The sequence below is a fragment of the Schistocerca piceifrons genome, chromosome 7, assembly GCF_021461385.2.
Source record: "Schistocerca piceifrons isolate TAMUIC-IGC-003096 chromosome 7, iqSchPice1.1, whole genome shotgun sequence".
Classification (NCBI taxonomy): Eukaryota; Metazoa; Arthropoda; class Insecta; order Orthoptera; family Acrididae; genus Schistocerca; species Schistocerca piceifrons.
This window is the reverse complement of record NC_060144.1, coordinates 250,535,021-250,667,357: the sequence shown is the minus strand read 5'-3', so window position 1 is coordinate 250,667,357 and position 132,337 is coordinate 250,535,021. Positions and strand designations below refer to the sequence as shown.

Genomic DNA, 132,337 nt, shown 5'->3' with positions numbered 1-132,337 from the left:
GACGAGGTGCTCGGTTTATAAAGGGCGTATGACAGGGACTTAGTCTTCTCCCCTACTGTGTCCTTCCCCCTACTCTTCAATCTACAATTGGGAGAAACTATATCGAAAATAAAAGAAAGGTTCAAGAGTCGGATTAAAATACAAGGTGAAAGAATATTAATGACTGGAATCGCTGATGGTATTGCTAACGTCAGTGAAACTGAAGAAAAATTATAGAATGTATGAAACAGTATGAAAAATTATTGAGTACAGAAACTGGAATGAAAGTATATTGAAAAAAGTAATGAGAAACACCAGAAACAGAATGGCGTGAAACGTAACCTCAGAATTGATTACGAAGTAGGTGAAGTTAAGGAATTCTGCTACCTAGGCAACAAAATACCCTATGTCAGACGGAGGAAGGAGGACATAAAAGCAGTCTATCATTGGTAAAAAGGGCATTCCTGGCCAGCAGAAGCCTACTAGTATCAAACATAGGACCTAATTTGATGAAGAAATTTCTGAGAATGTACGTCGGGAGCACAGCAGTGCACGGTAGCGAAACATGAACTGTGGAGAAACCGGAACAGAAAAGAACTGAGGTGTTAGAGATGTGATGTTATAGACGAATGTTGAAAAGTAGGTCGACTGATAAGATAAGGAATGAGGACGTTCACCACAGAATCGACGTAGAAAGGAACATATGGAAAACTCTAACAACAGAAATTGACGGAATAATGGGCCATCTGTTAAGACTGTAGGGGCTCTTAAGGACCCAACTGTGTTGAGAAAGAAAAGGTTATATATGGTTGGTGGTAGCATGTTTTTTTCCTGTTATAATTAGTTTATCTTGTAGCGAAACTGAAGTATGTAAGTTCAGTGAGGTAGTGTGTGTTGAGGTCATACTTGACAAATGGAATAAATTAATGATTGGTTCCTTTTATGGATCCCCGACCCCACGACTCAAACGATGCAGCTTCTGAACAGCTCAATGAATACCTGAGTATCATGACAATCGTCTGCGAAAGTACATGTCCAAAACCGGTGATAGATGAAAACATCTTTAGAAACTGTACTCAAAGTATTTAGAGCAATTAGTTCCCGACATATTCGAAGCATAAATGATTGTGAGAACATCCTCTCAGCAACAAATAACCCAGACCAAATTGCAAGCATCGCGACGGATACAGGGATTAGTGATCACATGGTCTTTGTAGCGAGATTGACCAACGCAAGTTCGTTTTGTATTATCTCAGAGTAGGGGAGTAAGTGTCACGAGTATGACAAGCGTGTTGTGGTGATAATTATCATAACAAAGGCGTTTATTAATACGGTGAGATCTTCTCGCGAAATTTCAATCACCGACATTATCCTCTGAATGTAAAAATATTTTATTATCGCCATTCTATTTAGGGAGCAATGATCATCGTAATAAAATAACAAAAGTCAGAGTTCGTACAGAATGATTTAAGTATTAACTTTTTCCACGCGCCGTTAAAGAGTGGAGAGGTAGAGAAATTGTCTGAAGGTAATTCGAAGAATCCTCAGCCAGACACTTAAGTGTGAATTGCAAAGAAGTCACGTAGATGTAGATGCAAATGTAGAACATTGGTGGTGGCGCTCCGTTTCCCATAAACTTCAACCAGCCTATAAACTGCAGACTGGGAAGTGTTCTATATCCTGAGCAAAAGACAATTGGCAGTTGCAAAACTATTCAATGACAAGTGTAAAACTGGTAGATGCACTACGATGGGAGTGCTTAAGAGCATGTCAGTTACCACATGGCAATAGTTCCCTTGGATGTAAAGTGTGTGTGAGAATCTGCCGACAGCATCTCCTAGCGGTGGCATGAATGTGTATAGTGATGTACGCCTTTCAGCTGCAACCATATTTGGATACAGTCTGGTGTCTCCGAGGTATGAACCACTGATCACCACTGCCCAGGAACCTGTGTACCGAGTGATATCCAAGCTACAATGAAGCCCCTCTCATGAAGGATCACATCGAAGTCTCTAGTCTGAAATCAAGCAATGAAGAACCTCATCCTATGGAGGTACTTGCCTAAACATTCTCCAAAGTTTTCAGTAGACATCATCATAAATCTCATTGGACATTTAAGACTATTCTTCTCAAAAATCGGATTATTTAGTAGCAAATTTAATAGCTGTTTCATTACTCTGTATTTTCCAATACCAAAACCAAACACAGACACGATGAAATCTTTCTTTGAATTTTTTCTTTTATAATGGCAAGTTAAATTTTGTCTAACACTTGTAAGCTTCATGTCTAACGGAGCTACCCCTTGTGAGCGTCGTCTTTGAAAAGACCCATAGTCCACAAATACCTTCATTCATGTGGGTAGCCAAAATCCGTGCTAGTTCCATCCCATCCTGGAAGACCATGATGCTGCACAGTCCGGCTACAGCGCAGTATTGTAGTGCGACGTGGACTGTGGGAAACCAGAACAGAAGAGAATCGAAGCATATGAGATTTGGTGCTACTGAAGAATCACGATTGTAAACATGACAGCAGAAAAGGAAATAAATTTTCAAAATATAGAGTATTCAGTTAACAGGTCGCATAAGTTTGATGTAAAAACCTTGACCAGGATTCAATAGTAGTAAGCGTATACTCTTCAGAAGGAAGTCACCTATAATGTTTTTGAACATATTGAACCGTGGCAGCGTTCATTTTGGCACGCATGCCACTCCACTGACGCCACTAACTATTTGGGCAGCTGATATTGATCCTAGTCAAATGTCGGAGGCTAGAGTCTTTGGTTGAGAAGTGTGTTGTAGGTTTTTGGCGAGTGGTAGCACTAACAATTGGCTGGAGGGCTCGTGGCTGTCAAGTTCCTGATTCTGCGGGTCTCCCGCTCTCCGGTACGAGCCTCGGGATCCTGCGAGTGGTTAAATCGATCGAAAGCAAGCTTTGATGGCTGGATTAAGGATTGACAGCGGCGATTTGCATAAAGAGCAGCAGACGACGTGCGCATCCTGGTCAGAAAGTTCCAGGCCACTTCTGCAAGCTTAAATTTTACAACACATAGGGATCACCTGAATCGATTGGAGGCAATATTACCCTTGCTTGGAATTCTTTAAGTCATGGCTCCTTCACACCTAAGAGGAGTTAAGTGTCGTTTTTTTATCGGTATTTGCTATCGTAAGACTACACCTGTGTTAATGTGGAATTAGACCTGACGTATTAACGCACCTCCGGTTGATTGTGTGGGTGGTCATCGATCAGTATAACTGATATTAATTTGTTGTTCCAGGCCACAATCCGGTCACGTGTATGAAAATTCTCTCTTGCAAATTGAATTAATGAATTGAAATTGAAACGTAATCTGTGTCGAAGGCATGGCACCTTTTTTAGACGGGTATACCCCTAGTGATTGGATTTGCAGGCGCTGATATTTCACCTTGTTAATTTTCAAGCCATTTTAAGGAGTGTTAAACTTATAACTTGTATGTTTAGTCAATTCCGGAATAAGTTAACATTGCCTACATCCTAGACATTGTGCTGGGCATATTACTGCTCACCTCGCTTGTGTGTGGCAGGGTAGTTCTGGCCGGACACTTCCGTCGTAGCACGACATCTAGGTTGGCCCAAATCAGGCACCTCTACCAGCTGCCTCGTATTGGCTCAAGTTAAGTAAAATAGATTGTTTGATATATGCCACAGCGGAGTGTCTCCAATTAATGCCGGAACTGTACAGCTATTCAGTATTGTGAATTCAGTAAGGACATAAACTTTAAAGCCTGTTCTACAAGCACGAAGTTCCTTGTCATTGTATTTGTGATTTGTATTACAAAATAAACTTCTAAAATACTTATTACTTGAGAACACTGAAAAGGAGTACATGGAATAAAACTGATACTTACATAAATTACATGACGTTAAAATTGTAAACACACATGACGAGCTAAGGAAAGCAAGTCAAACAGTGGCACTATGGAAAAAAGGGCCTTCATGGAAACAGTAAAACTTGTTACAGAGGTACAGTTTTTTGAAAGACACTGGTGCGAACGTGAGGGTACCAGTAAACACGGCGTAGAGTACGCTACTTACTGGGCGCTAATAGCGTGATAAACGCTCAGCTGTGAGAAATACGCAACTAGTACAATACTGCATCGATACGAAACATATTTAGTTGTTTTAATAAAACAGGATGTATAAAAGATACAAAAGGAATAAAATAATTTTGTTAAAAATAACTACCACAATTTGTAGCAAAAATGAATAAAATGGTAATTACGTATATGTACTGAGAATAAAGAACGTAGGCCCTACTGAACAGCATTTTTATCCAAATGCTACATCAAACAAAAAAAAAACGAAAAAGCAAAAATATTCTTTACACAAAATCTTGAAAATTAGGTGGTCTGATAAGAAATAAGGAGGTTCTCCGTGGAATCGGCGAGGAAAGGCATATCACGTAGAGAGGAAGACAGAAAATGAAAAACATCCACCGAATAATTGAGGACTTCTATTGCGATTGCTACTCCCATACGAAAAGTTTGGCACAGGAGAGGAATTCGTGGTAGCCCACAGGAAACCAGGCAGTAGACTGATGACTCAAAAGTATACTATAGAGCTGAAACTTCCTGGCAGATTAAAACTGTGCGCCGGACCGAGACTCCTCGCAGGAGAGCTTCTGCAAAATTTGGAAGGTAGGAGACGAGGTACTGGCAGAAGTACAGCTGTGAGGACGGGGCATGAGTCGTGCTAGGGTTGCTCAGGTTGCTAGAGCACTTGCCCGTGAAAAGCAAAGGTCCCGAGATCGAGTCTCGGACCGGCACACAGTTTTAACCTGCCAGGAAGTTTGATATCAGAGCACACTCAACTGCAGAGTGAAAATCTTATTCTGGATACTATAGAGCTGTTTCTTTTGTATTGAAGCTTATGCCTATGTTCTGTTAAAGAATTTTGACACCTCACAACTCGTGATTAATCAGGTAATTTTCAAAATATTTCAAGTTTCATTATTTTCTGTCTATGTAATCTTCTTATTCAGGTATAGTTCTAGAACATAAAATTTTAAATATTCTCAATCCCTATTAATTATTAACGTTCTACTTCATTTAATTTTAGATCTGAAGTTGAAGAAGATTAAAAGTAATGAAAACTACTTATCAAGTGTGGCAATTTGCAACAGAGACTGTTACTATCAAAATACATATGTGACATACGTTAACCACAGACATTCAATTCAGATTAAACTGTTATTATACTGTAAATACAGGACACACTTCATGTGGATGTATAATTATTAGATGAAAACTATTTGGTCGTGGTGGTCTAGAAGGTAGACCGCTGCACTCCAGCCTCTAGTAGGTGCAGGGACTTCTCCTCATTCTAGTCCAGTATAAAAAGTGAAACATACATTTGTTGTAGTGACCTTGTCCCGGGAAAGAGGCGTTTGAAGTTATAAAGCGAATATCTATACCTTCATGCGTTCGTTTGACATGTAACTCTGGCACTTTTATGTTCTTATGTCGAACATCAGAACTTAACTTCTCTGATCAGTAGTCAACTGTCAAAACATCGTTTCATACATTGTCTTACTTATACAGAAATTCAGTCTCACCGTGTGATTCACAGCACAAAAAAATCAAAGGCTAACTTTTTGGAAATCCAGTAATTTTCACCCAGAAAGAAGCAGAATTTTCAAATTCCGCTAAATATACTCTGTAATGGCGCAAAATCGTGGAGACCTGTTACATCACCCTCAGGTTCGGTGAGGCTTGTGCCAGCGATCTATCGACACATGCAAAAAAAGGGCCATAGCTCAGAAAATCATGTGAGGTTTACGGTGGGTTAGTGATGTCACACTGGCACCACGTTTTGCAACGAATTCTGCCCAATATCACCATGGACGTGTCACACGATGGAAGAGTCGTCACCCCTCATCTCTCATCCACACCTCACCCATGCTGTTGACCCATCCTCGATGGAGGTCAAAGTCACCTTGTCCACCGAAGCCACACTGCAGTAGGAGGTGGCAGAAACGTCCTCAGTGTAAACGCCCCCTTCCTTGGGGTTTCTCATTTACACTCATTTCCTGTTGGGAAACCATACTTCGCAGTGCAGTGTGCAAGAGAACGAAATTTTTAACTACCTTTGACACTGTACAGCCATTCATCGAAGGCTAGGCGCCTGCGTGCAGGCAAGCCTTAGATACATCCCGGAATCTGCGCGCACACAAACAGGCGCTATAGAAACAGCGTAATACTGTACCACTCAGCCGTAGAGTGTCGGCAATGTCGCCTGCGTGCAGTCGGTCAAGGATTGTCTCTATGGAGGTGCATATTTTTTTAAAATAATTAATAAAGGTGTGCAGATGGAACTGAGGGTGTTACGGAACTGTGGGGGCTGCTTCGGATCTAGTTCAAAATTCGTCCATTGGTTTTGAACGGTCTCTAGTAGTTCCGATCTGTACATCAGAGCAGAAATTGCAGTCGTGCTACATTCCAGAGGGATAAGATAAGGTGCAGTGTTGTTGCAGCGCCACAATGGTCTTAGAGAATGGTTAGATGGTGTAGGGGGGCGGGGGGGGGGGGGGAAGATAGTCAGCCGTATCAGTGGCTGACAACAACGGCGTTACTCTTGCACGTCGCACTACGTATTAGCGTTTTCGACTGCGAACGCCCCAATGGGAGCTGTGGTTTGATTATTGCTCCTTATACCACCTCTTGAGTCCTTTTCGTGTCGATACTGAGCAATGGTGTGCCTGAAAATTTCTCCTCAAGTACCAGTCAGGGAACCGTCTGATTTAAACGCAGGGTATCACTGTTTCGACCTCCATTGAGATAAGAAGTACATATGGCGTTTCTGGCCAGGATCCCCCACCTAGGGAATTTGGCCGCCTGGTGCCTACGTATGCTTTCCTCTTTAAACTAATTATCTGTACTTTCGTTGTTAAAATCCACAGTTTCCGTTCTCTTCTTCCACTTTCGTCTTATTTAAAAATTTTACCCTCTCCATCAACGAAGCATCAGCCATTTAATGGGGTGTATGAGAATCTTCCAGATTACAGACATCAATTGCAAACAGAATTAAAATTTCCGTCTGTGGTATTTCCAATTTTTTAGTTGGGAAACATTTACTGGTAGAAGCGGAATTGGTACGCGCGGAACAAGAGAATTAAATGGTAATCCTATAATTTTAGCCCCATTGTGACGCGGAAGTGTATAATTTGGCTCAAAGGTACCTTCAGCCTTCCGCTGGGACGTCAATTTCGGGTCGGCGAAGCTTCAAATAGCATGGGGTCGACAAAAGAAAAAAGGACAGAGGTATGGTGCGTTAATGCCGTAACATCGTTACCAAATTTCCTCTCAATTCTGCACAATGACACTGTGGACGTGACACGTGACTGAAGTCCATCACATCCCACTCTCCCCTTTAACAACATCTCACCCCTTGTACTGATGCCTTTTGGAGAGAAGGTAAGTAGCTCACGGGCTTGTGGTCAGCGTTGCTGCCTCTCGATATCCGAGCTGCGAGTTCGATCCCCCGCCTGGTCGGGAATTTTCTTCTCTCGGAACTGGTTGTATATGTTGTCCTCATCAGCTTGTCATCACTATTAACGCTTAAGTCGTCGAAGTGGCGGCGCACAAACCATTTCAGATGAGGATGGTTCGAGGTTCTACGTAGACCTTCTCACCTGAAATAGGTAGAAATAGGCCTTCATCAACCAACATGCTACTGAGACTATATTACACATCCAAATACACTATATCACTTCCCTCTACATATAGCAAATTATTTTCACCAAACTCATTGTATTAGAAATTCATTTTTTTTATTTTTCTTTGACATTTGCATTATATAAATTATATTCTCATCAACTAGGCAGAAACAAATTATATACAACCATTTTTACAATTGTTAAGGATTCAATTCGCTGTAAGCTTAGAGAAATCTTTAAATATTATGTTCTTTATATTATTTTATAAAAAGCATTAACAACTGTATATCAATAAGACCGTAATAATGAGAAGTCTTTGCTCTAAGATTTAGAAGCCTCCGATCCACCTTACATTTGAAGGTGGTGGGTTACTCGTACTGTTAATGAAATAAATAAATATCAAAGAATCGCCACATTCGCACGGGATACTGTGAACACCTGCCTTTCAGAGATCTATGTCGTTATTGACAGATCCCCTCGGCCGGCGGTGGTGGCCGTTCGGTTCTAGGCACTTCAGTCCGGAACCCCGTAACTGCTACGGTCGCAGGTTCGAATCCTGCCTCGGGCATGGATGTGTGTGTGATGTCCTTAGGTTAGTTAGGTTTAAATAGTTCTAAGTTCTAGGGGACTAATGACGTCAGATGTTGAGTCCTATTGTGCTCAGAGCGCCGGCCGTGGTGGTCTAGCGGTTCTAGGCGCTCAGTCCGGAGCTGCGCGAATGCTACGGCCGCAGGTTCGAATCCTGCCTCGGGCATGGATGTGTGTGATGTCCTTAGGTTAGTTAGGTTTAAGTAGTTTTAAGTTCTAGGGGACTGATGACCATAGATGTTAAGTCCCATAGTGCTCAGAGCCATTTGAACCATTTTGTGCTCAGAGCCATTTGAACCCCCCCAACAGCGACAAAATTTTTACTCCTAGGAAAAAAAATCGTTAGTGTTGGGATCGACTAAATACGATCTGTAGCTGCTACAGGCAGGCGTTTACAGGCTTCCGTGCGAATGAGGCAAATCTTACGAGTATATAGAGCAAACGACGCGTACTGTGTAAGATCGCACTATTGAACAACAGCGGCACACGCCTCCTTCAGCCTAGTTAGTCTGCCATCGCCGAGGATTGTATTTCCACTGGCCACGTAATGAATTACAGTGAGACAAAAACTGTCTAACGTCTAACTTTTGAAGTTCTATTGCTAATGAATCCTAGAGATGCGACTGACAGTGAATCTTCTGTTAATCGAGACGGCGGTTTTCAATTGAACTCGGCATGGAATCCAGTCGTTGAAAAACTTCGTGTCCTCCGTAGGTGGCGTAGCTCTGTGATCGCATCGCGGGGAGACAGTCGAATTGCTATCGATGCGGCGAGTTTTCACCACGGAGGGCGCGCGGCACAGCAGAATCGAACGCGCTCAAGTAGCACATCCATGTGGCGGCGGGGCCTCAGATACCAGAGATCAGTGCATTTTTGCCAGTATCACCTGAAGATGGCCAGAAGACTCTGTGCCGAAATACTGTGGCAGGATGTTACAGACATCCGGCAGTTTCCCGAAATTATGTGGAACAATAAGTACGCCGGGAAAGTTTTAAATCACAAAATATGTTATGGTTTAAAAGAATGTGGGAACCAGTTGCTTCAATCCTCATTCCACCTTCCTTACAAAATACGTCGGCATGAAAACATATTTGCTCTTTTTGGGCTAGAAGAGAGTATCAGAGTGCCAGTGGCAGTAGAATAGACAGGAGATAGTGGCACTTGGAGAGAAAGAGAGAGGAGACAGTGATTGTGTGTGAGAAATAGTGGCAGTGAAGGAGAAAGAGAGGTGGACGAAGACAGTAGCACTACGATCCAAAGAGACAGGAGGTATTGATGGTCAGTGAGAGACAGAGGCAATGGAAACAAAAGAGAGAATCGAAACCAAAAATATAGATGAGTGACGACCATACGTAGGGTAGGGGGTGTAGACCCTCCAACCTGGAGAACTTTAACAGAATGGTACACGGAAGGGCGTATTTTCGACAGAAATTTTAAACATGTAGGTAAAGAGGAACTTGCCGTCGGTGGGGAGGCTTGTTTGCTTCAGGAGCAGCAGCCTTTTCAATATTCGCAGGGGCAACAGTCTTGATGACTGACTGATCTGGCCTTGTAACGTCAACCAAAACAGCTTTACTGTGTCGGTACTGTGAACAGCTGAAAGAAGGGGAAACTATAGCCATACCTTTTCCAGAGAGGATGCACCTCTAATGCATGGTTAAATGATGATATCGTCCTCTTAGGTAAAATATCCCGGAGGCACAACAGTCCTCCATTCGGGTCTATGGGCGGGACTACTCTGGAGGATGTCGTTGTCAGGAGAAACAAAACTGGCGTTCTACGTATCGCACAGTGGAATGTCAGATTCTTAATCGGTCAGGCAGATTAGAAAATTTAGAAAGGGAAACGGATCGGTTAAAGTTATATATAGCGGTAACTAGCGAAGTTAGGTGGCAGGAGGAACAGGACTTCTAGTCAGGTGAATATTGGGCAATAAATACAAAATCAGATAGGGGTAATACAGGAGTAGGTTTAATAATAAGTAAGAAAATAGGAGCACTATGGAGCTACTACAAAAAGCTTAGTGAATTCATTATTGTAAGCAAGATAGGCATGAAGCCCACACCCACCACAGTATACAAGTTCATATGACAACTACCTGTGCAGACGATGATGAGACTCAAGAAATTTATGATGAGATAAAACAAATTATTCAGAAATTTAAGGGAGACGAGAATTTAATGGTCATGGGGTCACGAATTCGATTGTAGGGAAAGGAAGAGAAAGAAAAATAATAAGTGAATATGGCCTCGGGGTGTGGGGGGGGGGGGGGGGGAGGGAATCAAAGACGAAGCTGCCTGGTAGAATTTTGGGCAGAGTATAATTTAATCATCGTCAAAACTTGGTTTAACAGGCTTCAAACTGATTAAATAATGGTAAGATAGAGGTTTCGGAATCAGATTTAAAGTTGTAAGACTTTTCCAGGGGCAGATGTGGACTCTGACCACAATTTATTGGTTACGAACTGTACATAAAAACCGAATAAATTTCAAATATGTAGGAAATTAAGAAAATGGGACCTGGATAAACTGAAAGAAACAGAGGTTTTTGAGTGTTTCAGGCGTATTACAGAAAAATTTGTCTATAGTTCCCCAATACTCCTTCTGAAACTCTCAAAAATCTCTGTTTCTTTCAGTTTATCCAGGTTCCATCTCCTCTATTTGCTACATTTTTGCAATTTCTTCAGTTTTTATATACATTTCGTAACCAACAGTGGAAGGGAATACCGTAGAAGAAGAATGGGAAGCTTTGAGAGATGAAATAGTCAAGACAGCAGAGGATCAAATAGGTAAAAAGACTAGGTCTAGCAGAAATCGTTGGGTAGCACGTAAGATATTGAGTTTAACTTATGAAAGGAGAATATTTAAAAATGCAGCATATGAAGCGGTGGAAAGAGAAAACAAACGTCTATGGAATGAGACTGACAGGGAGCGCAAAATGTCTAAGCAAGAACGGATAGACGACAAATGTAAGGATTTAGATGCATTTATCTCTAGGTCAAGGATAAATACTGTCTACAGGACGATCAAAGAGGCCTTCGGAGAAAAGAAAGCAGCAGCATGAATATCAAGAGCTCAGATGGAAAACCACTCTTAAGCAAAGAAGGGAAGACCGGATCGTGGAAAGAGTATACGGAAGGTCTATACGAGGGAGACGTACTTGAGGACAGTATTATACATGAAGATGATATGGGAGCTATGATACTGCGAGAAACACTAAGTAGAACACTGAAAGCCTTAAGTCGAAACAAGGCCCCAGGAGTAGACAACTTTCCGTTAGACCTACTGATAGCCTTGGGAACCATTTGTAGACTTAGACAAAGCAATACCTACCCTACAACTCCTCTGAGAAGATAAGGTCAAGGAAAGACAGATCTTCGTCTATAGTACTTGTAGACTTAGAGAAGGCCTTTGATAATGTTGACTGGAATACTCTCTTTGAAATTCTGAAGGTAGCAGGGTTACAGTACAGGGACCGAAAGGCTTCTTACAGCTAGTGTAGAAACCAGATGACTGCCATAAGGGTTGAATGGCATGAGAGGGTTGCAGTGGTTGAAAAGGGAGTGAGACAGGGTTGTAGCCTATCCCCAAAGTTATTCAGTCTGTACATTGTGCAAGCAATAAAGCAAACAAAAGAAAAATTTGGAGGAGAGATTAAAGTCCGGAAGAAGTAATAAAAATCTGTGAGGTTTGCCAGTGACATTGTAATTCTGTCAGGGACAGCAAAGTGCTTGGAACGGTAGCTGAACGAATGGACAGTGTCTTGAAAGGAGGATATAACATGAACATTAGCAAAATCAAAATGAGGATAATGGAATGTAGTCGTATTAAATCATGTACTGCTGAGGGAATTAAATTAGGAAACGAGACACTTAAAGTGGTAGGTACGTTTTGTTATTTTGGCAGCTAAATAACTGAAAATTGCCGGGTTAAAGAGGATATAAAATGTAGACTGGAAATGGCAAGAAAAGCGTTTCTGAAGAAGAAAAATTGATTAACATCGAGTATAGATTTAAGTGTCAGGAAGTCATTTCTGAAAGTATTTGTATGGAGTGTAGCCATGTGTGGAAGTGAAACATGGACGATAAATAGTTTGGACAAGAAGAGAACAGAAGCTTTTGAAATGTGGTGCTACAGAAGTGTGAAGTGTAGCCATGTATGGAAGTGAAACATAGACGATACACAGTCTAGACAAGAAGAGACTATAAGCTTTTGAATCGTGGGGCTACAAAAGAGTACTGAAGATTAGTTGGGTAGAATATGTAACTATAGAGTTGGAGAACAAAGAAATTTGTAGCACAACCTGACTAGAAAGAAAGGTCGATTGGTAGGACATATTCTCAGACTTCAAAGGATCAGCAATTAAGTACTGGAGGGAAGTTTTGGAGGTAGGGAGTGAGGGTAAAAATCACAGAGAGAGACCAAGAGATGAATACAGTAAGCATTTCAGAAAGATGTAAGTAGCAGTAGTTAATCGGAGATAATGAGGCTTGCACAGGGTAGAGAAGCGTGGAGAGCTGCATCAAACCAGTTTCCGGACTGAAGACCACAAAAAAAAAAAGGTAGAAATATAAGGTAGACTACCAGAATTTTTGAGATGCCGTGAAATGGTGGAAACAATGTAGTGGAAAGGGAGACAAAATGAGACAGCGTAAGAGTGACAGAGGAGACAGAGGCAGTAAGATACACCGTAAACGTTGGTAAAATTGAGGACTGCACCAGCCGGTTCCTCACTTTTCTATCAGAGTCCTGTAAACAAGAACTTATTCGCCGTTTTTGTGCTCCGACAAAAGCATTTTACAGCTGGTACTAGTGCTGCCGTGGTCGTCAGTTAGCGTCTTTGATTAGTAAGGGAAACTTCATCGGTCCCGGGCTCGAAATCCACCACCGCTTGAAGTTTGATTAATAATCAGCGTTGGGGGCCGAAGACTTCCGGCATAAGAAGTCAACCCTCATCGTGCCAACTCCTTTGTCAAAGAGGGCGGAGGAGCGGACAGAGGCCAGTGTCTTGTCCTTGTTGTGGGGAACTGCCCCTAAAGTTGGAAGAATCAGCAATTATTAACGGCATGAGGATCCAGAAGGCAATGGAATCCACTACATGAAAGACACATAACTTGTATCCACATGACACGTGGCCTCTTGTGTCATGTGTCTCTCCATTGGAAAAAGATCCCGGAATAGTCCTCCTTTCGGATCTCCACCAGGGGATTGCCAAGGGGGAGGTGATAATGAGAAAAAGGTTCAATAACCAAAGAAAGGATAGGATTCTACGAGTCGGGGTGTGGAATGTCAAAAGCTTGAACGTAGTAGGTCAGCTTGAAAATCTGAGAAGGAAAATGCTAAGGATCAAGCTAGTTGTAGTAGGAGCCAGTGAAGTGAAGTGAAAAGAAGAAAAAGATTTCTGGTCAGACGAGGATAGGATGATATAAACAGCAGCAGAAAATGATACAACGGGAGTGGGATTGATTGTGAATAGGAGGGTAGAGCAGAGAGTGTGTTAGTGTGAACAGTTCAGTGATAGTGTCGTTCTGACAGCAAACCAACGCCGACAACGATGTCGCAATTGGAGGAGGATATAAATTATAGGAGGATACTAAACGAATAATATAGTATGTAAAGGGAGATTAAAATCTAATAGTCATCGGGGACGGGAATACAGTTGAAGGGGAAGTAGTAAGAGAAAAGGTTACATGTGAATATGGACTTGGGACAAGAAATGAGAGAGGAGAAAGACTAACTTAGTTCTGTAACAGATTTCACCTAGCAGTGTTCATGAATCACAAGAGGAGGAGGTATACTTGGAAAAGACCGGGTGATACGGGAAGATTTCAGTTAGATTACGTCATGGTCAGACAGAGATTCCGTAATCAGATACTGGAATGTAAGGCTTACCTAGGAGCAGATGCAGAACCAGATCACAATGTACTAGCGACAAAGAGTATGCTGAAGTTTAAGAGATTAGCCAGGACGAATCAATGTGCAAAGAAGTGGTATACGGAAGTACTAAGGAATGATGATATATGCTTGAATTTCTCTAACGCTATAGATACAGCAACAAGTAATAGCTCATTAGGCAGTAGAGTTGCAGAGGAATGGACATCTCAGATACGGACAATCACGGAAATTGGAAAGAAAAAATCGGTACAAAGAAGGTAACTGAGAAGAAACCATGGGTAACAGAAGAAGTACTTCAGTTGATCGATGAAAGAAGAAAGTACAAAAATGTTCATTGCAATTCAGGAAGACATAAATACTAATCGCTGAGGAACGAAATAAATAAGAAGTGCAGGGAAGTTAAGACGAAATTGCTGCATGAAAAATGAGAAGAAGTCGAAAAGGAAGCGATTGTCGGATGGACTGACTCAGCATATAAGTACTCGTAAAAACGACCTTCGGTGACATGAAGATTGCATCGGGAATTCCACAGTTAAATGCAGAGGAGAGAGCGACCTCTGTGAAGGGAAAGTTGTTTCTGATGTGATGAAACCGGAGTCGATTTGGAAGAGATGGGGGATCCAGTATTAGAATCAGAATTTAAGACAGCTTTGGAGATCAAATAAGGCAAAAGGGATACATAACATTCCATCAGAATTTCTAATTTCATTGGAGAAAGTGACAACAAACCGACTATTCAATTTGGTGTGTACAATGGATGAGTCTGGCGACATACCATCTTACTTTCCAAAAAATATCATCAACTCCTAAGAGTGCAAAAGATGAGAAGAACGAGAATTACCGCACAATCAGCTTAACAGCTCATGCGTCCAATTTGCTGACAAGAATAGCATACGGAAGAACTGAGGATGTTTTAGAAAACAATGATTTCGGGTTTAGGAAAGGTAATGGCACGAGAGAATCAATTCTAACGTTGCGGTTGATAATGGAAGGAAGACTAAAGAAAAATCAAGACACTCTCAAAGGATTTGTCGATCTGGAAAAGCCGTTCGAAAATGTAAAATGGCGCAAGATATTCGAAATTCAGAAAAAATAGATGTAAGCTATAGGGAGAGATGGGTGATATATAATATGCACAGGAGCCAAGAGGGAATAATAAGAGTGGAGGACCAAGAACGAAGTGCTCTAATTAAAAACGGTGTAAGATACGGATCTATTCTTTCGCCCCTACTGTTCAATCTGTACATCGAAGAAGCAGTGATAGAATTCAAAGATAGGTTCAGGTGTAGAATCAAAATTCAGGGGGAGAGGATATCACTGATACGATTCGCTGATGACATTGCTATCCTGAGTCAAAGTGAAGAAGAACTACATGATCTGGTGAATGGAATGAACAGTTTAATGAGTACAGAGCATGGATTGAGATTGATTCGAAGAAAGACGAAAGTAATGAGAAGCAGCGGAAATGAGAACTGCCAGAAACTTAACATCGGCATTGATGGTCACGAAGTAGGTGAAGTTAAGGAATTCTGCTACCTAGGCAGCAAAATAACCAATGACGGAAGGAGCAAGGAGGACATCACAAGCAGACTAGCACTGGCAAGAAGAGCATTCCTGCCCGAGAGAAGTCTACTAGTATCAAACATAGGTCTTAATTTTATAAAGAAAGTTCTGAGAAATTGGCAGTGAAACATGGAGAGTGGGGAAACCGAAACTACAGAAAATGGAAGCATTTGAGATATGATGCTACATACGAATGTTGAAAATTTGGTGAGTGATAAGGTAAGCAATGAGGAGGTTCTGCGCAGAATCGGAGAAGAACGGAATATGTGGAAAACACTGACAAGGTGAAGTAACAGGATTATAGGACATCTGTTAAGACATCAGGGAAGGACTTCCATGGTACTAGACGGAGCTGGAGGGGGAAAAACTGTAGTGTAAGACACAGATTGTAATATATGCAGCAAATAATTGAGGGCGTAGGTTTCAAGCGTTACTCTGTGATGGAGAGGTTGTCACAGGAGAGGAATTCTTCGCCGGCCGCATGATACGAGTCAGAAAACTGACGAGTCAAAAAAGAAAAAAAAGTTATTATGCACGCTTGAGTCGTCAGTCCTGTGGTTGTTTTGTTGTACTTCTGAATTCATGTGGCTTACCAGCTATCCGTTTGGACGTAACCGCTGCATTCTACTTCAATGAGTACTTACGTCTAAGCCTGCCCCTCAAATTCTTTCCTTCCACTTTGTAACAGCCGAGGATCTCAGCAACGGCTCATATCGCAATACGTCTACAAACATTCTAGCTCATCGAATATTATTTTTACTGGCCAGTTATTTCTCGCTGGTTTCTTGTAGAATATGTTCACTACATGTCTGCCTAGTTTAGCCCTTTTACAGCAATCTCTTGCTACACTAAAATTCTGTCAGGTTCCTCAATTGGCGATGTCTGAGACACATGCAGAAATGCTATCCAAACACACCTGTTCCATTAACTTTTCCCTGGTCTCAAGATTTATGCTTTTGGATATCGGCAGCTGCTTTCCTTTATAGATGTCTCTTGTACCTTGTTCAACCCTTTTTTTCTTTTTGGCATGTATTCCTTTATCCGTCCTTCTTCGAAGGTGACAAAATTTGTCTTCGTCTTCGATAGTTTCACGTTCAACATATGGCCATTTACAATGTCTATTTGCTGCTCACATGCTTCCATTTGCTTTTGTGTATGTGGACTGTTCAGCCATCATCTAGAGTACATTCAGTTTTACTACCCTCCCGACTCAGTTCTTGTTCACATTCAGCAACCACCGCCATGCCATCAGTACATGCAAAAAGGTTTGCAGCTATCCTTTAGAAATGTTTTTTTTTCTGAAATAATAAACATTTCTCATTACATACAAAGATTTCCTTCATGGTGTTAGTTATGACTTTGGGACAAGTGGAATATTCTTAGTGCACATTTACCTCGGTCTTCTAACGTCCTCAAATTAGTAATCAGGGATAACTAGAATGGTAAGAGTCATGCAAATATAAAAGTAGATGGTCCAAATGGCTCTGCGCACTATGGGACTTAACTTCTGAGGTCATCAGTCCCCTAGAACTTAGTACTTAAACCTAACTAACCTAAGGACATCACACACATCCATGCCCGAGGCGGGATTCGAACCTGCGACCGTAGCGGTCGCGTGGTTCCAGACTGTAGCGCCGAGAAGCGCTTGGCCACCCGGGGCGGCCTATAAAAGTAGACATTACATCTACATTAACCCAGTACTGGGGACTAAGCTTTGAGAATGGGAAACATCAGTCTTATAGAAGATTCGAGAATGTTATAACACTCCCGCTACAGGGAACGGTTGCTGCAAGAAAACCCTCTATCGTATTGGCTTCCTGGCATCCTTGTTATGCAGCTGGAGCAAAGAAAAAGATGCGATTCACATGTCCTGTGTCTGTCGGGAGAGATACGATACCGGAAGTCAACTAGTGCAATACATGGCCAACACAGGTGGACACCAGTCGAATGGCTTGAAAGGCAAGCCATAGTTGAGAAGAGAGTGGAACAGGGTTATACCCTGTCTAAGATGTTATTTGATCTGTACACCGAGAAAGTGCTACCATATGTCGCGGGCTGAAGATAGCTTACCCACGAATACCAAAAACTATTTCAAACTTATCTAATATTGTATGCATCCTATAGATCTGAAGCGGGCGGTCCGCTTTCGCGACATACGAACAACTGAGGTGAATAGGAGAGGATTCTTACATTATTTTGCGATAAGAAAAGATGCTATCTCAAACTTAAGAAATTAAATATATTATGTAATTACTAGCGCTATGGCAAACTCTGTCATTAAAAAATTGAAAAACCCGAAACTTGTAAACACTTGACGCTGTCACTTGAATGTTGCTAAACGATACGGCAACGATAATTATCGACATGAGCAGCTGGCAGTTCACTACGTAGTATGGGACTTATAAAGGACGTGATAGCGTTTAGTTGTAACGCAGACGCCATGTTGTCTAAACTAGTGGTGTTGCTGCTAGCTGCGTGCTTGGCCTCCGTGGTAGAAGCCGCGCCGGGGGCAGCGGCAGCCGCCTCCCGCCGCCCCCGACTCCGCCTCCCGCGCGCTGACGCCGTCAACCAGTTCCCTGACGGCTTCATGCTGGGGGCGGCCACGGCCTCGTACCAGATCGAGGGCGGATGGGACGCCGACGGTGAGTGGCGGACGTTCTACGGGCAGCCAGTGGTAACGGGAGCGGGATGGAGGGAGAGGTCACTTAATTTCATTGTACCGGCCGTAAAAGCTCCTGAAGATCGCCGTACGAGGGAGTTTTCCCTTTCTTATCACCACGTACTTGTAACATACCTGTTTCAGCCACCTATATGTACATATACAGTATGTCTCAAAGCTTTTGGGTCAAGGCGTAACAGGTGCTATTAGCTTCTACATCTACATATATGCTCCGCAAGCCACCCAACGGTGTGTGGCGGAAGGAACTTTACGTGCCACTGTCATTACCTCCCTTTCCTGTTTCAGTCGCGTATGGTTCGCAGGAAGAACGACTGCCGGAAAGCCTCCGTGAGCGCTCGACTCTCTAATTTTACATTCGTGATCTCCTCGGGAGGTATAAGTAGGGGGAAGCAATATATTCCATACCTCATCCAGAAACGCACCCTCTCGAAACCTGGACAGCAAGCTACAGCGCGGTGCAGAGCGCACCTCTTGCAGTGTCAGTCACTTTATTTTGCTAAACATCTCCGTAACGCTATCACGCTTACCAAATAACCCTGTGACGAAACGAGCTGCTCTTATTTGGATCTTCTCTATCTCCTCCATCAACCCGACCTGGTACGGATCCCACACTGATGAGCAATACTCAAGTATAGGTCGAACGAATGTTTTGTAAGCCACCTCCTTTGTTGATGGACTGCATTTTCTAAGGACTCTCCCAATGAATCTCAACCTGGTACCCGCCTTACCAACAATTAATTTTATATGATCATTCCACTTCAAATCGTTCCGCACGCACACTCCCAGATATTTTACTGAAGTAACCGCTACCAGTGTTTGTTCCGCTATCATATAATCATACAGTAAAGGATCCTTCTTTCTATGTATTCGCAATACATTACATTTATCTATATTAAGGGTCAATTGCCACTCCCTGCACCAAGTGCCTATCCGCTGCAGATCTTCCTGCATTTCGCTGCAATTTTCTAATGCTACAGCTTCTCTGTATACTACAGCATCATCCGCGAAAAGCCGCATGGAACTTCCGACACTCTCTACTAGGTCATTTATATATATTTTGAAAAGCAATGTTGTTAAGAAAAGACACTACGTGCACCACCTAACAACAACATAGCTCATAGTAATCGTTCAAAGAGACGACCGCCAGTCTCTGGTGTTTGTGAGGAATGTGCTGCCATAATTCTTGGAGATTGTATCACTTGTTGTCAGCGAAAGGATGTGTCTCTAAACCACTATACACCTGAACAACACGTACCCTCATCGTTGGTCTGGAAGGGGAGGTCCTGTCCAATGACCAGTGCGATAGCAGGATCTCACACATCTGTACTTTCTCCTGTGGGGCTACGTCAAGACGCTGCCGTATGAAGTCCCCGAGAAACATATAAAGACCTGCTTGCTAGAGTCCATGGTGCCTGTCTCCTAGTGCAACAGACACCAAGAATCTTTGAGAGAGTGCGGCAGAACTTCTTGCGCTGTTGCCATGCATGGCTGAATGCACTGAGAATGGCGGTCATCACTTTGAACAATTACTGTGAGTCACGTCGTTCTTATGCGAGGTATGCGGGGTATACCTCGCATAAGAACGACGACCATAACACAATAATGACGCATTGCCGACCATTGGTTCCCTGCCTCAATATAATGGGTTGTGGAGCCACTACCGCTCATTTCAGGTTTTATCCAAAAGGTACAGTAAACAGCGGAGAGTATCTTTTACCAGTGTTACCTATACGCGTCCCAGGTCAGTTTGTGTATTGAGGGAAGGAACAATTATTGTCCCTGTGCCTCTGTACGTGCCCTAATCTTATTCCTAAGATCCCTGCTAGAGATACGCCATGGCAGGGGCACAGTGGTCGCCCAGTTTACATGGAATAGAGATTCTCTACATTTACCCAGAAGGATTTCGGGAGGGCTACGTTGTATTTCTTCCAAGGATCCCAATTTGAGTTCTCTGAACATTATGTTACACCTGTTACGGTCCTAGGAGCACATATCTGAATGACCACGATGTCTGCTACTCAATAAAAACAAGGCCAAATTAGCGTTTTGTGTGTGGTTCGCTATATGAATGCATTGCATTTTCCCACGACCGTTGCTACGGATCTTCCATTTTCCTAATGCTGATTTCATGTGACTGGCTCATTTCATACCGCTTTCTGGTATTGTCCCTAAATGACTGTAACAGTAGGTGAGAGTGGTGGTTCCACTTTGAGAGTTCTGCGCAGCAATATACCAAAAGACGATGTTTTTACTGTGAGGATTAAAAACGAAACTCATTAAAGAGAGGAACATTCAGCTAGCCTTACAACTTTGTTATCATAATTTATCATAACTACAGCTCACAATCATTAAAGAAAAGCAAAACAAAGAAACTTACACAAGTGGCTTATTTACAAAAATTTAAACTATGACAATAGCTAATTGGTTGGACCAGAATTAAAAGAATTAGCCTTGAAATGGTAGGTTCACAGCATAATATACATCCCTTTAAAACAACATCTTTATTAAGGGTGCAAAAACTGCTTACGGCAGCAATAATCTGACAACATTCAAAGAATCTTTTTCCTACCATATAAAACGTACAAGACTAAAAATTGACACTCTCAAACAATTGGTCTTCTCATATCAGATAAAAATATAATCTACCAGGAAAAATTACTTTTAATCTTTTTTAAATTGTTACAAAATGGCGGCTGTTCAACGGGAGTATTGCAGCGGTTCCCTTATATCTGGTGTAGTTTTAAACTATTTAATGAAGTGTTTACTTTATTGGCAAAATACGTATTTCAAATTATGAATTTAGATTTTTAGACTGTTTACATATTGTAACATATTTTAACTGCAAAGCTGTTCGACAGAATAACCTGATTATGCTTGATTCTGTGGACATACTCCAAAAATTTCAAAGCTTTACGTTATTTAGTTTTTGAGTCATAAGAGAAACGGATCAAGGAAATGTGAAGTACGGGAAACGAGCGATGAACATTGCTGATACATTTTTCATACCTTTGTTGTACATATAATGTAGGTGTAGAGAAGAGCATCAGCTTCACTCATATACAGATAATTAAATACTTTAACATATGCAGTATTCTTTCCTGCAGTTTTCTGTGACGTATTCTTCCATAAGTATGTTATAAATAGTTTCCACCTGGGTGCCAGACTGGGACTCGAAGATGGGACCTTTCCGTTCCGCGGATAGTTGCGCAAATGACTGGGCTATCCAAGCACCACTCACGGCCCGCCGTCACAGCCTTATTTCTGGTGGTAACTCATTTCCTGCCGTCCAAACTTCACAGAGATTCTGTATATCTGGGGAACTCGCACTCCAAGACCAAAGGATCTTATGCAGACTTCTCTGTCATAGGTTAGGAAATTGTTTCCACAACGAGATTTCACTGTGTAGGGGAATGGGCACTGACTTAAAACTTCTTTTAAGATTAAAACTATGTGTCGGACCACTGTTCGGACCTGGGACATTTTCTCAACAGGCTGGACTGACAAGGACGTCTCACGAGCCGCTTCAAGCTTCACTTCCGGCAGTAGCTCATCGCTTATTTTCCGAACTTCACAGAAGTTCTGCTGCATATTTTGTGTAATTTGTGATCCTGTAAGAATGGATATGGTGAAGATATGGCTTAACTACAGCTTGAGAGATTGTTTCGAGAATGATTTTTCACTCTGCACCGGAGTATGCACTGACTTGAAACTTCCTGGCAGATAAAAACGAGTACTTGATCGCAAAAGACACGAAGGCTCCACGTTTGAATCACGATCGGGCACACGGTTTTGGTCTACCAGGAGGTTTCAATGCACACTCCGCTGCAGACTAAAAATAATTCTGGAAGAGTCATCTGTTTTTGTCCAGGTTATCTGGAGGTCATCCTTGGTTGTAAGGCAAATGCTGGAAATTAAAGTCCCGTAGCAAATACTGCAAAATTGTGCTTTCTCTTCCCATAAACCAGTACGTGAAGAAACCATGATTCTATAAGAACTCAAAGAGCATGTTCCGTCTTGAGGGGCGGAAAACGAGAATTATAATAAAAGCCGAATGGCCAAGACCATTGAAACACATTCATTCCACAAATTTATCTGGGTTTACGAAATTTGTTTTGGTATCTGCATTGTGTTTATGTTTCTGGTATCTCAAATTTCTTTCTTTTTGCCTTGTAAAGGGACGAACCAATTATTATGATGCTCCAACAGAGAGAGAACTTCTTGAAAAGCACATGCACAAAGGACTCCACTAATCTGTCGTTTCGCCATTTACAGGCAAGGGCGAGAACATATGGGACCGTATGTTGCACGAACATCCGGAATATGCCAAGGGCGAGAACGGGGACGTTGCCTGCGATTCTTACCACAAATACGCGGAGGACGTGCAGGCAGTCAAGAATCTGAACGTGAGTAAGAAAAAAGTGTTCTTATATTATTATGACTACCGTTAGTAGCGTTAACAGTGCAGGACACTGTTTATGATCAGCGCTGAAAACTTTCGCCACATTATTTCGCCAGCACTACTTTATGCAGCTTTGAGTGAATTAATAAGCTTTGCTTTAGTAGGAGCTGAACGAATGAAACCTTCGTATTAAGTTCTTGGTAATGTAATCACATACGGTAAGCGACAGTCATCTAAAACCTGTAGCCTTGTCTCACTACAACGACGAAACCTAATAACTTTAAGACTGTCGAAAATAATGTTGTACCATCATCAGTTGTTTTGAAAATCTTTATTATTGTTACTAATATCGGTTGTTACTAATCATTATCAGCCAATAGCTGTTCTTGGTCAAATGTTTGAGAGGAAAGAAAAAAAAGACTACCTATGAATTATGCAACGGATTTTCGTACACAAACGAAGATTGGTTTATGAACAGATTGGGTGTACCAAACTGACCAGCAGTGATTGGAGTGAATTTTCGTATCCAAACGACAAATGGACAAATGAGGTATCAATCTGACCAGAGTGAGGGGCAGTTTCCTCAAAAAAAAAAAAAAAAAAAAAAAAAAAAAAAAAAAAAAAAAAAAAATAATAATAATAATTATGGACGTAATCAGGATAATTAAGAAAAATCTATCAGACAAATATATTTTAGTACTTTTTAAAATTCTAAGTTGAACATTGAACATTCAATCTTCGTCCGACACCTCATGTGCTTTCTCTTATCTATATTCTCTAAATAGTAATACTGTTGAATACCGATCGATATTTAAATATATTGTGATTCATGCTTCCTGAACAAGACATGAAATAAAAAAAAACAAAAAGACAGTCATATGTTTTGTGAAATAATTTATCTAAAAGTAGGAAAGATTATAGAAACATTCGACGTGCCTTTGAATGATGATCGAAATCATAGCAGCAAATGACGTGCCTACTGAGAACTTAAAGTTCAATGTTAGAAGCACCTAAATTTAAACAATACTAGAGAATAGGTGTCTAGTGGATTATGTAGACCACAAAATCGGCTGTTGGGTCGATTTGACATATCATAATGGCTTTCACATGTTTCTGTCATCTAAGCCCGAAGTTGTAAAAAAATTTCAAACAAATTTTCAGTCTCAAACTTCTTCAATAGAAAATCCTTCGATCATCAGGAAAAAACATATACGTGGCGTAAGATGTAAGGTTTCCTTTACAAATGCTGTCGAAATGGTTGTTCTTGCTGAAAGATTTTTCGCGATAAATATATAAATATGAAAATGGGAACCGTAAATCACAGAGCAGTTCCAGACGAACTGCGGATTCTACTTTGTGCTCTTTCTATCCAGCTAACATAAGAGGGTTCCAATTGATACGGTTCTTTGTTCACGATTTTCAAAATTGAAGTATTTGATTTTGCAAACCAGTCACATTTTTGCTTCGATGTTCGGATTGCTGCATGTGATTTCGAGCATTATTCAAAGGCCAGTCAAATTTATCTCTATCTATTTTCTTTCTTACGTTCGATAACTTATTTCACAAAACAGTTCTTAGATTATTTATTCTAGATTCATGGATTAACTATTTTTTTATTTACAGTATGTGAAGAATCCAAGACACAGAATTTTAACATTTTACAGACAATCCAATATGTCAGCAATATTTTAGTATACAGCACCCAACCTATGGGCACTTATATTAAGGCGTTTAACGGTAATGTTCTAACGGTTAAAATGTCTCCAGAACATAGATACGGTGTACTAATTTAGGATTCATATGTTTCATTTTGTAAACAATACGTAAACCGTATGTATTGAACACTGTTGTCCAGTTCATAGTCTTGACTTTCTTACTGTGAGGGAACTCGTGTACGTATCCACACAGAAGTGTAATCGAAAATCTTTTTGTACCTGATGATCATTAAAAGCAATAGAAACTTCAAACAATAACAAAAATTTTCAAACATAACTGCCAGCTGTGGTCAACGACAGCTTTTATTTCCACGAAAAGGCGGCTGTGTCTCTCCAGTTTACGAGATGCTTACAAACGAAAGACGTGCGTTGTATTCCTTTGCAGATAAATGGACCAGGCATATTGATGTTACCACTTCCTATGTTCGAGTATCCGTAACTCGTGGTATGCGGGCTAGCGTTGCTGCCTCTGGATCACGGGGTCCCGGGTTCCAAGCGTGGCCGAGTTGGGGATTTTCTCTGCCCTGGGTATGGGTGTTTGTGTTGTCCTTATCATTTCATCATCATCAACATTTGTGAGAGTGACTAGAGTGGGCTGTGAAAAGAAAATGGACTTTGTTAACATTGGGACTTTGTACAGGCACTGGTAACCGCGCAGTCGAGCACCCCACAAACCAAACATCATCATCATCATCATCTCATCATTATCATCATCATCATCATCCTATGTTGTTCGACGTCAACGTGCAATAACCACTGATAGAAGACAGATGGCAGCGCTAACTGTGAAGGGTATATGTCGGTGGAAGTGGTAAACAATACATTCGTTGTCCTATTGCGGAAACGAGGCGAGTTATATGACGTCCAGAAGGTTTTCATACGCAATGGAAACATTTCCGAAACGGCTAAGTTGGTAAACTGTTTACGTGTCACCGTACTTAAGGAATACGGTGCATGGGAAAATGGAGCTACCCGGAAACTGTGCCGACGCGACTGTAGCGAACCATGGACTACGCTGGGGTGAGCGGCGTCTGCGAAGATGTGTACAGGCTGATGGATGTGCAGCTGTTGAGCAACTGACCGGCTAGATGAACCAAGGGGCTATCAACAGCGTCTCCTCAACGACTACTCAGTGGACGTTGTTGTTTAAGGCTTTTGCAGCAGGCGCCTGCTTCTTGCACCCATACTGATCACTGTTCATCAGCGACGAACGCAACTGGACGTCCATTGAGTGGCAATAGGTGGCCTTTTCTGATGAATTATGTTTTATGTGCCATCGGACATATTGCCGTTAGAGTGTATGGCGTGAAACGTCCGAAAGCAAAACCGTGCTGCAGTCGTCGAAAGCATCCAGGATGGAGGGCTGGATGTTACTGTCTGGCCGGCCGGAGTGGCCGTGCGGTTCTAGGCGCTACAGTTTGGAACCGCGTGACCGCTACGGTCGCAGGTTCGAATCCTGCCTTGGCATGGATGTGTGTGATGTCCTTAGGTTAGCTAGGTTTAAGTAGTTCTAAGTTCTAGGGGACTGATGACCACAGCAGTTAAGTCCCGTAGTGCTCAGAGCCATTTGAACCGTTACTGTGAAATTCCCTGGGTTGTCTCGTCGTTCTTGGCTCAGTGGATCAACATAATATGCATCTACTCTTGGGGATCATATTCATCCCTACCTGCGGTTTGTTTTTCCTCGGCATGAAGGCATCTGTCAGCAGAACAATCGAATATGTCACTGTGGTGTGCGTACTGTAAGACCTTCGGTACACACACCAAGTCAGACGATAGAAATGCCACTTGCACGCTTAGAGTAGCAGATTGACAGTGACCAACTTTAAACAGAACTTGATTGATTTCCACACACATTTATTAAAATAATAAAAATCATAGACCTTACTTAACTTGATTCTGTATGCTACTTACAATTGACAATCTGAAGTTCCTTTGGTCTTGGTACGTTAATCTTATTCTCACATATCTCTGATACTTGACAAAGTGTCTATTCATTTATCTTCATGGCTATGTACAGGAATATGATAATCTTATTAGACGCAGACTGAAACTTGACTATAGACTGGTACAGACAAATGCAGACTGGTGCAGACTGATACAGACTGATGCAGACTAACGCAGACTGACTAATCGTAGGTCTGTACACTCGTTATAATACTTCGAGCGTTCAGGTATCACTGTGCGAGTGTGATCCGCGAGGATAAAAGGTTCTACGTTAGCAGCAATCTCATTGTCTGCGTTACATATTAATACGTGGATCGGCGGAAGCAGAATTTGGTCCGTCTCTAAGACAGCGTCATCTCGTAGTGCGGAGACAGACGAGCGCTGCGCCTGCGCTGTTGTGCTTAGCGGGGCGAGCTCTAGTGGGAACGTTGTGTACGCGCTGACTACGTGGAACTATGTACACAACACCTTTCTTAGTGCGAATATAATAAGCTTTCTTGGGACTAAGAATCTTATGTCCACGAGTCGGCATTGTTTTAGAAAGCATCGCTCGTGCGAAACTCAGCTTGCTTTTTTCTCACATGATATACTACGAACAACGGATGAAGGGCAACATGCAAATGCTATATTTCTAGCCGGCCGAAGTGGCCGTGCGGTTAAAGGCGCTGCAGTCTGGAACCGCAAGACCGCTACGGTCGCAGGTTCGAATCCTGCCTCGGGCATGGATGTTTGTGATGTCCTTAGGTTAGTTAGGTTTAACTAGTTCTAAGTTCTAGGGGACTAATGACCTCAGCAGTTGAGTCCCATAGTGCTCAGAGCCATTTGAACCATATTTCTAGATTTCCTGAAGGTGTTTGACACGGAGCTTCATTGCAGGCTGTTAACTAAGATACAAGCATTCGTAAATGGTTCCCAGATATGTGAGTGGCTCGAAGACTTTTTAAGTAGCAGAACACAGTATGTTGTCTTCGACGGCGAGTGTTCATCAGAGACAAGTGTGTCGTCAGGAATGCCCAGGGAAGCGTGATAGGGCCGCTGTTGTTATCTATGTACACAAATGATTTGGCGGACAAGGTATTCAGCAATCTGCGGTTGTTTGCTGATGATGCTGTGGTTTACGGTAAGGTGTCGAAGTTGAGTGACAGTAGGAATATGCAAGATGACTTAGACAAAATTTCTGATTGGTGTGATGAATGTACCTAGCTATAAATGTCGAAAAATGTAAGTTAAATGTTCAAATGTGTGTGAATTACTACGGGACCAAAGTGTTAAGGTCATCGGGCCTTATGCTAACATACTACTTAATGTATCTTAAACTAACTTACGCAAAGTGCAACACACACATACATGCACGAGGGAGGACTCGAACCACCGATGGGGGACCCTTGCGAACCGGTACAAGGCGCCTAAGACCACGCGGTTACCCCGCGCGGCAAATGTAAGTTAATGCGGATGAATATGAAGAACAAACCTGTAACATTCGCATATAGTATTAGTAGTGTCCTGATTGAAATAGTAATTTCGTTTAAACGTCTGAGAATAATGTTACAAAGCGATGTGAAATGCAACGAGCATGTGACAACTGTGGCAGGGATGGCGAATGGCCGCGCGTACTGGCCGCGCGGTTAGAGGCGCCATGTAACTAATTGCAGCGACTCTTCCAGCCGGAGGTTCAAGTTCTCCGTCGGGCATGGGCGTCTGTGTTGGTCTTAGCATATGTTAGTTAAGTAGTGTGTAAGTCTATGGACCGACGACCTCAGCAGTTTGGTCCCCTAGGAATTCACACACATTTGAACATTTTTTGATGGCGAATGGTCGACTTCGGTTTATTGGGAGAATTTATGGAAGAGTGATTCACCTGGAAAAAGAGGCCGCATATAGGACGCCGATGCCACCTATTTTTGAGTACTTTTCGAATGATTAGATCCGTACCAGATCGCTTTGAAGGAAGACAATGAAGTGATTCAGAAGTGGACTGTTAGATTTATTCACGGTAGTTTCGAACAACAGATAAGTCTTACTGAGATGCTTCGGGACCTCAAGTGGGTATCTCTGGAGGGATGGCGACGTTCTCTTCAACAAACGCTATTGAGGAAATTTAGAGAACCGGTATTTGAAGCTGACTGCCAGGCATTGTGTAAGGACCACATAGATAAGATATGAGAAATCACTGCTCATATGGAGGCATAAAGACGGTCGTCTTTCGAGTAGAACATGAAAAGAAATGACCAGTAGTGGTACAAGGTACCCTCTTCCACGCAGCGTATGGTGGTTTGCCTACTATCTATATAGATGTGGGCAATCGGTGACTTGCCCGTCGATGGGGATGAAATGATGATGATTAGGACAACACAACACCCAGTCCCTGAACGGAGAAAATCTCCGACCCAGCCGGGAATCGAACCCGTGCACTTAGGATTGACATTCTGTCGCTCTGACCACTTTTTTTTTAATCTCATTTTGTTCGCTTTTGCTCGTTGCATCTGCTCAGGGCGGATGTCGTAAGACATCCGTTTAAGTTCGTTGATGATCGATTAACTCAGTTTTTTTATTACAGAGGGCACGAACCCTCTGACCGAACACGCTGAGCTACCGTGCCGGCAACCACTCAGCTACCCGGGGGCGGACGTCATACTTCGTTTGTATGTGACTTACCCTCTCGCTGTGTGTTCTACACCTATCAGTAAGCGTTGTACAGGATACCAATTAAATATCTCTGGCCGTCAGTGAGAGACAGTCGGTATGTACCGCATATCAGCGGGTAGCATTGTTTATTATTGGCAGGCGTGGTACACAGTCGCAAGTACCATATATTACCAGCATCATATTATCACCGTAGATAGGCGAGGTATGCCGTCGGTATGCATTGAATACTCCCACAATACATTTTACACCGTCGGCAGGCGTTTAACACACACGGTAGACACTGTATAGCGTCGGCATGCGTTTTATACCGTCGGCAGGCGGTACGCACACATCGGGAGACAAACATTGCCCTAACGAAATATCACCGCCCATAGGCATTGTACACCATTGGTGGGCATATATCGTTGTATACAGTCGTCACGCATTTTACACTGTCATCAGTATTGCATACCGTTCACATGCATCAAATTCCATTACTAAGCGTTTTACACATTTGGTAGGTGATGTACATCGTCGGTAGGCGTTCTGTATCGTCAGGATTCACTATACACCAAGAGGAGGAGTTCTATAACGTCAGAATGCCTTCTACGCTGTTGGCAGGCATTGTAGACAATCGTCAGGAATTGTAGCCGACGGCATGTTGTGAAACTTTTCGGTAGGCATCGCATACTCTCAGTAAGTATATATACAGTCCATAGGTTTTGTAAACCGTAGCATACTTTTGCCATGCATTTTACACCCGATGTTGGCGTTACACACTAACGGTAGGCACTATACACAGTCTGTAGTCGTTGAGCATTTTCAGTTAGTGTTGAATGAGATCGGTAGCTGTTGAGCCATACAGGTAGGCAGTGTATGCCGTAGCTACGCACTGTACACCGGCGTTGTAGAACATCGACAGGCGTTGTAAAACTTCGGCCGATTCTGTACACGTTTGGCAGACGTACAAGATGGGTAGGGGTTTTTCCCCGTTGTTACTCATCGTATACTGTCAGTACGCTTTGTACCCGTTCAGAAAGCGATGTAATTCACAGGTAGGCAACGTAAATCATCTACAGCTGGTTTATACTCCCTGCAATAAGCACTGTACATTGACAGTAAGTGTCGCATGAATGACGAAACCTTAAGTCTAATGAGCAAATGTGAAAAATATTTGTAGGATGGCCTCAGTGTTTATCGTTTGTGGCACGTAGAAATTGCTGGTGTTCAGTCACAATCCGAGTGTAGTGATGTCATCAGCTGAAAAAAAGTGTCTGAGTAGCGAGTCGAAAATAAGGCGTAAAGACAAAAGAGTCCACTTGACACTTAGAATTTGTGGAGAGTCCTCCTACCCTTTCTACGTAGTAAATGGATGATGCAAGATAATGTGTATAACTATTTTACATGCATTCATATTTCTCTGATTTTTGCTGTGATGTGATGGATATGACTTTTTGGAACACTAAGAGCAGGAAAGGAAAGGAAGATTACTGTCGGGTAAGAACAGATCTTGCCTCACTATTTATGTAGCATCTCTCATTCGAGGTGATCGAATGTACTGGTGGCAATCTCATACTTACTCTTCATGCCCACCACGCCGCGCAAAGCTCCTACTTCACCTTTCTTAAGCAGCTGTTCCAATTTGGTTAAGTTCCTACAGATGTAAGAATTACTCCAGAATAGATTTCAAGACAATTTTTTTATTTTTTTGGCGATTTAAACCACAGATATACTGCTCTTGGCCACAAATGTTCAAATGTGTGTGAATTCCTAAGGGACCAAACTGCTTCGGTCATCGGTCCCTAGACTTACACACTACTTAAACTAACTTATGCTAAAAACAACACACACGTCCATGCCCGAGGGAGGACTCGAACCTCCGGCGGGAGTGGCCGCGCAGTCCGTGGCATTACGCCTCAAACCATGCGGCCGCTCCGCGCGGTTGACCACAAATCTTGGTGTGAACCACACTCATACAAAAACGAAGAATTTTGTTCTGCTCTTACCAGACAGTACAAGCAACTTGACCTAGCGAAGGTACCTTCAGCGATTACTGTTGATGTAATTAAGATAGATTCTTGTTATTACCGTAGTAGTTTTCAATCCCCTCCCCCCAATGAACCATGGACTTTGCCGTTGGTGGGGTTGGTAGCGTGCTTCAGTGATACAGACACATCGGCGTGGTGTCTATTGAGAGGCCAGAAAAACGTGTGTTTCCTGAAGAGAGGCACAAGCCTGTTCAGTAGTTGCAGGTTCTGCAGTCTGGATGACTGGCTGATATTACCTTTTAACATCAACCACAATGGCCTCCTTGCTAGCACTGCGAATGGCTGAAAGTAAGGGGAAATTACAGCCGTAATTTTTCCCGAGGGCATGCAGCTCTATTGATTGGTTAAATGCTGAAGCGCCCTCTTAGGTAAATTCTTCGAGAGGCGGTCCCCATTTGGATCTCCGGGCGGGGCTACTCAGGAAGATATCGTCATAGGAAGAAACAAAACTAGCCTTCTACGGATCGGAGTGTGGTATGTTCGATCCCCTATTTATGGGTCGGTACGAAAATGTAAAAATGGAAACGGTTGTGTTGAAGCTAGATATAGTGGGAATAAGTGAAGTTCGGTGACAGGAGAAACAGGACATCTGTACAGGCTAATATGGGATTGTTTACCTGAAATAAAATGGGGGTGAGGCAGAAGTAGGTTTAACAATCAATAAGAAAAAATGAATGCAGGTAAACTAGTATGAACAGTATAGCGAATGTATTATCGAAGCCAAGATAGACACAATACCCCCAGCGACCACAGTAGTATAAGGTTGAATACCAGATGGAGACAGTGAAGGAATGTGTGACGAGACAAAAGAAATTATTCAGATAGCTAAGAGAGATGAAAATTCAATTGAAATGGAGGACTGGCATCGATAATAAGAAAAGTAAGAGAAGCAAAAAGTGTAGCGGAGCATATTTTATTCATTCCTAAAACTTGGCTTATGTAATCTGAAAGAAGGTTGTATATGTGGAAGAGACTTGGTGACACTGGAAAGTTTCAGATGATTATATGATAGTAAGATGGGGAAATTTACAAACACACGAGGAAATACAGACACTACGACTTATCTTAGAAGATAAGTTAAAGAAAGGATAACCGGTGCCTGTCACATTTGTAAGTTTAATGTTTTTGACAGTGTTGACTGATGTACTCTCTTTGAAATTTTGAAGTTATCAGGGGTACAATGCAGAGACCGAAAGACTATTTACAACTTATGCAGAAATCAGGCGGAAGTAAAAGAGTCGTGGGGTATGAAAGGGAAGCAGTTGTTGAGAAGGGAGTGAGACAAGATCGAAGCCTACCTCCGATGTTATTGAATCTACTAACTGAACATACAGTAAAGGGAACCAAGAAAAGATTAGGGGTTTGAATTGAAGTCCAAGGACAAGAAATAAAAATATTGACATTCTCCCAGTTACACTATAATTTTGTCAGAGACAGCAAAGGACTTGGAGGAAAAGTTGAACGGGATGGACAGTGTCGTGAAAGGAGACTATAAGACTAGCATCAATAATAGCAAAACAAGGATAACAGAATGCAGAAGAACTAAATCAGGTGGTGCTGAGGGAACTAGGTTAGAAAACGAGGCACCAAAGTAGAAGACGAGTTTTATTATTTGGGCAGCAAAATATCTGATGACAGTCAAAGTGGAGAGGATATAAGATGCAGACTGGTAATGGCGAGACAACTTTTCCGAACATGAGAATTTTGCTAACACTGAATATAGATTATGTACTAGCAGTCTTTTCTTAAAGTATGTGTATGGAGTGTAGCCATGCATGAAATTGAAACATGGACGATAAGCAGCTCAGACTAGAAGAGAACAGAAGTTTCTGAAATGTGGAGCTATAGAAGAATGGTAAGGATAGACCATATACCTAATAAGCTGTTACTTATTAGCTTTGGGGAGAAAAGAAATTTGTGGCATAACCAGACTAGATGAAGGAATCGGTTGATAGAACACATTCTGAGACATTAAGGGATCACCGATTTAGTTTTGGAGGGAAATGTGAGGATAAATATGGCAGAGGGAGACCAATAGATAAACACAGTAAGCAGATTCAGAAGGATGTAAGCTGCAGTAGTCATGCAGAGCTGAAGAGACTTACACAGGATAGACTAACTTGTTGAGTTGCATGAAGCCAGTTTTCAGATTGAAGACCATAACAACAAGTCTGAAGCCATTATCAAGTACAAAAATGCCGGGTATAACTAGACTTCATTAAGTGAAGTCATCGACAAGATCTATAAAACTGGATGTCCCAGCGTGTGGATAAGTATGTATTATTACGCTGGGACACCCTGTTAAGTCGATGTTAACAATGACCTCACTTAACAGAGTCAGATTATACCGAACTTTGTTGTACTTAGGTAACTGCGTAACGCCGAAATCATGACAGTAGCGTAAAACAAATAAGTTTGTTCAGTCAAATGGTATAAACATCAGTAAAGCAATGGTACTTCATTGTGCTCATGTAAATGCCTCTTCTAATATTTTAAGAGGAATTGTTGTCTTAATATGTTTTAACAAGCCTCTTCGATTTTTGGCCATTGACGACAGTTAATGGCGCTAGTCTAAATCAAGAACACGAGCCCCAAAGAAAGTTATAATGTACTCCAAAAATAACTGCTGTCATAACAAAATATTGTCCACGCCGTCTACGCCATGTATCCACAGGCATTCGTGTGACGTCATGCGTTGTGACAAATCATTTCATAAACTCTTATCTCACTGTTCCACAGATAAATGAAGTCGTTGGAATTATTCGAAGGGACACCACGTAATTGCATTTCTCAAAAATGGATTACGGGCAACTGTATGAACATGAACATCCTCTCCTGTCGCATCTCTAATGTATTTCACTAACATCTGTAGCTCATTAGCAAGGGTAGTCCTCTGCCGTAGTTTGTGTTAGAAGCTCTGCCTGGCGGTCTCCTTCGTTCAAAAACCTACATTTATTCAAACAATAATTGCGATTCTCGGCGTTTTCCCGGCGTAATGAGTACTACATGAAGTTTACCGCTTGCAGCCGCGTGACATAGACTTTTGATTACGATATTACGGCTGGCAAATATTCAGCCGTCATCAGAAGAATGTGTTACACTGTACATTGCTTTATACCAAATGTTGGTGCGGGGAAGCATGCTCATTAGTTGCCATTACATGAGCGCCCTATGCCGAATTATGCGTGCTCTTCGAATATTTCTCCATCTACGGCGCGCAGGCCTACGCGCGATGATGATTCGGCATACGTGCCCTTTATTGGAAAACGGGTCTGCAAGGTTAAAATGAAAGTGTGAAATTAATAAAATGTTTTCTTCCTGAAGCTATTAAAAAAAAATACCGGGTCCCACACACTGTTCAGTTAAAATCCTCCAGAATTGACAAAAGGGTAGATGGATGGGAAAGTAAACCAGCCGTATTCATCTCAAGTGAATTATCCCGACATTCATTTTAATTATCGTTACCACTACCAATCAGTATAACAGCGGGAAAACCTATTTCATACCTAGAAGAGTGCTTGGGAATGTGTAAATTGGTACATAATACTGCAAGACGTCAACAGACGGGATGATTGAAAGCTGTGTGGTCGAAGCGATAACAGGCCGGGAAATAACGCGCGCTTATCTGAACGTTTCGACGCATTACGAGAGCGGTCGATAGTTGCACGCTTCGTACCATTCGTGAGAATGCCCCGCTGGCGAGGTGTCCGACAGGCTTGCACGAGCCCAGTTTTTGTGGTCAGTGTCTCCCGGTTTGTGGTTGTCTGACCAGAGCTACTGTAAAGCAGAAGGTTCTTTATGATAAATGAGGGAAATTTAACAAGCAAAGTAACTAAAAAGGCATTTTCTTGAATGTATGGCTTTGACAGAGCTATGCTGTCGTCATCGGATCTACAAAAGGATGATAGTAAAATAGTTTACAACCGTGTATTACAAACCGATAAATTGTCATGTTACGTAACCTATTGAATTTAACATAAGCTCATACTCTAAAAACTTTTACCACGGATTGACCATTAGTGCTGCAAGTCGCTTCACACTGCATAAGCATTTTCCATGATCATAAAGATCAGTACACGTAGGCATGCCAGTGACGTATTACTCACAAACATAAGCATAAATATAGTGCACCTATCACAAGTGTTCATGATCGTCACCAGCTGGCAAGTGACATAGAAGCGGTGTAAACACAACGACAACCATGTACGTACACTAGGTGGCCCTAGTACGGTTGACTGGATTCTTGTGTTGCATCTAGCGTAAAACCTTGACACATAATTCCATATAATTGGTAATACATCATAAAGGACCCATTTTTATTTACATTTTGCCCAACCCGATAGCTGAGTGGTAAGCGTGACGGGTTGCCCTCCTATGGGTTCGATTCCCTGCTGGGTCGGGGTTTTCCCCGCTCAGGGACTGGGTGTTGTGCTGTCTTCATCATTTCATCCCCATCCGGCGGGCAGGTCGCCGAATGTGGCGTCGAATGTAATAAGACCTGCACCAAGACGGCCGGACGCCAATGACGCCAAACGCTCATTTACATTTACATTATTATCCAAGAGATATAGAAATTGTACTTATAATCTCTGTATTTGCATAGATGGCAACGCCATGTCCCTGGAGAAGGATAAGTGTTATATCCCGCGACGACCGGAAGTGTGGCCAAGTTTACTTCCTGTAGCTGGGCGATATCGACGTACGACGCCCATATCATCTCTCGCAGTAGACGAATTTTCACGTGGTAGCTAATATTCTTTGAGTTGATCGTTGCCATTCGGTATGTTTGGAATCGTGCCACGCCATGGAGGGAAACTCCCATCAGCGGAGGGTGAAGAGGGGCGAAGCAGCGTAGAGTCTCGCCATACGCCACCTGACGGCTTTATTATCGTCGCAATTAGGCCCCCGCCTGCAGTAACTGCAGTAAGACATTTCCAGGGGCAGATGTGGACTCTGACCACAATCTATTGGTTATGCACTATAGATTAAAACTGAAGAAACTGCAAGTAGGTGGGAATTTAAGAAGATAGGACCTTGATAAACTGACTAAACCAGAGGATGTAGAGAGATTCAGGGAGAGCATAAGGGAACAATTGACAGGAATGGGGGAAAGAAATACAGTAGAAGAAGAATGGATATCTCTGAGGGATGAAGTAGTCAAGGCAGCAGACGATCAAGTAGGTAAAAAAACGAGGGCTGGTAGAAATCCTTGGGTAACAGAAGAAGTATTGAATTTAATTGAAGAAAGGAGAAAATATAAAAGTGCAGTAAAAGACGCAGGCAAAGAGGAATACAACGTCTCAAAAATCAGATCGACAGGAAGTGCAAAACTGCTAAGCAGGGATGGCTAGAGGACAAATGTAAGGATGTAGAGGCTTATCTCACTAGGGGTAAGTTAAATACTGCGTACAGGAAAATTAAAGAGTCCTTTGGAGAAAAGAGAACCACTTGTATGAATATCAAGAGCTCAGATGGAAACCCAGTTCTCAGCAACGAAGGGAAAGCAGAAAGGTGGAAGGAGTATATAGAGGGTCTATACAAGGGCAATGTACTTGAGGACAATTTAATGGAAATGGAAGAGGATGTAGATGCGGATGAAATGGGAGATACGATACTGCGTGAAGAGTTTGACAGAGCGCTGAAAGACCTGAGTCGAAACAAGGCCCCGGGAGTAGACAACATTCCATTAGAACTACTGATGGCCTTGGGAGAGCCAGTCATGACAAAACTCTACCATCTGGTGAGCAAGATGTATGAGACAGGCGAAATACCCTTAGACTTCAAGAAGACTAAAATAATTCCAATCCCAAAGAAAGCAGGTGTTGACAGATGTGAAAATTACCGACCTATCAGTTTAATAAGTCACAATTGCAAAATACTAACGCGAATTCTTTATAGGCGAATGGAAAAACTGGAGGAAGTCGACCTCGGGGATGATCAGTTTGGATTCCGTAGAAATGTTGGAACATGTGAGGCAATACTGACCTTACGCCTTATCTTAGAAGAAAGATTAAGGAAAGGCAAACCTACGTTTCTAGCATTTGTAGACTTGGAGAGAGCTTTTGACAGTGTTGACTGGAATAATCTCTTTCAAATTCTAAAGGTGGCAGGAGTAAAATACAGGGAGCGAAAGGCTATTTACAATATGCACATAAACCAGATGGCAGATATAAGAGTCGAGGGACACGAAAGGGAAGCAGTGGTTGGGAAGGGAGGGAGACAGGGTTGTAGCCTCTCCCCGATGTTATTCAATCTGTATATGGATGAAGCACTAAAGGAAACAAAAGAAAAATTCGGAGTAGGAATTAAAATCCATGGAGAAGAAATAAAAACTTTGAGCTTCGCCGATGACATTGTAATTCTGTCAGAGACAACAAAGGACTTGGAAGAGCAGTTTGAACGGAATGGACAATGTCTTGAAAGGAGGGTATAAGATGAACATCATCAAAAGCAAAACGAGGATAATGGAATGCAGTCGAATTAAGTCGGGTGATGCTGAGGGAATTAGTTTAGGAAATGAGACACTTAAAGTAGTAAAAGTGTTTTGTTATTTGGGGAGCAAAATAACTGATGATGGCCGAAGTAGAGAGGATATAAAATGTAGACTGGCAATGGCAAGGAAAGCGTTTCTGAAGAAGAGAAATTTGTTAACATCGAGTATTGATTTAAGTGTCAGGAAGTCGCTTCTGAAAGTATTTGTATGGAGTGTAACCATGTATGGAAGTGAAACAGGGACGATAAATAGTTCGGACAGAAAGACAATAGAAGCTTTCGAAATGTGGTGCTTCAGAAGAATTCTGGAGATTAGATGGGTAGATCACGTAGCTAATGAGGAGGTATTGAATGAAATAGGGGAGAAGAGGAGTTTGTGGCACAACTTGACAAGAAGAAGGGATCGGTTGGTAGGGCATGTTCTGAGGCATAAACGGATCCCAAAATTAGCATTAGATAGCAGCGTGGAGGGTAAAAATCGAATAGGGAGACCAAGAGATGAATACATTAAGCGGATTGAGAAGGATGTAGGTTGCAGTAAGTACTGGGAGATGAAGAAGCTTGCACAGGATAGAGTAGCATGGAGAGCTGCACCAAACCAGTCTCAGGACTGAAGACCACAACATCAATAACTGCAGTAACTCACTCCCCAGAGTGTGGTTCGGGCCATCGTCGACATCGTCACTTACGCCATCAACGGTTTTGTCGGTGTTCTGATGTTCCTCCTTGTTCGTAAGAGAGTAGGACGTCTCGGTGGCAGTCATAATGGTGGAGTCCGTTCGTTCAGGGGCACCTAGGCGAGCCGGCACAGTAGGTACCGGCACGGCCAGAGCCGACGTTGCGGTGTCGTCGTTCTTGTCGTCGCGCAGGTTTTCCGAGGCCTCGATGTATCGGACGGCCTCTGAGCCTCAGGGGAGGTGCGTTGTGTCGGTCCGAGGCCGTACGTCGCCTCTTCTTGCGTCTTTTGGGTGAAAATTGTTTGCATGTCCGTCCCAGAAGACGGTCTTGGAAGAAGGCCTTCGCAGCGAATATAAGTGAAGGTCGTACATATCATCGACCGGGATGAGATCATAAGTCGTCGCTATTGGTAGTGGCGCCGGAGTAGGGTCAATTTGTGAGCTTGACGAGCCGACGAGTCGACCGCAGCGGTATCCGTAGCAACTTGAAAGGTCATCAGTACGTGATCCGACGGACGACGGTCGATGGGAGGAGAAGAGACGCCGATGCGTAAGTGGTCGGTAAAACAGAGTCGGAGGTGCGACAATAGCGGCTGGCAGTTGCGTGATGCGTGGCTAAAGACACTCAGTTCTGAGGTGGTTTTCTTTGGAGCACTCGGAAGAGGTATAGGGTTGGCCGTCGTGTACGATGATCTCGCGGCACCCGCTGATTTGCAGTTAAGATAGAACGTGGCAGCGGAGATTGATGGTGATCTGTCGTACACCGTTAAGAACGTGTAATTTGGAACTGCACCCATAGTTCGGCAGTGTGGCCTTGTACAGTGCCATGGGGGCGGAAGGACGCGATAACGTCTTCCGCCAGTAGCTCGAAACGTAGTTCGAAGGCTCATATGGTGTGCATGCCCAAGTTCTCGTGGTCGACAGTGACCGCATAGACGTTGCCGTCGGCGCGGCAAAAGCGTAGTCCATGTTTGGTGGCACAAATCATTCTTTCACACACCGCGTTGTTGACGAATCTGACGTACACCGTACTGGTTAAGATGGACGAATGGATGGCCAAAATATCGGAAGCTGAGATCTTAGCTAAGTTGCGCAGGAACCGTTCCACTTTCAAGGCCTTTGGTCGGGTGTAGTTGTTGCAGAAGGTGACTGGTAGTGTGGGTTTTCGGAAACGGTTGGTCATGGTTGTAGTACACGTAAGCGACGGCCGCTAAAAGTAAATATCAGCAAGGGCGCGCGCTCCGCACGCGGATACAATACAACGTCCGCACTGCACAGCTGCTTAAACCGGACGGCCAGCTGAGATATCCAAGCATGACTCATGACCCGTCCTCATAGCCTTTCTTCCGGCAGAACCTCATCTCCTACCTTCCATACTTCACAGACGTTCTCCTGCAAAACTTGCGGATTTAGCACTCCTGGAAGAAAGGATACTGCGGAGACATGGCTTAGCCATCGCAAAGACCCCGATTTCGAGTCTCCGTCTGCGAAACAGTTTTAATCTAAGTTTCAGATCTTGGCCAGATCCGAATCGGGGTGTATACTGACCCCTCGGAATGAGATCTTGCCACTGTTAACTAGAATTTAGGTGCTATTACAGCTATGCATGGCAGCTACACGAAACGAAATTTACTATGGGGGAGACACTTGGTCCTACGTGGCGTCACAGAACCTCTGTGTAACGCTATACATAAATTTAGAAAAACGGATGGTAGGAAAACTTTATATCAATATACGTTCGCTTCTTTCAGTAAACAAATGCTGCTTGCTTTGATTTTTACCATTTTGAGACCACTGGCAGGACAAAAATCATTAGAGACTGTTTAATTTTTTGCTGTCCTACTTTTCCAATCTTGGGTGGGCCTTTTCATATATATTTACATACTTCATGTTCGTGGCTCTGAGCACTATGGGACTTAACATCTGTGGTCATCAGTCCCCTAGAACTTAGAACTACTTAAACTTAACTAACCCAAGGACACACCGAGCGAGGTGGCGCAGTGGTTAGCACACTGGACTCGCATTCGGGAGGACGACGGTTCAATCCCGCGTCCGACCATCCTGATTTAGGTTTTCCGTGATTTCCCTAAATCGCTCTGAAAGGGCGCGGCCGACTTCCTTCCCTGTCCTTCCCTAATCCGATGAGACCGAGACCTCGCTGTTTGGTCTCTTCCCCCAAAAAACCAACCAATCAACCTAAGGACGTCACACACATCCATGCCCGAGGCAGGATTCGAGCCTGCGACCGTAGCGGTCACTTGGTTCCAGACTGACGCCCCTAGAACCGCACGGCCACACCGGCCGGCTTCATGTTCATGTTTCATTCTTTGTCTGTATCTACTATTTTCCACCTCCACTGCCCATTCCGTCACCGAGGTTAGTATTCGTGAACAAGGGTGCTCATACGACAATTTTAGGTGGGGGGGGGGGGGGGGGCGGTAGACCTGGGGGGCCACTCACATTGATGTGTCAACCGTCTATGTTCGACGTCAGGCGGCAGCACTAGTAGAAGTAAATAAAGCATGTCAGGCAGTTGCGGAAAACAGTGCAATATATGTCGCAATGCGAGGCATGCTTGACACCCAAAAGGGCACAAACATTAGGCTTCGGGCCGTGGCTGGAAGCATTTCCGGAAGCACTAAGTCTGTAAACTGTTCCCATGCTGCCGTGGTTAAAGTATACTGTGCATGGTAAATCGCGCTATCCAAAACCGGCGCCAAGGCAACAGCGGTGGACCTCGGGCTGTAGGGGTGAAAGACGGCAATTAGACGTGCAACTGTTGGGAAACTGACCCCTGAGATGAACCAAAAGTGTCTCCTCAAGGACCGTTCAGCAAACGTTGCTGCATATGGGCTACTGCAGTACGTGCCAGCTTCACGCTCCCTCGCCGACTGTTGTATATCGGCAACGAAGGATGGAATTTGCAACAGGGGGCCTTTTCAGATGAATCACGTTTCTTGCTCAGTCGGGCAGACTGTCGTTGTTTTGTTGACGTGAAACGTCTGAGAGCAAACGTCTGAAAGCAGGAACGCGTTATCGTCTGGAACACATTTCCGTGGGACTCCCAGGTTGACCTCGCCATTCTGGAAGTCACGCATGTTAAGTATTGTGCACTGCATGGGAAAGGCAGAGTTCGGCATGAAGAAATAGAATGATAGTACTTGCTGGGAGAGTCTGTTGTTCTACTCGCCTTTAAGGGCTCGCTGTGCGCTCGGAACCGGAATGTGCGACGTGATGCGATCGATCGGCATGTCAGAGACATTAAACAACACATGTCCACAAAGCTTCATCGGATTTTCACTTGTGAATTTGCGACTGATCGGAATTTGAAAGAATAACTGCTTTCGTATTTTTGTTCTTCATTGTTAATTGCCTTCAGTAACAACAAAAGTTTCTTCTACGGATTCTCGATTATTCATGTTTCACTTCCATACAATACTTGCTTCCAGACATACATTTCCATATTGCTGTCTAATACCAGCTGAGATGTTTTAAAAAAGAAAATTTCTCTTGCCTGTTTCAATACATTTCTGATATCTTCTTTGCTTTACGTTTGCCACGTAATATAGCTTCTTAGATATAAGAACTCATCTACTTGTTACACTGCCAATCAGGCTGTAACTGGTATAAGTGCACATATATTTATATGTGGTACCTTAATATGTACACACATCAGTGCGTTGGTTGTCTTATCTCTGCTTCGAACTGTCTCCCCACAGATGTAACTGCATCACTACAAGGACTATCCGAACCGGCCGAAGTGGCCGTGCGGTTAAAGGCGCTGCAGTCTGAAACCGCAAGACCGCTACGGTCGCAGGTTCGAATCCTGCCTTGGGCATGGATGTTTGTGATGTCCTTAGGTTAGTTAGGTTTAACTAGTTCTAAGTTCTAGGGGACTAATGACCTCAGCAGTTGAGTCCCATAGTGCTTAGAGCCATTTGAACCATTTTGAAGGACTATCCCTGTCAGTATAGACTATTGTTTTGCGCTCACGCATTCACACTTCAGCCCGTGACCTGCTGCCCAGGGGAAAATAAATATCAATGGCATGTTCTTGGCACATGTGCTTGGAGGTCCTACCCCACTTAAAAGCATACGAATCGTATTAACTGTAATTATTAGTCTTCAAGAAAAATACTGATGTAATGTTGTTCAGTACACCGTCCTCAGTCACCAACAGATATATCTGGACTCATACCCTTTCACCCTGTGTAGGGTGTACCAAAAAGGGCTTTTCAACGTTGGAAACACATATTGCTTTATTTATTTAACCTACATGGATTTTGGGTCATTTTAAAGAAAAATGCATCGACTTTTTTTACCATATTCCTAATCAGGTTAAAAGTGACTTCTGTTGATTATGTGACACACATCCCATCTGATATCGATTTTCTTTACCAAACTCGCTACAGTGTGTCGGGTATAACTTATGCAATTGTGAAATAGATTCTAACTCTGAGTTCTGATAGAGAAGCTGGTAAGGTTGGAACAAACAATGTAACGCTGACGATTCCCCAAACGAAAACGTCAAGAGGTGTCAGGCCCAGTAAATGTCGGGACAATGCAATTGGCACGCCTCAGTCCATCTACATACGTGGAAAATGGACGTTTAGAATATCGCAGATGCCTTACCAAACTCTCAAACCCTGATCAGCCTTCCTTCAAGATGGAGAAGATGACACTAAGTCTGCTTGTCTTATGAATAAATTTGTACGAATTTTCAAAGCTGTAAATTCCTTTTTGATACATGATATATTTTCTATTTTAGTTGTTCACATGCACCCATCCCAGCAACTGAGCTCGTTACACAGCCCGGTTGCCGGACAGGGTTTGAGGGAGGGGGAGGATAGATCCCTTGTCGGAGTAACGAGAGGGTCCATATGCCAGCCAGGCGATTTTCCACACGCACCAGGCTGTTAAAAAGTCCCACCTCAGTTACACGAATCACAGACAATTTGAAACATAACATTTCACCAGTCTATGTGCAGTAGCGATACACCTGGTACCTCAGGCATATTGGTGAGGAAGAAACACAACTAAAAATTCGTGGCTCCCTTCCTTGAGGTGTCAGAAATCCTAGGCAAGCTGCCACCAAGATATGTCCGATGTTCTATAGTTACACAGATGATGCAGGTAGTTAGAACTGTTAGGATACTGGTACTGTTGTACGCATTTTGAGAGAGGCTTTCACCCCTTTCGTATCTCGTTTTAAAGAGTGGGTGGACATTTCATTTATCTACGGCAATAGCCACTTCGTCTTTGTACTGAGTGAGACTTACTTTCTCTATTGGAACATAGATATAGGCTTTCCAAAGTTGAATAATGAAAATGCTGGGTTAGTTCCTTTGCAGAGGACACTGGCGTTTGCCTTTCCCAACCCAGCCAAATTCGCGCTTCTTCTCTAGAGATCTTTTTGGTGGCGGTACAGTAAGTAACAATTTTCCTGAAACTTCCTGGAAGATCGAAACTCTGTGCCGGACCGAGAATCGAACCTGGGACCGTTGCCTTTCGCGGGCAAGTACTCTACTTCCCCCGGCAAATCTAAATTGTGTACTGGACCGAGCTTCGAACTCAAAACCTTTGCCTTTTCCGGGAAAATGCTCTAGATCTCCGAGGTGGTAGGTAAGTATGTCTTTGGAATAACTTTTCCTTCAGGAGTGCTAGTACTGCAAGTTTCTCACGAGAGCGCGTGTGAAGTTTAGAAGGTAGGAGATGAGGTACTGGCGGAAGTAAAGCAGTGAGGACGGATCAATGAGTCATGCTTGGGTAGCTCTGTCAGTAGAGAACTTGCCAAAGAAAAGTGAAGGTTCCGAATTCGAATCTCGGTCCGGCACACAGTTTTGATCCTCCAGGAAGTTTTATAACATCGAACACTTCGATTCAGAGTGAAAATTTCGTTCTGAAACAAACATCTTTTCTTTCTAAGTCGATCTTTCTTCGTCAGCACCAGTTGCGGTGGCTCTGCAGAATATCCGCGAACAATGCATATTTTCTTTGGACCCAATAACCTGATAACCATGTAGCTTTCCGTGGTTTAGCTAAATTACAGTTTCCTACAGTTTTCATACATGGTAGAAACTCCACGAATGGGATACAGAATGTCCATATGAACTATATCTTGAAGGAAAATATAAAACTATATTCATACGTCAATGAGTAAAAATATCAAAGTAGCAGTCGAATTTTAAATTATGTAAGTATAAAACATATTCAGAAAAATAATAATTGTATTTAATTTTTGAGTTGTACTATACAGTATTTACGAATATAAGAGATTAATGCTAGCTTCCACAATACCACAGTTCGCAAAATTTTTGTTCCAGGCAAATGTGTATCGTTTCTCTATTTCCTGGGCTCGAATTTTACCAAACGGTGATACAGATGTAATTAACCAGGCAGGTCTGGACTACTACAACAATCTCATCAATCTGCTGCTGGACAATGGGGTCCAGCCACTGGTGAGTAGTCCAGCTTCAACACAGCAATAATACCGCGTAGTAATTAGTTGTCATACATATTATGTACACTTTGTACTTGCTATACGTCCGTCATCTCTGCTGTTAGAAACGAACATTTGCGTGCCGTAATTATTATGCTGATACAAAATATACCCATGGGTGTGATACTCCAGTGTCACCATCGAGCTGTAAAGTTGGCGAAGTCCCGTGCGATGAGCTACACAACTGAATATTCCTTCAGATTTTTCTTGAGTAATAAATAACTGATTTGTAATATTGCTGTGCCAGAGGTTCGAGGTATTCTCAAACTATCATTGACAATAGTTTCAAGAAATTAACGTTAAGAACTTTATTTCACGCTCACGCGAGTTCAAGAAAATTAAGAATGTTGTACTTTCAATCAAGCCCTTCTTCGTCACGTTGAATTTTTATAGCAAGCAAACAATCTTAGTGGGAGCCTTACGTACCATTTACCAACAGTTCTGGACGAAGATGGTTGACAACTTTTTAATTATTTACATTACTCTTGGAAGTTGCAGCACAATTTTCGGATAGATATTTCTTCTGAACCATACACCTAAATAACACGCATTTCACTGCCATAAAAGCACAGCTTCAGTTCAACACACAGTAATAAAAACATATGTTTTACCAATATTTCTTTTGTAGGCTTCAAAAGCAGCTGACATGGGGACTGTCCAGCTTTGCTTGACTAGCACTGAAAATATCGATACATTCGTTGGCCACATAGGAAGGTCCACCGTATTAACAACTTGAACGATTACCTGAGGGAGAAGATTTGTGCCCGGTACGTTTCTTTTGCAGGTGACGATGTACCACTGGGATCTTCCCCAAGCACTGCAGTACATTGGCGGCTGGCCGAACCCCATTTTGGCAGACTATTTCGTCGAGTACGCTCGGGTTCTCTTCGAGAACTTTGGCGATAGGGTGAGTCTTACAAAACGAAACTGTCAGATAACTGTTTCATCCATTGTGGTATCCCTTTTGAGGGTAGCGACTGCTAGTCTAAATGACAATATACAGTTTCAAAATTTTACATTAAGAACTTTGTTTTTCGGTGATTTCACCATTGTTATCAAGTGAAGTCTATCTTTCGTATGATCACTCTTAATGGAAATCATTGATGAATTTTTATAGCAGAATGCCATCTAGCACCTGACGAGGGTGTTGACGCTGAAAGAGTAGTGGAAACAAAGCGTGCTTATGGTACGTTCCTGAAATTATTTACCAATTCTTGCAGCCGAGACTGTACAACTACCCACCCAGTCAAGTCCAGTCTAACTTTAAGTTAGATAACTAATTGAAACGTTTCTTCAAGGTGACTTTGTTTTCAGATAATGTGAATATAAGATTTCATAGTGAAATTTACTGAAGGAGTCTGCATTCTCATGTACAGAACTCTTGTGACTGATGCAGAATGCCGGCCGAAGTGGCCGTGCGGTTAAAGGCGCTGCAGTCTGGAACCGCAAGACCGCTACGGTCGCAGGTTCGAATCCTGTCTCGGGCATGTCCTTAGGTTAGTTGGGTTTAACTAGTGAATATAAGATTTCATAGTGAAATTTACTGAAGCAGTCTGCATTCTCATGTACAGAACTCTTGTGACTGATGCAGAATGTCGGCCGAAGTGGCCGTGCGGTTAAAGGCGCTGCAGTCTGGAACCGCAAGACCGCTACGGTCGCAGGTTCGAATCCTGCCTCGGGCATGTCCTTAGGTTAGTTGGGTTTAACTAGTTCTAAGTTCTAGGGGACTAATGACCTCAGCAATTGAGTCCCATAGTGCTCAGAGCCATTTGAGCCACTGATGCAGAATCAGTAACACTCAAAACAGAAAACCGAAAATCAGTCTCTTGAAAACGCTCAGTGTTGTGGTTTCAGAGCATTCTCACGTAAACATCTTTGTTTTGATATAGCGAACATGGGAGAAAACTCGGTAATGGGCAAAAGTGGCATTGCGAAAGGTTACAGGAAAAGCCCTTCCGTGTGAATATGTTCTAAGATGGTACCATAGACCTATTGGTTAGAGTTGTTCTGGGAATAATTGGACAGACGCTATGCTCATTGCCACTCGATTTCACAGAACAAAGTTAATTCAGAAATGAAACCTGTCACGGCCTCTGGAGTACCATAGCGAAATCGAAATAAAGACAACGAAGCTGGGTGCAGAACAGAGTAAATTCTCTTACAAAAATGTCCAAAATCAAAATTCTTCTTTCCGTCTCTCTCCAGATGAGGGGCCAAATGATTATAGTCGCATTTTTATGTCTGCTGAAGAGCAGTAGGCGTGATGTACTTAACAGCTAACATAATTTGCAGAAAATTCAGATTACCGTTTGATTATATACAACGCGAACCGACAGCAAAACTGTATTACACATCGGATTTATGCGCAATTCGATAAAGGAAAAGCAATATGTAAGTTCAACGTCCATTTGGCCTCTAGGTTTAGACAGACAGCACGGGTTCGTCCGAAAAAGGGCTTGAGTGCTTGATGTAATGCATGGAAAATAAACAGAGGGGCTCTTCTAGTACACAACTTAATCTTTTTAGGCACGAAATAGTTGACAAATGATACGTAACGAGTTTTATAGTATACGATTCATTAACGCGACCAAGCATAATGGAATTGTAGCTGTACATTTTGTCAAGCCAACAGATTAAAATGGCATAATTCGTGACAAAAGTACTTAAATCGACGGGTAAAACTCTTGGAAGGACAGGAGGGCTGCACAAAAGCAGTGAAGATGCTCATAATGAGTTGAATGTACATGCTATTAACGATGCTATTAAGCAGTGGAACAATAGCTGAACACAGAGATGGACGAGAAATAAAAAAAATTAAAGAAATAAGTTTTGGCGTAGTAGAAGAAATCACGAACTACAATGCAAAAGCAGTCAGACACATAACACGACCTAGGACACAGTGGACATAAAGTCTGGAAATCGGAGCTAGGAGATACGAATGCCTTGTATACAATTTTGACCACAATACAGTGAGAGGCTACTTTTTAAATTGCATGCGAACAGATTGCAAACATTTGAAAGTCACATAAATTGCTCTGTTTCCGCATTACGACGACTGTACTGTACTGTTTGCCTCCCCCCCCCCCCCCCAACATGCCTTATATAATCTGCGCAGCTAACGCTGCCACCTGTTGTCTGAGAGCGGTTATTGCACGTTGACGTCGGAAAAAGCGGTGGTCACGTTAAAGTGATAGGACCACGTAGTTCAGTAGTTCTTACACGATGGCGAGGAATCAGGTTTTTTTTTCCTTTACTGAATTTCGATTCCCCCCGAAGGGGGCGGGCTGGCAGCAGCTTATTACGCTGATCTGCAGCCTACAGACTTTTTAAAACGTAAGAAGAAGGTAAGAAACAATAAAGCAGGCGATAAAACGGTGTAAAACGGCGGAAAATAGTTGAAAGTTAAAACATAAAGGGAAGGGTTGGCAAAGCGAATAAAATACTCAGGTAGCAGACAGGTAACATAATAGACAGACAAGTAAGAAAAATGGCGACAGTCTGGTTTCTGTTCGCAAGAGATATAAAAGTCACACCCAGCGACAGTATGATGTCCGTTCGCAACACTTCGAAAAAGACACACAACACTGAGCACTCACAGTAAACACTGCACCAAAATGTCGGCACAAAGAGGACACACCATAGCCAAGGGCAGATGGGGGAGAGGGGCGGGGGGTGGACCTGGACGGTGGGGACTCATAAGGGGGGGGGGGGGGCAGGGGCAGGGCAGACGCGAGAGGGAATGGGAAAAGGCAGAGGAGGGAAGTGCAAAAGGACTCCGGGGCGAGATGGGGGCGCGGTATCAGGCGACAATGTTTCCTATCAAACGATAAAGTTTGTAATGAAGTAACGGGCTTCGGAACAATAACTGAAGTCATACATGGTGTCCAGCAAAGTAGTCCCTAATTTCTAAAATTAAATATCTCGAAAACCAAGATCGATAGAGGAGCGTAACAGACGATACCTTTATTGTGAAAGCTGCAGGAATTTTATACAGAACTTATACTGAAGTTCCGAAATAGTTCGAAAAGTTACTAACAGATGGCGCTGTAATCGCAATACGTAGTGCCCATAAATAGTGCGCGCAGCTAAGAGAGATCAGTTCCACTGTTCAAACATGAAAGCAGTTTAGTGTACCGAAGCAAGAGGTTGAACTCGTGTATTCCATTGAACAATGTGTTTACTGTGCGGAAACAAGGCGCAGTTTGTAAACATGCTTTAATGTTCCAAAAGCGCCCAATGCGGAAACCATTCACGAGCTCCTCGCCAAATTCCAACGGACAGACAGCGTGGCTGATTTTCTAGCGAGGAATGTTGGCTCTGGGCAAACCGTAGCTCGCCTGAAAATGTTGCCACGGTTTCTGGAATCATTCAGCAAATTCCAGTGCAATCCATCCGAAGAATAAACAGGAGCAGAGACTAGGTTGAAGCTTTCGAGAACGCAGAAAATACTAAGACAGGGGCGTACACATATTCCTAATCAAAATTCAAAGCCACCAGTGCATACCTATACCAGACGTGCAACAGTGGGTTGACTTTGAGAACCAGGTATTCATATTGACTTATAATGAAGGATTTGATCTTAGTTTCATCTGGTTGGCAGATGAATCATAGTGCCACCTGAATGGGGTCGTGAATAAAAAAAAAAAAAAAAAAAAAAAAAAAAAAAAACCTGGCGATTTTGGAGTTCCCAAAATCTCCATTTGTGTGAAGCGAAACCATGGCATTCTCCCAAGGTTACTGGTACCATTGCGGTAGGCAGCAGAGGTATTACTGGCTCCTCCTTCATGCGAGAGACGATCACTAGTGAACAATACGTTTTAATTTTGTAAAAATTTGTCACCACGTATCTAGCGTTGTAGGAAGATGCAAGTTGGGGTGGGTCACATCGCCCTGAACAGCTGTCTTGCTTTCTTGATAAATACATCGGGAATAGAGTCATTGCGTTGAATCATTGCAAATCTACTGCACAGGGATGTCCTGACCTACACATTCGCCTAATCTAACTCCTCATCAGTACTTTTTGTGGGCGAATTGAAAGACACTGTCTACCGAAACCACGAGCTTGAATCGGCAATCCGTGTGGTATTTGATTCTATTTCCGTTGAGACTCTATACTATTTGATGGCAAATTGCATTATTCTCTTGTGCCACCTCCGTGTTGCGATTGGTGGACATTTCACAAGGATTATGATGTTACTGCGAAGATTGCTTGCAGAGGACGAGTTTAATCATGCACGCTGATACTGTTCGAGCTGCACAGCGTACAGCGTCCTCCATTAGTAGCTTTCCGAAATAATCCGAAACTTCTACATAGCTTCTTTATAAAAGGGTTTTATCATTTACAGTAAACATACCTTTTGTTGGGCCCGTCTATCAATCTGAGTTTTTGATATATTTAATTTTAAAGTCAGAAACTCCTTCACTGCACACCCAGAACAACTTTATGGATTACAAAGGTCAATTAATGATCACATGCTTCTTTATTAAAATTGATTTCCGATTTCGACTTTGCAATTCGATCTAAAATTAAGGAAAAAATAAACGAAAACACATAAATAGTTTTAAAAAGCACGAAAAGGGAGTTATTAAAGGTGCGAATAAAGTGAACAAATAACCTAATGATAATAGCAGCGAGACGTAGGGGTGCGGTTAGTCCAAATGGTTCAAATGGCTCTGAGCGCTATGGGACTTAACTTCTAAGTTCATCAGTCCCCTAGAACTTAGAACTACTTAAATCTAACTAACGCAAGGAAATTACACACATCCATGACCGAGGCAGTATTCGAACCTGCGACCGTAGCGGTCACACGGTTATAGAGGTAGCGCCTAGAACGTCCGGTTAGTACACAGAAGATAAAGCTCATAGAATGCATGTTTATCGACGAGATGAAATTCTACAATGGCCGGCGCATTGCACTGATTGGATCGTTTAGTCTATGGTAAGCCACGGAAAGATATGATATTCTACTATGGTTAGTAGCATATCGTCTGTAGTTCAGAACTTTTCGTCTACTTCAAGGTTAATAGTTCGGAAGAACCTCTGACATAGCCGACAAAATCTGTTGTAAAACAATGGAACATGTTTTATGTTAGTATATTATGAACATATTGGAAAACGAGAATCTCCTCAATAGGAGCAACGTTGATACAGCAAACCGAGGTCTTACGAAACCAAGTTCCATCTCTTCATCCATGGAATCTACGGCGTTGTGAATAATGGCGTCCAGGTTGAAAGCAAGTTTCTTCATTTCCGAAAGCTGTTCGATAAAATTCTGCAATATTTATTAGAGTGTAAAATACAAGGTTACGTTGTACTGAACTGTCTTTGTGACCGGCTTGATAACATCCTAGAAGGAGGCCTCAGAACATCTTTCTTAACAGGACGTTATCGGCTAAAGCAAAATTACCTGTAGGTGGACCTGAAGAGATTCCCACGTAAACGTTTAGATTTAATAAGTGCATTAAATCTACTGAAATAAAATCAATAGACCAATGGGGAAGAAATCAGTGAAAAACTCCGGAAGGCCCAACGGTGTCATCCTCAGACCACAGGCGTCACGGGATGCGGATATGCAGGGGCATGTGGTCAGCACACCGCTCTGCCGGCCGTATGTCAGTTTACAAGACCGGAGTCGTTCCTTCTGAATCAGGCAGCTCCTCAGTTTGCCTCATAAGGGCTGAGTGCACCCCACTTGCCAATAGTTCTCGGCAGACTGGATGGTCACCCATCCAAGTGATAGCCCAGCCCGACAGGGCTTAACTTTGGTCATCTGACGGGAGCCAGTGTTATCACTGCGGCAATGTCGTTGGCAAGAAATCAGTGAAGAAGACATAAAACGAAACCGTTCAGATGTGCTGAACCTATAGTGTAAGAAACATGTAGTGACAAAAGAAGCTAACCCAAGGCTGAACAGGAACCGAGATTCTCTCATATCACAAGCATTCACCAAACTAATGTTCCATTAAAACTACAGCACGTACACTTGATCCTGATTTTTTAAATGAAATTTGTTTACGCAGAATAAACTTTACTATAGCATATAAGTGTAATTGGCCGCACTACATTTTTCCGTGAAGAGATTAAAATATACTTCCGTCTCACCCATTTCTTAAGTAAAGTAATGCTGTCTGGTGCTGTCTACATGAACAAAATGTTCGTTTAAGACATCACTGTCATCTAAGGCGTACACATGTTAAAATAATGTTCTGCAGTATTTTTTAAAGATTTAAAACCACGTACTTCCACGTACACAGCGAAAAGAAAAGATTGTACAGCTGGAAAGAGGACGTCGATTTTGATCCAATGACAGCGTATGCCACCTGGGGGGTAGTAGATGTACTGATAATGGTTTCATCGTCATTTGGCCTCAAACACCGTAGTGGCATAGCAACCAGTACGCCATCTGTGTATACCCTTTAATAGGCCAGAAGGCTCAGAGTGTTGTAACGTGTGAAGCAAACAGGCGACCACGCCACGAAGACGCACTCGTTCTTCCTACAGGCAATTGAACGAAATTGGAAGGGTAAAAATTGTGCTGTTCCGAGTTTAGGGATGGTAATTTGAGTATTGCCGTACAAGCTGGCCTTGCTGCTACAGACGTACAACGATGTTGGTATCAGTGTTCGCGCAAAATTTTCACACCCCTAGACGAGATTGTGCAGGGCGTGCAGAAACTTCCCTGCCCAGCACAGGGCCCGGGCAGGCCGGAGTAGCCGTGCGGTTCTAGGCACTACAGTCTGGAACCGAGCGACCTCTACGGTCGCAGGTTCTAATCCTGCCTCGGACATGGATGTGTGTGATATGCTTAGGTTAGTTAGGTTTAATTAGTTCTAAGTTCTAGGCGACTGATGTCCTCAGAAGTTAAGTCGCATAGTGCTCAGAGCCATTTGAACCATTTGAACGGGGCCCGCTCTTGTCTCCAATCGAGCAAGTGTGGGATACGATGGGCGTCTCACAGAACTATGATAACAAGTCGATCAGGTGTGACATAATGTATCAATAATCTCGACCTGCACGATCGACTGGATGCCAGAGTCAGCTCGTGCATTCCCACCCATGGAGGCTATACCACGTACCAATACGGGTGTTTCAACTAGGGTCGATACCTAGTACCTCAGAGCCTCTCGCGCCACTGATTTGCGTGTGTAATCATTTCATGTACTCCATATGCACTGTTACAATAATAAATCTTGAGTGAACTGGAAACTTCTAAAAAGGCGAATTGCTTTTCTTCTGGCAGTTTAACTTCGACGGAAATGTGGGTATTTGGAGAATATTGAAAAAAATGCAACGTATTGTAAATAGCAATAGGAAACATGGGTATTTGAAAAATATCGGTAAAAATATGCAACACATTTTAAATAACATTGGTAAGTGGTCATATGATCCGGCTGTCTGTTCCATCTTAGTGCATTTAGTTGTGCTTCAAAAGTATCACCTGTCGCAGAGTAATAATAATCTGCGGTTCAATGGTCGGGCGTAACGTTTTTCAGTTGTACGCCACTTCAACGAGTTGTGTGTCTCTACGCCATTCCGCCAGGTGTGGCCGAGCGGTTCTAGGCGCTTCAGTCTGTAACCGCGTGACCTCTGCGGTCGCAGGTTCGAATCCTGCCTCGGGCATGGATGTGTGTGATGTCCTTATGTTAGTTACGTTTAAGTAGTTCTAAGTTCTAGGGGACTGATGACATCAGATGTTAAGTCCCATAATGGTCAAAGGCATTTGAACCACTTTTTACGCCATTTATCGAACGGAGGAGAGGGGCTCTAGAGCTTAAGTGGATTCCGAAACACACGCCATAGCTGGTGACTCCTCATATTGCTGAGAGCTAGATTAAACGCAGAATGAAAATTTCCGTTATGTGGTCAGGCTACGAACCCGCGACCTCTCGCTTTCCTGACACGCTCTCTATTGCTGTACGACCAGGAACAATTGTATTAGGGTAAGCCACTGTCGTTCGCTGCCGACTCCTCCCTCCCCCCCCCCCCCCCGTCCACTTCCCCACAGAGATGCTAAAGATGCTACTCCTACATACACGTGGAAAAATCTCTAACAGCAGTGTTCAGAAATCACACGTGGAAACACCAGTGACATTGACAGAGATAGCGTAAAGATTAAGGTGACTACTGACGCTAAGCGAGAAATCCGCGCTCAAAGCCGGGTGTGTCATAAATTTCTAATTGTCACGAGATAATCCTCATGTTTACGCCTGCCACTGAAGCTGTGACTTATCATGCAGGTGAAGTTCTGGATAACTTTCAACGAGCCTGCTGTGTTCGTGAGCGGCTACGCCAGCCAGGGAGGGCAGGCCCCCAGCCAACCTGCTCCAGGTATCGGCGATTACCTGTCGGCCCACACGGTCATCAAGGCGCATGCACGCGTCTACCACCTGTACCAAGAGCAATACAAGGCCACGCAGCAAGGTAAGTTCTGCAGGAGAGACTACACTGATGGCCATAGAAGTTGCAACACTGCATTTCTTCTTATTGTGGGTGGGCAGTAGAGTACGTATTATCACCAGACGACCACAACTATGGGTTCTTTGATTGGTCTGGGAGATGGATCATCTGAACTACGAGGGTTGTCCAGAAATAAAGTTCCAATCGGTCGCTAAATGGAAACCACAGTTGAAATTAGAAACATTTTATTTGCAAGAGTTAGCTACACTTTCTAGCTACTTCTCCACATAGTTGCCGCTACGACTTAGACATCTGTCGGAGCGTTTTACCAAATTTCCTACACCATCGTCATAGAAGGCAGCCTCCTGTGCTTTCCGATACTTCTCTAGCTGGTCTATAGCGCGTAGCCTGCGCCCAAGTATTGTCTTCGTATCCAGCGTTTCATGTGAACAGAGATGATAATCAGGATGAGCCAATTAGGGCTGCATTGTGGGTGATCGAACACTTCCCATCGAAAAGGCTGCAGGAGGGTCTTCACTGCCCCTGCAGAGTACGGATGAGAATTGCTGTGAAGAAGGAAGTGCGTGGCAGTTATGTTAGGCGGGCTGCATTCATTAAGGCCAAGCTTCTTAGCGGGCCCTCCTACATGGCAGGAGACATCGTTGTTCTAGGCACCTTTACTCGCTCACAGTGTGCTCACAACGGAAAAGAGCCTCTTGATGCGATCGGCAGACGTACTAGAGACACTAACCAACACATCTGTGCAAAGCTTCATCGGATTTTCACTGTGGTCTCCACTTCGCGACCGATCGGAACTTATTTCTGGACAACCCTGGTACAACGTATGAAATTTTAGTTCATTTCATTACATGGATGAATAAAAAGGTTCACTTAACTTGATACAATCCTTTGCCACAGGAGTGCCTCATAATTTACAAGTACCATAGACAATTGAAGCATTGCTGGATGCACTAATCTTGAAGTACAATTTTCAACAATTACAAAAATACGTTTCCACCTGAGACTTCTATAACACTTTAATCCTAACCGACGATGTTGCCAGCTTTAATTGAGGTCACAAACTGGGGCACAGAGCTTCCTTGCCTGACTCTGTATTGACCTAAATGCAAGAGCAGTGCTGTGCCGAGAAAGAGGGCGTGTCTTCTTCGTTGCGGATTGCAGCGCGGCATCGCTAATGTCTGTGGTATCGACGTGCCGTTTCCGGTTCTGACGTGGCACCAATACCATAATAGGTATACATGATTTAATTGGGAGTACACAGGACGCGACGTTTAACACCTGTAGTAACAACAGTGCTAACCAGGATGGACATCGAGTCAAAATGAGCTTGTACAACATATACGCAGGTAGGTCATGCCATGTTGTCTGAATACTATTCCACAGTCAGTGTGCCAGTCTTTCAACTACCCATGACCACCTGTTTTCAGTGAGTGATGGCCCTGGAGAACGTGATGGTTAGGCCAACAACCGAACTTGGGAAAGCCTCAGATCCCGGTGTCATTCACCCAGAATTCTTCTTTTGCACTGCAGCAAACATATGAAAAAGTGGCTGGCCGAATTCTTCACAAACATTCTGCGAATGGGCAACATACCGCATGACATGAAACGAGCGAAAGCTGTAGCCTTACCGAAACCAAGTAGAGCAAATGTAATACAGAAAGTTATCGACCCATAACTTTACTTAATCTGTTGTATAAGCTACTGGAAAGAATCTTGTGCACTATAATCTGTCACAAGATGTTCGAATACATGCCTGTTGAACAGGCAGAATTCATACCTAACCACAGCTGCACAGGTCCTCACCCTAACAACCCTCATAGAAGTCGAGTAACAGAATCGAGAGACATCATCAGTACTACTGATTGCTCTGAAAGCTGCATATGATACTGCATGAGCACAAAAGTGTCACACTGAATGTTCTGCAACTCATTCCAAGCCTAACACTTGTCAGTAACCGATTTTTCGAAGTACTAATGGGCAAAAAGATGAGGTTACAGAAGAAGCAAAGCAATGGGCTACCGCAAGGACGTGTTCCGATCCCTCTGCCGTTCACTTTGTACATATCCAAAATGCCTAGAAAAACATCAAGGATGTTTGACTATTGGGAGAGGGCAGAGAGATGTTGAAGTTACGCTTCAAGACATATATCCCATAGGTGCGCGACTGGAGAGAGATCTGGTAATCGAACAGGCCAAGGCAGCATATCGACGGCCTGTTGGCGAGCGCTATCCTGTCGGAAAGAACCCCCTGGAATGCTGTTCATGAATGACACCACAACTGATCAAGTCACCAGATTGACTTTCGATGTGTTACTGTAGCGCCGACTGCTGCTCAAATTGCTGCTGCAGATGCAGTACGATGCGCCAAACCCACACGCCGAACGCCATAGTTCCCAACTACATAGTACCTTGTGACTGTCCCAAATGTGATCCTCTTGAGATTGTACATTCTTCTGACCACTGCTGCCGGCAATCATGCACACTGGCTACATTTGTGCCAAGTCTTTCTGCAATACTGCAGAAGAAATATCGAGCTACTCGTATACTACTACACGATCTCATTCAAACTCCTTGAGGTGTTCCTAATGGCGTCTTTGTCGGGTTAAAGCCAATCTTGAGTAACATCAACTCTTCGTGCCAGTTTGAGATTTGTTATGATCGGTAATTATGGTACTGCAATTTTAATGTTTAGCAGTTCTGTGACGTGCTGTTATTAATTTACATTCATCTTGCAAAGCAGTTTGATCACCTGGATATTACCACTTGTTTAATGCTTGAGGAAAATTATGCTAAAAAAAAAATAAAACAAGCTGAAAACACACTTACACAATGCACCTAAAACCCACTTCCTCGCCATCCCCATCCCAATATCCCAGTAGTGTAACAAGGTGAGTTCTGGCTGAGATATCAATGTTATCCTCAAGGTAACAGATAAAAGAAGAATGCCAAGAATGCCCTGACTCTCCAGGCACATGGCAGGGTTCCATACCTTGGGCATTTGTGAATACTGAAAGTCCATCATCTGCTGTGAGAGGCCTAGCCAAGATAAATCTAGGACAAGGCTCCCTTGTCGGCCAACAGAAATCCTACTCCCTTATCACACACCACTTTATGTAATTTCTGTAAGACTCTGTAGTGAAAGGAAGAAGCAGAGTTATCCTCCTCAGAAAACAGTCGTATAAAATACAAGGTATGTACATTGATGGTACGGTGAGCTACACTATGGGACAGTAATATGTACACTTACAGATACCTTGTAAACAAGGTATAAACGGAGAGTGCATTGGCGTAGTTGTCATTTGTACTTGTGTTATCAGTGTGAGAAGGTGTACAACGAGATTATGGCCGCACCACAGGAATTAACAGACTCTGAGCGCGAAATAGTAGGAGGAGCTAGGTGTTTGGGTCCTTCCATTTCGGAAATAGTTGGGAATTTAATATTCCAAGTTCCATAGTGTCAAGAGTGTACCGAGAATACCAAATTTCAGACATTACCTCTCACCATGGACAATTCAGTGGTGAGCAATTCAGTGGTCTACGGCTTTCATTTAACGACCAAGAGCAGCGGCGTTTGCGTGGAGTTGTCAGTCTAACACACAAGCAACATGACTTGAAATATCCGCAGAAATCAATGTGGGACTTACGACGAACGTATCCCTTGGGACAGACCTGCGAAATGTGGTGTTAATGGGCACGGGCAGCAGGTGACCGACGTGAGTGCCTTGGCTAGCAGCACAATACTGAGTGCAGCGCCTCTCTTGGGCTCATAACCATATTGGAAAACCATGGTCTGGTCAAATGAGTCCTGACTTAAGTTGGAAAGACCTGATGGCAGGGTTTGAGTGGGGATGCAAAAAATGGCTCTGATCACTATGCGACTTAACTTCTGAGGTCATCAGTCGCCTAGAACTTAGAACTAATTAAACCTAACTAACCTAAGGACATCACACACATCCATGCCCGAGGCAGGATTCGAACCTGCGACCGTAGCGGTCGCTCGGGTCCAGACTGTAGCGCCTGGAACCGCACGGCCATCCCGGCCAGCTGGGGATGCAGACCCCACGAAACCATGTACCCAAGTGGTCATCAAGGCACTGTGTGAGATAGTGGTGATTGCACAATGGTGTGGGCTGTGTTTAGGTAAAATGAACGGGTTCCTCTGGTCCAAGTGACTCGATCATTCACTGGAAATGGTTGTAGAGTCTTAAGCATGGCTGCAGCAGAAACTGTGCAAATGGAATAGAACCAGCTTTCAGTTGCGGAAGGTAGTAGTCAAAAGCTCTTCGCCCAGGTTTCAACTCATATAAATGGGCTTTCTTCAGAAGTGTTATTACGTTTTACACGCTGACCATAATGTGCCAGCAATCCGTCACTGGTCACACAAGCCACATGGTTGTTCTTAAGATAGTCTGTTTCCATTATGACTAAGCCTATTGAAAGGACATCATAGTCAGCATATAAAACATAACAAGAATTCTGAAGAAGACACATTTATATACGTTGAAACGTAGGTCAAAAGCTTTTGACTATTAACTTCCACAGTTAGTGGCTGTTTTTATTCCGTATATAGGAAGTGGTTATGTTCAGTTACTTGGAGACATTTGCAGCCATCCATGATATTCATATACCCAAACAACGATGGAATATTTATGAATAACAACGCACCATGTTACCAGGCCGCAATTATTGGTTGGTTTGAAGAACGTTCTGTACAGTATACGAGAATGATTTTGCCACACAGGTCGCTTGGCATGAATCCCCTCGAACATTTATGGGACGTAATGGAGAGATCAGTTTATACACAAAAGTCCTGCACCAGCAACACATTCGCAATTGTTGACGGCAGAGGCAGCATGGGTAAATATTTCTGCAGGGGACTTCAAACGTCTTGTTGAGTCCAAGACATGTGGAGTTGCTGCACTCTACAGGGAAAAAGGAGGTACAACACTATAACGAAACCATGAGGTATCCCACGACTTTTGTTGTTGCCTCAGTGTACTAAAAGTAATGATGCGATTTTTACTGTAAGCACTTCCACCTTCCACTGCTATTTGCTATAAGTTTTCCGATTTTCCCATAATAACCACGCCTCTATTCCAAGAGATACGTAAAGTGTGATTTTAAATGTTGAACCATTGCTGCAGCAGACTATTTCAACAAAATACACTGATAAACAAGTACCACATTATGATATTTTAACAAATACTACGTATATTAAGTAACACAATTCTGAAATGCAGCAAAAAATGTGCCCCGTGTTATGGATCTGTGATACCACTATAAGACTGTCCCTAGCAGATTCACAAATCGTAAATGTACGCTACAAGTAATTACCGCCTCCACAGGAGAGATAATACACTTATGTTTAAAAACGCGAGGGGGGACCACATCCTGTTGTCCCAGCTCTCTGCCGCTGCCTTTACAACGCCGCTCTTCATTGCAGCCGCCTATACTCGAGAGGGCGTAAGAAGGTCAACAACAAGTTCTGGCTCTGTTACCAGCTTCCAAGTGCGAAGAACTGACAGCTGCAGCCAATAAAAGTGGCCGACTACAGATCTGTCAGAACACTAAGGCTATCCCATTGAGCCGTTTAGAAAATCAGGTGACGTTATTGGTGAGGTGATAGCGCGAAGCTGCATTGAAGCTCTTGAGTTGGGTTGTTTGGGGGAAGAGACCAAACAGCGTTGTCATCGGTCACATCGTATTAGGGAAGGACGGGGAAGGAAGTCGGCCGTGACCTGTGAAAGGAACAATCCCGGCATTTGGAGCGATTTAGGGAAATTACGGAAAACTTAGATCAGGATGGCCGGACAGGGGGTTGAACAGTCGTCCTCCCGAATTAGAGTTCAGTGTGCTAACCACTGCGCCATCTCACTCGGCTGTAGCTGTTGAGTCAGAGTGCTGTTGATAACCAGCCCAACACTTAGCATAGGATAGGAAATGGTAGAGAAATTCACTTTATAAAAAAAGGTATGTGAAGCAATGATACAAGTACAAGAAAGGTTAAAGAGTGGATTAGAATTCAAGGTGAAAGGACATCAATGATAAGATTCGCTAATGACATTGCTATAAGCGAAAGTGTAGGAGAATTACGGGATATGTTGTATGGAATGGTCTGATAACTAGAGATTATGGACTAAGGGTAAATCGATGAACAAGGTGAGGTAGGGGAAATGACAACAGCGAGAATGTTAACACAAAAATGGGAAATCACGAAGCAGACAATATTATGGAATTCTGCTACCTGTGTAGCAAAGTAGCCCACGATGTACGAAAGAAGAATGACATTAAAAGCAGACTGCCACTGGCAGAAAGGGCGTCTCTGACCAGGAGAAGTCTGTTAGTACCAAACATAGGCATTGAGGAAGAAATTTCTGAGACTGTGCGTTTGGAGCACAGGACTGGGTGATAATTGGACATGGAGTATGGTAAAATCAGAACAGAAGAGAATCTAAGCATTTGAGACGTGGTGGTACAGGTGAATGTTGAAAATTAAGTGGACCGATAAAGTAATCAACGAGGCGGTTCTCCGCAGAACCGTCGAGGAAATAAACACATGAAAAACACTTACATGAAGAAGTGACTGGATTATAGGACATAAGACGTAAGGGAATACATGCCCTAGTACTAGAGGGAGCCTTAGGGATAAAAGCATTAGAGAAAGACAGATACTGGAATACATCCAGCCAATAATTATATACATAAGTTTCAAGTGCTACTCTGAGATGAAAAGTTTTCCATAGGAAATGAATTCCATTTGGGCCACAGCAAAGAAGTTCGAAGACTGAGGACACAAAAAACATGTGTAGCAGTCCCTGGTGTCCATACGGGGAAGCAGGCTGAAGAGAGTACAGCGCTGGCACTCGTGATTTTGTGATACACATTCCACAGCCACAGATCCCCACCAGTCTCTGGCCACGACAAAAAGCGGCAGGTCTATGACACGTGGTGAGATCACCCCCTTTGTGTGTTATGAGAGGAGGAAAACTCCTCTCCCTCCACTGAACCAATAAGAACCAAGTCTCCTGCTCTCTCCCCCTGCCCGCTCTTAGCTCTAGAGCCCCGTTGTTTCTTCCCTGTCCGTTGCAGTTAGAGGAAGGAACAGCAGCACCAGAGTTATCCTATGGAAAAACTGTTTGAGACCAGGGTATTTCATTCTTAAGTCACTTACATTGCTGTATTCCAGTCCATTCCCGAACAATTTTGTTCTTCCTTGTTCCATCGATCACTTAAAGTACATCTTCTGTTATCGTATGTTCCTTTGCAGTTACCTTCTTTGTAGTTATACTTGTCTGTCGAACTTCTGTAAGTGGCCTGTCTAGAGACGTCCATTCCTCTTTCACTGGATTGCCTGTTATGGCATTCATTATCAGGTATCTACCGGGTGATCAAAAAGTTAGTATAAAATTGAAAACTTAATAAACCACGGAATAATGTAGATAGAGAAGTAAAAATTGACACACGTGCTTGGACCGACATACGGTTTTCTTAGAACAAAAAAAAAAGTTTTTCTAGACGCGTGAAAGATCTCTTGCGCGCCTCGTTTGGTGATGATCGTGTGCTCAGCCGCCACTTCCGTCATGCTTGGCCTCCCAGGTCTCCAGACCTCAGTCCGTGAGATTATTGGCTTTGGGGTTACCTGAAGTCGCAAGTGTATCGTGATCGACCGACATCTCTAGGGATGTTGAAAGACAACATCCGACGCCAATGTCTCACCATAACTCCGGACATGCTTTACAGTCTGTTCAACTGCTCTTCCAAGTCCTTTGCTGTCTCTGACAGAATTACAATTTCATCGGCGAACCTTAAAGTTTTTATTTCTTCTCCATGGATTTAAATACCTACTCCGAATTTTTCTTTTGTTTCCTTTTCTGCTTGCTCAATATACAGATTGAATAACATCGGGGAGAGGCTACAACCGTGTCTCACTCCCTTCCCAACCACTGCTTCCCCTTCGTGTCCCTCGACTCTTATAACTGCCATCTGGTTTCTGTACAAATTGTAAATAGCTTTTCGCTCCCTGTATTTTACCCCTATCACCTACAAAATTTGAAAGAGAGTATTCCAGTCAACATCAAATGCTTTCTCTAAGTCTACAAATGCTAGGAACGTAGGTTTGCCTTTCCTTAATCTAGCTTCTAAGATGAGTCGTAGGGTCAGTATTGCCTCATGTGGTCCAATATTTCTACGGAATCCAAACTGATCTTCCCCGAGGTCGGCTTCTACTAGTTTTTCCATTCGTCTGTAAAGAATTCGTGTTAGTATTTTCCAGCCGTGACTTATTAAACTGATAGTTCGTTTGTTTTCGCATCTGTCCGCACCTGCTGTCTTTGGGATTGGTATTATTATATTCTTCTTGAAGTCTGAGGGTATTTCGCCTGTTTCATACATCTTGCTCACCAGATGGTAGAGTTTTGTCAGGACTGGCTCTCCCAAGGCTGCCAGTAGTTCTAATGGAATGATGTCTACTGCCGGAGTTTTGTTGCGACTCAGGTCTTTCAGTGCTCTGTCAAACTCTTCACGCAGTATCATATCTTCCATTTCATCTTCATCCACATCGTCTTCCATTTCCATAATATTGTCCTCAAGAACATCGCCCTTGTATAGACCCACTATATACTCCTTCCACCTTTCTGCTTTCCCTCCTTTGCATAGAACTGGGTTTCCATCTGAGCTCTTGATATTCATACAAGTGGCTCTCTTTTCTCCAAAGGGCTCTTTAATTTTCCTGTACGCAGTATCTATCTTACCCCTAGTGCCTAGTGAGATAAGCCTCTGCATCCTTACATTTGTCCTCTAGCCATTCCTGCTTAACCATTTTGCACTTCCTGTCGATCTCATTTTTGAGACGTAATCCAGCTGAAATTGTCCCTTGTTTCCAGACCTTTTCAAGGCATACCTTTCCCTCCCCTGATTCTGGGACAGTTTACTCGTCTTTACTGCCTGAAATTAGTTGTAGAAGTCTAGCAGACTTTCTTTTCTCTCATTACTACTATCAAACCCGTTTACTCCAGTGACTCCTCCTTCTATTCGTTCCATTATTACAGTAATTGATTTTCATCTCCCCTTCCATAGTGAATTACACATCAGACAACCTCATACCCTTTTTTTATCTCTACATCTTCTGACTGAGACATGGGCATATACACCTGAACTATTTTTGTTGGCGTTGGTTGCTTTTGATTGTGATGAGAAGTATCCTAGCACTTTTCAGACTCTTGCTTTCCTCTTGCCATGTCGTGTTACCCTTTCGTTGGTCTTTTAATCCTTTGGTCATGGTTAACTTCCCTTGCCAGTTGCCTCCCTGCCCCTCCCTCCACCTCCGCCCTCTTCACCCCCCCCCCCCCCCAAAAAAAAGATCCGAATCAGTGAGTAATCCTGAATCTTTTGCGGTTGGAGAGATCACCAAGTTACTTATTCAGTTATAGATATCATGTCATTGTGAACAAATTTTATGTGCCTGTAATGATACGGTTTCCATTGCCTTCTGCATCGTCGTGTCATTGATTGTCGGAGACTCTCCTAACTTTCAGAGTCAGTTTAGCACTTCAAGGGCAATAGTGTACGAACGCCGAGATGGTTTGTTTCAACAGCTGGTACTCGTACTCCTTCTACGTGACCACGACGTAGACTCAAAGTTTTTATTTCAAGTACTGAACATTACGTCTACGAAAACAACAGTATTTACTAAAGTCAGAGTTAAACTGTGTATTTGATTATATTACAGCCGTATTAGCCATGCACTCTTTTTCAAGCACTGATCATAGTAACCCACTTCGATCGGAGTCATAATTTCGGGCTACGAATGACGATGATATTCGCAGCTGTGGAGCGATAGGCAGTCGCATTCGATTTGCTAGATTAATGAACTGAGCGATAAAACTTCGTATTTTTCTTATTTCAGGTTACGTGGGCATCACGCTGAACAGCGACTGGAACGAACCAGCCAGCAACTCAACCGAAGACATCGAAGCAGCTGAACGCGCCCGCCAGTTCCAGGTATCGTTCACTTTCAACGAAAAGTCCTCTCAGAGAAGAGTCTCTTAATTCTATACCTGTCAGAGACGCCGCGTTACTTCAGACTTGGTCTTTCGAACGGGAGTCAGTGGCGAGCAAACCGCTGCTATTACTCCACCATTTTTTTTTTCTTCCTCAGACAAGGAAGTTCTCATTCAGACGTGTCATGTGTTGAAAGGTGGCTACAATGAGCCACTGCGCCAGAGATTGCACCAAAGAGTACTATTAAGCCGCCTCCACAGTGCTTGGAGAGAGCTCGTAGAAGTCAGTGCGTGGGCAGAGCTCGTAGAAGACAGTTCGTGTTGAGATGTGCTAGTGGGCAAGGCTTGTCGAGATGTTGTAGTAAGGAGTGTTAGTTCCATGTTTTATCCAGTTATTTGATGGGAGAGATAGCAGATGTTATTGTAATGATCAGAGTGCATTTCGTCAATATATATGAAGGTAAAAACCACAATGTTCTTTTATTATTTGTGTGTCTGAAATAATGCGTCATTACAGGTTCAGTCAACAAAGCATCTGGCTTGTGTTCTTGTATTAGAGTGTAATTCTGGTTTTCTTGCGTAATTATAGTTTTTCTAATTTTCTTTTATCACGTCAGTATAATTGGTATTTAAAATTCTTGTCTTGTTGAAGAAGAACCGTGCCAGATGTGCGTTGAGTCATACTACCACATACAGAACAGCTACACTTGTGCCTTGGTTTCGTAGGTTTCATAGTTGCTGGGGACTTAATTTATTAATTGTGTTAACGAAAATTTTCATTTCATTCTTTGTTGTTGTTCTTTGCAGTCAGATAGCTAATAATACTAGTCAGGGCCAACCGATTACGAGACACAGCGTAATCGGACATACAGCTACAAGAAAACTAAAAAATATTTTCAATCATAATTAAATAAAGCCCCCATGCACGTGGAGACCGCTGCTTCGGATCGTCCCTTGAAATTCTGCTGATTGTAAAAAATGGTAGACAGTAGTATTGTTGTAGTAATTTGTAGTTTAGTAATTGTAGTCTATTTTGCATGTGTAGATTTGGTAATTGGCATTCTTCTAATGGTATTTTTCAAAATTTAATTTTTATTGCCTTGTATATGCGTTCGACAATTTTGTGCAATTATTTCAATTGTTCGTTAATCGTGTTTGAGGGAAACATCTCATGTGAATAGTATTGTTGGAGATAAGGAGTCATTGTGTGTGATTTTCGAACAGTGACGAATTTTTTTATGTTTTGTAAATGATTACGCGATCAATGAAAAAGGCAAAAATGATGAATAGTGAGAATGACGAAATTGTTGACATGGCGAACTCGCCAACACAGGACAACAGTATCATGAATAATGGAGTTGAAAACAATTTAATAAGTCGGGAAGCCAGTCCGGAACCAGTTCAAGATTTTTCTCAATCAGCAAATTCACAGAATACGAGATTAACGATAGAAGATTCTGGAATAGTATCGAACACAGATAGCTTTACAGCCATGACGAAGGAAGCTGGTTTTGTGAGAAATGATAGGGGCGAAAGGAATCTCGAACAAGTTAATATGGAGCAGTTGATGAGTGCAATATTAAATTTTCGATCTGAATTTAAAATTGAGATGGGGACAATGGAAACACGGATGGGAACAATGGAATCACGGTTAGACTCATTGGGATCACAGTTAGGATCTGAATTAAAAACAGAGATAGGGACAATTAAAACTGAGATGGGAACTTTGGAAACACGGTTAGATTCATGAATAAGTACAGGTTTCAAAAATATGAAAGATGAATTAAAGAAAGAAATCAGAGAAGAAGTACAACCGATTTTGACTTCTCACAATAATAGATTAATTGCAGTAGAGATTAGACAAAGGGAACAGGATAGAGAACAGGAAGAAAGAGATCGCGTGATAGTACAAAAATTTTCAGAGTTAAATTTACAACGTGCACACGATAAGAAAGAAATATTTGAGAGAATCGAGGAATCCGTGCCAAATGACAGATTAAATAACCTAACACAACAATATGAACAGTTAACTACCAAATGTGTTAATACTGAAACCCGAGTCGCGACACTTACGGAAGACGTAAATAAACAGAAAGAACAAATAGGTGATTTATCGGAAAGAGTTGAGGAGATTTCAAATAAACTGACAAGTCTTAGTTTACATGGGGACAGAGATTCGGATGATACAGCTCCATTACCATTCGCAGAAACTCAAGAGTACCAGAACATAAATAAACATGTTGAAAATCAGGGGAAATTTAATGAACGCGTGAAAAGGGAATTTGAGGCTTTAAAAAAGCAAGTCAAACAGATTGAGGGCGAAATCGTAGGAAAAGACAGCAAAAGAAATTTTGAATCACAGATAGCAGAGGGGTATGAAGAAAGCAATTTATTTCATTTACGAGAAGCAACAAGAGAGCGCCAGGCGCGCGAACTTGACAATAATCGACATTCGGACTGGGACAGACACGGTAGGTCTTTGTCGCCACGAGGCGAAAACTTTGACTATAAACACTTTTTGACTGTTCGGAAATTTAAGATCTTCCGCAACTCTAAGAATGACATACATCCACGTGCATGGGGGCTTTATTTAATTATGATTGAAAATATTTTTTAGTTTTCTTGTAGCTGTATGTCCGATTACGCTGTGTCTCGTAATCGGTTGGCCCTGACTAGTATTATTACGCTATCTGACTGCAAAGAACAACAACAAAGAATGAAATGAAAATTTTCGTTAACACAATAAATTAAGTCCCCAGCAACTATGAAACCTACGAAACCAAGGCACAAGTGTAGCTGTTCTGTATGTGGTAGTATGACTCAACGCACATCTGGCACGGTTCTTCTTCAACAAGACAAGAATTTTAAATACCAATTATACTGACGTGATAAAAGAAAATTAGAAAAACTATAATTACGCAAGAAAACCAGAATTACACTCTAATACAAGAACACAAGCCAGATGCTTTGATGACTGAACCTGTAATGACGCATTATTTCAGACACACAAATAATAAAAGAATATTGTGGTTTTTACCTTCATATATATTGACGAAATGCACTCTGATCATTACAATAACATCTGCTATCTCTCCCATCAAATAACTGGATAAAACATGGAACAAACACTCCTTACTACAACATCTCGACAAGCCTTGCCCACTAGCACATCTCAACACGAACTGTCTTCTACGAGCTCTGCCCACGCACTGACTTCTACGAGCTCTCTCCAAGCACTGTGGAGGCGGCTTAATAGTACTCTTTGGTGCAATCTCTGGCGCAGTGGCTCAGTGTAGCCACCTTTCAGTGTATGGCAAGTCCATTCCATTGTCGTACCATTATTCCACGCAAGTCCATTTCCATTGTAACTATCGACCAGCTTCTGAAAATATGTTTTAATCATCTTGAACCAATATCACTACCTAAGAATTTTAAAAGCTTGTCATTTATACGAAGACAGTAGCTTGTTCTCGAAAGAACAGTTACTGTTGATGACCGTGTAGCTTTTCCCTGGAATAGATGATGACTAACTGACAACCTCAGCTGCCGACAGGTGTTGTTGATAGACCTCGATGTGGACAGCTGAAAATGTGTGCCCCGACCGGGACTCGAAACCGGGATCTCCTGCTTACATGGCAGACGCTCTATCCATCTGAGCCATCGAGGACACAGATGAATAGCGCGACTACAGGGACTTATCCCTTGCACGCTTCCCGTGAGACTCACATTCCCAACTGTCCACAATTCTACATATGTATTGTACCTTATAGACATTTGCCCACCCACTCATCACTCGCGCACGCTTTGGCGATTCCCATAAGAGTTTGGGCAACCTGTGCGCATTCGCACAGACGAAGGTCAATGGCTGGGTAGCTTCTAACTATATATACGAAGACAGTGGGTGGGCAAATATCTATAATGTGCAATACCTATGTAGAATTGTGGACAGTTGCGAATGTGAGTCTCACGGGAAGCGTGCAAGGGATAAGTCCCTGCAGTCGCACTATTCATCTGTGTCCTCGGTGGCTCAGATGGATAGAGCGTCTGCCATGTAAGCAGGAGATCCCGGATTCAAGTCCCGGTCGGGGCTCACATTTTCAGCTGTCCACATCGAGGTATATCAACAACACCCGTCGGCAGCTGAGGTTGTCAGTTAGTCATCATTTAGCTTGTCATTTGTCTCCGTAATACCAATCACGTTAAAATTAAGGAGAAATGCATTACGACTTGTTAACACAACGATTACCAACGTAACTGGGCTCTTTGGAATCTGGTGTAACTCTACATTTCCTGTGTATCGTAGAGTTAGAAACCATAGGCACGTCATTAATGAGGGTGGTGACGTAAGCGGCACATCAAGTGATACCTCCCCACCTCATTTTTCAAATTTAGAAGGCAAATTACACATAAATGCTGATACGTTACGTATCTAAAGAGAAACAGAGACTTTTTGAATAATCCACTGTCTGTAACACGTGATGATATTTTATTTATTTGTTTGTTTCAGGAAGATACTGGATCATAACCCCGCAGCTACTGTTAATGTATGGCTAAACTCGAGTTTTTAAATACTATTCACGTTTAGTTATGATATCATGTGAGTAAAAATTAGACGTTACAGATGTACAACACAGTTTCAATATGAGGTTGAGCGTCTATTTTGTATCAGGACCAGTAACGCAATTCTGTACTGTGAAACAAATTATTCTTTACCTATCTGCGGACTATGCAAGTGAATCACTCAAACTATAATTCAGCCCAACCTAGGAGTAGGTTTTCCGTTTGCTAGTTTTGCTATTCTTAATAATTAGCAACCAATGCTGTACTGTCGTGTACTATCGCAATAAAGTCATTAAATGTTCAATTCACTTTTTTATTAGAACATGTTACGCGTTTAGGGATTACACCCATCTTCAGACGTCAGAAACTTCAACTTTACGCGTTTCGGGATTACACCTATCTTAAGACATCACAAACTTTAACACCTTCCTAACCAACCAGACGTACAGCCTTGACCACTCAAATAAAGTGTCGAATAACAAATGACTGCGAGACAAGCGTGTGAATCGTACACTATGGCGGTGGACAGAATTGTAGTGGCATTCAGTGCAATTGTGACATCGTTAACCCACCTTACAGCTCACATAGAATTCTAAGTTCCGGCCTTTTTTCTTAGTACGTGTCGGCACCTTGCTATCTGAAGCGTCTCCGAGCCCGAGGATGATGTTTCAGAGATCCACGCTTTTGCAGTATTACAGAGGAAGGCAGTAGGCGCCTTTGAGCCAAATTTCAAACCTCTGTGACGTAGTGACCCTTCAGTTGTGTCCCACAGAATACATCCAGAAAATGAATTGATCGCCAGGCACAGTACAGCTGTAGATAAACTGTGGCACCAATACACGTGGTAATGTATAGTGCATGCGTCTCCTTGCTCCTCAGGTTGGACTCTACGCTCACCCCATCTTCACCGAGGAGGGCGACTACCCTCCAGTGATGCGGGAGCGTGTGGACGCCAACAGCGCTGCAGAGGGAAGGCCACGCTCCAGGCTGCCTTCTTTCACCAGTGACGAAGTCGCCTACATCAAGGGTTAGTTACTTAATTACCTAGTTACATGTTCCACAGATAACTAGAACGAATTTTTTTGTCCAAAAAATATGCAATGAGAAGATTCACAGAATGTGCGTAGATGATCAGTTTCGGTTTATGGTTACATGCTGCCCGTTTACGTGTCCCACCATGGCATACTGGCCTAAATTTAGCGCTAGTGAACTGATTGTTTTTGAGTCACACTCGTGCAAGTACACGCAGCACTAGCTTTTTTTACAGGATATTAGTTCCTAAATAACAACTGGATCATGGAAGAGGGGGACTTCACCTGAGGAAATGATACTTGGTTAGATTTAATACTTGCCGTGCCAACTGTTACATATTCCATGTTTTTGGGAAAAAGATCATACATTTTAGTTGATGCATATTGAACTAGTTGATGAGCCACCGAGAGTTTAAAGGATGAGTAATAAGGGTCATTACTTTCTTCTACTGCTGTATGTGTGGATATTGCTGATCTGCTCTAATTGTGGTGGATTACTTACGAGGAATTTCTATTAGCGAATATTTTTGTTCTGAAGATGCAGTTAAAATGACCCACTTCTTGCAGAGGTACCTACAAGTTCACTGCAGGTCAAGAAGATATATAACTTTTACTGGTCGCTCTTTTGCAATCAATACTTCGTTTCTAAGCGACAAGTTTGTCCACGAAATTATTCCATAAGACGTTACTGAATGGAAATGTACAATATACGTGAGATTCTTGAACTGATTGTTTCCAATACGAAGAATAAAAGTGGGTAAACGTAATTGTTTGAGTGTAGCAGTAATTTTTATCTTACAGTTCAACTTTTCATCAGTATGTAAGTCAAAAATTATAAAAATTCTACACTTTTTACTGATTCTTGTACATGTGGTACATCGATTGCTTGTATGACTCTAAATATAGTGTAGAACTGTATAAAATATTTTTTCTCAGATTTTAAGGAGAGTTCATTTCAGGAGAAACTCTTGCAATTATTTGAAGAAAAAGTGCTCAAGAATTACTTCTGTTACTTCCTCTCTAATGGGATTTATTGTAATACCAGTACAGTTTGCAGAAAATGCAAATCCTTCCTGATGACTTTTCAGTGTAATGTCATTTGCATGTATAAGGAAAAAGAGAAGACCAAAAATTAAAACCTGTGGGACTCTCTTCGCGATTTCTCCTTCGTCTTCCAACATTGACTCAATTATACAGCACAGTTTGGTAGTCCCCACCAAGCTACGTGTTCTCAGCACACATAGTTTCACTATATGCTAGTGAACGTATTTTGGCATCTTTAAAGGAGAATGTTTCCATTGCGAATAAGTGTTAGCAGGTCTCCAACATACATTATTATCGACTGCATGTCCTGCATGACAGTTTACAGTTCACAGGTTTGTGCTTGACACGTCATTTACTTCTAGTCCTGCGTTAGCTCTATATCCATTCTCCTGGAGATGCTAGTTCCACAACATAAAGAAGCCAGATTATTCTGCGGAGTTACCGGAGGCAAACTGGAGTGGGTGGTCATTACTTATAGAGCCCGAGAGCAGTAATTTAGGCCACATTGACACACCGAACATAGAGGTGTCTTGTGGCAGCTTGGGGCTCAGTTCTAAATATGTAGCTATTGTTACACTCTAGTGTGTCCCAATGGAAGCTATAGAATACAATTGTAATTGTCGTAATTTGCAACACTTTTCTCATTTCAGAATGCTAAAATGATTTTTTGTCCACCATAGGCTCTCAGAAAATGTTATGCAGATGAGCTTTATTACTTCACGTAGTACATTGCTAACCGGATTCGGCCTGTGGCCATTTTAGAATGCAGCTGCATCAGAAAAACGTGTCTCGTTGTATTTAAAAAATTACAATGACAGAAATTTCACCGACGCTACTGCATTTGAAAGTGGTCACACGAGGAATCTGGTGAGTAGCGTACTACGTGATGCCACGAAGTTTCCTAGCATAGAAATTTGTAGCAGCAAACCATAGGGAGAACAATGCTATTTTTATTCAGAAATTGCTTCGAGGCAGTGAATCCACTAATGAGTAAATTAATTTTGTTAAGTTGTTTTCAAATGTGATTTTAGGGCTTGAAATTTCAAGAGGCACAGTGAAGGTAAAACAGAAACAAATACGTTCTAAGCCAATCTATCACAATGTTTCCATGGTCTAACGTTTGTTCCGAGCAGAAGCTATAACATTAATATTACATGAAACTTCCTGGCAGATTAAAATTGTGTGCCGGACCGTGACTCGAACTCGGGACCTTTGCCTTTCGTGGGCAAGTGCTCTACCAACTGAGCTACCCAAGCATGACTCACGCCCCGTCCACACAGATTTACTTCTGCCAGTATCTCGTCTCTTGCCGTCCAAACTCTGTGAGGACGTGGCGTGATTCGTGCTTGGGTAGCTCAGTCGGTAGAGCACTTGCCTGCGAAAGGCAAAGGTCCCGAGTTCGAGTCTCGGTCCAGCACACAGTTTTAATCTGCCAGGAAGTTTCATATCAGCGCACACTCCGCTGCAGACTGAAAATCTCATTCTCTTAATATTACATAATTAAATATATTTTATGAACTATAGTAGTGCTGAATTATAATTGGTGCAAAAAGAATACATGTCGATACGCGTTCTTCTACATTAATCCGTATCCACATATCTACACATGCTCTCTGGATGAACTTACAATGGTTTCAAACAAAATAAGCTACAAGAGCATACCTCGGTACAAACAGTGAAGGACCCACTACAATGTCTCCCTTCCCCTTCCCAAAAAATTTAAAAATCTCAGATTCTCAAATCGAACTCACCGCGGTCCTGTCACACTGACATAAGTATCTATTTGAAGAGAATAAGGGTATGTTACGGATACTGATTAGTACGACATTCTCCCCAGGTTAATTCCATGACATCTCAAAATTGTTTCACGCTTCACCGCTTTTCACTGGGTAGCTGAGAATGAATATACCTCTTGTTTCTAAAAGTAGCACTGCACCTTCAGTTTTGTACTTTCAGTTCGAATAAGCTTTTTTTAAATTTTTTTTCGTGTTACCAGCCCTTGTCAAGAACTTTTTATAATATTTGGCGTTTCTTCCCGTACTATTTGAGACAGGAATGCTCTACCAGTGTCATCACATATTCTCATAGTCCCATAACTTTGTCGTGTTTCTAGTTACGAAATTATGGGATTGGATCAACGTTAGTGGGTCCTACATCGCAACCATAAGGATCCACACACAGCAGTGCAATTATGCACACAGTTTCTAGCCTTTGTATGGGCCCCCATTTTTAAGTGATTTCCACTGTCTGATCAAAAGTATCCGGACACAACTAAGTAATACGGAGTTCAGCACTAGATGTCACGAGCCGCGGGCATGGTCTGTATTATAGGAGACGAGGAAGATTGCAATGTCAGGAGAGGAAGAGTAACAGTAGACGGATCGGTCTGGAGAGCTCATTGATTTCAGACGTTGACTAATCATTGGATAACGCCTGTGCAGCAAGTCCATTAGGAACATTTCTAGCCTTAGGAAGCTGCCCAGGTGGACTGTCAGTAATGTGATCTTGAAGTGGAAACGCGAAAGAGCAACCACAGATAAACCAAGATCACACAGACCTCTGTACGTACCGAGACTGTCGATCTTTGGAGAGGATGACTTAAATGAACCTATTGACTTCAATGAACCTATTGACTTAAATGAACCTATTCCTCTTACATGTGATCAGAAGAAGGCATCACTCGTGAGTGCCAAGGTGTTACCAGTGGTACAGATAGGACAAGTGCTACGAAGAGAAAGTTAAAAAGAATGGGGCCCACAGTAGAGCAACTCCTCATGAAACGTATGTTTCTGTAGTCAATGTTAAGCGACAGTTCAGTTGATGTAAGGAGCAGCACCCCAGGACAGTGAATGACTACTGGAGACGAGTGGTTTGGAGAGATCAGTAACTCTATAGCCTGTAGCAATCCGGTGAAAGGGTCTGGATTTGGCGAATGCCTGCACAAATGAAACTTCCGTCAAGCATAGTGTCAACACCTAAAGTACGAAGAAGGTTCTGTAATGGTATAGGGGTGTTTCTCATGGCTAGCACGCGGTCCCCGTATTGAGTTTAATTACGCGCTAAATGATATGTAAGAATTTTCCCAAGCTGTGTAGTGCATACAGCAGAAGAACAGTTCAGAGAATGTGATGTTGGCATGGCTAGACTCCCTGTTTTGCGAAAATTGACGTAATTTCCTTGGAGATAGAGTCTACAATCACTGGATTTAAAAAATATTTACTATCGAGACGTATCATAAATGTCTTTTAATGCAGCCTGTTATAAAGCAGCATCTGTGAGTCAATGGTTCCTGGACAATTACCTCCCTGAAATTGGTTGAACTGCCTGGGGCCCTGACATGAACCCCAAGGATCGTTTTTGGGATGACTTGGGACGTCGACTTCCGTCCAGACACCAGCCTCCAACATCATTACCTTCTGTATCTTCCACTCTTGAGGAAGAATGAGTTGACATTCCCTCACAGACGTTCATACACCTCATTAAAAGTGTCGCTAGCAGAATTCAAGCCATCACAAAGGCGGAGAAAGTACACACTCCTTTAGTAATATTAACTAACAGGTATCAGTTAATTATCTAGTTGCAAGTTGCATAGATCATTCGAATGAGTCTTTTATAGAAATACATCTAACCATTTCGTAGAAAACGTGAATTAGTTTACCGGATACGTATTATTTTTAGGGTTCCGTTCCCAGTCTGTAGAGACAGAACACTTACAGGACTAGTTTGTTGTCCGCCTGTCTATCAGGCTGTCCGTCTGACTTGACGACACGTTTTCCATGGAATGGGTAGTTGTATCAATTTGACATTTACGTCACATACTAAGGACTACGGTACCGTGTTAGTGTAAAACACTTAAGCTTGAAAGTCAGTGCAGTCATATGACACGGCCATTTATGTCACAGTTTTCACACTCGCAAACTCATTCATCAAAACCTACGGGTTACTTCCCGTTCGCACAGAGCCGTGACACTTGGCTAATAGCTTCAGTAAAGTAAAAAATCGGAAAATTTTTAATTTGTGGTTGTTGTTGTTGTTGTTGTGGTCTTCAGTGCTGAGACTTGTTTGATGCAGCTCTCCATGCTACTCTATCCTGTGCAAGCCTCTTCATCTCCCAGTACCTACCGCAACCTACATCCTTCTGAATCTGCTTAATGTATTCATCTATTGGTCTCCCTCTATGGTTTTTACCCTCTACGCTGCCCTCAAATACTAAATTGGTGATCCCTTGATGCCTCAGAACATGTCCTACCAACCGGTCCCTTCTTCTAGTCAAATTGTGCCACAAACTTCTCCACAATTCTATTCAATACTTCCTCATTAGTTATGTGATCTACCCATCTAATCTTCAGCATGCTTCTGTAGCACCACATTTCAAAAGCTTCTGTTCTCTTCTTGTCCATACTATTTATCGTCCATGTTTCACTTCCATACATGGCTACACTCCATACAAATTCTTTCAGAAATGACTTCCTGACACTTAAATCTATACTCGATGTTAACAAATTTCTCTTCTTCAGAAACGCTTTCCTTGCCATTGCCAGTCTACATTTTATATCCTCTCTACTTCGACCATCATCAGTTATTTTGCTCCCCAAATAGCAGAACACCTTTACTACTTTAAGTGTCTCATTTCCTAATCTACTCGTAATTCCCTCAGCATCACCCGACTTAATTCGACTACATTCCATTATCCTCGGTTTGCTTTTGTAGATGTTCATCTTATATCCTCCTTTCAAAACAATATCCATTCCGTTCAACTGCTCTTGCAAGTCCTTTGCTGTCTCTAACAGAATTACAATGTCGTCGACGAACCTCAAAGTTCTTTTTTCTTCTCCATGGATTTTAATACCTACTCCGAATTTTCCTTTTGTTTCCTTCACTGCTTGCTCAATATACGGATTGAATAACATCGGGGATAGGCTACAACCCTGTCTCACTCCCTTCCCAACCACTGCTACCCTTTCATGCCCCTCGATTCTTATAACTGACATCTGGTTTCTGTACAAATTGTAAATAGCCTTTCGCTCCCTGTATTTTACCCCTGCCACCTTTAGAATTTGAAAGAGAGTATTCCAGTCAACATTGTCAAAAGCTTTCTCAAAGTCTACAAATGCTAGAAACGTAGGTTTGCCCTTCCTTAATCTAGCTTCTAAGATGAGTCGTAGGGTCAGTATTGCCTCACGTGTTGCAACATTTCTACGGAATCCAAACTGATCTTCCCCGAGGTCGGCTTCTACTAGTTTTTCCATTCTTCTGCAAAGAATTCACGTTAGTATTTTGCAGCTGTGACTTATTAAACTGATAGTTCGGTAATTTTCACGTCTGTCAACACCTGCTTTCTTTGAGATTGGAATTATTATATTCTTCTTGAAGTCTGAATTTGTGGTTATCAGATGAAAAAAGAAATGTATACTCTATGGTCTATCTTCTCTTGCATTAAATACGTACATCTTCTCTTGCTGCATCAACTGAATCATTTAATCATATTTTTGCTGCTACATTTAGAAAGTGACTGTTAAAGCTACTCAAGCCAGTGGATTATCAGTCACAGATTCGTCATTTAGTTTAATTCTGGTATCTTGAACACTGAGTGCTTGACAATCACAGGGACAATATTCCATATAGTATTAATCATATTATCTGCGTTATTTATTTCTGTCAGGACTTGTATACTTATATACACCTCAATGACTTTCCTTAGAATGCTAAAGAATTTTATCGTGAAAGGGACGTAGCGTCAGGCCTTGACTTAAATGAACCTATTCCTCTCACGTCAGATTTTAATTCCCTTATTTACACTAGGCTTACTTGTTTTTTAACCGATATTCTGGATAACGTTTTAGGAAAGCAACTTTCGAATATTGACACAAATTTACTGTGGAACAAACTTAATTTTACATTGACATATCTTCCTATATATAGCTCACTCAGTACCGTCTCTATTATCTCACTCTTAAAGAATTGTATCCTGTTCTCACTAATAAGCCTCACTGCCTTATATGAACCTGGCTCAGGTTGTAAGGTGTCATAATGTATATTTCCATTAAATGTCCGCCATGATCAAATAGTACATTAACAACTGGGTACACAATAATTTTTTCAGCCTCAGCATTGTGTATGAATATGTCATCATTCCATGTCCTACTACTTTGTTGCACACGAGTTGGAAAACTAGATTAAAACACCCAGTTGATGATCTAGTATAGGTTTCCTGCTCGTCTCTCTTAATAAATCTACACTGAAATCCACACAAACCTTTGTTTCTTCTTATCTGATACGTAGCTTAATAAGGCATCTAGATTGTTCAGAAAAAGCTGGAAGTTTCCTAAAGGGTATCTGTAGGCTGTTACAATTATCAGAGGAGTGTGTTGCAGTAACACTCACGAGCATGTGCTTCTAGGTTCTGACCGAAATAAAAACCATTTATTTCAATATTTCAGACTTTGTGTCCGACTTGTACGTCTGTGACAAACAACTCCTACTTTTCTCACGTTAACTCTACACGAAAGCAATGCTAGAGTGTAATCCCTGATACTGAACTTCTCCATCCCTGTCGTTATATGGTGTTCAGACAGGCACAGAACATTTATCTTTTTTTCAGCTCTCTAGTGTTCTGACGAAACAAATTAATTTTAATTTTCTAGGAACTATTACATATATTATGGTCTTGTTCTGTTCTAACGTCTGTCTCTAACCTGAAGCTAATCAAAGAAATTTGCTCCTTTGACTCCAGAACTATAGAGATTTTGTCTCGTGTGCTTGTAGCCCCCCTTACACTTCCTGCAAGATGCTCGGTTAATCTTCCCTTCCCCTTCCTCTTCCCCTTCCCCACCCCCTCCCCTTCCTATTGAGGCGCAGGCCGTGATTTGTGTATCCACATTTCCGAATTACACCAACGTACATGGCACAGATATGAGACTTCATTTATTTCAGTCATAAGCAATGCGCTCAGCTCTTCGTTAAAACGGCTGACAGCTGTGTTAACTCAGAGTTTGTCATGGTGCTGTAAAATCTCGTCAGATCACACACGACTGTACGCTATTGCTTCTCCTGTATGCTCCAGACATCTTTGATGCTATACTCTAAATCGGTAGCCAGGCTGTTTCCTCCTCCTCCCACTCCATCAAAACCTCTGACCCGATGGTTGTGACCCCGTATTTTACACCTAGCTTTTCCTTAAGCAATTAGTCCGCGCCTCTCCCGTGATTGCTGCCTAACATTAAGATTCTTTCCTTTTTACTTGACTTTACTAACGACCTAGCCTTAGAGTCTACTACATGCTACTTACAAGGGAACCGCCCCATCGCACCCCCATCAGATTTAGTTATAAGTTGGCACAGTGGATAGAACTTGAAAAACTGAACACAGATCAATCGAGAAAACAGGAAGAAGTTGTGTGGAACTACGAAAAAAAAGCAAAATATACAAACTGAGTAGTCCATGTGCAAGATAGGCAATATCAAGGACAATATGGGCCCAGGAGCGCCGTGGTCCCGTGGTTAGCGTGCTCAGCTGCAGAACATGAAGTCCTTGGTTCAAGTCTTCCCTCGAGTGAAAAGTTTACATTATTTATTTTCGCAAAGTTATGATCTGTCCGTTCGTTCATTGACGTCTCTGTTCACTGTAATAAGTTTAGTGTCTGTGTTTTGCGACAGCACCACAAAACCGTGCGATTAGTAGACGAAAGGACGTGCCTCTCCAGTGGGAACCGAAAACATTTGATCGCAAGGTCATAGATCAACCGATTCTTCCAAAGGAAAACACATCTCATATATTGTATACGACACTGGTGACGGCATGTGCGTCACATGATAGGAATATGTTGTAGACCCACCTAACTTGTACACGTGGCGAATGGGTAAAAAGATTCTTCTACCTTGCCCGATTTAGGTTTTCTTGTGGATGTGATAATCACTCCCAAAAAAAGTGATGAAGACATAAGAGTTTGTCACATAAACTGAAAATAAAAAATTAAGATCTCCAGCCGACTGTAGTCTTGAACCACAGACATCTCGTTCCGCAGCTGCTCACGCTAACCACGGAACCACGGTGCTACTGAGCCCAAACTTTCCTTGATATTGCATATCTTCCGCACGGAATACTCAGTTTGTATTTTTTGCTTATTTTTTCGTAGTTCCACACAATCTCTTCCTGTTTTCTCGACTTATGTGTGTTCAGTTTTTCAAGGCCTATCCACTGTGCCAACTTATAACTAAATCTGAGGGGGGTGCGATGGGGAGGTTCCCTTGTTAGCCAAAAAGAACTGGCTGAAAAATCTTCTTTTACTTCAGGTGACAAGTCAAACTGAATGCTAACCGAATTTTCCATGTAATTTTTGAGGTTTTCTCCTTTTGCGTATTACTTCTCACCTACCAATTCTGCCTGAAGGGCACTAGTCTTTCTTCCCTTTTCCACAGTTTTTTTGTGCCTACTACATAATTCACAAATCCGTAGAAGATTCTCATCTGACGCTTCATTGGTTTCACCCCAGTCAAACATTAACCCACTACTCTGACACATTTGTCACATACCAATTAACCTACGACAAAATCCACAGCTATCACAAATTATGCTACACTTACAGCAAATTAAACTATATCAAATAGTACTTCATAAAAAGCTATTCAGGCTAATTGAGACTAACATACTACATGTCGTTCTGAGAGCGCAAGTGGCTGAATACTCGGATACTTTATCAGGACCACTAAAAGCTAGTGTCACTGTGGCACGACAAAAGCATGATGTAATTAACTTACACAGTATTTTGTAGGCTGCCTGTTATTACGGATTTCTCTCCCATATGCGTCAGAATTCTTCTTGTATTTTGGAAAACGAGCACATTGTGAAGAGTCAGTAATAGTAACACTTTCCAGGAACATCGGATTTCTTCGGTATCAACCATTACACTTCGGTACTCACGGCATCAGGTGACGCTGGAACCATACCGTCAAAGGACCACGATGCTGGCGTCATCAACTACGGCGACGACTCTTACCCCCACGGCGCTTCTAGCTGGCTCAGGGTAAGACATCTTCCACGATGAGTTGTTGCACATTTTGCTTCGTTACATGGAAAGTGAGCCCTTCATGTTTCTATGTCTCGACCGATGGATTCTTTGGTGTCATGGAAAACATGTAATAACTGTGATCCTAGTATTCAATTCGCAAAGAAAGTCAGTGGCGAATGTCACTGCAGTTGTCTTAAAAAGAAGGATTTGCAGTAATATTACATTTTCTTGTTGTTTCCTTTTATAACACTATTAAGTTTATTTATTTCTTTTTAATATTGTATATATGTATTTATTTAGTTTCGAGAAAAGGAGGATTTTGAGTTAGCGCTAGCATAATGTTTACCGAGATGAGTTAGTATGTGGAAGAAAATTTTGCATGGTTTTTTCAGAAAATATAATTTCAGCATTCACCTTAATCGACTTAGGAAAAACAATAGAAAAATTATATTTGGATTGAGTGGTAGCAGGCATCGCCTGCGGGTAGAATAGCGACCTTAAGAAATACAGTTGTTGGGTAGCTACAAGCCGCTTACAGTTTTCTTTTTTTTACCAGGCTGTTTCATCAGATGTGAATATCTTCAGCAATGTAGCAGCCAACGGCCACGCGCTAAATTTGCCTGTTTATGCAAAGCGGAAGCGTCAGATATTTGTACACAACCAAACGCTTACAACGTGTGGCCGTGGCTGCTAAATTTGTGAAGATGCCCCCATCTGCCGAGCGAAACAGGTAATAATGAGGTGTGTGTGTTTTGTGGCTGCTTCACAATTTCATTTTAAATCTTGATTACCGAACGTGGAGACCAGTCCTCCTCTCCCGGAATGTGAGTTCATTGTGCAATGTTGTGTTATTTGGTCACTACATTCACTATTATGCCCATTTATAGTTGATACAATCGCATAGGCGAAATGATTTTCACTCGCTTTCTCGTATTCACCTGTTTCACAGGTATATGCAGGTGCATATGGAATGTATCGCAACTCCGGTGAGGGTGAATAAGCATCGACATATAGCCAAAGGATCAGTGTGGTATTGGAGTCTTCCAGAGGTGTGTGCAGTCAACTTGGCAGTGTGAACAAGGAGCAACATGCTGCTTTCTTTTCTTAGCTGCCTAAGAACAAACCCTGATAGACAAGCACCGGGTAATGGAGAACGTCTATGGGGCAGCATGTCTGTCGGAATCACCGTTGTGGAATGGAACGTCAAGTTCGTTGTTGATCACGATTCGACACAAGACTCTGGTCGATCTGAGAGGCTAATGCTCGAATCTCTACCGTCCGTGCACATTGTAAAACAGCTATACAATTAGAATACCATTTACGTCAAATACAACTGTCAAACAAAAATAAACTTTACATGGGACTGAGGTGCTTCCTCCGTTCCAGAACGGAATATTTTACTTCCATCTTATTGCCCAGTTTGGAGGGGATGTTCATCATCCATATGCCTTTACAAGGAGCATGGTTTCACTGATGGTGTGGCTCATCTCGGCCGAAATATGTCTTTAATTCGCAGCTTAAGCAGCGTACCAGGAACGTAGCTTCCACCATTCACAATGCTGCCGACTTTACACAGACTGAAGTTATTTCAGTCGTATGTACGCCTGATGAAAAACTGTGAAAAACCCGGAAGATATTGTCGGATGACAATGTAACATCGTACTCCTACACATCATTGGCGGTTATATAACTGATTAGATTTACAATTTTCTGTGGCAGCTAGAAGGACCATCAAGTGTTGTTCGTGTTTAGTGTTGTTACCATGCCCGTCAGGGTATGTTAAGGGCGTGAACAGCAAGAAACGTCGGATGGACACTGTGAAGGAGGCGGAGATGATGCAGACGTTTGTGAGAGAGCCTCAAAAATGCAGACAGTTTGCAATGGTCATCAATATGAAACTCCATTTCATCGGCTTGTCGAACTGTGCAGTATCCATATTTGTCGGCCTTTTGGATCTGGCAATGACCCGACGAAGGAATGCATAGGAATGTGACGGCAGGCACACTCGCCGCCACGGTTCCAGGCGAACATAACTGAACACCACAAGGATCGCCATATTGGCGCCAAGCATATTGCATCCCCTTCGCATGTGGACCTTCCGGTCGAAAACAAACAATGACCCAGCAACAATCTGTGTCATCCCGCACCACTAGGCCAGTAGGAGCCTGAGTGAAAAATTATTGTCCCACGAATACGTTGCTTTATCACCACAACACATACTACTGCATTTTGAGTGCTCCCCTGAATGTGAAGCATGGACTGCTGACGATCAGAGCCCATTGACTGGGAAAATTACACGTTTGTCACAGGGGACAGAAGCAAGGACTCATGTGAAGTTATTCTTGGAGCGCTCTCAACATACAACCTTGAGCAATTGGTTAGAAAACCAACTCGAGGTGGGAACATATTAGATATCTTGGCGACAAACAGACCCGATCTTTTTGAGGAAGTTAATCTAGAAGAAGGTATTAGCGACCATAAAATCGTAGTGGCTTCTACATCAGCGGAAGTTGCAAAAAAAAAAAAAAAAAAAAAAAAAAAGAAAGAAATAGCGTAGAGTTTTCTTGTTTGGGAAAGCCATTAATGAATATCTTGATAGTCAGCTCCAAGCATTCAAAGCGGATACAAAGATATTGAGCTTCTTTCGTCGGAATTTAAAGGTATTATTCACCACGTACTAGAGAAATATGTGCCTAGCAAAAATATAGGGGAAGGAAAGGATCCACCTTGGTTCAACAAACATAGTAGGAAGTTGCTGAGAAAGCAGAGAATTTTGCATAGTGGTTTAAATTTAGTCACTGCCCCACTGACAATCAGAAGTTACGCGAAATGAAAGCATCTGTCAAAAGGTCAATGAAAGATTCATTTAACGGATTTGAAAGCAATATTTTACCTGTAGATTCTGAAAGTATCCCCAAAATCTTTTGGTCGTACGTAAAATCAATGGATGCTACAAATAATTCAATACCTTTTCTTCCTGACAGTACGGGTAATGTAACGGATGATAATAAATTCTAAACCTAGCTTTCAAAACTCGTTTACGGTAGAGGACAGCAACACCATTCCTTCTTTGAATTATCGAACGAACGCAAGGATGGCTGACATAGTGTTTAGTGTATGTGGGATTGTAAAACAATTAAGATCCTTAGACTCCAGGAAGGCCCAGACGGTGTGCCCGTAAGATTATATGTTGACTATGCTACCAATATAGCACCATTCTTACCCATCATCTATCAGAGATCATTGGAACAGCCGAAAGTTCCACGGGACTGGATGAAGGCCCAGGTCATAGCAATCTATAAAAATGATAGAAAATCGGATGCACATAATTACCGACTAATTTCACTGACATCGATTTGTTGTAGAATCATGGAACATTTTTTGTGTTCAGATATAATGACATTCCTAGACTCTGAGAAGCTCATCTGCAGAAACCAGCACGGTTTTAGGAAACAGCGGCCATGCGAGACACAGTTGGTCTTCTTTGTGCAAGATATACAACAGGCTCTAGATACCGACTCCCGGGTTGATGCCATTTTCCGAGACTTTCGAAAGGCGTTGGACTCAGTTCCTCACTGTCGCTTGCTCCAAAAGTGCACCCTTAAGGTCTATCCGATGACATATGCGGTTGGATAGAACGTTTTCTAACAGACAGAGGGCAGTATGTCGTCTTGAATTGGGAGACTTCAACAGAAGGAAGCTTAACATCAGGTGTGCCCCAGGGCAGCGTAATAGGTCCGCTGCTTTTTACGATTTACATAAACGATCTGGTTGATTGTATTGACAGCGGCATTGGACTGTTTGCCGATGATGCTGTAGTATACAGCAAAGTAGCATCACACGAAAGTTGTGAACAAATCAATGAGGATTTGCAGAAAATAAATGCTTGGTGTAATGACTGGCAGTTATCTCTCAATATTAGTAAGTGTAACCTTCTGCGTGTAACAAAGCGAAAATCCCCGTTAATGTACGAGTACAAAATAGATGCACCGTCTTTGGAAGCAGTACTATCCGAGAAGTATCTGGGTGTGACTATTCGGAATGATCTCAAATGGAACGATCAGATTACGTAAGTAATGGGTAAGGCGAACTCTAGATTGCGGTTTATTGGTAGAATCCTGAAGCGATGCAGTCCTTCAGCAAAGGAAATTACTTAAAATACTTTAGTTCGTCCAGTCTTAGAGTATTGTTCTTCTGTATGGGACCCTTACCGGTTGGGTCTGATACAAGAGATTGAGAAGGTCAAAAGAAGAGCGGCAAGATTCGTGACTGGTACATTTAGCCATCGCGAGAGCGTTAAAAATGTCATAGAAAGTCTGAAGTGGAACACACTTGCAGATAGACGACGCGCTAATCGGAAGGGGCTGCTCACTAAATCCCAAATTCCTATCTTCGCCGAGGATGTAGAGCTTATATTATTACCACCAACTTTCAAATCGCGCAATGATCAGCAGTCAAAGATAAGGGAACTTAGAGCTCATACTGAGACTTTCAACAGTCGTTTTTCCCTCGAGCGATCCGCGAGTCGAACAGAGGGGTGCAAATATGATTTGGGCGCGAATAGTGCCCTCTGCCGCACACCGCTTGGTGGCTAGCGGAGTGTATATATAGATGCAGACGTAGATGTATAGTGGTCAGCAATGAATAATGGTTCAACAGCACCACACGTGACCATCGTCGACGAGTATGGCGGCGGCCTGGGGATAGGCCCCATTATTCCAATATTTTGAAGAGCACAGCGGTTATACTCCTGGCCTCATGGTTTGGGACATCATCGGATATGACTTAAGGTCATGACTGACACCGATTGAGGGAAATGTGAAGGCACAGGAGTACGTCATGATATCCCGAGTCCTCATGCATTACGTCTCAAGTGACAGTACCGTGGTGCCATTTTTCAGCATGACAATACTCTTACACACATGGCATGTGTCACTATGATGTGTGTGTGTAATGCTGGGTCAACCCGTGGCTAACGAGATCTCCAGATCCATCCATCACAAAACGCGCGTGGCACCAGCCAACTTGTAGCAGAAGAGGATGCGACGGCTATGTGACACTCTTCCCAACCGAATCAGTGCATGTATGAGGACCAAGACGGGGTGCCACGTCTTATCGACAAGCGGAGTCATAGTTCAATTTTCTTTTAAATTTTTATGAGTATAGTAATCAAATCATGACATACCCTCACAACATATGCAATTTAATTTCCTCCTCCCCCGGGCCGGCCGGTGTGGCCGAGCGGTTCTAGGCGCTACAGTCTGGAACCGCGCGACCGCCACGGTCGCAGGTTCGAATCCTGCCTCTGGCATGGATGTGTGTGATGTCCTTAGGTTAGTTCGGTTTAAATAGTTCTAAGTCTAGTGGACTGATTACCTCAGATGTTAAGTCCCATAGTGCTAAGAGTCATTTGAACCATTTTCCTCCCCCGGCTTCTTTTTTGTTGGGTGCTATACGTCTTAAATCGTACAAGAACGCAGAGGGAAGTGTTTCTTTGATGAACATAGCTACGAATCGTCTCTCGTATTTTACATTCCCTTAGAAGGTCCTGGTTTCTTCAAAATTTTAGTGAATATACGTTCCCCGCAAGAAACAGTAGGGTTTCGTTTTCATTCAGTTGTTCCAGGAAATAGTCGCAAGATATACGAAGGGGTAATGAAAAGTAATACCTCCCTATTTATTATGTGTAATGTTTTAAAGCTATTTGAGTACAATAAACGTTATTAACATTCTACGCCTTTATTCTTCGTGTATGTATGTTTGTAGCCCTCTGCCGCAAGATAGCTCCAAATTGTAGGGTGTATATGTAGCGTAACTATGTGCGTAATGTGGGCTCTAATCGAGTATCTAATTCGAAGATTTCACCCACACATGACGCACACTCCGTTTCAGCATTACAGTGCCACACCACACATGAGTACTGCGACATCTGCCACAATCCGACACCTTCGATTCACTGTCATCGATCGTACTCCATACAGTCTACACTTAGGCCCATCAGATTTTCATCTGTTTCCGAAACTTAACATCTTCGAAGGCATCACTTTGACAGCGATGAAGTGGCGCAGTGAAAATGAGTTTGTGGCTCCGTCAATGAAGTCAAACATTCTACTGTGAAGGCATCAACAAATTGGTCCATCGTTAGGAGAAATGTGTTCGTCGTCAGGGTGACTTTATTGTGAAAGAAATATGTAGACGTGAAGACGAAAAAAGTAGAATGTTAATAATCTTTGATTTTGGCAAAAATCTTTTCATATAAAGATTGGGAGGCATTATTTTCCAGCAAGTCTTCGTAGTGTATTTCGTTGGTTGCTTTAATGTAATTGCGTATTGGTAAGAGTGTATACAGAATCTCGTGTACCATTAGCGTATTAGCCAGTTATTTGACTTATCTGTATACCACTGCGACGTTGGTGTCCCTGTAGGCTGTTGTTGGCTGGGTAGCGATAGGTGTGAGAACAAGAAATATGGTACTTAAAAATGAATGTTCTTGGTTTCAACGTCGCGGCGTATGCGTATGCGGTGGACGCAGCTTTTGTGAAGAAATTGTTTCACCGACCAACCTACTGTGACTGGTTCTCTGTCATGCCTTCATAGCAGCCAACTGGCAGACATACTTTTGAGTATAAAACTAATCACTTCGAATCCTAGTGTCCATAGCTGGTGGTCTAGTGGATAGCGTTGCTGCCTCTGGATTACGTGGCCCGGGTTAGATTCCCAGCCATGTTGGGGATTTTATCTGGCCGGGGACTGGGTGTTTCTGTTGTCCTCATCATTTCATCATCGTCATCGTCATCATTCGTGACAGTGGCTGTATTGGATAGTGTAGAAATTGGACTGTGTAAAAATTGGGACTTTGTACGGGCGCTGGTGACAGCCCATTTGAGCGCCCTACAAACCAAACATCATCGTCACCATCCAATCCTAGTTACGTATGCCACGTTTACATGAGTTACACTTCTTCCTCCTATATATGCCTCATTATTGTACGTATGGTTACATACACATATTCTATATCACTCCTCTTACAATAGTCTCGAAACTAGCGAACCAGACTGACTTCTTACTAGAAGTGACTTTCTTCATTTTTTGAGCGAAAGCTGTTTTAATCCTTTTATTTCTTCAACAGGTAATCCCCTGGGGATTCCGTAAACTTCTGAACTGGATTGCTGTTTCATACCCAGAATACCCAATATTTGTGACGGAGAACGGCTACTCAGACTGGGGTGAGCTGGATGACAAAAATCGTACCAACTATTACACGGTGAGTATGTAACTGTTACTGCGCTTGCGTAATCTCAGATGACATTTCTGCAAGCGTTCACATGAAGATAAGACGTATGGAACTATTGCTCTGTCGCCAGATCTGCTTAAAGGCTGAAGAATTATGTCAATCGTGGATGAATACCTTCCTGATGCACGGTCGTTAAGTTTGGAGGCGTTGTAGTACCAGTTTTTCTATCGTTAAAACCAAATTTCTTCTAATATCTGTGCTAATATGTAAAAATAGTGTGGTGGTGTACATTCGCGCACACATACGTGTGTGTGTGTTTAATTCATTGACACATATACAACTGAGCTGATAGTGGTGAACGTGGCAAATAGGTCGGGCAGGTGCACAGATATTTTAATTGTAGTAAAAAAATATTGTCAGTACTACTACACTACTGGCCTTTAAAATAGCTACACCACGAAGATGACGTGCTACAGACGCGAAATTTAACCGACAGGAAGAAGATGCTGTGATATGCAAGTGATTAGCTTTTCAGAGCATTCACACAAGGTTGGCGCCGGTGGTGACACCTACAACGTGCGGACATGAGGAAACTTGCCAACCGATTTCTCATGCACAAACAGCAGTTGACCGGCGTAGCCTGGTGAAATGTTGGTGTGATGCCTCGTGTAAGGGGGAGAAATGCATACCATCACGTTTCCGACTTTGATAAAGCTCGGATTGTAGTCTATCGCGATTGCGGATTAACGTATCGCGACATTGCTGCTCCCGTTGGTCGAGATACAGTGACTGTTAGCAGAATATGGAATCGGTGGGTTCAGGTGGGTAATACGGAACGCCGTGGTGGATCCCAACGACTTCGTATCACTAGTAGTCGATATGACAGGCATCTTATCATCATGGCTGTAACGTATCGCGCAGCCACGTCTCAATCCCAGAGTCAACAGATGGGTACGTTTGCAAGACAACAACCATCTGCACGAACAGTTCGACGACGTTTGCAGTAGCATGGACTATCAGCTCTGAGACCATGGCTGCGGTTACCCTTGACGCTGCATCACAGACAGGAGCGCCTGCGATGGTGTAATCAACGACGAACCTGGGTGCACTAATGGCAAAACGTCATTTTTTCAGATGAATCCAGTTTCTGTTTACAGCATCATAATGGTCGCAGACGTGTTACGACGCGTGGCTCTACCCTTCATTCGATTCCTGCGAAACCCTAAATTTCAGCAGGATAATGCACGAACGCATGTCGCAAGTCCTGTACGGGCCTTCCTGGATACAGAAAATGTTCATCTGCTGCCCTGGCCAGCACATTCTCCAGATCTCTCACCAATTGAAAACGTCTGGTCAATGGTGGCCGAGCAACTGACTCGTCATAATACGCCAGTCACTACTCTTGATGAACCGTGGTATCGTGTTGAAGCTGCATGGGCAGCTGTACCTGTACACGCCATCCAAGCTCTGTTTGTGTCAATGCCTAGGCGTATCGAGGCCGTTGTTATGGCAGAGGTAGTTGTTCTGGGTACTGATTTCTCAGGATCTATGCACCCAAATTGCGCGAAACTGTAACACATGTCAATTATAGTACAATATATTTGTCCAATGAATACCCGTTTATCATCTGCATTTCTTCTTGGTGTAGCAATTTTAATGGGTAGTAGTGTAAATTAGTAAGATCGCTGTACAAAAATAAGCCATCACCTTAAAAAAGCGAACAGGTCTTTTCAGTGCACTGTAGGTAGTGTATAACTGGTACCATGTCTCATTTTGACTCTTAACCGCTTGAGTAAAGCAGAACCATGACGTGGTTTGTATGTGTCATTCGACTGTGTGCTAACAGGACGTTAAAATCGATCTACGTAGAGACATTATAGAATCTCAGAAAATACAGGGTTGTTATAATTAAACGTTACCTACTCGCGAGGGCCCACATTAAAAACAAGTGATCTTACGATAATGAAACGTTCAGTAAACATTTGTAAGAACCTGCGAAAGGGAAGTAACGAATAAACCAAGCAAAGAAACACATTTTAATTTCTACATCAGAGGGTAACATCTATGAATTGCGTACAATGTTTACGTTCCTGGTATCAAACGTTGCTCACTGTGATCACTGTCTCCATCCACGACAGGCCAGAAGAGTGTACGTATACAATTTCACAAATGGTTGCAGCACTTCTCGGGCGGTGGACCCTGGAATGTTCGGCTGTCGTGACACAGCTCGTGCACTGTTTGAAGATCGCACGTTGCTTCCAGCACTCTCAGACACAGCAGCAGGAGCTTCTTCAACAACCTGTGGCGCAGTTGGCCGTCAGCCTCACCCTGGTGTAGTTCCCATATCGTCAGTGAATTCGAGCTTCCGAATCACGTTTTCCAACGCCGGTGCGGACAGAAGACCTCTCCTTACTCCTTTAATGCGCCTACGCTAACGAAGATCAACAGCGTAATAGCTGTTGGTTTCTTAAAACAGCTTTACGAATGAAGTCCTCCTCACCTGCGACTGCCAGCAACTGCGGTGCGGTCTGATGCTTCTGTTTCAACCCACTATCGCCGTACCAGTAGCGGCTCCTAGTCATGACACTAACACAACTAACAAGTTGTTGTTGTTATGGTTTGATGCAGCTCTCCACGCTACTCTATGCTGTGCATGCTTCTTCATCCCCCAGTACCTAATGCAACCTACATCCTTCTGAATTCATCTCTTGGTCTCCCTCTACGATTTTTGCCTTCACGGTGCCCTCCAGTACTACATTGGTAATCCCTTGATGCCCCAGAACGTGTCCTACCAACCGATCCGTTCTTCTAGTAAAGTTGTGCCACAAATTTCTCTTCTCCTCAATTCTGTTCAGTACCTCCTCGTTAGTTATGTGAACTACCCCTCTAATCTTCAGCATTCTTCTGTAGCACCACATTCCGAAAACTTCTATTCTCTGCCTGTCTAAACTTTTATCGTCCATGTTCCACATCCATACATGGCTACACTCCATACAAATACTTTCAGAAAAGACTTCCTGACACTTAAATCTGTACTCGATGTTAACAAATTTCTCTTCTTCAGAAACGCTTTCCAGTGCCTGTGTAGATTTTATATCCACTCTACTTCGACCATCGTCAGTTATTATGCTTCCCAAATAGCGAAACTCATTTACTACTTTAAGCGTCTCATTTTCTAATCTAATTCCCTCAGCATCACGCAATTTAATTGGACTACATTCCATTATCCTTGTTTGCTTTTGTTGATGTTCATGCTGTCCATTCCATTCAACTGCTCTTCCAGTTCCTTTGCTGTCTCTGACAGAACTACAATGTCATCGGCAAACCTCAGTTTTTATTTCTTCTCCATGGATTTTAATGCCTATTCCAAATTTGTCTTTTGTTACCCTTACTGCTTTTCTCAATATACAGATTGAACAACATCGGGATAGGCTACAACCCTGTATCCCTCCCTTCCCAACCATTGCTTCCTTTTCATGCCACGTCGACTCTTAAAAGCTGCCATCTGGTTTCTGTACAAATTGTAAATAGCCTTTTGCTGCCTGTATTTCACCCCTGCCACCTACGGAATTTGGACTGTCAAAAGCTTTCTGTAAGTCTAAAAATGCTAGAAACGTAGGCTTGCCTTTCCTTAATCTATCTTCTAAGATAATTCGTAGGGTCATTATTGCCTCAAGTGCTCCAACATTTCTATGTAATCCAAACTGATCTTCCCCGAGGTCGGCTTCTACCAGTTTGTCCATTCGCCTGTAAAGAATTCGTGTTAGTATTTTGCAGCCATGACTTATTAAACTGATAGATCGATAATTTTCACTCCTCTCAACACCTGCTTCCTTTGAGATTGGAATTATTATATTCTTCTTGAAGTCTGAGGGTACTTCGCCTGTCTCACACATCTTGCTCACCAGATAGAAGAGTTTTGTCAGGTCTGGCTCTCCCAAGGCTATCAGTAGTTGTAATGGAATATTGTCTACTCCTGGGGCCTTGTTTCGACTTAGGTCTTTCAGTGCTCTGTCAAATTCTTCGCGCAGTATCATACCTCCCTTTTCATCTTCATCTACCTCCTCTTCCATTTTCACAATATTGCCTAGTACATCGCCCTTGTATAGACCCTCCATATACTCCTTCCAACTTTCTGCTTTCCCCTTTTTTACTTAGAACTGGTTTTCCATCTGAGATCTTGATGTTCATGCAAGTGGTTCTCTTTCGTCCAAAGGTCTCTTTAATTTTCTTGTAGGCAGTATCTACGGGGTTAAGTAAATTATTATCCGCAAGGAAGTTATAAAATTTTATTGTAATCAAACAGGAATCTCACAAGAACATCATTTATCGACATAGTCTCCTTGCGTTTCAAAGCACTTGGTCCATCGTTGCACAAGCTTCCTGATGCCCTCATAAAAGAAGGTTCTCGGTTGAGCTGCGAGCCAGGAATGCACCGCTTATTCCACTGCTTCATCCGAGGCAAATCTACGGCCCCTTAATGCTGTTTGAGTGGACAAAACAAGTGAGAGTCAGAAGGGGCAAGATCGGGACTATAGGGAGGATAATCCAGTTCTTCTGTTTCTGGAGCGTTTAAGCAGTGTGGGCAGCAGTATGCGGACGTACATTGTCGTGCAACAACACAACACATTTTGACAGCAATCCACGGGGTTTGCTTCGAATTGCAGGCTTTAGCCTGGGAGTAAGCATCTCACTGTCACGTGCACTGTTTATTGTTGTGCTCCTTTCCCGTAATGTTCCAGTACTGGACCTTGTGCGTCCCAGAACACTGTAAGCATCAGTTTTCATGCGGATGGTTAGGTCTTGAACTTTTTTTTGCACGGAAAATTTGGATGTTTCTATTCTATACACTGCCGTTTACTCTCCGGCTCGTTATGATGGGTCCATGTTTCGTCAGCAGGAATGATCCTGTCTGTTGTCCCTTCGTTTCCATAGTGATCCAAATGTTTTTTTCAGATGTCCAAACGCGTTGGTTTGTGCAACTATATGAGTTGTTTTGGGACCCATCTTGCACAAACTTTATGAAACCCAAGTCTGTTGTGGATGATTTCGTAGGCAGAACCGTGACTAATTTGCAGACGATGTGGCGCTTCGTCAATAGTTAATCGTCTGTCTAAGAGAATCATTTCACGTGAACGCTGGATGGTTTCTTCATTTGTGGCGATAAACGGACGTCCGGCTCCTTCATCGTGCGTAACACTTGTGCGACCATTTCGGGATTTTTCCATCCTTTCGTAGACACTACGTGGTTGTAAAACACTGTTCCCGTACTGTACCGAAAGTCTTCGATGAATTTCGGTCCCTGATACGCCTTCCGACCACAAAAAACGGATCACTGATCGTTGCTCTTCTTTGGTACAAGTAGACTACGGAGCAGCCATGATTAATTGCACGGCAGTAATAACGAAATTAACCTAGCAGCTTGAAAACTGCAAAGATATAACAAATAAACAGAGCATGCGTCATCAACGTTAAACGACAGTACTACCAAAATAAACAAAAATATAACTAAATTGCGGATAATAATTGACTTACCCTCCTATCTTACCTCTCGTGATATATGCTTCTACATCCTTGTATTTGTTCTCTAGCTATCCCTGCTATCCACTTTGCACTTACTGTCTATCTCATTTTCTCGTTTCATCAATTAATTTCAATATCTCTTCTGTTACCAATGGATTGCTAGTAGCCCTCGTCTTTTTACCTATTCAGTCCTCTGCTGCGTTCACTATTTCATTTTTCGAAGTTACCCATTCTTCTTCTACTGTATTTCTTTCCCCCGTTCTTGTCAATCGTTCCCTAATGCTCCCTCTGAAACTCTCTACAACCTCTGCTTCTTTCAATTTACCCAGGTCCCATGTCCTTAGACTCCCAGCTTTTTGCACTTTCTTCAGTTTTAATCTACAGTTCACAACCAACAGATTGTGGTCAGAGTTCACATCTGCCGCTGGAAATGTCTTACAGTTTAAAGCCTGGTTCCTAAATTTTTGTCTTACCGTTATGTAATCTATCTGAAACTTTCCAGTGACTCTAGGCCTCCTCCACGTATACAACCTCCTTTAATGAATCTTAAACCAAGTGTTAGCTATGATTAAGCTATTCTCTGTGCATAATTCTATCAGGCGGCTTCCTCTTTCATTCCTTACACCAATTCCATGTTCACCCACTTCTTTCCCTTCTCTTCCTTTTCCTACTATCGAAACTTGTACTGCCGTGGTAGGCGTGGGCCTCGTGTTTATCTTTGCTACAATAATGCGTTCACTATGCTGTTCGTTGTAGCTTACCCGCGCTGCTATTTTTTTATTCGTTATTAAACCTACTCCTGCATTACCCCTGTATGATTTTGTATTTATAACCCTGTATTCACCTAACCAGAAATCTTGTTCCTCCTGCTACTGAACTTCACTAATTCCAACTATATCTAACTTTAGCCTATCCATTTCCATTTTTAAATTTTCTAACCTACCTGCCCGATTAAGTGATCTGACATTCCACGCTCCGATTCGTAGAATGGCAGTTTTCTTTCTCCTGATAACGACATCCCCTTGAGTAATCCCCGCCCAGAGATCCGAATGGGGGACTATTTTACCTCCGGAATATTTTACCCAAGAGGAGGCCATCATCATTTAACCATACAGTGAAGTTGCATGCCCTCGGGAAAAATTACGTCTGTAGTTAACCCCTTGCTTTCAGCCGTTCGCAATACCAGCACAGCAAGGTCGTTTTGGTTAATGTTACAAGGCCAGATCAGTCAGACATCCAGACTGTTGCCCCTGCAACTACTGAAAAGGTTGCTGCCCCTCTTCAGGAACCACAAGTTTGTCTGGCCTCTCAACAGATACCCCTCCGTTGTGGTTGCAACTACGGTACGGCTATCAGTATGGCTGAGGCTCGTAAGTCTCCCCACCAACGGCAAGGTCCGTGATTCATGGGGGGCGGGGTGATACTAACAGGTAACAACGCAAATACTGCACCGCACAGTCTGAACACCATTCCTGTGAAGTTGGATACGGTAAACAGTTTTCTGTCTACACTGGCTTAAGTAGAGGAAATTTAATTATAACCACCCTGCAGATGTTTTGGGCACGCCCAGACGACACCGTGAGTGAAGCTTTCTAGTTTGTTTTTTGGTGCACGAACGTCAATGTCCAGTGTATGTACAGTGGATGGAGGGAAAAACGGTCATAAACCAACAGAGAATACGAGTGTCACGCCTCGTCTATAAGAAATAATTTCAAATCCGACAGGAATGGTTGCTGCCAGTAAACTCGGGTCTCAACCAGTTTCGGAACGAACATTGTAAACGGCAGTGAGTGACACGGACGGTCGCAGTAGGGTGCCTCGGCATAGGCTCTTGCTCTCAGGCGCCTGTTACCGTCCGAGGAGTAGCGATTCGTGCTCTGTCCAAATGGGACAACTACTCAATGGGCCGTCTAACGTGCATTCTGTGGAGAGTGCAGTTAAGCGCAGAAGTGGTACTGTGAAATGCATGGCAGCAAGATAATAATAATAAAAAAAACTAAATTGCCTTGTGTTGACGGGGCAAAAGAAAATCAAAAGAATTCAGAGATCTACGTAGTAGTAACTACTACTAAATTATTCATTGTCATAAGGCGTTGCTCGTTTACAGATGGCTACAGGTTACGAACATCAATAAAACAAGCAAGTAACTTTATTTAGTATCCGTACAAAAGGCTTAAGAAGTCCCATTTACAAATACGTACAGCGGTTATTCACATATATTTACAGGTCAAGAATGTCGACTGATTAGGCTAATAATTATACTTAGCAACTGCACAAACGGCTTAAGCTTTAATGATAAGTTTCTACTACGGCGAAGCCGTTTCAAGTCATGTAATTTTCTTCTTCTTCTTCTCCTCATCTTTTTCCCAAGGATTAGGCCTTTGTGACATGGTCCCTCTTCATAGCATTTATTACCATCTTTTCTTTGGTCTTTCCACAGTACTTCCGACTGGGTTGTATCTACTTGCTGTTTTAGTAGTCTTCTTTCACTCAGTCGCTCTAAACAATCTTTTCATTTTTTCTGTAGCTATATTTTATCATTTAGTTTATGCGTTTGCAACTCTTTTCTAATCTCTCGATTTGTAAATCTATCTCGTTTGGAACAGTCTTTTACAGAATTTAGAAATTTTATTTCCGCGGTTTTTATGTGGCTTCTGTCTTCCTCGCTCATTATCCCTGACTCACTTTCATAACGCAGCATCTACATCTACGTGATTACTCTGCTATTCACAATAAAGTGAACCCTGGCACAGGGTTCAATGAACCACCTTCAAGCTGTCTCTCTACCGTTCCACTCTCGAACGGCGCGCGGGATAAAACGAACACTTCCATTTTTCTGTGTGAGCCCTAAGTTCTCTTATTTTATCGTGATGGTCATTTCTCCCTATGTAGGTGGGTTCCAACGGAATGTTTTCGCAATCGGAGGAGAAAATTGGTGATTGAAATTTCATGAGAAGATCCCGTCGTAACGAAAAACGCCTTTGTTTTAATGATTGCCACTCCACGTATCGTGTCTGTGGCATTGTCCCACCTACTTCGTGATAATACAAAACGAGCTGCACTTCTTTGTACTTTTTCGATGTCATCCGTCAGTCCTACCTGTTGCGGATCCCACACCTCACAGCAATACTCCAGAACTGGGCGGAGAAGCGTGGTGTAAGCAATCTGTTTAGTAGACCAGTTGCACCTTCTAAGTGTACTGCCAATGAATCGCAGTGTTTATTTTGCTCTACTCACAACATTACCTATGTAATCGTTGCAATTTAAGTAATCCCAAAGTATTTAGTTGAATTTGCAGCCTTCAGATTTGTGTGACTTATCGTGCAATAGAAATTTAGCGGATTTCTTTTAGTACTCATGTGAACACACTTTTCTTTATTCAGTGTCAATTGCCACTTTTCGTACCATACAGATATCTTCTCTAAATCATTTTGCAATTCGTTTGGGTCAACTGAAGATTTTACAAGACGGTAGACGATAGCATCATCTGCAAACAATCCAAGACGGCTACTGAGATTGTCTCCTACGTCGTTAATATAGATCAGGAACAATAGAGCGCCAATAACACTTCCTTGATGAACGCCGGATATTATTTCTGTTTTACTGGATGACTTTCCGTCTATTACTACGAACTGTTACCTTTCTGATAGGATATCACGAATCCAGTCGCACAACTGAGGCGATATTCCATAGGCATGCATTTTGGTTAGAAGACGCTTGGGAGAAACGCTGTCGAAAGCCTTCTGGAAATCTAAAAATATGGAATCAATTTGCCATCCCCTGTCGATAACACACATTACTTCTTGAGTATAAAAAGCTAGTTGTGTTTCGCAAGAACGATATTTTCTGAATCCGTGCTGACTGCATGTCAATAAATGGTTTTTTTCGAGGCACTTAATAATGTTCGAATACAGTATAAGTTCAAAAACCCTATTGCAAATCGACGTTAGTGATATGGGCCTGTAATTCAACGGATTACTTCTACTTCCCTTTTTGGATGTTGGTGTGACTTGAGCAATTTTCCAGTCTTTAGGTACGACCTTTCTATGAGCGAGCGGTTGTATATAATTGCTAAATATGGAGCTATTGTGTCAGAATACTCTGAGAGGAACCTGACTGGTATACAATCTGGACCAGAAGCCTTGCTTTTATTAAGTGATTCGAGCTGCTTTGCGACAGCGAGGATATCTATTTCTGTGTTTCTCATCTTGTCAGTTGTTCTTGACTGTTATGCAAGTATATTTGTTTCGTTTTCTTTGGTGAAGGAATTTCGGAAAACCGTGTTTAATAACTCTGCTGTAGTGGTACTGTCATCAGTGACTTCACCGTTGTTATCACTCAATGATAGTATTGACTGCGTCTTGCCATTGGTGTGCTTTTTGTATGACCAGTATCGCTTTGGATTTTCTGTCAGATTTCGAGACAGAGTTTCGTAGTGGAAATTATTGAAAGTATCTCGCATTGAAGTACCCACTATATTTAGAACTTCTGCCACACTTTGCCACTATTGGGGATTTTGAATTCTTTTAAATTTGGCATGCTTTTCTCTCTGCTTCTGCAACAGCGATCTGACTCGTTTTGTGTACCATGGGTGATCAGGTCATCACTTATTAATTCATGTGGTATGTGTCTCTCAATTGCTGTGCATAATATCTCTTTGAAATCATTCCACAGCTTTTCTACGCTTACATGATGAGATCTGAAGGAATGCTGGCTGATCTTAAAAATGCGTTAAGAGCATTTTTATCAGCATTATAAAATATTTATATTTAGCGCTTCTTTTTGATGGTTGTTGTACTTGCGGTATTCAGCCTAACAACTTCTGCCTTGTGGTCGTTAATCCCTGTATTCGTCACGATACTCACTATTTCTCCAGGATTATTTGTTGCTAAGAGGTCAAGTATGCTTTCGCAACCATTTACGTTTCGAGTGGACCCATGAACTAATTGATCAAAATAATACTCTGAGAAAGCATTCAGTACAATTTCGGATTGCGTTTTATGCCCACTGCCGGCTTTAAATGTATAATTTTTCCCGCATATCGAGTGTAGGTTATAGTCACCACCGACTATAGTTGTATGAATGGGGTACCTATTTGTAATAAGACACAAGTTTTCTTTCAACTGTTGAGCAACTATATCTTCTGAGTCGGGGGATCGGCAAAAGGACTCCATTAATAGTTTAGTTCGATTGTCAAGTATAACTTTTACCCATACTATTTAGCAAGAACTATCTACTCCAATTTCACAACAAGGCAAACTACTTCTGACAGCAATAAATACTCCACCACCGATTGCCTTCAACCTACCCTTTCTGAACAGTGTTAGATCGTTAGAGAAAATTTCTGCTGAACTTATTTCTTGCTTTAGCCACCTTTCTGGGATATAGTAGAATTCGAGCTGGGTGTCCTTGCGGGTTTCGTTTTTTAATGTTCGTTTTACCGTTCCGCATATTATATCAGTGTCTCTGTAGTCGTCAAACGATATATTGTATCCAAGTACCTAAAGTTAGAGACTTGTTTTGTTAGTTTGATATTTATCTTTATTTTTTCTCTTAGTGGGTTTCTGTCTCTGAAAGCTATGAACTTAGGAAATACTCGTAATATAATGAGTTGCGCACAGCTACGACTTATGTAATGCTGTTTGCAATCCATCTTCTGTTTTATCTATAAGCAACAGATTGTCAGGTGTCAGCAGCGTATTAATAAAATCGCTTCGTCTTGGGTTTTTACCATATGCTACAAATATACTTTGTTGTCACTTACGAATGGGGTCGTCTAAATATATATTAAACAGTAGAAAAGAAAGGCTACATCCTTGTCTTACAGCTTGACTTATAATTAATACCTGATGTTCTTTACCTTGGCAAAACTATCTGTGTGGTCAATTACGGTCTGTTTCATGATGATATAATATGTTTTGGGTATCCATGTATTTGTAACATTTCCCATAGTATCTTCCTATCTACCTTGTCGAACGCCTTTTCAAAATCGACTAATCCGATAGATGTCGGAAGGTTATATGCTCTCCGCTTCACCAATATTCTAATTTTTGTGTCCATATTTCTTAACAAGATCTTCCTGTCTTAAACCCATTTTGATTTTCAGATAATTTGGTGGCTGGTGTGGTTTGCAAACGAGCGTTAAGTATCATACCGTATATTTTGTATCATGTGTTCAAGATACTCATTGCTCTGTATATTTTTGTGCTGGATCTACCTCTTTTCTTGAACACCGATGCTATATTTGGTAGCCTCCACAATTCCAGAATTCTGTTTCCAAGCCAGTACATTTTTATTGAATGCTAATATTGGTATTTCAGTAGCATTCTCTCATATTTTAGTAGTTCCATAGAAATTCCTTCTGACCTGGGGGCTTCTTGCTTTCTTGATACCCTTGATGGGATCTATCCTTTTTTTTCCAACATCTCTCTTCTTCTACCACCAGATTACCACTCCATCCAAGATATTTATAGTATTTCAGCCAGTCATGATTTTCTGTTATATCTTTTTTCGCAGTATATCTCTCTGTCTCGTTCAGGTTTCGAGAAGCCCATGCACATATTTTCTGTTTGGTTGATCAACCCATTTTAGGTTTCTCCATGTACTTTCATTATCAATAATTATTTGTAAGCCTTTTGTTCAACGTATAAAAGTATAGAAAACATCTTACAATAGCAGGTTAGCCGCCGCTAATAATTACTTGTAAGTTACAAATAGATTTCTCTACCAGTGACAAAACTTAAGGAAAGGAAGTTTAATATCTTTTACATCATAAGATCTTCACTTAAATACAAATAAAAAGAATTCAGATTCTCTTACCTCACTTTTCATGTAGGATTAAGAACAATATGCCGCCTGGTTTGTTTGTCTTGTTCCCACGGCAGTATCGATGGTGTTATCGGTGCAGAGTAGACTGAAGATCGCGCGTGTTATCTGAAACGTCCTGTCAACAGCTCGGTGCTTTGAGAGCGATTATCACCACTTCTGAGAATGAAGAGGGTATGGATCGACGAAGGAAAATCACCTGAAAACTTAATTCTTACGAACGTGACTCCAGTTACGCTACTCCTTCTGCTCTTTCTGTTCCGTAGCAGAATTATTGAAAGTGTAAAACGTGGCGGGTAGGAATTACTAGTTCGCACCTATATATCTCTATGTAAACGGAAATGATTCGTCCCACACCATTACGATATATCATGCAAAATTAGCCGTGTAACATGAAACTAACTAAATTAGAAAGTCCAGAGCGTTACACCCTGTCGTAAATATCTAAGTTTCAGTGATGGAAGAAATTCACTGTTGGATACTGTATGACAAGCTACTTCAAATACTGACATCAGTGTAACGATCCAATAGTAGCAGTTTTACCATTAAGCTTTCTGGCTGAAACAATAATGTTCTGAATATAAGTAACTTTAAAACTCTCCAGTAATAATTGTTCCTGTTGTTTCAGAGCTACCTAGCAGAAATGCTGAAAGCGATCAATGTTGATGGCAACAACGTAATTGGTTACACAGCCTGGAGTCTGCTTGACAACCTTGAGTGGAACGATGGTTACGCGTAAGTAATAGTTCTATTGTTACACGTTTTATTTCTACGGCCTGTTGCTGCAAACTGTGCTTTGTTTGAAGCCAGCCATTGTCTCGTGATGGTGCCTAATATAGGTTCCTTCAAAGGAATAGAAATAAATGCAAAGAAGATACCAGAAAAAAAAATACAGAAATACGGACAATACTTGTTGTAATTGTTGTGGTCTTCAATTTGAAGACTTGTTTGATGCACCTCTCCACGTAATCTTGAGCAAACCTCTTCACCTCTATATAACTACTGCAACCATCGTCCGCTTGAACCTGACTATTTAAGTCAAGCCTTGTTGCCCAAGTTTCAATCCTTATGCTTCGCTATATTACAAAATTTAATTTTCCTTGATGTGTCCTATCAACAGATTTCTTAGTTTACTTAAGTTTCTTTTCTTACTGCCTCGTCATTAACTATCTAATTTATTCAACAAATCTTCTCCGGTATTTTGTAGCATCACATTGCTAAAAAGTGTGTTTATGACACATGTTTCACTTCTGCAGAAATTACACTCCACACAAATACTCTTAGAAAATAATTCCTAACATTCAAATTTATATTAGCTGTCGAAACGTTATATTTGTCAGTAATGCTTCTCATGCTATTGGCAGCTTACATTTTTAATCATCTATATCTTGGCCATCTTCGCTCATTTTCTCCCCAAAAAGCTACACTAGCCTACTCCTTTCAGTGTCTTTTGTTTTAGTTTGTGTGTTGAACATACTATCCTCCGGAGTTTGTCAGTCAGTATCTTGTGGGTAAATCATTTTGGGAGAGTACCACAGACGTATCTGCAGGAATACATTATCCAAGAGGCCGATAAGAACTGGGTGACCAAGAGAAATGTAAAAATCGTAACTCTTTACAAAACCTAACACATGATGAAAGGGCAACACGGCTCCACAAAACAAAGTCATTATAAATTTCGACACTCAGCGGATGCCTCAACATGTCATTCTCATTGTTTCGTAACTCTGTTTAACTTAATTTTATATAATGGTTGGTTCTGAGTTACTTGGCTTCTACAGAAACCCTACGCCAGCAGATAACAGCAATGCTCTGTGACCAATGTCAGTGTTAATTTCTGCTGGCTTTCCTTTTTCACCTTATGTACTAGCTATTGAAGACTAGTTGATTGCAGCAGGGACGCTTCCAGTTTCGTCTAATATTTATGTTGTGAGGTTGTACAAGGCACCAACATCATTCTCTCGTGTAAATGTACGAGACACGTGTTAGAATAAAACAGCCATCCTGTCTCTCAGGGCTGGTTATAGTCAGATACACTGCACACTTAGGACATGTTACCGACTTTACTCCGTATAGTCGTGAGGAAATACAGCTTCGTAAGCACTAGACATGCATTTTTGTTTTATCTGGAACATAATTTACTAACACTGACGTAAAAGATATGCCACCTCCCTATTGTGACCAAGGTCTTAGAGAGGTTTTCCAATTGAGAATTCCTCTGCCCCACTGCCAGCTCGCCTCTTACATCACTGAAAAGTCATTGACACTACAAGGGTCATTAATCCAACAGACAGTTGTATGTAGACCATGAAGATTATTAAAACATAAAGTATCTCAGGACTACACGTCCAGCTGGGCACTGATACGGCAACATTGCCTAGGTATAGACGTGCACCAAAGCAGAATCATAAAGTTACATGCCATCTACTTACTCAGTACTGTACTAAACATGCCTCATTGCAACGAGTGTTTGAAAATTTGATTCTGTTATTAAATAATCTTCCTTACCACAAACAAGCTACTTCATTTTCCACTGGAATTAATGTGCAAAACTGAACGAGGCATGTCCCGAGGGAAAGACAAGAAGAAAGAAATCTAAAATTATAAACGAGAATGTGATAGTTTATCATCAACTGACTCATTCCTATATCAGAAGCGTCAAACGGCTTTACTCACCACACATGTTTAGTTTCGTGTGTAAGATCGTTTCACTCGAAAGTTATAATTCTGTTTTTGCAAGTGTGTTTCCAACTTTCATCTCCGCCGCTGTGTGTGTGTGTGTGTGTGTGTGTGTGTGTGTGTGTGTGTGTGTGTGTATGTGTGTGTGTGTATGTGTTTTAATAAAAATATTAGCAAAATCGTTGTGATAGTTTTCATTGCTGCGCCCCAAACAGTGTACAAGCAATGGAGGGCCAAAGTCCACTTTTACTGTCACTATTCAGATATTTTAAGACTTAAGCATCCTACAGCATAACCTGTAAGTAGGCCAAGAATGTCACCAACCTAATCGTCAGAAAAATTCAGCCAAAATTATTCAATCGCAACAGCCGAACTTGTTATACAAAATCAAGTGGAATTGCTAATAACGCCGCTCATCACTTCAGATTCACTACAAAACACAAGCTGAATCTCCGGCGCTGAAGCTACAAATCAAAAGAACGTAATGACAAACAAAAGAATCTGAATACTGAGGCTACAACAACGATAATGTAACAAGACGAGCAAACTGAAGAAAAATAGCGCGCACACACACACACACACACACACACACACACACACACACACACACACTGTAGTTCGAATGCGATTAGACAATGAGTTTAGTTGTTACTGTACTTCATAATAGTCAAGTTTCAGAGAAATCAACATGCAGTAGTTGTGCAATGCAGCTAATTAGTAGCTAGTTGAAAGTATGAAAACTGATTAGTGTACAGTTATGTAATTTTCGTACTAAGGTGAACAACGGAATTATATTGATGAAATTTTTTTTTGCAATATTCCTGTTGATTTAAGTTACTGGATAGTTTTACATGCAAATAATTACAAACGTAAAGATTAACCCCAAACATTTACGCATGCATATTCGTACGAAATTACAGGCTCACACATTGTACTAAACTATACATATCCGCCTTTATTTCAAATCAGCACGCCACTACTGGAATGATTCTTTGAAATGCGATCCAGCGATCAAAAAATTTTGGTACACAGGTTATTTTGGACATTTTCACAGTATAAAAAAATTTGCATTGCATTTCTGTTGAACAGAAGTATGATTAGGCAAATAATTCCTACGACGTAAAAGGAAGAAATATCAGTTTAGTGGTAAATGTTAGCTGTTGGGTAACTGTTTACTAATCTAGGACTCTTGCTGGTCCTATAGACGATTCAGAAGATAGATTCAGTAATCCTAGCATCATTTTCGTGTCAAACTATTACTTCCGAGGTATTTATTGACTTCTCTTGTGTCTACGTTTTCCTGTTTACCTGAATAATGTGTGGTAACTATTATTACCTGAATAAAATGCAGTTTGCCATTTCCTTAACAGTGACGTTAACTTTTAGTGACAATTTCTTCGTTGTAAAATTCATCTGCCAGTTTTCAGAGGTGAAATGCAAATATTCATTTGCTCGAAATAATATAAGTTAACGTCTTCTATGAGGTACATTTAGAATATATGAGGAGTGGTAGCTTATTAACTCTTTGTTCCAAAGTTTATTGCCATTCAGAATAAATATGGAGCAACAATATACTATCATGTAATTAATTCCAGTGGAAATAAATCGTGTTTTCTTTTTCAGCATTAAATTCGGCCTGTATCAGGTCGACTTCAATGATACCGAGCGTCCCAGGACAGCGAAGGATTCAGTGCAAACTTTAGCTCAGATCTACGCTAACAAGGAGTTACCCATGGAGTACTTCCAGTGACAAAATGTTCTGTATCCTTCGAAAGACTTCGCAAGGCGTCAGTAACGAAGAACGTATAAAAGTTGTCCTTGATCCTGAGAGAACAGTGGGCAGTCCATCCTAAATAAAAAAAATCAATTAAATGTTTTATTTGTCTTAATTCCTCTGCCTTCTCATAGCATATAGCATATTTCTACTGAATCGTCAAGGAATGCATCATACAAAGACGTGCAGCTCTGGATGGTGTGAAAGCTCGCTTGCTAGTCTTTAATGTTTACTGTTTCAAATGTTCCCTGATTTGATAAATATACAGAAATAAATTATAATTATCTGTTATTAAATCTGGAGACAGTAGCAGACTATTTCCCCTATTTGGCTTTAACAGGAAGAAAAAACTGATCGATAAACTACACATGGAGGGACAGATGCATATGAGAAGCAATATTTACCCTGTAAGTATAGAGGACGTTTCCATTAAAGAAGACGAAGATGCATACATTACGGCATACGAAACAAGGCGCACAAAGACACCGTAGACCTATTAGTTCCCTATGCACGAAACTAAACAACAAAGCTGCAGCGTATCTTCAGTGAACATATGCAACATTGTACATAGGTTTGTGAGATTCTTTGATACAAGATAAACACAATTTTTTGAGACGAAATGTACGTATGCATAATAAAATTGAACAACTGTATTCAATAAGAAATAAATAATGAAAATTCTAAAGACTTTCCACTAATAAGAGTGCGATAATGTTTGAAAAACCACAACCCACCCGTTTGCGTACAGACAAAAATTTAAAAACATTGACTTACTTAGTATGTCGACAATAAAAAACAAACAGCTTAGAATTTTGTAAGGTCGTACTCGTAACTTAATGCATTGTTGAAAATTTATAATTCAACACAAAAATCATACAGCAGATGTATAAAAACCGTTAGGATTTAGAAACAGAAAAAATGCCAAATTTGTGGACAAACGATTCGGTAATGTAAGAAAATTGGCATGTGTTTATTCATAGATTTCTTACAGTATTGTTTTGAGCTTATCTTTCACATTGGAAAAAACATTTACAATAGTCTAATCTAATCAACTAGAATTTTGTGTGGCCTTAACAGTCTTTTTTAGACATCTGCCTTAGTAATTGTGAATATTAACAACAGTTCAACTGAATAATTTTACTCACTAATGAAATTTCTTACCTACAATCAAATTGAACCTGAAAGTGGTGCTGTTGTTCACAAATACAATAAAAATTAAACTCCGTCCGAACAGGCCATGAAGACCCAATGGTACTGACCGGCCGCCGTGTCATCGTTAGCCCCCTGGCGTCACTGAATGCGGATATGCCAGGGCATGTGGCCAGCGCACCGCTCTCCCCGTCGTATGTCAGTTAACGACACCACAGTCGCTACTTCTCCATCAAGTACCTCGTCAGTTCATCTCATAACGGCTGAGTGCACCCAAACAGCGCTCAGCAGACGTGATGGTCAGCCATCCAAGTGCTAATCCAGCCCGACACCACTTACCTTCGGTGATTCGAAGGGGTCCGGTGTTACCACTGGGGCAATGTCGTTGGTATCACAAATATAATACTACCGCATTAACCTCCACTTAATCCAAATTCGACTCAGGCGTGAAATGCTCTGTAATTCCTCCCACACAGCACCAGTGTTACTAAAAGATGATGTAAATGGTATTTCCTTCCACAACGAATTTTTCACTCAGCAGCGGAGTGTGTGTTGGTATGAAACTTCCTGGCAGATTAAAACTGTATGCTAGGCCGAGACTCAAAATCGGGACATTTGCCGTTAAAGGGTAAGTGCTCTACCAACTAAACTACCCAAACACACCCGGACCTGTCCTCTGAGGCTTATTTTCGTCCGTTCGAGTCTCGGTCCGGCACAGTTTTAATCCACTCGGAGTTTTTTGGTATCACCTGCAACACATTAATTACTCTTGAGGAACTAGTGATGAGAAATAACTAGTGCGTTACGGACTTGTGATTGACATATTGTAGTCAGCCATACGAGCCTACTTTTCTCAAATGACTGTATTGTTCGAATAAATTCCAAAATACACTGGAGCGTCAAAGAAACTGGTATGGACATGCGTCTTTAAATATAGAGATATGTAAACACGCAGAATACGGCGCTGCGGTCGGCAATGCCTGTATAAGACAACAAGAGTCTGGCACAGTTCTTAGATCGGTTACTGTTGATACAATGGCAGGTTATCAAGATTTAAGTGAGTCTGAACAGGTATTATAGTCTGCGCACGAGCGATGGGATTCAGAATCTCCGAGGTTGCGATGAATTGGGGAATTTTCCGTACGACCATTTCATAAGTATACTGTGAATATTAGGAATCCGGGAAAACATCAAATCTCCGACATCGCTGCTGCCGGAAAGTGATATACAAGAACGAGACCAACGACGACTGAAGAGAATCGTTCAGCGTGACAGAAATGCAGCCCCTCCGCAAATTGCTGCAGATTTTAGTGCTGGACAATCAACGAGTGTCAGCGTGCGAACCATTCAACGGGACATCATCGATATGGGCTTTCGGAGTCGAAGGTCCTTTTGTGTACCCTTAATGACTGCACTACACAAAGCTTTACGCCTCGCCTGGGCCCGTCAAGTCCGACACTGGACTGTTGATGTCAGGAAACATGTTGCTTGGTCGGACGAGTATCGTTTCCAGTTGTATCGAGCGGATAGACGTGTACGGGCGTGGAGACAACCTCATGAATCCAGGGACCCTGCATGTCAGCAGGGGACTGTTGAAACTGGTGGAGTCACTGTAATGGCGTAGGGCGTGTTCTGATAGGTGATACGTACATAAGCATCCTATTTGATCGCCTGCATCCATTCATGTTCATTGAGGATTCCGACTGACTTAGGCAATTCTAGCAGGACAAGGCGACACGCGACACGTCCAAAATTTCTACAGAGTGTCTCCAAAAACACTTTCATGAGATTAAATGCTTCCGCCGGCCACCAGACTCCATAGGCATGAACATTATGAAAATGGTAATGAGCGTTTGGCGCCAGTGGCCGGGAGGACGCTTGCGGGGCAGGTCCGGCCGCCTTGGTGCAGGTCTTATTACGTTCGACACAACACTGGGCGACCTGCGCGCCAGATGGGGATGAAATGATGGTGAAGGCAGCACAACACCCAATCCCTGAGCGGAGAAAATCCCCGACCCAGCCGGGAATCGAACCGGAGCCCGTAGGACGGCAATCCGTCACGCTCCCCACTCAGCTATCGGGCCGGACATGAACATTATGAGGATGCCTAACAACGTACTGCTCAGAAGAGATCTCCACCCCCTCGTACTCTTAAGGATTTATGGACAGCCCTGCAGAATTCACGGTGTCTGTTCCCTCCAGCACTACTTCAGACATTAGTCGAGTCCATGCCTCGTTGTGTAGTGGCATTTCTGCGTGCTCGCGGAGGTCCTAAACGATATACGGCACGTGTATGTTTCTCTGGCTCGTCAGTGTGTATAAATATATACATGATAGAGGGAACATACAGTGCCCCTGAGAGGAAAACAGTCGATGCGTTTGAGGTGTGGTGCTATACAACGTTAAAAATTTTGTGGACCAATAAGCTGAGGAAAGAGGACGTTTTCCGCAGAATCGACGAGAACAGGAATATGTGAAGACATTGACAAGAAGGACAGGGGATACCCTCCATGACACTTGAGGGATATCGGGAGGACACAAAATTGTTTGTGAAGGCCGAGGCTGGAACATACCTAACAAATAATTGAGGACAATGATTGTAAGTACTGCTCTCAGGCGAAGCTGATGGTACAGGAGAGGTAATGGTAACGTCTCACAACAAACCTTTCACGTGAGTGATTGCGCAAATAAAGTTGATCGTGTAGAGATAAGGGTTGCCTGATTATTTCATGTGAGTCTTTCTCGTCAACGTTTTCCCCATCCGTCCCGTGTCTGTAGCCATTGTTATTGGCTCAATGTTCTCCTGGTACGTGCAAACTATCTTAATCAAAGTGACGAGAAGATTGTTGATTTGATCGAGACGATATTGGCTTTTCATGACCCGTGGTATGCAAGAGCAGTATTTTTCATGCCCTGGCTTACTTTTTTTATTGGCACATACGCAACACACACATCTTGGCTATACTTAGACGTAACTGGAACGTATACGACCAAAAATAGTTGAAATACATTAGCGTGCAACGTCCATGTGAGTGTGCCACGACAGTTACAGACAAATACCTAAGTTACAAACTCAGATGCTGATAGAACTTAAATACTGGCAAAAGTACACTCAGTGTAATTGAAACCAACCAAGCAAGAGAACAATCAATCAGGGTGAATGTAATCCCACCGATGACACCAACAAAGAGCTAAGTCGTGGTAAACTCTACCATGGCGACTTTGGACCAGAGCCGTTGGGACATCTGAAGTAGTATGAGAAAGATCCCATAGAATAAGTGAAAGAGAAATTCGTGAAGGAGATTATAGGAGGGACTGATTAGATGGTTAAATGGTTGTTTGGTAAATTATTCCGGTAAGTGCGGAATGGAACGTTTCCTGCCGTCCCAGTCATGTAAACCATGTGATAAATATTTGGAAACCACCTACCATCGGACGGATTTAATGGCGTAGAACTGGTCATGTGACCCACTACCACTGACGAAGTCGTGGTACTATTGGTGTGTACGCGTCAGTGTGTCTTAGAGAATCAGTACAGTAAGATGGGATGACATGAAGATGACAGAATGGCAGAACTGAGCTCTCGTGTTTGAACGTGCTTCTGAATGAAGTTGTCTGATTTGTTGCTAATCCAAGGCGGATTTTCCAACGTGTATACAGATAATCGTGTACCACTTTCAGTCATTATTCAAAGCATGAGAACCATAGTCGTAATAGGTTCCTAACGTACAGGGACGGGGGACAAATGAGATGCCTAGTCAGTGAGAGTCTGTTTCACACCTGACTGTAATTGTTGCTGTAAGTGAATGCGGCCCATCTCAAGCAGTTTCCGAGCGGACACAAAGGGAACTGCAAAGAATGGACATTTGAAGCCGGATATCCCAGAAAACGTAATTTCCCACAGTAGCCAAACAACATGCATTGTGGGATAGAGCACAGAATCCAACTGGAGTTCAGGGTGGAGGTGGCTCTCGCATGTTTTGGGAGAGTATTTTGCTCCATGATGTACGTCCACTCATTCACTTTAACGTGAAGGTGAATCAATATGTTTATTTCAACATTCTCTGTGATCACGGGTTTCCCTTTCTCCTGTAGCTTCATGGTGAGCACGTCGTGGACACTCCACATGGCCAAGGTGACAACAGCTGCGTGTACAGTGCTACACGCGCACATTCCTGACCTGACGAACACTCCGGTACCCCGTCACACCTAGACTAAAAATCTAATTCACACACTCTCAGTGCTATATGTAGTATCAGCATACACACAATTTGGTAATTCTACGTGGTTTGTTTACAAGAAATCTTGATACGGTATAAATGAAGAAACATGCAAACCCTCTCCCTTGTCGAAGTGAGTCCATTATCAACTTTAGAGGCGGCGTGCACGTGATTAGTGATGTTTCTTAGTGGTAAGCAGTATACTGTCCAGTGTGTTTGTCTTGACTAGTGAGAGGACAATTTATATGCACAAAAGTAGTCACATAACAACATTAAGATATACAAAAAAAAAACTGAGAAAAGTTTATCAAACTGGTATGGTGACGAAACTCAACGTATTATCAAAAAATATGAAGAGATGCCACTGTGTTGGTCCGTAATATAATTTCTGTACAGAAAAAAATGTAGCAATAGATGAAATGGTGGCACTTTTACTGCAATTAAAGAACTATGTAGCACCAAAATATCCTCAGCATCTGCAAGACCACAAGGTCCAAGATATGCTGAGTGATCATTAGCTTTCGTCACGCCCGCTTCTTTTCGATCAGCTAAATGTTTCTGGGGCGGCAATATTCCGTAGTACAGAAAATACGCCAGGGTAGTGTTACAGAAGCAATTAAAAAAGGATGTCAGATTTAAAAGAACACAAAATCCTCGAGGCTGGCGATCTTTTACAGCTTTTAATAGTTTCCACTGCGAAACTCTGTCTCGAAATCTGACAGAAAATCCAAAGAGACTCTCGTCGATATTCAAAGTACACCGGTGGCAAAACATGACAAATAGTTCCACTGCAGCAGAGCAATGGTAATGTTAGCGACGACAGCGCACTAAAGTGGAATTACTGAACACCGTCTTTCGAAATTCTTACACCAGAGTAGCAGCAAATATTTTAGAATTGCGGTCAACAACTGCCGGCATGAGTAACTTAGACGATCGCCTCAGTGTGCGAAGCACCTTAAGTCACTTAATAAAGATAAATCTTCTGCTCCAGGTTGTAAGCCAATTAGTTTCCTTTTGGAATATGCAGATGTAATAGAACCATATTTAGCAATCATATACAAGCGCTCGCTCGAAGAATGGTTCGTAACTGAGGAACTGAGAGTTGCACAGGTCACAGCAACACACAAGAATGGAAACAGAACGGCAAAACAGAAGTGATATGTGGCTTTCCACAAGGAGGTATTACAGCGCCTCTGCCGCTTCTAATCTTTATTAACGATTTAGGAGACAGTTTCAGCGCCCTCTTAGATAGTTTGCAGAGGAAGCTGCGAATAACAATCTAGCAAAATCACCAGCTTATCAAAACCAATTCTAAAATTATTTAGACGAGGTGTATGGAACTGAAAGTGACACGTGAACTCAAACAATAAAAGGTAAGAAATTCACAGAAGTATTTAAAAAAATTAGCTGTATTACGGCTACACCATAAATCACACAAATTTAAAGGCTGTCGAACCAACCATAAACCTAGGCATTATAGCTACGAAAATCTTATACTGACACCAACTCAAAGCTAATATTGTATGGGAGGCAAACCAAATATTGCGTTTTATCGGCAGAACACTTAGAAGAAGCAACAGATCTCCTAAAGAGACTTCCTACACCATGGCTGTCCGTCATCTATCGGAGTACTGCATCGCGATGTGTGGTTCATCGAGGACAACGAAGAAGTTCAAAGACGGGCAGGTCGTTTTGAATTATCGTGTTTAGGAGAGAGAGCGTCAAGGATATGATAAGCGATTTGGCGTTTCTCGTTGCGGAGACATAATTTCAAGATATTAAAATTTTCAATTTCTTGCTTCAAATGAGAAACCTTTTCGTTGACTCTCACGTACGTAGAGAGAAACGACCAAGTAATAAAACAAGGGAAGTCAGAGCACGTACGATGGTCTTTAGGTGTTCTTTTTCACCACGTGTTATTCGAGAGTGGAACGATGGTGAAATAGTCTCAGAGTACTTCTGGGAAACTACTGCTAAGCACCTATGTGTGAACTGCGTACTAGTGTGTACCGACAGACGCAGATGCCAGAAAAGAAGTTGGCGATTTTATAAAGTTTCTGCTTCATTTTAATAAAATTAATATACTGATTATTGTGCAACACATCGGGTCGGCAAAATAGTGTGTAATAAGTCCAGCACCTAAGGCCTCTCCATAGTTTTGCGACAAAGACGAAGATAAATAAAATGATCTTCAATTTTAGAAAATTGATCAATAGGTGCCTCATGTAAAATGTAAAAAGTAAAATAATGTTCGTAGAAGACATTTAAACTCAGTAAAAAATTGCAGAGAACCATCAAATTCAGAGTCAGTTGATGCCCTTTCCTTTTGCTGTATCGACTGCGTGCAAGAGCAGCAGTGGAGAACATGTAGCAAGTGTGAAATACACTCTAAAAGGGAAAGAAAATAGGACAAGCCACGACGGAACTATTAAACAAGTTGTTAGATGTGATTAAGATGAGTAGACAAACGATTACAATTTCAGAAAAATTTAATGATGTATTCAAGACAGAGAGCTTCACAAATTGAAAAAGTCATTAACACATTGATCCACCTCTGGCCCCTACACAACCAGCTTTTCGTCCCCGCATTGAGTGACAGACTTTCATGTTAAATTGTGTGCTTTAATCAAGGAGGCTTAAAAAATGTTGGTATGTTGAAGCTTTAATTATTTCTGTATTTAAATATTTTTCTGACTGTTGCACCATCAGATGTTTACATTGGTGCAGGCTGAAGCAATAAGTTAAAATTTTTTTGAACACTAGGTTTCGAAACTGGGTTGTCCTGTTTGTTAGGCAGGTACACTAACTGTAGCAACAGGCTGGCATTTGAGGTATTACAGCTGCCCAGAATAGCCTAGTATATCGCCCTATTCCAATACAGGAGAGCCTCTGCAGTACAGATGTGCGTTTACAAGGTGAATAACAACGGGAGGAGGGCTGAACTGGAATTTGTATTAGGGAGGGAGACATAATAGGGTGGTAATCAGTGTAGCTGTGGGAATGGTAGTGCCACTGTGGTGCATGGTTAATGCGTCTGCCTAGTAAGCCGGAAACCTGGGTTCGAATCATGGTGCTGGTACAAAATTTAATTCGTTGCTTAGCCTAGATCATTATTCTAGACAAAGGTGAGACTCAGTATATCTCAGGAATGACAAGTGCATACGAGACAGGATTAATCTCATTTCACTCGTTGCGAAGGTGTTATTTCGATATTGGAGAGTCTCTGCAGTCCAAATTCAAAATTAGAAAGGGAATAGCAATCGGCTAAGGCGTGAACTGGAATGGGGAGGGAGACATACTAGAGTAATACATCCCCCTGTGGTGCCAATGTAGCGCCACAGTAAGCACCTCTGCCTAGTGAGCATAAAACCTGGCTTCAAATCCATGCAGTGGTAGAAGTTTCGATTAATTGCTTTAGCCTACGTTGTTATTCTACATAACGGTGAGACTCACCATGTCTCATAAACATCGTTAATATAAGGGGTGTTCAAAAATAAACGAGCCGAAGGCATAATTAGAGAAACCAGAAACTGAATGATAGAAGTATTGACCATTGCTATTGAGACACATGTCCCACTATGACATAAGGCGGTGAATGGCTGTCTCATAAAATTCCCGGTGCTGCGATGTTGCCCAGTTCGGCACGTACAGGTGGACGTCGTCGTCCGAGGTGGATCGTTTGCCCCGCAGAGCCTTTTTAAGAGGACCAATAATAGCGTAATCACAGGGAGAGCGGTCCGGGCCGTATGGAGAGTGGCCGATAACCTCCCACTTGAATTTCCGCAGGAGTGCCGCGACTGTGTTGGCCGTATGGAGCAGAATGACCCCACGGTTGAGATTGTCTGGTCGTTTTGATTTGATCGCTTGGCGAAGAGTGGTCAAGGTTTGTGGGTAACGCTGGGCATTCACTGTTGTCCGTTATGCAGGAAGTGAATTGAATGGTGATGGGGTCATGTTGGTCAGAGAAGAACGTCAGCATAACCTATCATGGAGGGAGACGTACTTGGGTAATCCGCGTAGCTCTGGTAGCCGTAGTAGCAGTGTGACGCAAAAATTAGCGCATCTGCTCAGTAATCAGGAGATCTGAGCATGAATCATGGCATTTAAAAAATTTTGAGTCATTATTTCAACCTACATGATTATTGTAGATTATGGTGAGACTCAATAAGTCTGAGGAACATCAACCGTATATGATTAATCATTTGTAAATGATTAATTGAATAAATAAATCTACGCAGGTTACCATTGTGTGCTTCACGTTAACTGTTTGTGCCAAATTTATTCGTGAAATTTTTCTACTTAAAGTAGGCTCACTCGCTCACCTCTCTTGGATCCATTTCACTCTTTTTGCACATTACGTCAAATTTCTATTTAGTGACATGAAATGCCGTTTATGTTTTATGCTCACGTTCTCAATACTGCAGTTTTTAGTCATATTCAGTGCGGCTGCAAAATTTTAGCAAATAGAAGTATAAATCAAAGAACTTCATCTGCCTTCAGTCTAGTCTCCATCGGCCGCAAATATATTTCGGTAACTGTCATAGATATCTTCCATTACAATCAATGACAGTCACAGTTCGTTGGGTAAACGAGGCATGCAGAGTACCTATAATTGAACTTCCGCTACTTGGTAGAGCCATTATGAAGAACGAGTGATTGTAGGACAATGAAACATTGTAAGAACATGTGGAATAGAAATAGTGAACAAACCATAGAAAGAAATACATTTCAATTACCACACGAGAGAGTAACTTTTGTTAACTGCGTACCAAACTTACGCTCCTGCTTGCAAACGTTGCTCAATATGACGACCATCTGCAGCCACGATGGGTTGCTCTAGTATTGCCAGAAATACATCAGGTGAAAGGTGGGCAAACCCCTTCCTACGCTCATCTTCAACCTGCAACGTGTGCCTACAAGTACCGCCACACACAGAGATCACAGGGACTAACATGTGGTAATCTTAGTAGCAACACAGTTGGCACGATCGGCCAGATACACTTTTCTACGGATGTGTTACGGAGTAGCTGAGTCACCTCACGACCAATGTTAGTGGAGCCCAGTCATGGATGAAAACATGTGAGTCCAAAGCAATTCTCTCCCATAGAGTAGGGCGAATCAGATCGCAGTAACGTTTGCTGTTCTAGCTGCATGTAGTTGTTTCTTGTAATCCGAGTTTCGCCAAAGTAGTTGTCCAGTACCAACGCAAAACGGCAAGTCATGACATTAACACTATTAATATCGCAATCCTGCATCACAGAGTCTGAACATCATTCCTATGAAATTGGATGCCCATGCGGTGAATAGTTTTCCATTCACGATTTGTCAAGCAGTGAGAGTTAAATTACAACCGTCCTGTACGTGCAAAGTGATCATATTGGTTGCCCATGCTAAATTAGTTCAAACTGGGAACATCGGATCTCATGCTTTGTCCTAATCGATAACATAAAACATTTCAGATGTTTTTGTTGAAAGTGTCTTGATCACAAAAGTTAGTAACAGCCAGTTTCATTACTGAACAGTCAGCGACAGAGCCATTCACCTTATTAAAGTATCATAGTTATGGTCACGGAATGTGATCAAGATAATTTCAAGATAAACATTTGTGAATATTATATCGCGTGCTCCATAGAAGGTGTGTAATTTCACGGGAAAGAAACTGTACCACAGGCGTCAGTAATTTCTCCAGCAGTTACCGACTGAGGGTGACACAATGTGTGGCTCTCGACTACAATTCGGGAATATCAGGATTAAAATACTGGTGCAGATCGTAATTATTTTTCTAGTCACCGCATGTCATTGGTACCAGTCGTTACTACACAACGGCTTCTTGAGTGGCTCCTCGCCATTTGGAGCCTTGGCTTGAGGATGGTCGTATAGACCTATGCTGGTAACCAGAATTAAAATTACTTACTTTTTCCATTTTGAAATCTGGACAGTTCTTTTATTAGAATATCAAGTACCGTCGCTGTGCTCCATAGTGACGTCAAAAATTATTAGCGTCCTGATTAAGGTTTCCCATAGTTTCAACAAAGGTGAATGACGGCAACTTATGTTTTTAAAAAGACTAGAATGATTTCCTTCCCCATCTTTGTCCAACCAGAGATTGCACTCTGTACCTAAAGACCTAGCTGTCGATTAGACGATGAATCTCTACCGCTCCTACAGAGTTTCCATCGATATCATCTTCCTTTCGTCAGTCAATTTGTAAGTAGACTGTTTAGGTTTTTATATTGGTAACGCCACGTAGCGCTCTGAATGAAAATCACTGGCTATGCTGTGTGCAGTCTGTGGCTGGTTGTCATTCTTGTAATACTCGCCATTGTAGCGTTGGGCAGTTGGGCAGTTGGCTGTTAACAGCGCATAGCGTTGTGCAGTTGAAGGTGAGCCGCCAGCAGTGGTGGATGTGGGGAGAGAGATGGCATATATATATATATATATATATATATATATATATATATATATATATATATATATATATATATATATATATAAAATGACTTTTGAACACTATTAAGGTAAATACATGGTTTGTTCTCTATCAAAATCTTTCATTTGCTAACTATGCCTATCATTAGTTAGTGCCTTCAGTAGTCAGAATCTTTTATTTAGCTGTCAGTATTGGCGCTCGCTGTATTGCAGTGGTTCGAGTAACGAAGATTTTTGTGAGGTAAGTGATTTGTAAAAGGTATAGGTTAATGTTAGTCAGGGCCATTCTTTTGCAGGGATTTTTCAAAGTCAGATTGCGTTGCGCTAAAAATATTGTGTGTCAGTTTAGTGTTGATCAGAATAGGTAAAGAGCGAAATGTCTGAGTACGTACAGTTCTGCTCAGCTGTTTGAAAATCAAATAATGTAAGAGGTTTATCAGCACAGTAACTCATTAATTTTTCTAACGGGACGTTTCATATGTCGACCCTTAGCCGAGGATACCTCACTGGAATCTTCTGATTTTTTCTTGTAGTTTGTGTAATTAGTGTAGCTATTGTTTATTGCTAGCGCGTAATTACAGAGAGAATTTCCTTTGTAGTTGCAGTTTTTCATTGTTGTACAGTAAAACAGTTGTGGCATGCATGTAGATTTGCACCAAGTATTGCGCAGCTGCGCTTGCAACTAACTAGATATTACTTTCAGTGCTATGTTAATGTGTTTTCTTATTTTGCTCTTAAAATTGTGCTTTTCTGTGTTATCGTATGAAATATTGCGACAATAATGGCGTGTGAAAAACGTAACACTAGGCTGCAAAGTAAACTGAGAAATGACAGTGAAGACGAAAGCTGTGTGTTAGCGCCACTGTGTAATGAATTAGCTAATGTTAAAAATAGTAATTTGGTAATTGTGCATAGGGAAATGGAGAGCGGCTGCAAATAATGGTGTAGACTGTGAAACAATTAGTGAACAGGGAAGCATTATCGATCGATCGGTCAGCAACAGCTCGCCTCAGGAATCCGAAATGACTGGACACAATCTTGCAAATACTGTAGATTCAGGTTTTGCGTCCTCATCGTTTTCTCAAATAAGTCAAGACACATTTTCTGCTTTTCAAAACGTGAATGTTGTTGGTTCAAATGCACTGCCGAATAGCACTGAGGAACGTGTTTCAGACACCATTGCATTGTTATTACAGTTAATGCAACAAATGGGACAAAGGCTACAAAAGTTAGACACAACGCATGAACAAAATCAGAAACAAATGGGATAAAATCTTCAAAAGTTAGACACAATGGAACAAAATCTTCAAACGTTACACGCAATGGAACAAAATCTTCAAAAGTTAGACACCACGCTTGAACAAACACGTGAAGATTTAACTACTGAGTTACATAAAATCGAATCGAAATGTCAAAATGTCTGTAATGACGTAAAAACACAAATTTGTGAGCATTTCCAACCTTTTTTTTCGCGGCAATACATTACAGAATCACGAAGCAGCCATAAAAGAACTGCATTCTGTTGTTCATGAAAATCATGAGACCTTGCAAGCTAAAATTGACTCAGTTGCATCTACCGATTCGTTTACGCAACTTGCAAAAACTCAGGAAAACTTAAAGGACACAGTAGATACGATTGCAACACAAATGGACACTCTGAAACTTGCTTCAGAAAAACACACTGAGGAAATAAGTTCACTATCGGAGAAAATAGCCGAACTTTCGGATCAGTTCACTAACTTATCTACAAAGGTAGATGATGATCTGAATGATACAAGACCTGTAGCCATCACTGACACAGAAGAGTATGAACAAATTAAGAAATTCAAACAAAATCAGAATCAAATTAATACGCAACGCAAAAGAGAAATCCAGGAAGTTCAAGATCAGTTGGCACAAGTAATACAAAAATTGCGTATTTCAGAGGACACTCGCGCTCCAATACGAGATGAGGGACTTAGAAATACGGAAAAGCCGCAAAATAATAACACAGGGCATTTCGGAAATTATGAAAGAAATTGGCAAGGTGCCCCGAATTTTGAGATGGAACCGCCGACACGACGTAACAATGACCGATATGCGACTCGCCGACACGATGATTTTGACTATAAGCTGTTCATTACTACAAGTAAATTCAAAACATTTAAGAATTCTGGCAACGACATTCATCCACAAGCGTGGTTTCATCAATTCTCTCATTGCTTTCCTCCCAACTGGTCATTAGAGCACAGGTTAGAATTTATGCGTGGCTACTTAGAGAATGAACCAGCTGTAAGAATGCGATCGGTCATTCACGATTGTCACAGTGAAGGAGAATTTTATCATCCCTTCCTCTCAGCATATTGGTCTCAAGCTACACAAGACCGAGTAAAACATAGCATCAAAATGATGAAACATTTCGAACAATCTGAATTTTCCAGTCTTGTCAAATCTTTCGAAGACATGTTACATAAGAATCAGTATCTTTCAAACCCTTACAGAACTCATTCGCATTTGCTTAATCAAATTGCCTGAACATTTACGACATATTATTTTGGCAGGACATTGCAAAGACGACTTGGAAGCTTTTCAGGGACTCTTACAAGAATTGGAAATTGACGCAAAAACAGGAACACAACAATTACAGGTCATATCCATCACAATTCCGCAATGAAAGAAATAATAACTGGACATGACAAGTCTATTCTTCCAACGTAAACTGTGACCAAAACAGACACCCGCCATACGACAACCACTGGGTGAGTAATAATAATCACAGAGAAAGATCGCATTTCCGTAGTAATGAAAATGACGGAGATAACCATAGAAACAGACAATATGGAAATCAAAATAATTATTATCAAGGGAGACAAAATAACATCAGACACAATGGTCCACCGCGCAGTTACAATTCAGGGAGAAATTCTCCACCACTTAATCGACAAAAAAGAAACTATGTAAACTACTGACAAAACGACAGACCTGAATTGCATCAGAACTGGGGGATTCAAACAGGGCAGGGCCCTCTCGACAAGGTGCATTTGTAAAAGTTAGGCCTCCTAATGCCAATAACGACGCGCGCCAACATAGAGACAGACAATCACTCGCACCGCAGGCAGCCACCTGCGCCGGCTGGCTCAGCGAAAAATAACATAGATGCTAATCTTGAGAAAAATTTTAGCATTCGTTACCGACGTATACAACATGATAGTTGCTTGAAAGCTGAAACTCTGCGCACTAGAAAGGGTAAATGATTGCACCACATTTTACATGTAAAACCGTTTATTGAGAGATAATCTGCTTTTTAACTTTGCTATAAAATTTTTCACTTTGCATTACTAGTATGCTTTGTCACACTTAGAAACTGTTAACATGCAACTATGTTTTAAAGTTAACTATCCAGTCAAGAACCTATGGAACTTATTTAGACAAGTAATTACAAATTCATTGTTATAGTGAACAGAGGACACAGTGTTATTGTGTGTGTACATTCTTGTTTGTTAGTTGCACGATTACATAACGAATATATGGCTTACATACTTAGAACATATACTGCTAATGAGATTTTAATGCAACATTTTGGTTTACTTGAAAAGACATTCTTCATTTGAAGTACTTTCTGTGAGATTAAAGATGACTTAGTATTTGGTTTCTTTGACAGCTACACGATTGTATCACGACGCTACTAATATGTGACACAATTTACATTGTTGCTTTTGTGCTGTATCTGCTTTATATCTGCACAGTTTTTCTGTATTATTCTGGAAAGTAAAATATGTTTTAGTAGTAACTTTGTGGTATAGCTACAATGAGACAGCCTTTTCAGTAGCACAACAATACTTTACATTACAGTACTTTCTTGATCACAGTACTGTACATAATAACTACGATATCTATATGCATAGCATTTTACTTTTGTTTATTACGAGGTAAGTACATTGACTTCTACAGAACTTTGCTTACAGACGAAGATAATTACTACACTTAGCACATTTTTACCGTTAAGTGGTGACAGAGATTATCTTACAACAAGACGCACAGTTTAGCGCTACAGGACACGCATTTGAGTGATTACTTTTGTACTTAAAACGTTTATTTTTAAAGACTTTTGAATTACAAAGAAAGTTTTCCATGATACATTTCATTCCATTGCTGTAATCTGTAACACCTGAGGGTATAATTACATTAATCCTCAGGGGGGTACACGCTTACTTTGTGCACCATGTGTTTGGCAAGAACAAGGAGCCCTAGCTAATATGGAATTTGCTTATACAACTTTACACATCGGTACCATATTTCTGTAAAACATAAAATACACAGATATCTGATCATTTAACTGAGAGAGACAAACTTTTTTTTTTACTGTGTCAGTGGCAGATGTTTATGCAATTACACAGCTGGATAACTTCACACTTATGAAATTGTATTTTGTCTGTTCTGTGTGAACCCTTCATATTTTTCGGAACCATTGTGATACTATGAGAGCTTTGAATGATGTATTTGGTATGGAATCGTGATTTTTAAAGTACGTTTGAGGTAGATGGCACTATTGAAATGAGCAGAGAATTTTCTTTAGGTTTTGAAATTATATCAGAAAGCTACGACGTTTTTGACAATGTGTATTATGCTGTTGAGGTATGTTTATGATCAATAAGCTGATGAGGAATTTGATTATGCTATGTATTTATTATGATGAAATATTGAAGAAGTGTCGACGAATATGTATATGTGTAATAAGGTAAGGAGCAATGAATAGTGGTTAGGGGCTATAATATGTGAAAAAGGATGTTGGAAACCAAGAATCGTACTTATAAGTTATGAAATGTGTGTACATGCATAAATGTATCACAATGCCACTGAAAATTTTTTGGACACTATTATATTTATGGGATTTTGTTTCTACACATTTGTAACGCAATTTCTCGACCTGTGAAATTTTTATATGAGACTGTCACTGTAGTGGAAACTGCTGTCATAAATATTTCGGTAAGAATGGTAAGTGACTTTGACGTAATGCGTTTTGGGCGCCCAGCTGAGAGATAGTCGTCTGAAAAAAGAAAGCCATTAGGTGGAGAAAGAAAGCGGACATTATCCTCGCTATTGACATTTCTTTGTAGAAAGCATCGCAAATACGACTCGCTCAAACTTGAAAATATATGATTACACTGTGGAGCTCTTAATTTATGATATTTACTAAAATGCCTAATGAAATGATGAGAAACATTTTACATCTATTGTGTTTCTAGTTGAGAGATTGCTCATTTTCTTTAATAATTAGTTTCTAGTTGCACTGCAGCATTGGTTAAAGTAAAATTTAATAGATGTACTAATATAGATATTTTATGCCTACAGATCCAGTAAACAATAATTTTATAATCTACTTCCAAAAAACGAGGGAGCACAAAAAGACATTTGTCTTCACAGGAATTGCATACATAAATTTTGTCAATCACTGGGTAACTTGTTTCGTAGATAAATCAAGGTGATGCATCACTCTAGTGTTAAGATGTGACATAGGTATTAGACACAGCCATCTTTACTGTAATATTTTTTCTGCTTGTGCTTTGTCATATTTAGGTATAAGTTATTGCATTTGCTGCTGCTGTTTGCCAGGCATAGTGCTACTGAATTTCACTTAGTATTACTCTGTTAAGCCAGTTTTACTACTGACTTATTTTTCTTGTTGCTGCACATTGGCTCATATTAGTTATAATGTTCCATTTGCTTTGCTAATTTATATTTATTGCTGCTAACTTTGCCAATCTGCATTTTTTCATTGCTGTTTGTGTTAATTGTTTTGTACTGCTGCATTGCCTCGTCCCTTAGTTTATGCATCTGAGCTCAGTAGATTTAAGTTAGCTTAAGAGGGGGTAGACTATATAAGAAACTAACTATGAAGAATAGAGAAAGAATGCATTGTGAAATTATATGAAAAATATTTGGGCAAAAATGAGTATTTGTACAACGAGAAAAATTTATTTAGAAAGAGAATACAACAGTAGGGTTTAGGGACAACAGGTATAGATAGGATCTTTTGGGAATAATGAAGAACTAAGGGAGATCCCCAAGAAAATTTTGTTTGCAAATCAAATATTACAACTACCGCAGTAAAGCAAACCCTGTCCATTCCTTTCGTGTTATCCTGCTATGTGTTTGTGTACCCTTGTGTATTTGTGTTCTTCCTGTCTCTGTGTACTGTTTCATAGAATTTTTTTCTTTTCCAGTACTAAGCTACATTCACTATGATGAGGAATACTGTTATCCTCAAATATAATTTGCATTAATACTATGTTATTTACTTTGTAAAGATGTTTAGACATTATTTATTCTGTTCTGTTTTAATTCTCATGTGTGAAATTAATGTTTCGAAAACTATTCTCATTATTTTATATGTTTACTTATGTCATAATTCCTGTAACACTGATGTATATGCCTATTTCTATTCTTTTGCAAAGCCCGTATTAGTACAAATGTTATCTGTACTATTATGTTCTTTAATGATGTATTTTGTACCTTTGTAATTGTATTCTTATGCTGTAAATTTATAGTTGTATAGACACCAGTTCTTGAAATTAAGTAACTTGTAAGCATTCATTTCACTGCACACATTTCTGTTGGTCATAGTATATGCACAACAGATGAGAAGTTGGGACTGTTAGTCTTTGCAAGTGTGTTGATAATTCAGCAAGGGACTGGTTAACAGCATTGGTGGTTCTAAGGACGATTCCAAAAACTTTGTGAGTGCTGAAGTGGTGGTTTATGGACTTGCTATATTGTCCGCAAGACTCTTCAATGGCGATTGTGCACCTGCACAGTCGCAACAGATGGCTACTGGCCATCTCTACAAGGACTACAGTATGTCTGCATCTTTGATGGCCCACGAATACCATTATTTCTACAAAGACTGCAGTGGGTCTGCACCTCTGGTGACTCAGCAATACAGTAATCTCTAACAGGACTACAGTGGTCTGCTCTGAGATGACCTACCTACCAATATTCTTCAACTTCGACTGACTCTGCTGTGGGTTTGCTCTGTTGTGGCCCATTACCTGTCTGCATGTTAAGAGTCAGCATTGTCTTTCCGTTGGAAGGGCAACACTGCTTCTTCAAGACTGCATGGAAATCCACTACTTCTGTGTGCATTCTGTTTTACTGCTCAGACTTTAAGAAAAAGAAAACACTGGAATTTTACTGTGATGAATGATCAGGACTGTCTTCATGGACTGTGAGAAAATTTTACGTTTGACCAACATTGTATCAATAAGTGTGTTCATTTGATTTCTTTGTTATTGTAATTATGAAAAATTTTTTCAAATCTGTATTGGCCACTGCCCAAAAAAATTTGTAAAATTTTTTTGTGGGGATCATGGGGGCTATGTGAGTAGCTGTTTAGGTTTTTATATTGGTAACGCCACGTAGCGCTCTGAATGAAAATCACTGGCTGTGCTGTGTGCAGTCTGTGGCAAGTGGCATTCTTGTAATACTCGCCATTGTAGCGTTGGGCAGTTGGCTGTTAACAGCACGTAGCATTGCGCAGTTGGAGGTGAGCCGCCAGCAGTGGTGGATGTGGGGAGAGAGATGGCAGAGTTTTGAGAGCAGATGATCTGGACGTGTGTCCATCAGAGACAGTCAATTTGTAAGACTGGATGTCATGAACTGATATATATACAGGGCTATTGCAAATGATTGAAGCGATTTCATAAATTCACTGTAGCTCCATTCATTGATTCATTGTAGCTCCATTCACTAACATATGGTCACGACACACTACAGATACGTAGAAAAACTCATAAAGTTTTGTTCAGCTGAAGCCACACTTCAGGTTTCTGCCGCTAGAGCGCTCGAGAGCGCAGTGAGACAACATGGCGACAGGAGCCGAGAAAGCGTATGTCATGCTTGAAATGCACTCACATCAGTCAGTCATAACAGTGCAACGACACTTCAGGACGAAGTTCAACAAAGATCCACCAACTGCTAACTCCATTCGGCGATGGTATGCGCAGTTTAAAGCTTCTGGATGCCTCTGTAAGGGGAAATCAACGGGTCGGCCTGCAGTGAGCGAAGAAACGGTTGAACGCTTGCGGGCAAGTTTCACTTGTAGCCCGCGGAAGTCGACGAATAAAGCAAGCAGGGAGCTAAACGTACCACAGCCGACGGTTTGTAAAATCTTACGGAAAAGGCTAAAGCAGAAGCCTTACCGTTTACAATTGCTACAAGCCCTGACACCCGATGACAAAGTCAAACGCTTTGAATTTTCGGCGCGACTGCAACAGCTCATGGAAGAGGATGCGTTCAGTGCGAAACTTGTTTTCAGTGATGAAGCAACATTTTTTCTTAATGGTGAAGTGAACAGACACAATGTGCGAATCTGGGCGGTAGAGAATCCTCACGCATTCGTGCAGCAAATTCGCAATTCACCAAAAGTTAACGTGTTTTGTTCAATCTCACGTTTTAAGGTTTACGGCCCCTTTTTCTTCTGCGAAAAAAACGTTACATGACACGTGTATCTGGACATGCTGGAAAATTGGCTCATGCCACAACTGGAGACCGACAGCGCCGACTTCATCTTTCAACAGGATGGTGCTCCACCGCACTTCCATCATGATGTTCGGCATTGCTTAAACAAGAGATTGGAAAACCGATGGATCGGTCGTGGTGGAGATCATGATCAGCAATTCATGTCATGGCCTCCACGCTCTCCCGATTTAACCCCATGCGATTTCTTTCTGTGGGGTTATGTGAAAGATTCAGTGTTTAAACCTCCTCTACCAAGAAACGTGCCAGAACTGCGAGCTCGCATCAGCGATGCTTTCGAACTCATTGATGGGGACACGCTGCGCCGAGTGTGGGAGGAACTTGATTATCGGCCTGATGTCTGCCGAATCACTAAAGGGGCACATATCGAACATTTGTGAATGCCTAAAAAAACTTTCTGAGTTTTTGTATGTGTGTGCAAAGCATTGTGAAAATATCTCAAATAATAAAGTTATTGTAGAGCTGTGAAGTCGCTTCAATCATTTGTAATAACCCTGTATTATGCCTTTTGAACACTATTAAGGTAAATGCATTGTTTGTTCTCTATCAAAATCTTTCATTTGCTAACTATGCCTATCAGTGCCTTCAGTAGTCAGAATCTTTTATTTAGCTGTCAGTATTGGCGCTCGCTGTATTGCAGTAGTTCGAGTAACGAAGATTTTTGTGAGGTAGGTGATTTGTGAAAGGTATAGGTTAATGTTAGTCAGGGCCATTCCTTTGTAGGGATTTTCAAAGTTAGATTGCGTTGCGCTAAAAATATTGTGTGTCAGTTTAGTGTTGATCAGAATTGGTAAAGAGCGAAATGTCTGAGTACGTACAGTTCTGCTCAGCTGTTTGAAAATCGAATAATGTAAGAGGTTTATCAGCACAGTAACTCATTAATTTTTCTAGCGGGACGTTTCAAACTTATGTGGCATACATTCAGAAATAATGCTCTGCTGACTGAAAACTTTGGGAATGATAAGTCTAATACGTGTCAGACAATCGTCAGTTTTGTATCAGCATACACTCCAAAACCAAAAATAAACAGATAAATAAAAATAAAAAATAGAAAGCTTCGTAGAATGAAGGAACTATTCCTAATCGGAAGAAAATCGGTAGAAGCGACGTACATGTGCAAATAAACAGATAGTTATATTTTTAGATAAATTGGATGAGTTAGTCAAGACAAAGAGCTTCACGAATTGAGCAAGTTAGTAACAGGTTTCTTTACCTCTGCTCCTTGTGTAACCATTTATTCGGCTTGGCATAGTGTTGTTGGACGTCCTTCTGAGAGATATCATGCCATATCCTGTCCAACTGACGCGTTAAATCGTCAAAATCACGAGCTGGTTGGAGGGCTCTGCCGATAATGCCTCGAAGTTTCGTAATTGTGGAGGGATCCGGAGACCTTAATGGCCAAGGTATGGTTTTGCATGCGCTAAAACAAGCAGTGAAAACTCTCACCGTGCACGGGTAGGCATTATCTTTCTAAAATGTGGCTTGTCATTGAGGGTAACAAAACGGGTCATACAACATCGTCAGCCTATCGGTGTGCTGTAAGGGTACCGCGGATGAGTACCAAAGAAATGGCACGCCGAACCATCACTCTTGGCTGTCGGACCGTATGGCGGGTGACAGGTTGTTACCCAACCACCATCTGGGACGTCTCCAGACACGCCTTCGGTGGTTCAATAAAATGGTTCAAATGGCTCTGAGCACTATGGCACTTAACAGCTGTGGTCATCAGTGCCCTAGAACTTAGAACTACTTAAACCTAACTAACATAAAGACATCACGCACATCCATGCCAGAGGCAGAATTCGAACCTCCGACCGTAGCAGTCGCGCGGTTCCGGACTGAGCGCCTAAAACCGCTCGGCCTTTCGGTGATCATTGGGAAACAGTTCACGCGGGACTCAAGACTGAAGCCAATGATATTACAGACCGAAAATGTCTCTGGAGATGCCTCAGACAGTGGAGGGGTACCAAATTGACTGTTATCCGCTATATAGCCCGACAACTAGGAGTGATTGTCTTGGATGCCATTTCATTTCATAGCAGGACACTTATGGTTGTCATCCGTGCACCCTTATAGCACATCGTTGCGTCAACGATATTCTTCGCCCCGTTTTGTTGCCCATATAGACAAGCCATACTGGGATGCTGTTCAGCAAGATAAGGCCTGCCGCCCACTCACAGGGAATGTTTTTACCAGAAGATAAGAAATGTTTTTACTGCTTGTCTTGGTGCCTCGCAAATCCTACGTTGGCCGCCAAGATCCCCAGATTTCTCCACAACTGGGAACGTTTGCAGCATTATAGGGAGGATCCTCCAACTAGCTTGGAATTTTAACGATCTAGCGCTGTAATTGACAACTTGCCACGGTACCTCTCAGCACAACATCCATTAACTCTATCAGTCAATGCGAAGCCGAATAACTGATTGCGTAAGGCCAGAGGAGGACCAATGTGTTATAGACTTTCTAAATTTGTGAAGCTTTTTCTCATGAACAAATTATCCAATTTTTCTGAAATTGTAATCGTTTGTCTACACATCTAAATCACATCTACCGACTTTTTTAATAATTCCTTTGTGATGCGTAGGATTTTCTTCCCCTTTTAGTGTTTATTTGGCACTTTCTATGTGTTCTTCACTGTTTCGCTTGTAGGCAGTCGACCCAGGAAAAGGAAAGGGCGTAAACTGACTCTGAATTTGACGGTTTTCTTCAGTTTCTTCACTGTATTTAAATGCATCTTACGAAACGTACATTATTTTAGTTTTTACACTTTATATTAGACACCTATTGATCAAATTTCTACAATTGAAGATTATTTTATTTATGCTCGCCTATGTTGCAAGAGTTTCTGCCGAACTGATAAGTCGCACAGTAATCAATATATTCATTTTATTAAAATAGCTCTGAAACTTTATGAAATCGCTAACTTGCTTTAGCTTTCTTCTTTTCTGGCATCTACATCTATACGTATAAACTAGTATGCACTTCACACATAGTTGCTTAGCAGAAGGTTCACGAGATGCTCTGAGAATATTTTTCCATCTTTCCACTCTCGAGTAACACGTGGAGAAAACAAACACCTGAGGACCATCGTGCAAAGTCTGATATCACCTGTTTCATTATTATGCTCATTTCTATCTACGTAGGTGAGAGTCAACGAAATGTTTTCTCGTTTGAAGGAAGCAATTGCAAATTGAAATTTCTCGAAATATTGTCACCCCAGCGAGAAACGCCAAATCGCTTATCATATCTATGACACTCTGTCTCCTAAACACGATAACACGTAACGACCTTCCCCTCTTTGAACTTCTTCGTTGTCCTCCATGAGCCCCATAACGCGATGATGGACAGTCATGGTTTTGGAAGTCTCTTTAGGAGATGTGTTGCATTTTCTATCTGCCGATAAAACACAGTCTTTGGTACGAATGAAGGAAGAAAAATACTAATTAGGGTTGTGCAATACATTTTAGGTGGTAATAGCAAGTACTCTGTTCTAGAACAACAAGAGGAGCACGTATACTTGGAAAAGGCTGGGAAATACACGCAGATTTTAGCTAGATTGCATCATTGTCAAGCAGGCAGTCTGAAATCAGATATTGGATTGTGAGGCGTAACCATGAGCAGATGTCAACACAGATCACAATTTGGTAATGATGAAGAGTAGACTGAAGTTTAAGAGACTAGTCAGGAGGAATCAATGACCAAAGAAGTGGGATACGGAAGTACTAAGGAATGAAGAGATTCTCCGGGATTTCTCTGAGGCTGTACATAGTGCAGAAATGAATACTTTATCTGGCACTTCAGTTGAAACCGAGTAGACCCCTCTAGAAAGGACAAACGCAGAAGTTGGAGAGAAACATATAAGAAGAAAGAAACACTTAGGTACAAGGAAGGTAAATACGAAGAAATCATGGGTTTCAGAAGAAATACGTTAGTTGTTCGATGACAGAAGGAAGTACAAAAATGTTCACAGAATTTCAAAATACAGAAACACAAGTCACTTAGGAACGAAATAAATAGGAAGCGCAGTGAAGATAAGGTGAATTGACTACGTGAAAATTGTGAAGAATTCGAAAAAGTATTGATTGTCGGAATGATTGACTCAGCATGTAGACAAATCGAAACAACCTTTGGTGAATTAAAAGACAGGGCGGTAACTTTAATAAGAGTGCAATGAGATTTCCACTGTTGACTGCAGAGGAGAGAGCAGATAGATGAAAAGATTACATTGAAGGTCTCAGTGAGGGGAGGACTTATCTGGTGTTGTGGTAGAAGAAACTGGAGTCGATAAGGAAGAGATAAGTGATCCAGCATTAGAACTGGAATTTAAACGAGCTTTGGAAGACTTAAAATCAAATAAAGCAGAAGTAATAGATAACATTCCATCAGAATTTCTACGATCACTGGGTGACGTGACAACAAAACTATTACTCACATTGGCTCGTAGATTGTACGATTGTATGAGACTGGTGATATTCAATCACACTTCTGGAAAAACAGAATCCACATAGTTACCAAGACTAAAAGAGCCGACAACTGTGAGAATTATGTTACGACGTTGCAGGGCCTATGTCATTCCGAATTAGGATGCAAGAAACAGGCACTGTGGTGATCACAGTCTTCATGAAATTCATGAAATGTGACTACGAATATGGACTACAATCAGCTGTATAATGGAATGGCGACAATGAAAATTTGTACCAAATCGGGACTCGAACCCGAATTCACCGCTTACCGCGAGCAGTCGCCATACCGTTTGGATATGCGAGAACGATTCATGGACAGACCCAAACATCCGTGTGCCGTCAACGATGTGTCTACAAACTTGTACTCGTACACCCATTATATTTATTCTCGCAATGGAGAGACATTTAACCTGAAAGTCGCTTTCCCGTTCTCGGCAGACAAAAACGATATTTCGGTGCCTGTTAATTGCGAATTACAAGTTCCTTCGGACTAAGTTGCTAAGTACTCTCATTCTCTAACACTGAATGAACATAGTCTGCGTAATCTGTGTGCCCTTAGCTATGCTGCCTCAAAGACATATACACATAATGCTTGTCTTACGATTCTAAATCTGTAACATAGGATTATACTTCTTAATGAGTAGAATGTGAAAGCATTTAAAATTTTTAAATTCGGTCAGAAATTGTACGCATATTGAAAAACAAGTATCTGTCGACGTGGAAGCAATTAAATAGGCAACTTACAACGACGAACGAGCACCGTGCTCCGTGCAGCGGTATAGTCGATTAGTAATATAGAAATCTCTCACAGGAATATCTTCAGAATAATTAGATTGAAACATTCCATATAAAATGTGCTTAATTTTTATTGATTACAGAGATACAACTGTTAGAATGTAAGCCCAACTGATACAAAAAGTGTGGAGTAAAGGCAAATGATTAAGTTCAAAGTAGATTTTCCAATCAGTTGCACCTTCTACTTCAATGCATTTTCGTATTCTCTAGACAACACCGCGTGTAGGCCCTCTGATTTCGTCTTAGCATTCTCTTATAGGTTCATCACTATTCATAATCCCAGCCACCAAAACTCTCCGCTGATGTTTACTTTTCATTTTTACACTCCGCCTTTCAACCACTCCCACAGACAAAAGTATAAATGAGTCTGATACAGTTATTTTCATAGACCAGGAGCATAGCAATTTCTCTTACCTTCCGGAGAATGTTATCATCGCACGATATGTTCTGACTAGAATGTGTCGGAGTCTCGTCACCCATCCTTGTAGCCAAATAAATCTCTTCCAACAATCATGGAAGCTCGTTTCAGAAAAAGACTACAAGATTACGAAGACCTTTAAGACGATGCAGTAAGAGAACAGATCCAATCAACTGTTTATCCCACCATACCACAAATTTACAGACAGCGTTCTGGAAAAATGTGTCTCCACTGATCCATACGTTTTTATCGGACCACCGGTGATAGTTACGAGGTTTATTCATACCTTTAGTAGAGGAATTGGCTTCATCAGTATACGGTATTAAAAGGATTACTCGTCACTTTTCAGTTAACCAACGACAAGCCAATCGTTTACCTTCATCTCATTTTCAAAGGCGTTGAATCCTCTGTACATGATGAGGACAGAGATCATGCTTAAATAGTATTTGCTATATTTTTGTATATGACACACCGATACATGTAGAAATTCTGCAGGTGCTTGTTGAGGGACTGCTTTCTGCAACTAAGTAATGTCTTCCACTTTATCCTTACACTGTTCATTTTGATGTTTAGATGAAGTGAGACTGCTGGGCATTGTACTTGCATCACACAGTTTAGTGAAAGCACGAGTAAACACTCTTCAGCAGCAGTGTCTCACGAAACACCTTGTATGTTTAAAGAAAACATTGTAAAAAATGACGAAGAAAGGTAAAATCTCGATATTGAAAAAAATCAACTTTTCCTGTAGAGCATACAAAAAAGGCTCTTTAAAACATGCATTACCCTATGATAAATAAACAGCACTCTTTCATTTCTAGATTATACGACAAACGAATTCAAACTAAGTGGAGGCTGTGCGTTGGAGCTGAGGTTTAACACATATCGCAATGCAGTTCATATGTAATACAACACCGTTAACTATCTGCACCGGAAAGAACCTTTGCATAGTAAAAGTCTCATTATATTGATCCACTAGACTTCGAGTGTGTGACCATAGGAACTATGTTGTATTTCGTCCTTATATCAGACCAAGAAATGGTTTCTCTACACTTGTACGCCCGAAATCCAATGGATCGTTAATTGCGTCGCAGAACCTGAAGAAACATAACAAATTATATTCCACTACAAATTTTATAAAGTTAGTTGTTATACAGAAGAGAAGATTTTAGGTTTTCCAAACGAAATGTTAAGACCTATTTTAGGTACTTGTTTCTCTAGATCAAGGATTTGCTCCTCTGGTTCCTCCATTGTTTGAGCAAACAGTGCCAGATCATCTGCAACAGGGAGAGTACAGTGAGGATTCAGAAACAGTAGATACGCTCTGAACAAATACTAAACCCCAAAACATTTGGAATACCACAAATCAAGCACAAAGACATACGTAATTTACTTCATTGATATCAATAAGATATGTAATTTGGTTGATAGAGAATCCCTAACATCAGTAATAGAAGAACTCGTTTTCAATTAGAAAGCAAGTAACATAATAATAGCCACTATTACAAACACATTTCAAAAGCTAAATTCAGAGACGAAGTACAAGACCCGCCCGAAATACAAAACGGAGTAACACATAGGGATAGTATTTCTCTCTTGAGAAAGTAATCAGAGAATAGAACAAAAGTAGAAGGAGCGGAATAAGACTCGGTTGAATAAAGAAGAACCTCAAAATCAACTGTATTGCCTTTGCAGATTATGTGGCCTTGTTTATTGAATTAACGCAGAAAGCAAAGAAACAAATCCTTGAACTAGAGAAACAAGCAGCTAAAAGAGGTCCTAAGATTTTCTTGGCAGAAACTAAAATCATGACAAACACCTAATTAAAGACCTAAATATCTAAGAACATAAAACAGAAATAGTAAAGTGGGACTAGAATAATTCGAATGCAACAGAACACAAGACTATAGAATCCAGGAAAACCAAACTTGAAATGACCTTCCAACTGACAAAAGAGACAATCAACAAGAAAGCCTTCTCGTGGGGGTCCAAAATCAACCATTATAAAACAGTGATCAAGCCAGAAGTACTGTAAACAGCAGAAACTCTCATCATGAATCACGAAGGCCAGAGAGAACAATTACAATTGCAAGAAAGAAAAATTTAACAAAAATCATAGCAAATTTCAGGCTAATAAATAGTGTACACCAAAAATGATTCTCTTCAAACAAATTTAAACACTCTCAGATACCATGTGAAAAAGAGACTAAATTCTTACGGGCATCGTCTGACAATAAACTATAGACGGTGAAACGAAGTTTTGGTTTCTTCTACATCCACATAACTAAATTTAGTCGGTTTACGGAAAATGAAAAAGACCTAGAAGAATTAAAATTTGCAGGAATGTCATTGCTCGAGAGAACAGCTCAGTTAAGTACTAAAGACGAGAAAATAAAGTTTCATGACAGAATTAAAATTATGTCGAAACCCATTAGCTCTAAAGAGGAGGAAAGAAAAAGGTAAA

General features: G+C 41.7%; 1 protein-coding gene across 1 annotated transcript; it reads left to right on the top strand.

The window, feature by feature from the left end:
• Nucleotides 1-11,765: 11,765 nt before the first annotated feature.
• Nucleotides 11,766-103,864, top strand: LOC124805315 (myrosinase 1-like). Its single transcript, XM_047265830.1, has 12 exons — nt 11,766-11,780; nt 18,287-18,356; nt 22,667-22,797; nt 44,621-44,755; nt 45,581-45,703; nt 54,034-54,217; nt 64,118-64,212; nt 69,651-69,798; nt 79,720-79,868; nt 86,983-87,117; nt 100,064-100,170; nt 103,738-103,864. The coding sequence occupies exons 1-12, from the start codon at nt 11,766-11,768 to the stop codon at nt 103,862-103,864; spliced, it is 1,419 nt and encodes a 472-aa protein (XP_047121786.1).
• Nucleotides 103,865-132,337: the final 28,473 nt, after the last annotated feature.

What these genes read in the sequence shown, in the direction of transcription:
- LOC124805315 (XM_047265830.1), top strand. An exon ending in ACAATGGGGTCCAGCCACTG is followed by an intron (nt 44,756 to 45,580) that starts GTGAGTAGTCCA and finishes TTTCTTTTGCAG; the next exon opens with GTGACGATGTACCACTGGGA. An exon ending in ATACAAGGCCACGCAGCAAG is followed by an intron (nt 54,218 to 64,117) that starts GTAAGTTCTGCA and finishes TTCTTATTTCAG; the next exon opens with GTTACGTGGGCATCACGCTG.